Genomic DNA, 144,179 nt, shown 5'->3' on the forward strand with positions numbered 1-144,179 from the left:
AAAAATAATCTTTTAAACATCAACCTTTTAAAATTATACTATTGCTGTTTTTTTAAAGTAGTTCGAAGTAATTATAAGATAATTTATGTTCATAATATTTTTTTATTCATTATAATGAACATATCCTACAAATGTAATTGTTCGAACTTATGACATTTATAAAGAATAACACTTTCTTTAATCATTAAGGTCACTTGATGAGTTCAATTATACCACTGATATTAAGTTTTTTATTTTGTTATAAAATTGATATTGATTTGTTACCGTCTTAAACAATGGTGTTGTATGTTAAAATTAAGTGTAAATTATATATTTATTTTTTTATCATTTAATTATTTTTTAGTTCATGCTTGATGTTAAATTTTATTTATATTTTGGTATCTCACCGTTAAAAAAGTTTAAAGACAATATTAACATGATTTTTTTTTCACATAATTTTTTCTCTCTTACTAAATAATTTTATTCAGATCACTAAAATTAAATTAAAAAGATGGGGAAGTATATAATCCTTGTAAGCCATAGTAATGTTCTTATACCAAAAAGGATATTGCAAAGGAAAGAGTGGTACTATTGATGCAGAGAAAAAAAGAGCATCAAACCCGATAGTCATCCAAAGGTATATAAGAACTTATCAAGTGGTCTCAGGGATTATGATACTTTAATATTGTTCTTTTTACATTAAATATACGTCTGCATGATGTGTGCATCCTTGTCAACGGTTAAGAAAAATTAAGAAAGATTCTAGATATATATTATCTTATAATCATCTTTGACTATTTAAAAAAATATTAATCTTATAATCCATCCTCACGTCACAATAAATTTGTTACATAATTATTACTTCATTGCATCATAACAACTTAAAACGATTTAGAAAACATGTCGTTTGATACATGATAAGAACATACTGACCTTAAAAATCATGGATTTCTCTGCATATATGGCTTAGTTCAATGGTTAAGAATAAGACTCCAAATTTGAGTCTCGTGCTTTTTCCTCTTTCTAATCATCTTATTGATTTGATATATAATATGATGAGTTTAAGATGTCATATTGGGCTGACGAAACAATCATCAAATTTGAAAAAAAAATTATTAGAATTCAAATCATAATATGGTATACCAATAATAACAACATCCATAACAATTATAAAATATTTATACAAAATAATAGTTCGTGACAATTTGATATAAATAAAAAAGAAACCAAATATCAAGTGAGCTTACAGACCAAAATATAAATACAGGTTCTATGAATACACATGCTATCTAACGTAAATAGTATTGTACTTTGATGAGACGATGCTCAAAATACTACCACAATGATACTCCTTGAACAAATCTATTTTACTAACTTGCAAACGAAAACATTGTAACGTTGAGCTTTATAAAGTTCAGTTATACACTTCTACTCTAGTATACTTCACATAATTCATAAATGTGAGCATGCTAGGTAGTATAAGTAGGGAGGAATAATTCTAAGCATGCAATATCATAAAAAAACTATCATGCTAGTCATCATCAATTACTACAACAAAATAGGTTTGTAGTAGCGGTTTTAGCAAAAAAAGGTCGCTATTTTATACATATAGCGGCGTTTTAGACAAACGCCATAATATAAATGATATATAGCAACGTTTTTGGGAAAATGCCATTAAAAACACGTACTTTAGTGGTGTTTGTGAAACAAACGCTGCTATAGACTGATATACGGTAGCATTTTTGAGAAAACGCCGCTAAAACCATGTAATTTAGTGGCGTTTGATACACAAAAGCCGCTATAGACTTATATGTAATGGCATTTTTGAACAAACGTCTCTATATACATGTACTTTAGTGGCGTTTGTGTAGCAAACGCCATAAATTGTTCATTCTTGAATTCCAATTCAGACATTGACACCCAAATTAAATCCCTTTCTCGATTGCCTCCTTAAAATAGCCCTTTGTTTTTCTTCTTCGTCATACGTTCTTCTTTGTTATTTGGATCGCACTCTGTTCCCGCTTAGTGGACAAGATCTTCTCCCCTTTTAGCTCCCACACACCCTTGCCCTCTTTCACCGAAGAGGAAAGAAGAATCTTCCAAGATCTAAATTTCCATTAGATTCATTTTGTTGCTTGCTTTGTTGCAGCAAGATGATTAGTCCGGGAGTGCTGGAGAGAAGAGAAAGCAGGAAAAACCTCTCTTCTTCGGTCATCGAGCAGTCAGACGAATCTTCAGTAATGCAGGATGACCCCTTCAACGCTTCTTTCGCTATATAGCCCCTCCATTCTATCATTCGAAAATAAAAAGAAAGGGTTCTCTCTTCGACCTACCGTTTTTCTATCTACTCGTAGCCCTCCGTCACATCGTAATTTATCTTTTCTCGTTTTCAAGTCGGGTTGTATTGGATCTGGAATCAAATGGTAGCTTCAAAGGCATTGTTCATTATGTTCTTTTAGAATTTTCTGTAAGTTCCTTTTTCCCTACTATTATATAGATCTTATTAATTGATTATTGTTTTTTCTGCCAAACCTAGATGGCTAATTTCATTTTGATAGTTTCTGAGCTCATTTTTTTATAATTTTTAATAGTTTTTAGATTAGGGTTTGTATCTATATTTTCCCCTTGATTTTCGACTGAATTTGCGTGTAAGATTTTCATGAATTTTATTGTGTCATATCGATGGCTTTGAAGCGATATTGATTGTAGAAGCAGTTCTATAGAATTGCATTGGATTAAAGAATATTGGTTTTCTATTTTCCAGTATTGGATTCCATTGTTTGTAACCTCATTGGTTGGGAATTCTTTAGTAAATTTACTCATTCCAACCAGTGTTGAAAATTCTTAATAATGCACCGAAAGTGCATGGCAAAAATTGTTTAAAAAATAATGAAATTTGTCAAAAAAAGGGGGCACCAAATGAAGGCTAGTCAAAAGGGGTTATTTTTGTTGAAATTTTAGTAAGGGGAAATTACCAAATTTAGTCCCTATACTTTAGAATATTTATAAGATTAGTCCTTAAGCTTTAACTATAAATAGCTTAACCCATTTAGCTTCAAAATCATCCCAAATCATTCTAGCTTTCTCCCAATACTAGAGGATTTACAGAGTTTTCTTGAGAGTTATTTTCTCCTTTTTATCAAGAGATAATTATCATTGTTTTCTCCTTATTAGATCGAGAGAAGTTGTAATTCCTATTTTCTCATAGTGAAATTCTTCTACCATTGCCTGTGATTTTTACCCTATATTATTTAGGTGTTTTCCACTTAAAATTTATTTATTCTTTATATTCATTTTTATTTTCTCAAATTATTAGTTGCGATTTTACTCTATCCGATAGCCGTATTCCGCAATAATTGGTATCAGAGCCAGATTAGAGTGTGTAATATCTACTTATTGTCTTTGTGGTTGCCACAAAAAGGTGGATCCTCCAACATAAGAAAGTAAGAAGGTATTACCCATTTTTTGAAGGTTCTAGAGAACTATTCACAATAGTGAAATAGTGGGAGCTATCCGTATTAGAAGCTATGGCAATGAAATTTGACAACATGAGGAAAGACGGTTGTCTAACAGCTATCAGTGAAAGGCCAGTAGATTTCACAGATGACAACAAATGGATAACGATAGACAGGAATGTTATGGAAAACTTTCATCTAGCATTAGCAGATGAAGTATTGTCAAGCATTGAGGAGAAAAAGACAACTAAGGAGATATGAGATCATCTCACCAAATTGTACGAGGTCACATCGTTGCACAATAAAATTTTCCTTAAAAGGAAATTGTATACTTTTCGGATGCCAAAATCTACTTCAGTGACGGAGCACTTAAACATACTGAACACTTTATTTTCTCAGCTTACATCCTTAAGATGTACAATAGGAGAACAAGAACGTACTGAACTTCTACTTCAAAGTATACCAGATTCGTATGATCAACTCATCATCAACTTGACAAACAATAATGTCACCAGTCTAGTCTTTGATGACGTTGCAGTTGTTGTTCTACAAGAAGAAAATCGGTGTAAGAACAAGGAAGACAGACAAGTAAATCTGCAACAAGCAGAAGCGTTAACAACAATGAGAGGGAGATCAATAGAACGTGGCCAAAACAACAGTCACAAACATGGTATATCAAAGTTGAGAAGCAAAAATAATTTAAAGTGCTATAACTGTGGAAAGAAAAGTCACTCGAAAAAGGATTATTGGAGTCTAGGTAAAAACTATAATCCATAAGGAAGTACCGCAAACACTTCAGATGATAGAGATGCTCTATGCTGTGAAGATTCAACCACCATGGAAGATAAAAAATGATTTGCAGATATATGGCTCATTGATTCACATATCACATGACCTTAAGAAGAGAATGGTTATATCATTATGAACCTGTCTCAAGAGGATCTGTGTATAGTTATAATGATCATGCCTTAGAGATCGTTGACGTTAGAACCATCAAATTGAAGATGTATGATGGAACAATTAATGTTGTTCGAGATGTGTGGCACATGAAAGACCTGAAGAAAAATTTATTTTCTTACGGATTGTTGGATAATAATACAAGAAAGATTGAAAAATGAAAAGGAATCATGAAGGTGTTCCATGGAGCGCTTGTGGTGATGAAAGGTGAAAAAACAACAGCAAACTTGTACATGCTGAAGGGAGAGACTTTGCTAGAAGCAGAAGCTCTATTGCCTCATGTAGTTCAAATTCTGCAATGCTATGGCATCAGAAAATTGGAAACATGTCAGAACAAGGAATGAAAGTCCTTCTAGAGCAAAAGCTACTTCGAGGCTTAACAAAGGTATCACTTACTTTGTGTGAGCATTGTATAACAAGTAAGCAGTACCGGTTGAAATTCAACACGTCAAATTCTAGAGGAAAATTTGTTCTAGAGGAAAATTTGTTCTAGAATTGGTTTATTCTGACGTATGGCAAGCACCAGTTACATCCCTAGGCGGAGCAAAATACTTTGTCTCATTTATTGATAACTACTCCAGGAGATGTTGGGTGTACCCTATTAAGAAGAAGTCAAACGTGTTTTCAACTTTCAAAAACTTCAAAGCGCGTGTGGAATTTGATTCTAGAAATAAGATCAAGTGTTTCATAATAGATAATGGAGGAGAATACACAAGTGAAGAATTTGATGACTTTTGTAGGAAAGAAGGCATCAAAAGATAGTTCACAGTGGCGAACACTCCTAAACTAAATTGTTGAAAACATTTTGATGTTTCGATATAACAAATTAAGTGTTATTTGATTTTAAGATTTTATAATCATTTTTAAAGTATATTCGATTAAAATATTCGAATATCAAAATATTACTCCAAGTTTTTCAAATGTCAATTTCAATCCTTACTTATGTATAAAATTGTGTTTTAATCTTAAAATATTTTTGAAACAAATTTTACGAAGTATTTTGAGCCTTAATCGAGCCAAAAATAATTTTTAGATAGAAGAAATTTGAGAAAAACATATTACCCATAGGGTATTGATGCCCCTCATAGGGTACCGATACCCCTATGCAAGTTTTGGCTCCGAGAATAATAGAATGCCCCATGGGTATCGATACCCCCTTATGGGTACCGATACCCCTAGCCATTTAACGGTTGAAATATTTGAATTTTACACTGCTGGTACTAATACCCATTGAAGAGTTTCCGATACCCCACGCTCCCATCAGACTTTTTCAAGAGAGTTTTCACACTACAACGGCTCTAACATCACCCAAATGATTCACAACGGGTAGAATCAATCCAAGGTGTATTTAAACAAGTTCTGAAGACAATGATCAACAAGAATTCATTGAGAAACAAGAGAGAAAGCATTAAACATCAAGTTTGTGCATTTCAAGCCAATTTTCCTTCAATATTCATTTTGCTTTCAAGAACACATATTGTGCTCATTTGTAATCATCTTTAAGTGTTCTTTTCTTGTTCTATAATTGTGCAAACACATTGCCTTGTGAGGTTTTTCTGTTAGTTTGTAAAATTTGTATTGTTCTCTTTAGGAGAGAGTGTTCTCAAGAATTTGTGGTATAATTCTTGAGGGATTTGTAAGGTTACTCTTTGTCCTCAAAAAAAGATAAATTAGTGAATTTCTGGAAAATCCTTAGTGTGGATAGCTAAGGTAGTGGACGTAGACTTTGGCTGAAAAAGTCGAACCACTTTAAATTGATGTGCAATTATTTTCTATTTTCTGTAAAAGCTTCCAGAAAATTTTTTATTGCCATTTCACCCCCCTCTTGGCTATTTCGTCGATCGATTAACTCAACAATTGGTATCAGATCCTCACTCATTTGAAGGTTTAATCACCTCTTGAGTTAATCCAGGAAGAGTTATATCGATATTCAAGTCATCAATGACTTCCACTTCAAACTTCGACCTTGGTCTTGATTCAATGTCCTTCAACAAGCCTCCTTTCTTCAATAGAGCTAATTATGCTTATTGGAAGAATAGAATGAGGTATTTCATTCAAGCAAGTGATATGGGAGCATGGAATATCATAGAAGACAGATACTTCATTCCTTCCACTCATTCAAGATTGTGGAGTGAAGCAGATACAAGAATGTTCCAGCTTAACTCAAAGGCTATCCATATTATTTTTTGTGCTCTTGGACCAGATGAATACGGAAGAGTTTCATCTCGTACAACTGCCAAGGAGATATGAGATAAACTACAAGTCACTCATGAAGGCACAAACGAGGAAAAAAATCTAAAATTAGTCTTCTAACTCATAGCTATGAAAATTTCAGGATGAAACAGGATGAAGACATCAAAGCTATGATGAATAGATTTTCAACGATTGGCAATGGTCTTAAATCATATGGAGAGATCATTCCAAACGAGAAGCTTATGAGGAAGTTAGTCTACCCCCTTCTAAAATCTTGGCAATCAAAGAAGATAGTGATCATCGAGGCTAAAAACTTAAAATCCTTGACCCTCGATGAGCTTGTTGGTTCTCTCCTCATACATGAAATGATGTTTGAAGATGAGGTAGACCTCGAGAAAAGAGATAAGCCAAAGAAGGAGACGGAGAAGAAGAAAAATTCTAGAATTGCTCTTAAATCCATGAAAGATGAGAGTGATTCAGATGAAGATGACGATGACAAAGAAATGACATTATTTACCAAACAGTTCAGAAAATTGATGAAGCCCAACCGAGGAAGAAAATTCAAACGGAATGAAGGCTTCAAAAATGAATCAAATGAGAATATTATTTGCTATGAGTGTAAAAAATTGGGTCAAATCAAATACGATTGCCCACAACTGAAGAAGAAAGGTCAATCGAAGAAAAAGCAAAAGGCTCACGTGGCTACATGGAGCGATGATGAAGGTTCCAATGAAGAGGAACAAGAAGTAGCAAACTTGTGCTTGATGGCCATCAGGGAAAGCTCGCAGGTAACCTCTAGCTCATTTAATTTCGAAGATTATTCTTTTGATGAGCTATTAGAGGAATATACTGGGTTGGCTTCGGATTATGAGAGATTATTTTTGAAATATAAAAATGATATTTCAAAATTGAAAAACGAAAATAATCTCATATCCAAGACCAACAATGATCTTGAAAGTAAAATCATAGATTTGCAAATCCAACTAGATGAGTTTGAAAAGAAAATTTTTGATTTGCATAATTTACTTTCAAAGGTCAACGATGATAATAAAAAAGAAATTGATGATCTTAAAGATTCTTTTGATAAAGTTGGAACAAAACGTTTTGAAAATGGAGAAAGTTCAAAATCCAACATTGTTAAAAAAGTTTTAAAAACTACAATCATAGAGGTACCCAAAGAACCTTAAATTGAAAAATCGTTAGAAGTATATGGGTTCCTAAATAACTCATTACTACTAAAGATAAGGATATCCTACACAAGTGGATACCCAAGGGGACTAGAATTTTAGAAACTAATGAATATGGACTCAAAAGAAATTGGGTACCAAATATAAAAAATTAATCTATGCTTGTAGGGAAATGAGCATTGCTACAAGGCATGAGAAACAAGTTCAAACTCATGGTGCCTTGATAGTGGATGCTCAAGACACATGACCAGAGACAAGAGCTGGTTCATCGAGCTAAAAGACAAAAATGGATGAGAGGTGACTTTTGGTGATAATTCAAAAGGTCACATTGAAGGTATATGAACTATAGGTAATACCTCTTCCATACAAATTAAAGATGTTTTATATGTGAATGGGTTAAAGCATATTTTATTGAGTATTAGTCAATTTTGCAATAAAGGATACAATGTCTTATTTGAAACAAATGGTTGTAAAGTCATTGACATTGCATCTAATCAGATTATGCTTGTTGGTCATAGAATAGGAAACATTTACATGGTGCATTTAGATTCTATTAATATGACTAATTTATGCCTAGTTCTTAAGGATGAGCATGATAGTTGGTTATGGCATAAGAGACTAGGACAAACTAGCATGAGTGTTTTACAAAGACTAATTCAATGAGATTTAGTAAGAGGGTTACCAAAGCTAAAATTTGATAAAGATAAAATCTGTGATGCTTGTGCTAAAGGAAAACATCAAAGAGCTTCCTTTAAGTCCATTAATGATGTATCAACTAGTAGAGTATTACAATTGATTCATATAGATCTTTTTGGGCCAATTAGGGTTGTTAGCTTGTGTGGAAAACAATATTGCTTTGTATTGGTAGATGACTATTCTAGATATACTTGGGTTCTATTCTTAAGTACTAAAGATGAAGCATTAGAAAAATTCATCACGTTTTTAAAAGTAATCCAAAATAAAAAAGGTTACTCCATAACTAGTACTAGAAGTGATAATGGAACTGAATTTGAAAATTTTGGATTTACTGATTTTTGTAATTCAAATGGTATTAGCCATAATTTTTCAGCACCTAGAACCCCTCAACAAAATGGAATTGTTGAGAGGAAAAATCAAACTTTAGAAGAAATGGTTAGAACCATGCTTTGTGAAAACAATTTGCTAAAATATTTTTGGGCAGAAGCCACAAATACCGCTTGTTATGTTATAAACCGAGTAATAATTAGGCCAATTTTAAAGAAAATTTCATATGAACTTTTCAAAAATAAAAAGCCTAAAATTAGTTATTTTCATCCTTTTGGATGTAAATGTTTTGTTTTAAACAACGGTAAAGAAAATCTCGGCAAATTTGATGCTAAAAGTGATGAAGTAATTTTTCTGGGTTATTCCTTAAATTCTAAAGCTTATCGAGTATTTAATAAAATAAAGTTTGTGGTAGAAGACTCTATACATGTTATTTTCGATGATAAACCCCTTCCGAGGACAGATTCTTATGTGAATGATGATGTAGGAATTGTAAACACAAATGACGTTAGACATGACGTTGGAGAACCATCATCAAAGGAAGAAACGAAAGATGAGGAAACTCATGATGTTCTCGAGAATCAAACCATTGAAGAAAGGGAAGTCTCTTACCCAAGAGAATACAACTATGTCAAGGATGGTAAGATAATAGGTGATCCATCCAAAGGGGTAACAACTCGATCTTCTCTTAGAAATATATGTAATTATGTTGCATTTATTTCATGCATAGAGCCTAAGAATATCAAAGAAGCATTATATGATGAAAATTGGATTATGGCTATGCAAGAAGAGTTAAATCAATTCGAGAGAAGTAAAGTATGGACATTAGTTGAAAGGCATAGTAATAAATCTATTGTAGGTACTAGATGAATATTTAGGAATAGGCTTGATGAAAGTGGTAATATAGTGAGAAACAAGGCTATACTTGTTGCTCAAGGCTATACTCAAGAAGAGGGCATAGACTACGATGAAATATACGTTCCAGTAGCTAGAATGGAAGCAATTAGAATGTTATTAGCATTTTCATGTTTCAATGAATTTAAATTATATCAAATGGATGTTAAAAGTGCATTTTTAAATGGTTTTATAAAAGAAGAAGTGTATGTGGAACAACCTCCTGGTTTTGAAGATTCAAAATTTCCAGATCATGTTTTTAAATTGAAAAAAGTGTTTTATAGTTTAAAACAAGCTCCTAGAGTTTGGTATGAAAGATTTTCAATTTTTTTAATAGAAAAAGGTTTTTCAAAAGGGAAGGTTGACACTACATTGTTTTTAAAGCATAAAGGTAAAGATTTATTAGCCGTTCAAATTTATGTTGATGATATAATATTTGGTTCTTCTAATGATGTTCTTTGCCAAGAATTTTCTAAGCTAATGCAGAGTGAATTCGAGATGAGCATGATGGGGGAGCTTTCATTTTTCTTGGGACTCCAAATCAAGCAAACAAAAAGATGACATCTTCATCAATCAAGAAAAATATATCAAGGATATGCTCAAGAAATTTGGATTGGAAAATGGGAAACCTCATGTCACTCAAATGAGCTCATCAACAATGCTTGACAAAGATGAAGAAGATAAATGTGTGGATGTTAAATTATATAGGTCAATGATTGGCTCTTTTCTTTATCTAACCATAAGTAGACCGGACATTATGTTTATTGTTTGCTTATGTGCTAGATTTCAATCATGCCCTACGGAATCACATTTACTAGCTGTTAAGAGGATCTTTAGATACCTTAAGGACACTCCTAGTTTAGGACTTTGGTATCCTAGAGACTCTAGCTTTAGCTTGCATGCCTTCTCTGATGCGGATTATGGATGATGTAAAAGAGATAGGAAAATCACCTCCGGTACTTGTCAATTCCTAAGAAATATGTTGATTTCTTGGTTTTCAAAGAAACAAAATTGTGTTGCATTCTCTACCACTGAAGCAGAATACATTTCAGCCGGTAGCTGTTGTGCACAAGTTTTATGGATGAAACAACAACTTTTAGATTATGGAATTGAAGTAGGTACCATACCTATCAAGTTTGATAATACTAGTGCTATTTGTCTCACTAAAAATTTCATCCAACGCTCTAGAACTAAGCATATTGAAATTAGACATCATTTCATTAGAGATCATGTCGCTAAAGAATATGTAGTTCTAGAATTTGTTGATACTTTGCATCAATTAGCATATATTTTTACAAAACCTTTAGATAAAGAAAGATTTTGGACACTTAGGAGAAAATTAGGTTTAACTGACCTATCTTCCCTTAGTGTTTAAAATAATTTCAGTACTTTTTAGAAATGAAAAATGCTTATAAAAATAATATTTTTTGATTGCATTCTTTGCTAATAGTTAGGGGGTCATTAGTGAAAATTAATTATTTGTTCAAATAATATTTAAGGATAGATTTGATTGATTGAACATTGTTAATTTTCGATAAATGAGTTGTTAATATCACTAGAGCTAATTAATTTAGTATTTTGAGTGTTTAAATATAGTTTTCAACATACATTCATGCTACAATCATCAAACTAGTGCAAAAATCATCACATTCTCACAAAATCCAAAATTTCAAGGTAATATTTCAAAAATCTTTGTTTTATTGATTTTTGAACTTAGAATAGTTTTGATTAGTTCTAGGTTGAACTATATATCGGACATTGATTATATGATGTTTCTAAACTAGATTCTACAACCAATTTCATCAAAAACACAAGATTTGATTAAATGTTTTCAAAATTTCGAAATAAAAAATTGTTTTTAATTTAAAATTGTTGTTTTTGATTTAATTATGTTGTTTTGAAAACTACATTTTGATTTTCAAACATTGTTTTCAAATATTGTTTTCAAACATAGTTTTCAAAGTTTGCCCATTAGGATTATTTTAGAGAACCTTGAAATATTAAGGGCTCATTTGAGTTTTGGGATTGATTGTATACATATGTTTCAAATTGCAGGTATCTATCCTATTCAAATGTTGATTGTATGCAAAACCAAGTTAAAACTGATACAATAGGAATTCGATCCTATCTTCTAGGTCAATTCATTTATATTGACTCGGAGTACATATTTATCTTGTGTGGTATGGGGACTCAACATTTGGAGAATCAACAAGAGATTCGAGCTACTCGGCAAGCAATGAATAATCGATTCAATGCTGTGGATGATAGACTCGAGGCAGTTACACGAGATGTGGCTAATATATGGGCACATCTATCTCCTCCCGATCCTCCTACAGATGCTTGAACTTCTCTTGCTAGTTTTCTTAGGTTGAATCATAATGGATCCTAACATTATCTTTAAAACATTTTTGAATATTTGGATTTGTTTAAATTTGTGTTTTTGGATTTTAGATGTTTCAATTGTTTGTTTGGATGTTTATTTTGGTTTGAATGATATTTGAATGGTTACTAGTTATTTGAGCTTCATTTTAATTATTTTTTATATTTTTTATCATTTAGACACATATGACCAATTACTATTACACATTATCTATGAATATTGATTTATGGAACTAATGGCTAATCTTCTCTTGAATTTGATCTTAGCAGCTTACGCTATATCTAAATATCAATTGGCTAGTTTTTCAAAAAAAACCTTGTTTACAAACGTTTTAGAGTCTTTTTGATTTAACAAAAAGGGGGAGAAGTGTTAGAGTAAGGGGCACTTTTTCAAAAATGATTTTTCAAAGAAAATCTTAAAATTTCTAAAATGTTTTGTTATATCAAAAAGGGGGAGATTGTTGAAAACATTTTGATGTTTTGATATAACAAAATTAAGTGTTATTTGATTTTAAGATTTTATAATCATTTTTAAAGTATATTCGATTAAATTATTCGAATATCAAAATATTACTCCAAGTTTTTCAAATGTCAATTCCAATCCTTACTTAAGTGTAAATTTGTGTTTTAATATTAAAATAGTTTTGAAACAAATTTTACGAAGTATTTCGAACCTTAATCGAGCCAAAAATAATTTTTAGATAAAAGGAATTCGAGAAAAACAGATTGGCCAGAGGGTACCGATACCCCTCATAAGGTACCGGTACCCCTATGAAAATTTTGGCTCCGAGAATAACAGAATGCCCCATGAGTACCTATACCCCCTTATGGGTACGATACCCCTAGCCATTTAATGGTCGAAATATTTGAATTTTACACTGCAGGTACCGATACCCATTGAAGAGGTACCAATACCCCACGCTCCCAGCAGCCTTTTTCAAGAGAGTTTTCACACTACAACAGCTCTAAAATCATCCAAATGATTAACAACGACTAGAATCAATCCAAGGTGTATTTAAACAAGTTCTGAAGCCATTGATCAACAAGAATTCATTGATCAACAAGAGAGAAAAAGCATTAAACATCAAGTTTGTGCATTTCAAGCCAATTTTCCTTCAATATTCATTTTGCTTTCAAGAACACATATTGTGCTCATTTGTAATCATCTTTGAGTGTTCTTTTCTTGTTCTCGAATTGTGCAAACACATTGCCTTGTGAGGTTTTTCTGTAAGTTTGTAAAATTTGTATTGTTCTCTTTGGGAGAGAGTGTTCTTAATAATTTGGGGTATAAATTCTTGAGGTTCTTGAGGGATTTGTAAGGTTACTCTTTGTCCTCAAAAGAAAGAAAAATTAGTGAATTTGTGGAAAATCCTTACTGTGGATAGCTAAGGTAGTGGACGTAGACTTTGGTTGAGAAAGTCGAACCACTTTAAATTGTTGTGCAATTATTTTTTATTTTCTGCAAAAGCTTCCAGCAAAATTTTTATTGCCAATTCACCCCCTCTTGGCTATTTCGTCGATCGATTAACTCAACAATTGGTATCATATCCTTACTCATTTGAAGGTTTAATCACCTCATGGGTGGATCCGGGAAGAGTTATATCGATATTCAAGTCATCAATGACCTCCACTTCAAACTTCGACCTTGGTCTTGATTCAATGCCCTTCAACAAGCCTCCTTTCTTCAATAGAGCTAATTATGCTTATTGGAAGAATAGAATGAGGTATTTCATTCAAGCAAGTGGTATGGGAGCATGAAATATCATAGAAGACAGATACTTCATTCCTTTCACTCATTCAAGATTGTGGAGTGAAGCAGAGACAAGAATGTTCCAGCTCAACTCAAAGTCTATCCATATTATTTTTTGTGCTCTTGGACCAGATGAATACGAAAGAGTTTCATCTTGTACAACCACAAAGGAGATATGGGATAAACTACAAGTCACTCATGAAGGCACAAACTAGGAAAAGAATCTAAAATTAGTCTTCTAACTCATAGCTATAAAAATTTCAGGATGAAACAGAATGAAGACATCAAAGCTATGATGGATAGATTTTCAACGATTATCAATGGTCTCAAATCAAATGGAGAGATCATTCCAAACGAGAAGCTCATGAGGATGTGAGTATACTCCCTTCCAAAATCTTGGCAATCAAAGAAGACGGCGATCATCGAGGCTAAAAACTTAAAATCCTTGACCTTTGATGAGCTTATCGTTTCTCTCCTCACACATGAAATGATGTTTCAAGATGAGGTAGACCTCAAGAAAAGAGATGAGCCAAAGAAGGAGACGAAGAAGAAGAAAAATTCTGGAATTTCTCTCAAGTCCACGAAAGATGAGAGTGATTCGGATGAAGATGACGAGGAAATGACTTTATTTACCAAACGGTTCAGAAAATTGATGAAGCCCAACCGAGGAAGAAAATTCAAACGTAATGAAGGCTTCAAAAATGAATCAAAGGAGAAAGACCCTATTATTTGCTACGAGTGCAAAAAATTGTGTCATATCAAATACGATTGCCCACAATTGAAGAAGAAGGGTCAATCGAAGAAAAAACAAAAGGCTCATGTGGCTACATGGAGCGATGATGAAGGTTCCGATGAAGAGGAACAAGAAGTAACAAACTTGTGCTTGATGGCCATCAGGGAAAGTTCGCAGGTAACCTCTAGCTTATTTAATTTCAAAGATTATTCTTTTGATGAGCTATTAGAGAAATATACTGGGTTATCTTCGCATTATGAGAGATTATTTTTTAAATATAAAAATGATATTTCAAAATTGAAAAACGAAAATAATCTCATATCCAAGACCAACAATGATCTTGAAAGTAAAATCATAGATTTGCAAATCCAACTAGATGATTTTGAAAAGAAAAATTTTGATTTGCATGATTTACTTTCAAAGGTCAACGATGATCATCAAAAAGAAATTGATGATCTTAAAGCTTCTTTTGATAAAGTTGGAACAAAACATTTTGAAAATGGAGAAAGTTCAAAATCCAACTTTGTTAAAAACAGTTTTAAAAACTACAATCATAGAGGTACCCAAAGAACCTTAAATGGAAAAATCGTTAGAAGTATATGGATTTCTAAAGAACTCATTACTACTAAAGATAAGGATATCCTACACAAGTGGATACCCAAGGGGACTAGAATTTTAGAAACTAATGTATATTGAACCAAAATAAATTGGGTACCAAAAATAAAAAATTAATCTATGCTTGTAGGGAAATGAGCATTGCTACAAGGCACGAGAAACATGTTAAAACTCATGGGACCTTGATAGTGGATGCTCAAGACACATTACCGAATACAAGAGCTGGTTCATCGAGCTAAAAGAAGAAAATAGGGGAGAGGTGACTTTTGGAGATAATTCAAAAGGTCACATTGAAGGTATAGGAACTATAGGTAATACCTCTTCCATACAAATTAAATATGTTTTATATGTGAATGGGTTAAAGCATAATCTATTGAGTATTAGTTAATTTTGAGATAAAGGATACAATGTCTTATTTGAAACAAATGGTTATAAAGTCATTGACATTGCATCTAATCGTATTATGCTTGTTGGTCATAGAATAGGAAACATTTACATGGTGCATTTAGATTCTATTAATATGACTAATTTATGCCTAGTTCTTAAGGATAATCATGATAGTTGGTTATGGCATAGGAGACTAGGACAAACTAGCATGAGTGTTTTACAAAGACTAATTCAAGGAGATTTAGTAAGAGGGTTACCAAAGCTAAAATTTGATAAAGATAAATCTGTGATGCTTGTGCTAAAGGAAAACATCAAAGAGCTTCCTTTAAGTCCATTAATGATGTATCAACTAGTAGAGTATTACAATTGATTCATATATATCTTTTTGGGCCAATTAGGGCTGTTAGCTTGTGTGGAAAACAATATTGCTTTGTATTGGTAGATGACTATTCTAGATATACTTGGGTTCTATTCTTAAGTACTAAAGATGAAGCATTAGAAATATTCATCACGTTTTCAAAAGTAATCCAAAATGAAAAAGGTTACTCCATAACTAGTATTAGAAGTGATAATGGAACTGAATTTGAAAATCTTGGATTTACTGATTTTTGTAATTCAAATGGTATTAGCTATAATTTTTCAGCACCTAGATCCCCTCAACAAAATGGAATTGTTGAGAGAAAAAATCAAACTTTAGAAGAAATGGTTAGAACCATGCTTTGTGAAAATAATTTGCTAAAATATTTTTGGGCAGAAGCCACAAATACCGCTTGTTATGTTATAAACCGAGTAATAATTAGGCCAATTTTAAAGAAAATTTCATATGAACTTTTCAAAAATAAAAAGCCTAAAATTAGTTATTTTCATCCTTTTGGATGTAAATGTTTTGTTTTAAACAACGGTAAAGAAAATCTTGGCAAATTTGATGCTAAAAGTGATGAAGTAATTTTTCTGGGTTATTCCTTAAATTCTAAAGCTTGTCGAGTATTTAATAAAATAAAGTTTGTGGTAGAAGACTCTATACATGTTATTTTCGATGATAAACCCCTTCCGAGGACAGATTCTTATGTGAATGATGATGTAGGAATTGTAAACACAAATGACGTTAGACATGACGTTGGAGAACCATCATCAAAGGAAGAAACAAAAGATGAGGAAACTCATGATGTTCTCGAGAATCAAACCATTGAAGAAAGGGAAGTCTCTTACCCAAGAGAATACAACTATGTCAAGGATGGTAAGATAATAGGTGATCCATCCAAAGGGGTAACAACTCGATCTTCTCTTAGAAATATATGTAATTATGTTGCATTTATTTCATGCATAGAGCCTAAGAATATCAAATAAGCATTAGATGATGAAAATTAGATTATGGCTATGCAAGAAGAGTTAAATCAATTTGAGAGAAGTAAAGTATGGACATTAGTTGAAAGGCATAGTAATAAATCTATTGTAGGTACTAGATGAATATTTAGGAATAGGCTTGATGAAAGTGGTAAATAGTGAGAAACAAGGCTATACTTGTTGCTCAAGGCTATAATCAAGAAGAGGGCATAGACTACGATGAAACATACACTCCCATAGCTAGAATGGAAGCAATTAGAATGTTATTAGCATTTGCATGTTTTAATGAATTTAAATTATATCAAATGGATGTTAAAAGTGCATTTTTAAATGGTTTTATAAAAGAAGAAGTGTATGTGGAACAACCTCCTGGTTTTGAAGATTCAAAATTTCCAGATCATGTTTTTAAATTGAAAAAAGTGTTTTATAGTTTAAAACAAGCTTCTAGTGCTTGGTATGAAAGATTTTCAAATTTATTAATAGAAAAAGGTTTTTCAAAAGGGAAGGTTGACACTACATTGTTTTTAAAGAATAAATGTAAAGATTTATCAGTCGTTTAAATTTATGTTGATGATATAATATTTGGTTCTTCTAATGATGTTCTTTGCCAAGAATTTTCTAAGCTAATGCAGAGTGAATTCGAGATGAGCATGATCGGGGAGCTCTCATTTTTCTTGGGACTCCAAATCATGCAAACAAAAAGATAAAATCTTCATCAATCAAGAAAAATACGTCAAGGATATGCTCAAGAAATTTGGATTGGAAAATGGGAAACCTCATGTCACTCTAATGAGCTCATCAACAAAGCTTAACAAAGATGAAGGAGGTAAATGTGTGGATGTTAAATTATATAGGTCAATGATTGGCTCTTTGCTTTATCTAACCGCAAGTATACCAGACATTATGTTTATTGTTTGATTATGTGCTAGATTTCAATCATGCCCTAAGGAATCACATTTACTAGTTGTTAAGAGGATCTTTAGATACCTTAAGGACACTCCAGGTGTAGGACTTTGGTATCATAGAGACTCTATCCTTAGCTTGCATTCCTTTTCTAATGCGGATTATGGATGATGCAAAATAGATAGGAAAATCACCTCCGATACTTGTCAATTCCTAAGAAATATGCTTATTTCTTGGTTTTCAGAGAAACAAAATTGTGTTGCATTATCTACCACTGAAGCGGAATACATTTCAGCTGGTAGCTGTTGTGCACAAGTTTTATGAATGAAACAACAACTTTTAGATTATGGAATTGAAGTAGGTGCCATACCTATCAAGTTTTACAATACTAGTGCTATTTGTCTCACTAAAAATCCCATCCAACACTCTAGAACTAAGCATATTGAAATTAGACATCATTTCATTAGAGATCATGTCGCTAAAAAAGATGTAGTTCTAGAATTTGTTGATTCTTTACATCAATTAGCATATATTTTTACAAAACCTTTACATAAAGAAAGATTTTGGACACTTAGGAGAAAATTAGGTTTAACTGGCCTATCTTCTCTTAGTGTTTAAAATAATTTCAGCACTTTTTAGAAATGAAAAATGCTTGTAAAAATAATATTTTTTGATTGCATTCTTTGCTAATATTTCGGGGGTGTTTATGATCTTTCGTGAAAATTAATTATTTGTTCAAATATTATTTAAGGATATATGATTGATTGAACATTGTTAATTTTCGATATATGAGTTGCGAATATCACTAGAGCTAATTAATTTAGAATTTTGAGTGTTTAAATATAGTTTTCAACATACATTCATGCTATAATCATCAAACTAGTGCAAAAATCATCACATTCTCACAAAATCCAAATTTTCATGGTAAAATTTCAAAAATCCATGTTTTATTGATTTTTTTAACATAGACTAGTTTTGATTTGTTCTAGGTTAAACTATATATCGGGCATTGATTATATGATGTTTCTAAACTAGATTCTACAACCAATTTCATCAAAAACACAAGATTTGATTAAAATTTCAAAATTTTGAGAAAAAAATTGTTTTGATTTTAAAATTGTTGTTTTTTATTTGATTATGTTGTTTTGAAAACTACATTTTGATTTTCAAACATTGTTTTCAAATATTGTTTTCAAACATACTTTTCAAAGTTTGCCCATTAGGATTATTTTAGAGAACCTTGAAATATTGAGGACCCATTTGAGTTTTGGGATTGATTATATTGCATACATATGTTTCAAATTGCAGGAATCTATCCTATTCAAATGTTGTTTGTATGTAAAACCAAGCTAAAACTGATACAATAGGAATTCAATCCTATCTTCTAGGTCAATTCATTTATATTGACTCGGAGTACATATTTATCTTGTCTGCCATGGGGACTCAACATTTGGACAATAAACAAGAGATTCGAGCTACCCACGAAGCAATGAATAATCGATTCAATGCTGCGGATGATAGACTCGATGCGGTTACACGAGATGTGGCTAATATATGGGCACATCTATCTCCTCCCGATCCTCCTACGGATGCTTGAACTTCTCTTGCTAGTTTTCTTAGGTTGAATCATAATGGATCCTAACATTGTCTTTAAAACATTTTGAATATTTGGATTTGTTTGAATTTGTGTTTTTGGATTTTGGATGTTTCAATTGTTTGTTTGGATGTTTATTTTGGTTTGAATGATATTTGAATGGTTACTAGTTATTTGAGCTTCATTTTAATTATTTTTTTATTTTTTATCATTTAGACACATGTGACCAATTACCATTACACATTATCTATGAATATTGATTTATGGAACTAATGGCTAATCTTCTCTTGAATTTGATCTTACCAGCTTACGCTATATCTAAATATCAATTGGCTAGTTTTTTAAAAAAAAACCTTGTTTACAAACGTTTAGAGTCTTTTTGATTTAACAAAAAGGGGGAGAAGTGTTAGAGTAAGGGGCACTTTTTCAAAAATGATTTTTCAAAGAAAATCTTAAAATTACTAAAATGTTTTGTTATATCAAAAAGGGGGAGATTGTTGAAAACATTTTGATGTTTCGATATAAAAAATTAACTGTTATTTGATTTTAAGATTTTATAATCATTTTTAAAGTATATTCGAATATCAAAATATTACTCCAAGTTTTTCAAATGTCAATTTCAATCCATACTTAAGTGTAAAGTTGTGTTTTAATATTAAAATAGTTTTGAAACAAATTTTACGAAGTATTTCGAGCCTTAATCGAGCCAAAAATAATTTTTAGATAGAAGGAATTCGAGAAAACATATTGCCCAGAGGGTACCGATACCCCTATGCAAGTTTTGGCTCCGAGAATAACAGAATGCCCCATGGGTACCTATACCCCCTTATGGGTACGATACCCCTAGCCATTTAACGGTCAAAATATTTGAATTTTACATAGCAGGTACCGATACCCATTGAAGAGGTACTGATACCCCACGCTCCCAACAGCCTTTTTCAAGAGAGTTTTCACACTACAACTGCTCTAAAATCATCCAAATGATTCACAACGGCTAGAATCAATCCAAGGTGTATTTAAACAAGTTCTGAAGCCATTGATCAACAAGAATTCATTGATCAACAAAGAGAAAGCATTAAACATCAAGTTTGTGCATTTCAAGCCAATTTTCCTTCAATATTCATTTTACTTTCAAGAACACATATTGTGCTCATTTGTAATAATCTTTGAGTGTTATTTTCTTATTCTAGAATTGTGCAAACACATTGCCTTGTGAGGTTTTTCTGTAAGTTTGCAAAATTTGTATTGTTCTCTTTATGATAGAGTGTTCTCAAGATTTGGGGTATAATTCTTGAGGGATTTGTAAGGTTACTCTTTGTCATAATAAGAAAGACAAATTAGTGAATTTGTGGAAAATATTTAGTGTGGATAGCTAAGGTAGTGGACGTAGACTTTGGTTGAGAAAGTCGAACCACTCTAAACCGTTGTGCAATTATTTTCTACAAAAGCTTCCACCAAATTTTTATTGCCAATTCACCCCCTCTTGGCTATTTCATCGATCGATTAACTCAACAAAAATGGAGTGGCAGAGCGGATGATCAAAACCTTGTTAGAAAGAACAAGAGGAATGCTGAGGACTACATGCTTAGAAAAATCATTTTGGGCAGAAGCAGTCAATATTGTCTGTTATTTGGTGAATCGAGCTCCATCAACTGTAATAGAACTGAAGACACCAATGGAGATATGGACTAGTAAGCCATCTGATTATTCGAACCTCCATATATTTGAAGTATAGTGTACGTAATGTACAACTCCCAAGAAATTTCAAAGTTGGATCCAAAATCCAGGAAATGCAAATTCTTGGGGTATGCTGATAGTGTAAAGGGGTATCGCTTGTGGGATCCCACTGCCCGCAAAGTGATCATCAGTAGGGATGTTATCTTTGTAGAAGATAAACTACAAAGAAAAGAAGAAGATGGTAGCGCTAAAAAGTCAAAGACTACACAGATACATGTGGAAAAGGAAGTTGAACAAGGAAATTCTTCTGAAGTAGAACCAGCACATGATAAACAAGAACAAGAGAGTTCTGAAGCTCCAACAAGTCGTCAATCAGATCATGTGAGAAGACGTCCCAACTGGCACTTAGATTAGGTTATAGAAGGAAATATTACATGTTGCCTTTTAACATAGGACGGTGAACCATCAACATACCAGGAGGTAATAAACAGCTCAGATGCTTCACTATAGATGATGGCGGTGCAAGAAGAAATTGAACTCCTTCATAAAAATAATAAATGGGATCTTGTACCACTACCACAAGGAAGGAAGCCAATTGGTAACAAATGGGTCTTAAAAATCAAGCGAAATGGTAACGATCAAGTTGAGAAGTATCGTGCAAGACTGGTGGTCAAAGGATATGCTCAAAAAGAAGGTATTAATTTCAATGAAATCTTTTCTCCTGTGGTTCGACTAACAACAATTCAAGTAGTCTTGACAATGTGTGCTACATTGAACTTACATCTTGAGCAGCTATATGTTAAAACAACTTTTCTTCATATAAATCTTGAAGAAGAAATTTACATGCTCCAACCTGAAGGTTTTGAAGGGAAAAAAAAGAAAAACTTGGTTTGCAGGTTAAACAAATCTCTGTACAATCTAAAGTAGGCGTTGAGGTGTTGGTATAAGAGATTTGATTCATTCATTATGTGCCTTGGATACAACAGAATTAATGCATACCTTATGCTTATTTCAAGAGGTTTGGTGATAACGATTTTATTATATTGATGTTGTATGTGGATGACATGTTGGTTGCAGGACCCAACAAAGATCATATTGAAGAATTGAAGGCACAACTGGCTAGAGAATTTTAAATGAAGGACTTGGGATCAGCAAACAAAATTCTGGGGATGCAAATTCACCGAGACAGAAGTAATATGAAGATTTGGCTTTTACAAAAGAATTACTTGAAGAAGATCTTGTCACGATTCAACATGCAAGATTGTAAGTTAATTTCTACCCATCTTCCTATTAACTTCAAATTATCATCCAGTATGAGTCCTAGAAGTGAAAAAGAGATGATGAAGATGTCTTGAGTGACGTCTGCATCGACAGTGGGAAGTTTAATGTTCGCTATGATATGCACTAGACCAGACATTGCACAAACAGTGGGAGTGGTTAGTCGGTACATGGCAAATCCAAGCAAAGAGCATTGGAAAACAGTAAAGAGGGTTTTGAGATACATCAAAGGGACATCAAATGTTGTATTATGTTACGAAGGATCAAATTTACTTATCAATGGGTATGTTGATTCTGACTATGCAGGGGATTTGGATAAAAGCAAATCTACTACAGGATATGTGTTCAAAATTGTTGGTGGAGCTGTAAGCTGGGTTTCAAAATTGTAGTCAGTTGTGGCTACATCCACAACAGAGGAAGAATATGTAGCAGCTACACAAGCCAGTAAAGAAGCAATTTTTGAGACTCCTGAGAGGAATTAATTAGGAATAACCTCTACTACTAATACTGATGTTCAGACCGGTTTGGATAATCATGTGAAAGTGGTGGACAAGGCACATGAAGATTCAATCTTGGAAGAGGCTCGGATTATAGAGGTGTTTGTTTATATATTTGGTTTATATATGCTCTATGATCTCTTAAATTTAGATGTAAGATATTTGTCTTTATAAAGTTTAGAAGGTCTCGCATTATGGTAAACAGGCTAAACGGAAAAGGATTGCAAAGCTATCTGCTGGTACCTTACCCTTGGCGAATCAGCAAAAATCTCACTGGGATTTTGTGCTCGAGGAAATGGCATGGTTGGCAAATGATTTTTCTCAGGTATCATTTTATTAGATATAAATTAAATATTTGGAAGCCTTTTTATTATTAGATTTAGTCTGGTATTGCAGCTGTTTAAGAAGTTGAATAGAGAACATAATTGTCATAATTTGCAAACAAAATTACTTTTTTGTTCTTTATGTGCTTATAGGAGAGTCTTTGGAAGATGACTGCTGCCACTCAATTGTGTCGACGTTCTGCTTTTACCTCACAGTTGAAATTTGAAGAACAAAATCAGTTCTAGTTTTCAATGGTGGACAATCTTTCGAATCTCAAGTGCATGGTGGAGTCATCATTTTGTCATTTAATGGAAGCATATTAAGTGATTTTTTAGGTTCATACTTTTTTTTATTATAGTGAACATGTTGAATTACATTACATTTTACTTTAATGTATATAAATTTTGATTTTTATTATTATTTAGTATTTCTACTTAATTCGTGTCGAAATTAAATTTTAAGTTTATTGTTATTGGATAATTTTACAGCATATTAAATTTGCGTAATACATAGCAAAAAATTATATATGTTAAATCAATTATTATTTGTGGCTTTTGTAAAATAAACGCCATAGCGTTTTGGAAAAAAATGTCACTAAAACGTACACAGTTGCGGCTTTTGTAAAGAAAATCACTGCTATATAAATACTCAATAGCGAAACGTCGTCAGAAATGCATATATCATAACATATCGCGGCGTTTAAACAAACGTCGATAAAGACAAGGTAGTTAGCGGCGTTTTAGAAACAAACGCCACTATAAAACTTGACATTTAGCAGCGTTTTATGTTCACAAACGCCGCGAACTATGGCATCGTTAGTTTTAACGGAATTTATTGATGCACTTTTGCTAGAGCCAGGATGGTTTTTAGCCACGCTTAAAAACACCGCTAAAAACATGTTTTATTGTAGTAATCTATGATCTATATAATAGAATACTCAATTTCACCGAACCTCAGTTATCAATCAATTTACACAATAAATACAAATAAATAAACAACATTGACGCTCAGATAGCTAAGATAAAGAATTATGGTTTCACAAAGCATCAATAATAATTTTTGCCACACAAGTATTATGCGAGTGCCCAGTCTCACATAGCTATCATACATGAATTATAGAAGGAACTTAATCTTCCATGACATTAATATCAATTCTCACAATCAATTTACATGAAGGAATTTATCTGATTACGCATAGCATCATATTGAACTTGCATTAATAGCAGTACATAGGCCATAAGCCATAAAATAGTGATCATACGCCAGACACATCACATTTGCCACATAAAGCATCGTTTCTCAATCAACCAAACGAGGATAACTCCTCTCATATCACTTTGTGACACATTTTTTTCCTCATTAAATATTATGCAAGGGTATATTAGTCTTTTAATAACTTATTACATTTAAGAATTAGACATTTTCACTTTTCACACAATTCATTACTGGGTTTAGGATGTGGCTTACACATTATCAATTAATTTCTCACTTTCATTACAGGTGTGCTTAAGAACACTTCTGTAAATATAATCAGGGACATTTTGATAATTTAACATTATTGAGGGTATTTTAATCACATGAATACATTTAGGTTTCTCTTTAGGTCATATTCTTTATTACAAGGCATCTCTCAATCCCACAAATATTTTAGAAGTCAAATTTTAACTTTTAAAGCAATTTCACCCCTCAATCCCACAATACTTATACCAGACAGGGGTATCGATATTCAACCCTTGGGTATCGATACCAAAATGAGACACTAGAATCTTAATCTTGTTGACAATATCTATTCCTTAAAATTTCGTATATATACCTTAAGTATAGGTATCAGTACTCTCAACCTAATTTTCTTAGTTTTCTTCACATATTCATACAATATTGATTCTTGAAGAATAATATCAAAACTAAAATCTAGAAATGACCATTTTGAAGCTAAATAAATCACCCAAAAAATCTTTTGAACACCTTAAATGATGCACTACTCAATTTCAAAGGTTTATGGGGCAACAATGAACCATTTAAGATCAAAATTACACATGTTTAAAAACAAACACATCATATTGAATCAAAAGCATGCTTTAGTATCCAAACACTCAACATGCATATATAACAAGCAATACATCAAAATTATGAAGCTCAATAAGCATTTCAAAATTGGAAATGTACTATGTTAATGTCAAAATCTCGAAATGAATATCCCTCCTCATCTTCCACAAAGCTTATCTTTTCCCTTTGCACTAAGTGATTCTCCAACCTCTTGAACTAATCAACCAAGTATAAAATGGATTAACAACATGACCAAGAGCTTAAAAGGAGTATGAAAATGCATTTAAGATGCTAAAAAGAACTAAATAAATAAATTAAATTAACTTGAAATTTTTAAAAAATGATATTTTTTTAGCTAATTTGGATTTTGTCCATACCTAATTACATGTTCTTGCTACAAGTTTAATTTTTTTATTTCTTTTTTATATATATTATTTCATCATATGTAAATTTAAACCTCACGTAATCTTTTATAAATAAAAGGTAAAAAATTAAAAGTCGATCAAGCTTGTGGTGTGCTCATTACTATTTGCTGTAAAAAATTGGAAGAGAATTTGAGTTTTATTGTTATTCTCATATAATGTCAATTTCCCTAAAAATATGTTCAAGGAATAGTAGTAAACTCAGGCTGACAAGAGACGATCAATTACTTCTCCGATGAGAGTGTTCAAAAAATTTTATACTTTATAATTTTTTTTGAATTTTATAAATTTTTTAACATTTATAATTTCTTATTTTATAACTTTTAAATTTATAATCTCGCTTAAATTTTGATTTTTTAGTATTTTCAATTTTAATAATATTTTAAAATTTTAAAATTTTCTTTTTTTTTCCTTAAAAATTAAATAAGCTCTCAAACTTCTAACTAAAATCAATTGTGTCATTGAATTCAATCAAAAAATCAATTATACACTTGAGGTCTATTATAAAAATCAATTCAACCCCTTTGTCACATCATCTTTCTCAAGTAGGCTGTCATATTAGACAATTTACTACCACATCAACATTGTTGTAACACCCACAGACCAATGCGGGTGACTCGATCCGGTCTGAGGTGTCACATTAGGGCCATCGGAGCAACCCACAGTAAAAATCCAGTGAAAAATTAAAATTTCTGTTAAAAAGTGTAAAATCATAAATAATTTATAAATAAAATACATGTTTAGAAAACCATTCATATACTAAAAGCAGAATTAAAATCATGCAAGTTCATACTCATTATAAAAATCAAATGTGACATACATGCCCCCTAATTACACTTTGTACCGTACTCTTCAACCCAAGCCAATGGAACTCCCATTACAGAAATCGATAGTTGCACTAGATCAATTCTTTTAACCTGAATGGAGAGTAAAAGAGTGAGCTTTGGGAAGCTCGGTAATACATAACTACCAAGTGATGTTGAAGGACATGCATATAATAGACAAATATAAAAATTTTCCTTATTGATTCAGACGTCTACAAGTTTTCAGGATGAGCTGAGGTTCCACTGATATTTCTTCGAGTAAAAGACATGGAGATTTCAGTTCATAGGAAACATTCAAAGGACCAAGTTCAGGAGATCAGAATAGGATTTCTAGTGTGTTCCAACCAAAACCAGTGAAAAGGTACATATCTTTTTTAAAACAGTAACAATTTAAAACGTATTTTTAAAACCATAGTAAAACCCTCCAACCGAACACTTTATGCAGTTCCCCAGAACTACATCCATAAGGACTTACCCTAAGCACACAACAAATGAGGCACCCTAAGGGAATGCCTTGGGGCCTATGGGCCTACCCAAGGGTCTCCTTAGGTCCATAAGGATTTACTAGTTTGATCAGAGCTGAACCTCCATACTCTATAATCATACCCATACAGTATCCAATAGAAATTATATTTAATAGTAAACAGTAATATCAGGATCGTGATCTAGTAAAATCTTGTAAGTGTGAAAAATGAAATAAACCATATAACTACCCTCCACCCGTACATCATATGCAGTCCCATGATTTACCTAAAGGAGTGCCTTGGGGCCTTAAAGTCTACCCAAGGTCACCTTAGGTCCATAAGGAATTACCATCTTGATCAAAGTTCAACCTCCATACTCCAACCTACCTAGATAATGTTCCAATAAAACAGTTCAAGTAGTAACCAGTAAATCCCATGATCTATAAATCATGAATGATTATATGTTCCAGTGAAAACAAGAGATAAAAAACACATATAATGTAGATGTAGTTAATTAACAGTAAATCAAAACATCAGTAAATCTGTAATTTTGGAAAAATCATGTTTGAAAAAAGATAAAACATTTACATGTTACATAAGGAACACACTAAAGGATCCAATATTTCTTCATATGTATTTGGTATTTATCAAGTAGGGAACCATGAAACTTTTGTAAATTGATAAGATTTTAGAATCAATATCATATAGTATTCGGGTATTTTTTGGAGGAACTAAGTAGTCAGGAAGATACTCAGAATCTTTTGCATCAGAGTTACTTAATTAATATTTCAAGCATGTCAAGAGTGATTCTATTATTTCGGTAAACAGGGGTATTTTATATATTTTGATTCTTGGGGGATTCTCAGTAATTTAACTCAATAAGGGTAGAGCAATGATTCATGCTAATTAAGATTCATGTTGATTTATCAGGATATCGAGTCAACTCAAACTGAACAAATCCTAGCACTGTGATACCTGCCAGCCAGTCAAACTGATACACTTCAAGGATATTTGATCACGAGTAAATGTGTGTGTTGTGGCACGTAAATATGTGCAATTATACATAACCGATACAATTAATATAGTAGTAAGTGAGCTATCGTCTCCACAGGGATTGATGGGAATTTTTTATATTTGCAATAGCTAGAACTAGGTGTATCTAACTAGCCCTCTGATTCTTGTCTAAAAAACAAACAATAACAAAGTGTATGAACGGGTGGAAAAGTATTTTTGAGGAAAGAAAAATTGTAAAGTGCAGTGAAAAGATAAGTTTGGCCGAGGCAATAAAAATATGCAAAAGTAAACAAATAAAAGTTGTTAAGGTAATAAAAATGTCCGAGCGTTAAATATTCAGAAAAACCTCACACAATCTGACTTCTAATGGAGCACTTGGGTTAGAATTGCTATGATAACAAATTATTTTACGTTTATGATGATTCAAAATGCTATGCTTGTGTTGCCCGACAGGATTTACTAGAGTGGTTTAGGTCTTTTGCTACGGCAATACTACTCGGCGTAAACTACAACCCTTGGTTTGTCAAACTTTTTTTACGATAATACCCCTTAGTGTAAACTATAGTCTTTGGCCCATTTTACTCAAGTATTTACCCTTTTTAGTCGAATAAAATCCTCTCCTTATCTCTAAGGCAGATTAGAACCTCACTATCCTGGATTAGTTCCGTTATTCACGTAGATATACCCTAACTCTCTCGATATTAGGCATCCACTCCTAGAAAATTGAAAATCTATCAAAGGATCTTACAAAGACTAAGAATGGTTTATCGTGGCACCAGGCAATCTCTCGAAGGCTCTTACAGCATCAAGGCAAAATATTGAAACAATGAACAAAACAACACTTAGCATAAACAAAAACTGCACCATTAATTAACAATTGAACAAAGTATCATTCAAGTGTCATCCAACACAAAATAAAATAGTTTTAGTATGGAAAATACCATCCAAAAATCATTCTTTAAGTAAAACTCTTTAAACGATATAGAAATGAAAAATAAAAGAAGAAAACTCCCAAAATCAGAGCTCTGTTGTGACATTCTGACCACCAGCAAGCCTGCTTTGTCGACTAGCCTCTCTCGAGGCCTGGTCATCGCTACAAAGAAGTCCTACTATAAAAGGCACCAAGAACAGTCGAGTGGGGGACAGTGTGAAAGTGAGTGTTGCAGCCGCCTACTCGAAGCCTCGAGAATATTCTTCTCTCTTCTTCTCGATTCTCTTCTACCTCTCTTTTTGAATAGTTATAATGGGGTATTTATAGTGGGAATTTCTAGGTTTAGTTCCCTTGGAAATTCCTTAAAAACCCTTAATGTCATACACATTTTATGAATGATATATCGGTTGGTGGTGGTCCCAATTAACTTAATAAGGGTATGATTGCACGTGAGGTTGAAGCTATGAAATTTACATTATTAGTGTCGTTGAGTTGCGTCATACTTGTACGATATCTCTCACCTAGGCAAAAACATGTTCATCGTTGTCGTCTTCTTATGCTCCAATGGCCCTAGCAAATTGATTTGTCTCGGCAAATAAATTATTCCTTCTTTATTTCCTACATCAACACAACCAGCAAATAACCTTCCTCCTCACAAGCATCAGTTAAACAAAATAAAGTTTGTCTTGGCAAAACTTATCCACCACATGCAAAGATATTTTAAATGCAACTATATGAAACTAAAATACTATGACAAATGGCTTTTAGACAAACAATAACCTAAGTAAAAAGACACAGAACTCTATCTTTTATGGAGTTATCACACCCCCAAACTTAAGCTATTGCTTGTCCTCAAGCAATAGATAATAAGCGTAGAAAAATTAAGTGTCACGATAAAGGAAAAATTAGGACAATCATATGGTCTAAATTTTCAGCCCTCAGTAAAAAGTATGGCCTCAACATACAAGACTATATGACCAGTTAAGCACATTTCCCTAGATCAAGACTCTTTCTCAGTGTGTGTATGATTGATTGTGTCTATTCTGTGCCTTAACATATTTAGAAAACTCATATGTAAGTTCTTCTATTTTACCAAGACATCAAATTATTCATTAAGAACAATTTCACTCCTATTTAATCAACATGTAACTTCAAACTTTGTGTTGTTTTATTCATCAAATTTTTTTAGCATTGCTCAAGGGGAATCAGCTCATCACACGTACCATTCCACACTCAAGGTGAAAGGGAACTTACCTTCCACCCCCTAGCTAGTCAGGTAGAATCATCCCGTGACTGCTTTCATTCACTCATATGCTGAGGTAACCATTTATTTAAGGAGTTTTTCAGGTCTTGCCTTCGCATAGAAAAGTGTCCCTCTACAGTTATGCTGAAGTATTTATTTGCAATTCAACACAGTTCAAAATATTAAGAAGTTCAACTTAATATTTTCAATCATTTAATGCCACGATGCGTAAAAAGTTCTTTTCTAAAATTTTCTAAGCACCTTAAGTAGAGAAAACATACAATTGTGTTAAAAAGATCACAAAGTATCAAGTCCTAGGATCAGCTTTATCCTTCAACAGTCATAAAGAAAGTAATTTTTTTTACCCTAGACAATAAGAATTTGCTTTCATCATCGGGCATCCTCAACTTATTCCAACAACTATCCTAATATACTCGTACCATGACAAAAAAATTTCAACAAATCATTTTCAAATACAACTAACTAAGTGTGATACACTAAACCTCCCCCAAACTTGAGGGGTTCATTATCCTCAATGCATGAAATCTAATGCAAGGGAAATTATTCTAAAATGCTGATGTAAATGCAAGTGAAATTTGGTACCTCACTATGGTGGAGAGGTTCAATTAGATACGCGGGTGTTGCGTCATTTAAGAGGAGGGGGATAGTTGATCATACATCCTCTGATCGAATTGATGATAAAGATAGAATAGCAATATGGCCTGCTGAGTGCTTGAGGTGACATCAGGTCTGGGGAGGTCTCAGTAGGGACATCTAGGGGATGACTTTCTTCAGGGTTGATATCTGGTTTAATATTGAGATCATATGGCTGTTAAGGGGTTGGATCAGGGCTAGGATGCTCTAGAACTGGTTCAACAACATCAATGGTTGGTGTAAAATCTTCGGCTTCAAAACATTCAGGTGGGATTTCCTGAGTATGCTCAGAAGATAAAGAGGACGAGCTGATGTACTCATCATCTAGCTCTAGCCTTCTGCATGGGTTGAAGATACGTGTGTGGCAAGATGGGTGACATCAACGTTAATTGGGCTGAACGTCTGGTGTCGAGGTAAAAAATGTGTTCTCGCATATGGGTGCTAATTTTCGTAATAGTTTTTCAGGAAATGGCGGTAGGTTTTTAGGGGTAACTGGTAATAGTTCCTTGAAGAACACGTTCAGTTGTGAATCTCTGGCTTGACATAATTAAAGAAGGTCTGCATGTGACCCTCTAAATATTCTAAGTACTCCCGTGTCTCCCGAGTGTTGGTGACCACATCCGCCATTCGCATTGCGACCACCGATTTAGTACCTCATTCTAACCCTTTAGTCGGGGCATTATCATTAAAACTCGTCAACTCTAGTACTTTTTTTTGGCGATTCCCTCCTTTGATTTGATAAACTCCTCCAAAGGTTCCTCAGGGACCTTTTTCTTCCTGCATAAAGTTGTTGTTAAATTGGAAAAAACAAGTTACCTCTAGCCCGCTTTTCACATTCGTGGACATGCTCGAAGATAATCTCACCCATATTGATTGAGTGCCCATAGATAATGGAATATAGCAACATCAACCTCCGTAGCAACATTGTGGTGTTGTACGAGGTTAGTATAAGCTTGCCTTTTAAAAAGTGGTTTTATAATTTTGTGATTTGTTTAAGGGCTCGGTGTTCCACACTCTTTCGATTGGGGCATTCCTTCAAACTTCTCCCAACGAAAACATAAATTATCTAGCACACCATCGTATGTCTTAGAATCTGCCTCGGCAAGAAGTTTCTTAAGTGTGATAATGAAATAAACCATATAACTACCCTTCAGCCATTACCATATGCAACCCATGATTTACCCAAGGGAGTTCCTTGGGGCCTTAAAGCCTACCCAAGGTCACCTTAGGTCCGTAAGGAATTACCAGCTTGATCAAAGTTGAACCTCCATACTCCAGCCTACCTAGATAATATCCTAATAAAACAGTTCAAGTAGTAACCAGTAAATCCAATTATCCATAAATCATGAATGATTATATGCTCCAATGAAAACAAGAGATCAAAGAACACATATCATGTAGCCGTAGTTGATTAACAGTAAATCAAAACATCAGTAAATCCGTAATTTTACAAAATCATGTTTTAAAACAAATAAAACATTTATATGCCACATAAGTAACACACTAGAGGATCCAATATTTCTTCAGAGGTATTTGGTATTTATCAAGTAGGGAACCATTAAACTTTTGTAAATTGATAGGATTTCATAATCAATATCATATAGTATTCGGGTATTTTTCGGAGGTACTAAGTAGTTAGGAATGTACTCATAATCTTTTGCATCATAGTTACTTAAGATTTCAATCATGTCAAGAGTGATTCCATTATTCTTACAAATAGGGGTATTTCATACATTTTGATTCTTGGGAGATTCTCAGTAATTTAACTCAATAAAGGTAGTGCAACGATTCATGGTAATAAAGATCCATGTCGATTTATCTGGATATTGAGTCGACTCAAACTGAACAAATCCTAGCACTGTGATACCTGCCAACTAGTGAAATTGATGCACTTCAAGGATATTCTCACTTTAATACTAACATCACTAGTCGAACTGATCATCTTCTAAATAATTATTGAATAGATCTTAAGAAGACGAACAAATATTTTCTCCCCAATACTGATTGCACTAGTTGAATAAACCTTCTTTATAATCAACATCGACCATATATTCATATGATGAACAAATATTTCGGTGGTGTTAAATTTTTTCATGAATTGCAACAATATCCACTTATTTTAAATCGATAGAAAAACGGGTTGCTTCAACAGTCGAGGTTAATTCAATCATCTTAGATTTTAAGGTATTCTGGTTCCATTAGAGTTCAGGGTATTTTGGTCATTTAAATATTAGAGGTTATTTTAGTTATTTCGTAGCTCTGGACATTTCGATAATTTTGATCAATCTAAACATATATACCTTTTTCTGGTAATTTTGGTCAGATATATATGTTCAACGTTATTTTTCGCTTTTAGGGGTAATATTGGTCTTTTAGCAATACAAGGGCATTTTGCTCAAATTACAATTCAAGGGTATTCCAGTCATTTCCTTCCGTCCAATCTTTCCATTTAATTCAAATTTTCTAAATAATTCAATCATGAATACTACTTCCAATATTATATCTTTAGGTGCTTGTTGATAAATAAACAATTATAGGTCTTGTACCTTATCGAATGTTATGATCCAATTATCAGTGACTATACGAGTAGATCGGGAATTTAACAGATGAAACAATGATTTATCGAATTAAAATACGAATTCTTAAGGTACTTTCGCTCTCAGGTCAATCTAGCCATTTTACCTCATAAGGGTAATTTCATAATTTTATACTCAGATAATTTCAGTATTAAAACTTTTAGCGATGATAAATAAAATTTAAAAATTCTGAGGTTATTTGCTCTTCAGACTAATCATTGTACTTGAAATCATTTATTATTTGTCTTTCAATTCTTTTATGTAATTCAATCGAGCCTTAACCAATTTATCACTTAAACCGTATTCGGTTCGAGCCATCCATAACCAAGCATGCATAATAGACCAATCATATACATCCATACATTTATCCATTATCAACATGTTCAATAATACATGCAAAGAGGCATTAAAATATTACCTCAATTTTCATGCTCCATCGATTGAACATTTAAACTCCATTCGATCACTCTTGAACTTGAATTCAACATCTAATAATTTCTCGGATACATAGCAAACAAATTTACGTGAGAATCTGAACTTAATCGAAAAAGCAATTTGAATTCGAAGATAAAACAATGAAAAACAGCTTATCGAGTGCGAATTTGGCAAAACGAATTTTGAATTCAGACTCAGGACGTTAAACAACATAAAATATAACTTTTCAAAAATTTTGACTTTTCGATCAAAGTCAACGGGTTGACTCAGACTAGTTGACTCAAAAGAGTTTACTCAATTTGGGTTAACCAGACGGATCAAACAGACCCGGTTCAGAACGGTTTTGCCGATTCAGGCCGGTCAAGATCAACTGAACCGGTTCTAGAAGGTTTCCAGTGCAGGAGAAGAAGCCCACGCGCACGCGGAGGAGCGTGGCGGCGGCGACGGCGACGGGCTCATGGTGATTGGCCTATTCTTCCAGGAGCATCTACACATCATTAGCAACCAAAAATTTCACCACAAACAACCATCAACCATACCAAATAACCGGAAACAGAATCGATCTTACCCAAAGATGGTCTGTTGAGGAAACGGCGATGATGCGGTGACCCACAGGTTGAGTTTTGGGCGCACAGATGAGGGGAGTCCAGTGGTGCAGGCAGTGAGGTAAGAAGACAAGCGAAGCGGCCAGATTTCATGAAAAAAAGAGCTAGCAAGGATAGGGATTAGACGGAGCTTCAAGCGCCGATTCGCACCGATTGGTATTGATTCGCGGTACAACGGGGCTTGGGTCTTGGTCGCTAGTCGATGACGAGTCGAACAGGGTACTAGAGGGCCGAACTGTGGCCGAATGACGAGGATTATAAGGGCCGACGGGGTGGGTGATGGCTATGGTAAATAATTTAGGGATAATTGGGGTTTTGCTTGCTCAATGGGGGTTTATTTTTTCACTGACCAAAAAAATGGTAAAATTCAGGGTTAAGTCCCTAAACTTCCCACATGTTCAAAAACTAAGCTACAAACTTTTATAAAATTGTAATTTGGTCCTCAACTCTCTTTTAATTAAATTTTGGGGGTGTTACAACCGTAACAATCAACGTTAGTTAAACTAGCTTTTGTGATATAAAAGTTAAGTTAAAATTAAAATTACATTTTTATCCTCTTATTAATTTATATTGGTGTAAATAAATCACAATTTATTTTAGATTTATCATGAATTTACAAACTTATACATACATGCATAATAGTTTTTTATTGATTTTTTTTACATTGACGTAAATAAGTTATAATTTATTTCAAATTTATCACGAATTTTTAATGGTTAAGTTTGTATATAATTTTAATGAACTAACATTTATACATGCATCATAAATATTTTTTTGTCCATTTACTTGTACAACCTAGTTATTTACATGGGTGATTAAGGTATGATTTTTTGTCTATGGCTAGTTTGGGAATGCTTATGTCAATAAAAAAGTGATTTTTTTACCAATAAGCAATGCTAAACATCAAAAATTTGATTTAAAATTATGGTTAAAAAAGTGATTATCAACCTAACTTCAAAAGATTTAAAATTATTTAATTTCAATTGGTTTTTAAATGAATATATTCATGTATAATTATTTATTAATTATTTTTATTAATGCTCAAATTGATTGTTAGATATAAATTGATGGAACTTTAAAGTTTTTTTTTTTAAACTTTAAGTATATATATTTGTCAAAACAAATATATAAATTATTATTTCGTAATAATTTTAAGTCTGCGTGTTAAAAAATATTGATAACATATTTTTTCTCAATAAAATATTTCATATATGAAAATAGGGTAAAGTACACAAATGGTCCCCTGACTATATGTTACTATTTTATTAAGTCCTCTGACTATTAAAAGTTACAAAATGATCCCCCGATTATAGGGTGTTGCTTTGTTGAATCCATCAACTAGTAAAGTTATAAAATGGTCGTATCACTATTCATATGTTCCAAACTCGTAATTTTTTGTTAAAAATAATGACAAACTAAGATGGACATTAACCTGTTGACTGAGTTATGATAGTCGCTTGAGATTTTGGGATCAAATATGATCATATCACAGTTAATAGGTTAACGTCTAGCTCAGACTACTATAAATTTTTTTAACAGATTAGGATGAGTTAGTAATATATGAATAGTCAGGTGACCATTTTGTAACTTTTAATAGTCAAGGGACTCAACATAGCAATACACTATAGTCAATAAACTATTTCGTAACTTTTAATAGTCGGGGACTCAACAAAGCATCATCCTATAGTCATAGAACCATTTGTATACCCATAAATATATTATTAATGTGTTATCATAAAATATTTTTATAGTTTTATTACCGTTTAAGTTGATCTATTTCAAATATCATAGTATTAATAAGTGTATATAATCCAAATCTTATATTTTTAATTTACAACATAATGTCTAAAATAAACATTTTATATTTTTAAAATCACTTTTTAACAGTAATTCCAAACAATTAAATTTTAAAATACATTTTTCAAAAACACTTTTAAAAGTACTTTTTTTATAACACTTTTTAAATCAATTTTCAAAAGTAATATCAATTACTTACACCAATGTAAATAAGTTGTAACCCTTACTTACACCAGTGTAAATAAGTTGTAATTTAATTCAAATTTATTATGAAATTTTAATGTCTATGTTCATATATAATTTTAGTGGACTAACGTGTATACATGATAATAGTTATTTTTGCTAACTTATTTACACTTATTTACTTTGGTGTAAATAAGATGTAAATAATTTCAAATTTATTATGCATTTATAATGGCTATGCTTGTGTGTGTATACATTAAGTTCTGAGTCTGAATCAGAAAATAAAGAGCAAGACTCACAAACTTTATCAATCAAAACAGTGGATCTCGCATACGATACCACCACCTTCAAGATTATCAAGACTAGAAAGAAAAGTATATATATATATATATATATTAAAAGTGTATGAAAAAGCATTTAAGATTCCTTGTAACATCAAACAAGGAAAAATATTAAGCATGATGATGGATCAAAAATTTCAAGCAAAGCATTGTTGTTCCTGCTACACAAAAACAAGGAGGAATAGTAAGCCATGATGAATCAAAGGATTCAAGCAAAGCATTATTGTTCCTGCTATACAAACACAAGAAGAAATAGTAAGCCATAATGGATCAAATAGTTAAAGTTATTCCCATTACAATGCAAAAGAGCGAACATCCAACAAAATCTTTGTTCAGCTTTTTGTCATTTCATACTATTATCTTTTGAATTATTGTATAATTTTAGTCATTTTCATTAGTCGAAAAAAATGTAAAAAGAGACAGGAGCTCTCTATAAAAATGCTCCAATTTTATGTTGAAAGGCATGGCCTCATTTTACCATTTAAAGAATAAAATTCTTTTTGAATCAAAATTCTCTTATTCTAACAACATTTTATTTTTTTAAAATAAAAATAAATTTTATTAAATCAAAACCACTTAATTTTGGCCAGCCCATGTATAAAAAAGGGTTATCATTTGTAAAGAGAATTCATTTTTTATTACTAAATTTATTTTTATTAAATATCTTTCTATTGATACTTTAGCAAGAATCATCATATATCATCTGTTTTTAATTCAGGTTCAGGTTCTTCTGTTGAAGAAGTTTCATGTCAATATTCATGTTTTAGATATTGAATATGTTTTTTCATATGGTGTTGGTCATTCTTTAAATGTGAAAGTTCTTTTTTAATTTCTTTTATTTTCGTTTTTAATTCTAAATTTTAAATTTGTTTAGATTTTGTATTTTTATATCTATTAAAAATTAAATCTTGAAATTATACATTTGTGAAGGATTGAAAATAATTTTTTCTTTATCTTTTAAGGAGTATTTTAATAATAAATGTTTTCTTTTTAAGGTTTGGATCTTGAATTTTATCAATAACTTCTATTATAAATTCTTGATCTTTAGTTAACATATTTATTGCATATTCGTCTTCTTTAGAGGATTCTGATGTTGTATGTAATTCATCGATTTGTAAATCTTCTGATTATGTTAATGTATTTTGTTTAGAAGAAGTAGATTCTAATAGAACTTCATTAAATTTTTGTTCAATATCTTCATCTAGATTTAAGTTATTAATTTTTCTTTTGATTCTATAATATTTTGAAACATGTCATGTTTCTCCACATCTGTAGCATTTTATCATTTTATCGATTTTATTTTTTATATCTTTGTTTCTTATAATATTAGGAATATTTTTCTTTTTATTTTCCTTTGGTTTCGTAGGGCAACATGTTTTTGAAAATGAGTATTCATCCCTGATGTCAAATTGATGCCAGAATGATCCTAATTCTTTTTTACAAATATATCTTTCTCTTTTAAGTTGTTTTTGTAGTTTTATATCCTGGCATACTTTTAATCCTTCCTTTTGGGTGAAACTAATCAATTCACTGTATGTGAGTTTCTTGTATGGGACCCGTACAAAGGCTTGTTTTTATGGTTCCTAATAAGGGATCATTGAACATAATATGTCTTTGATTTCTTAATACTATTAAAATTGATGTATTTTTAATAGTTTTCACACTAAAAGGCTTGACACCTACTTGGACTAATCCAAAATGGATGTACTTATACTTTTAATCTCTGAGTTTATTAATGATTGTTTTATCTGAAAATTGAATAATTTGGTATTTTTTTAATAGAAAAACTTTTTTTTTTGTTTTTATAATGTAATTACAGAAAGTATTTAGACTCTTAAAAGTGTTTTTCTTATAAATTTGATTTATAGGGACAATAAGAATGTTCCTATTGTCGAATTTTTGAGGAATATTTTCATAATGTTCTTATTGTACATTAACAATTTGAGAGGTTTGATCAGATTCTTGGGATTGATTAGAAACAAAACTTGCAGAAGAATTGGTTCTCCTAAAAAATGGAAACATTATTTTATTTTCAAAAATATTTATGAGTTCTAGTTTAATTATTTTTGTTAAAATATTACTATAATTGTTGAGTTTTGATATAGTAGTCCAGTCAGTCATGGATTAGGCATGTCATGGATTTAATATCTCTGTAGGTAATTGTAGTAATTTTGTAATATTGATAGTAAATATCACCTAATTTAGATTATTTTATTTTATAATATCATGTATAAAATGAACATTTTATCTTCTTAAACATATTTTTTTTTTGACAACAATACTAAATACCAAAATTTTAAACTCAACTTTTCAAAATTACTTCTCAAAACACATGAATTTATATAGAGATAAACTTTATATTTAGAAATTATGTATGTAGTCACCCAATTATTACTTTCGTTCAATTTTGGTCATCCAACTATATAGCCTCCCATTAACAAATTAATGGTGACGCTAACGTGTCATCATTAGCTAATACTACATCATCATTAAAAAATAAAAACTAACACGTTAATAATTTTATTAATTTTTTAGTGATGGACATAAATCCACTTTCCATTGATATATAAGAGAGAGGGCTCTCCCTTGAATGAACTCTTAATGGTTAGGTTACTACCTGCCTCTATAGATGAGGTGTACTTCGTACCATCGAGAGGTCATATAAATCGAAACCCAGAATGATAAGAATGAAAGGATTGGTCTAGCCACAACTGCAATTACTGTCACTTCAAAATAGGCTTAGATTCTAAGGTGGTGTTTGTTTTTGTAGAGGTAAAAGGTCTGTAGTATGCGGACCACATCTGTAGGCATATGCAGTAGAAGAGGTGGACCAAAAGTCTGCATTATGCAAGAAGAAGACTGTTTGTTTTTTAACGTCTGCAGACTGCTAAAATAAACTGAAATATAAATAAACTGATTTTTTAAACTTAAAAGAGTTTTGCAATACTGAGATTTAAATAATTTTAGTTTTACAATACTGAAATTTAAATAATTAATACAACAACAATAATAATTTTTTTAGAAAAACAAACACCGCCTTATTAACTCTATTATAAGTCTCACATAATCACATGTATTATTAGTTTTAAAAGTTTTATAGAATAAAATTTATAAATGATCATTAAATTATATGATTTTTTAAATATGCAATTAGGTAATACTTTTAATTTTTTTAAATATATATTCATAATTTCTTTTTTATAATTATATGATATTTTTAGAATTTTTTTTAATTTATAAAATTATTTTATGATTATTTTTTATTTAATTGTGATTATATTTTAAAATTTTAAAAACATAATTTATAATTTTTTTATATTTTAAAATCTTAATTATCAAACAATGAAATCATTTTTTATTAAGCAATGTGGTTTAAATACTTACATTTTGTATAAAAAGTTTAAATATAATTTAAAAATAACAAATCAAAAAAATATTATATTTAAACTTAAATCAAAATAATTAAAATAAATATAAAATTTTAATAATATATAAAATAATTTATATGATATAAAATTAAATATCTATAATATAATATTAAAAATTAATATTTAATTTATTTAAAAAAATAATATAAAATTAATATCTATAATATAATATTAAAAAATTAATATTTAATTTATTTAAAAAATTAATATTAAAACTAAAATCAAATATAATATAAAATTAAATATAAAACCTCTTTGAAGAGGTTAGAAGACGTCTGTAGACATAAGGCTACGTCTGCGCCGCGCAGACCACACGCAGACGTTAGAAGAACTTCTATCTTCTAAAAAACAAACGGTCTGCGAAGCTCAATGTCTACACGTGGTCTGCGCGGCGCAGACATAAGAGCTTTGCAGACATTACACAATAAAAATAAACACCACCTAAGTGTGCAACTGAAAGCCTTTTTCAGGTCGTGCAATAGGAAGGTGTAAACGCCTCGAAAGCCTTTGGTACTTTGGCAGAATGAGCAACCCTTAAACCAAAAAAGAGGTTTGAAACCCTTCTCCTATTTATATTTATAGGTTCATTCTCTATTCGGTTTGCCTCAAACAAAATGAGAAAAAAAAGGTGAGGTCTAAGGTAATATTAGTAATGATTTTGACGAAAAAAATAGTTGGATTATTAAAATAGAATAAAATGATATTTAAGTGACTAAATACTACTTTACCTTTAAATTTATTCATGAACAAAACGAACATTCTAAGTTTTTTTTTTGTAAAGTACACAAATGATTCTTCGACTATAAGATATTATTTTTGTTGAGTCTCTTGACTGTTAAAGTTATAAAATAGTCACCAGACTATTCTACTATTTTCCAAACTCGTCATTTTTCGTTAAAAAATTAAATATCGTATGAGCTAAAAATTAACATGCTGACTGAGACATGATAGTTGTTTGAGATTATGATATCAAATTTTATCACATCTCAATTAGGTGGTTAATGTCCAACTCAGATTGTCATTAAATTTTTAACGAAAAAGGACGAATTTAAAATATAATTAATAGTCGAATGATTATTTTATAACTTTTAATAGTCGAAAATATCAAAAAAACAATTTACTATAATAAGAAAATCATTTTATAAATTTTAATAATCGAATACTCAACAAAACAATATGCTATATTTGGTACTTTAAGCTTTTTTTTTCTTGGTTACGAAGATATTCAGGTGAAAGGGCCAACTTACTGACTATCGAGGAAGTTAAAAAAAAAGAAAAAAGAAAAAGAACTGTGAAAGTGTAGGGTAGATTAGAAGCACCAGTGCATAAAATATACAAGAAGCGATTCCCTTTACCTTCTCATTTCTCTGTTTGAGATTTCAGATCATAGGGGAGGAAAAAAAGGGGAGAAAATGTCGAAGAAGGATCTGTTCAAAGAACATGTGGAAGAAGAAGAAGTGTGCAGAGCTGACTTCCCTCCTAACTTCGTGTTTGGGGTTGCCACTTCTTCATATCAGGTATGTTACATATGTACAAATCTAAAAAAAAAATGCTAGCCTTGCATTCAGTTTCAGAGTACGATCTGCCACTCAGATTTTCTCCGACTTCTAAATTTTCTTGTATCTTTTCTTATTTCCTTTCGAGATTTCATGATAGGTTTCTAATTTGCTTCAATTATTAAAGATATTTTTAAAAACAATTAAGGAAATTTGTGAATCCATTTAACTTTTACCGTTTTCTTTTATTCCGTTTTGTTAAGTTCATTCCGGTCTTTGGATGACCCAAGCTTTCCTCACTCGTTAATCTCAGGCTTCTGAAGAAACTTTGAAGGCGCCATTTATTTACTAGTTTCTTTGATCCATCTTCCTTTCTAATTGTTATTATTTTGTTTTTATGGTGGATTTGAAACCTTGTAAAAGTAAAATAAGAATATACTTCTATATGAACTTATGAAGTAGAGGTGTAACTTGTAAGTAGGTATCAGCTTTGTTTTTGTTTTTCCCAGAAAAAAACAAGATAGAAAAAGAGAACTTAAAGTTTAGATCAGAGAAATGGTAAAAAGAAGCTATTTTCTTTTTAACATCTTACTGAATCGCCGACGAGGGGTTGGCATAATTGCATGAACTTGCTCTCCTTGCTATAAAGGCCTATATTTGAGACTTACCGGTGGCCGCATATTGATATTAATCTCGAAAGCAGCCAATGAAGCTTTCTGCAGTGCTCATCTTGCATTGGCCTAGGGGTTGCCTATCTGCCCCTAGATACATTTTTACCAAAAAGAAACTCTTACTGGAGTTTTAGCAGCTGGCACCATATAAATAATTGAACCCTTTTAGATTTTGGAGTTTAGTTTTTGCATGTTTTCAGATTGAAGGAGCCTGCAATGAGGGTGGCAGGGGTCCTAGCATATGGGATTCTTTTTCACACACAGAAGGTATACCGCTTTTCTCTTTTAAAACAACTACGACTAATAGTATAGGAAAAATGAAAATGAAAAATTCTTGCTGTAACTATTTTGGTTGATATAGGAATTTTTTACTTGAACTTGATTGGGAAACTCTGTTTTCCTAGGAAAAATTATTGATGGAAGCAATGGTGATGTGGCAGTTGATCATTATCATCGATACAAGGTGGGTAATACCAGTATTTGCCATGTTTTGCTGTGTTTTTATTTGTTCGTTCTAAGAGTTGAAGTTTTGTAATTCTAAATTTGATTTTATTATTGAGGGAATTCATGAGATTTTGTGCCCTTTTTATATTTGGAAGTGGATCTTTAAGCAAAATTCTGTGTTGTTTATGAAAAAATTTCATGTGTTGAAGTTACAACTTATACTCAGATATTATCAGTTTGACAATTGTTTATGCATTTGAGTGACTCTAGAAGGGACCCGTGGTGGTAAAAATTCTCTTGAACTGTTATCATTTGAACAATTATCATTAATTTCTACATTACAATATAAAGTATATTTGTTCACATTGATCTTTCAGATGTCAGTTTTTTGATTTCTAATGTATACAGGAAGATGTTGACCTTATACACAAGTTCGGATTTGATGCTTATAGGTTCTCCATATCATGGTCTCGAATCTTTCCAGGTATGCTTTTTTCTACTATAATTATTCCTGTACATGGTTAATATTTGTGTTTTATTATAATATTAGATTCTTCGTAGAACAAAGCATTTTCCCATCAAGTCCTTTCTTCTACTTCATAAGTTTGCGCTAGTAAAATGAACTGTAGTTGACCATCCGTGCAGAATTCAGTCTTCCCCGTTGGCTTGTTCCAATAAGTTATCTTAAGTAAATTCTTGTTGAACTTTTGCTTGGGCTTTCCAGAATCAAGGATGGTGAGAGGAAGTTTTATGCATATATATACACCTTAATTTTGATTCTAGATATAGGCAAGACCCGATGGATATGTTATATTTTATTGTACTATGCTAGACTTTCTTTTTGTTTTACTAAGATCTCTGGGTGTGTAAGATTCAATCATCCCATATCATATCTGGACCAAATTTTAGTATTGATTCCTTAAATCAGTAGTATATATAACCTTGTCTATTAGCTGAACTTAAAAAGCATTGAAATATTCATTAATTCGTTTAATCTAGCCTTGACCACACCATAGAAACATTCTGGTAGTCATATTTCAATTTTAAGATTCTGTATATGTCGTGAAGAAGATTGCTCTCTTCAACAAAGTAATTCCAGCCACAGTTAAAACAAAAACAAAGTAGACAATGAGTGAGAGAGATAGAGACGTAGAGAGAGTGAGAGAGATAGAGACGTAGAGAGAGAAAAAGTGAAAGGAAAGTCTTCTTCCAAGGAAGTGTAGACGGCGTTCGTTGATAATCTAAAAAGGAGGGTGTCACGACAAGAGTTAAGGGAGATGTTTTCTTTCCAAGGTCCAGTAGAAATAGTATTCATTCCGAGAGAAACTAGAAATCCGAAATACAAATTCTCCATTTTCGCCTTTGTGCAGTTCAGTAATGAAGCAAGTATGAAAGGGGCAATTGTCAACTTAAATGGTTCTTTGATTGATGGAAGGAGAATTACAGTGGGAGCAACAAGATACAAGGAAGCTCGTCCAAAGCCAGTGGAAAAGATCAGTTCAGTGTTGATGATTTCAGAGCAGAATAAAGAAGAGACTTCAAGATCATCAGAGAAACATGCTACTAATAGGAGTTTAAGGGATGTTAGATCATATAAGGATGCTTTAATATCAAATAGATTGAAGAGCAATGTTTCCGATTGTAGGGAGATGTCAAATGGAGGTATTCAAAGGGGAAAAATAATGAAAAACATATGGGAAATGCATATTCCCTCTGAAAGTTTCAGTTGGGTTAAGAGGTCATTAACGGGGATCATAAAACATTCTTTCGAGTTAGAGTTTGTTCAAAAAGCTCTAGTTAATGAAGGTTATGATATCCAAATTGCCAGTTGGGGTTATGTTTGGAATTCATGTATAGTAACTTTTCAGTCGACAAAAATGATGTTGGAGGCTTGGTTGAAGAAGGATGAATTATTTTTCTGGTTTGATAAGCTAGCACCCCTGTTGAATGAAGAAGGTATTCCAATGGCTTATTGTATGATAGAGTTTTATGGGATTCCATTGTTATGCTGGCAGAACACATTTCTGGAACGGTTAGCAGGAAGATGGGGAACGATGGAAGATATCCATGAAGCAACAAAGAACAGGGAGGACCTCTCGACAGCGAAGGTTCTGATCAGGGTGGAGAGCCCTTATGATGTTCCAGAGGTGATCACGATTGGAGCTTATGGAAGGTTCTTCAAAGTAAGTATTAAGTTGGGATCGGCGCTTGAGAATTCCTCGTTGTTTTCTAGTAATTCGCCGGTGGGTAGTTTCGATGGTAGACAAATGGAAAGAAGATTTCTACAGAGGAAGATGACATGTGTTTGTCATAAAGTGCGGAAAGTTCTGAACATTCAGCAGAAAATAGCAGACAAAAAGTTGACAAGTGGTTTGACCAGAGTGCTTATACGGGTTTGGTTGGAGTTGGTAGGGAAAATCACTTTCCAATGCTGAACACATATGGGAAAGGCATTAATAGAGGGGTGTCAGAATTTCAAAACCTTGGGAGAAACAAAATGGGGGAGCATGCGGGGTTGGGGTGCAGAATTTCAAATTTTTCGGCTGATGGATCTCAAGCCCAATCTGAAGAAAATGGGCAGTCTAGTTCTAAATAGGTTTGGGAAAATGGATAATAAACAAATTATAATTGAGTCTGTCAACAAAGAGAAAATTGACAAAGGAGGAATCTCTAAAACCTGTTCGACTAATAACAGTGGAGATGTGAATCAAAAAGAAAATTTAATGTTGGTTGGGTCTAATGCAGAGTTTAAAGAATGGCTTTCTAGGGGAAGATCGGTTCACCGGTATAAATCTTCATCATCTATTAAGAGTAAACCAATGGAGAGAAGAAGAATTTGCAGTTTCAAAAGGGTGTATAAAAGGTCCAGGTAGAGAAGACACTGGTTCGGGAATGATCCTTTTGTTATTCCGGAAAAAGAGAGAGCTCTAGATAGGCACAAGGAGAAGAATTTGGACTTAAGTTCAGCTCATACTGTCAATGTAGATGCAGATTTTAATGTGGAAGGCTGTGTGGAATCTACTATGGAGAGACATGAAGCTGACAAAAATATGGATAATTTGTTTGAAGGGTGGCTTTTAGAAGGAGACAGTTATAACTTCAATTCCAAGACTACCAACAAAAGAGTTAAAAGATTATTGTTGAGGGATGCATTAGATCAAGTTAGCATTTCAACAGTTTCTTCTCCAGCTTTTTCGGTTTTTATGGAGGAAGCACTAGCTACTTGGGAAATTAGTAAGCTTTTAGGGGTTTTAAGGAAGGGAAGTCTACCTTTTTGGAAAAAATTATAAACTTGGAGAAAGTTTTAAGACAAGTATGAGATCTTGTTCTTTTGGGTTGTTAAGGTTGTTGATTATTTAATGATGAAAAATAAGTTAGCCATTATTACATGGAATGTTGGGGGTTTGGGAAGAAAGGAAAAACAGAGAGCTGTTTAGAATTTGGTCTTAAAGAATCGCCCTATAATTCTTCTGCTGTAAGAAACTAAATTGGAGAAGGTTCAGAGTTATTTCTTAAGGAGTGGTTTGAATACCCTCCAAGGGTTTCTCGAATCTCCAACAGTGGGTTCCTCTGGAGGTTTATTGAGCTGTTGCGATGAGAGTTCGTTTGAATTGGAAGATCATGTCATTAACAGAAGGTTTATTGCCATTTCGGGAAATTTCGATCAAACCAACTTAGGTGCAGTTTTATTAATGTTTACGGGCCTAATGTTGAGGAAGAAAAAGTCAGTTTTTTTGAAGAGCTAGCTGATTTCATTAATGGACAAAGTATTCCTCTTTGTGTGGAAGGAGATTTTAATGTCTATTTATCAGAAAAAGAGAAGATTGGGAGAGCTCAAAACAGAATTTCAATGGGGATTTTCAGTCATTTTGTTCAGCAGACAAGATTAATTGATTTACCTTTGAATGGGGGTAGGCTCACATGGTGCAACAATCAGGATATCCCCACTTTTGTTAGATTGGACATGTTCTTAGTGGATGTTCATTTCTTGGAAGCTTTTCCTGATATTGTTCAAACTTTGCTCCCTAGGTCTGTGTCAGATCATAACACTATCTTTCTTGAGAATGAAGGAGTAAGTTGGGGTAAAAAACCTTTCAAACTCTTTAATTATTTGATGGACGAAGATGGCTTTGAGGAACTTGTTAATTCTACTGCTCAAGACAGCAAGAGAAAAAAGAACAGAGTTGGTATACTGGCTATTCTGAAATCAACCAAACTGGCAATAAAAACATGGGCAGGGAAGAGAGACCAATTTCCAGCAAAGGAGATTGCTGAATTAGAAGGAAGAATCCACAAGGAAGAGGAAAATTTCCAGCAGTTGCAAGACTCAAGTGGAAGAGAACAAGGAGCATAATTGTCTTCTTTGAGAACAGAATTATGGAGGCTGTATAAAATGGAGGAACAAATTTGGTTTCAAAAATCGAGATCGAAATGGGTGGTTCAAGGGAATCGCAATACAAGATTCTTTCATACATGTGCTTCAGTTAGGAAGAAGAGGAATTGCATTAGTGCTTTGAATGTTAATGGTGAGATTTTTCAAGATCTGGCTATTATTAAAGCTAGTGTCAGGGACCATTTTTTCAATATTTATATAAGTCTACCTTGGAAGTTGAAGATATGAAGTTGATTTTTTCCAGAATTTCTAAGGAACAAAATCTTCTATTAGAAAAAGAATTTTCGAAGGAAGAAATTTGGGAGTATTAAATCGTGTGATAGCAACAAAGCTTCTGGGCCAGATGGTTTTAATATGGGTTTTTTAAAAGATTTTGGTCTATCCTCAAGGCAGATATTCTGAAATTTTTCCACAATTTTTATTTGGGAAAATATTGGGAACATGGGATAAATCACACTTTCATTACTTTAATCCCAAAGGTGTCCAACATTGGTGGTTTAGATGATTATCGACCTATTAGGCCTAGTAGGAGGGTTGTACAAGATTATTTCAAAGTGTCTTTCAGGGAGATTAAGAAATTATATTACTGATATAATCAGTCCTACACAGTTTGCCTTTATCCCAGGTCGTCAAATATTGGATTGTTCTCTTATAGCTAACGAGGAGTAGACTTTTGGAGGAAAAAAAGACTTAATGGATGTATATTTAAGGTGGATTTCAAGAAGGCCTATGATACAATGTACTGTCTATACTTTTTCTAGTTATGGAGAAATGGGCTTTGGTACCAAATGGAGTAATTGGATCAGACAGTGTGTTACAACAGCCTCAGTTTCTGTTTTGGTCAATGGAGTCCCTTATGAGGAATTTCCAATGGCAAAGGGTCTTCGTCAGGGTTGTTCTCTTTCTCCTTTGCTTTTCAATTTAGTTGGGGAACTTCTAAATCTACTGCTTTTAAAGGCAGTATCTGAAGGGCTTTTTTTGGTTTGCAAATTGGTAGAAATGAGACTGCTGTCGATTTTTCTCACTTGCGTTTGCGGATGACCTTATAATTTTCTATGGTGCTTCGAAGAAGCAAATTTTAAATGTCAAGAGGGTTCTTAGAGTTTTTGAAATTATGTCTGAACTTCAAGTGAATCTAAGGAAGAGCAGATGATTTGGTGTCAATTTGAGTCAAGAGGAGATTGAGGAGTGGGCAGGAACAATTGGTTGCGCTGCTGGGTTTTTTCCCTCTGATTACCTAGGGCTTCCTCTGGGTGCAAAAAGGAATTCTTCATCACTTTGGGATCCGATTGTTCATAACTTTTATAACAAACTTGCTGGTTGGAAAGCTACAACTCTTTCTTTGGCAGGGAGGTTAGTTTTGGTCAAGTCGGTTCTTTGCTCACTTCCAACCTATTATTTGTCTCTTTTTAAAATCCCCTCGGTTAATTCTAAACTTAATTCCATTATGTCGAAGTTCTTATGGGAGGTGGATTGGAGAAAAACAAGATTCATTGGGTTAAATGGTCTTCTGTGTGCAAGCCTAAGAATGAGGGAGGTTTGGGAGTGATAAATCTTATCTATATGAACAGAGCCCTTCTGGGGAAATGGTCTTGGAGGTTTACTAATGATAGGAATGTTGTTTGGAGGATGTTGATATGCTCTAAATACAATCTTGAATCCTCATTAATGTTTAATAGCAAGGTTCCAAATCATGCTTCTTGGATTTGAGTTCATTGGTCAAGAATCATTTTAAAGAAGATTCATTTGGCTCTAAGTTTCGTAGTATGTGCAGAATTCAAGTGGGTAATGGTGAGTTGACTAGGTTTTGGCAAGACAATTGGGCGATGAACTGTTCGCTCAAGGATTCTTTCCCTAGACTGTTTTCCATTTCTTCTAATAAGAGCAGCAAATTAGTTGAGTTTGGTGAGTTTAGTTCAATGGGATGGATTTGGAATCTTCAGATGAGAAGGAATTTGACAGATTGGGAGTATGAACAATGGGTAAATTTGATGCCAATTATTTCGAGTTTCTGCCTGTCTAAAGAGGCTTCTGATGGACTGAACTAGAAAGGAAATGGGGCTGGTGACTTTTCTGTTAGCTCATGTGTGAAGGTGTGCTCTTCGGGTTCCCAGGAAGCTCAGTTATGGAATAACATTTTGTGGGGTTATGGGTATTGAAGATGTTTCTTGCCCTCTCTGTAAATCGGTGGATGAATCCTCTTCTCATTTATTCTTCTCTTGTTTTATTGTGTGGTCAATTTGGAACAAATTCATGCAGTTTTGGAGTCTAAGTTCGGCTATTCATGTCAATGCGCAAAGCTTTCTCCAAGCGTGGGAAGATTTAAATTCTAAATCTGTTATTTGGAAGTTTATTCCTGGTGCTATTATTTGGACTATTTGGAAAGTCAGAAATGCCATTGTTTTTAAAGGGAAGGAGTTAGACAAGATTTACTTATTTTTCTTAGCAAGATTTAGGCTTGCTTCCTGGTTCTTAGCTAAGTATAAAGATTCTTTTATCTCTAAGGATTTCCTTATTTGTAACCCTTCCATTGGGGATTCTTGTATCCCCATAACAATTCTATTATTACTTCGATCCCTTGGTCACCTCCTCCTAAGGGTTTTGTCAAATTGAATGTGGATGTAGCTACCAGTGGGGATTTGAAGAGAAGTTGAATTGCTGGTATTCTTAGAGATGATGCTGGTCTGTTTCTAGGTTCTTTCAAGGAGGCTTCAGGTCCGGGTCCACTTACTATGATGGAGCTAAGGGCTATTCAGAAGGCATTATCTTTTTTTGATTCGCTGAAAGGAAGTATTAAGGGTCGGTTGATTATTGAAACTGATTGTAAAATGGTAGTAGATTGGGTCAAGAATGGTGTTATTTCTTCTGAGATGTATGTCTTAATTGTCAGGGATATAGCTGAAAGGCTGAGAGAATTTGAGGGTGTAATTAGATGGGTTGCTAGAACAACCAATATGGAGGCAGATGCGCTAGCTAAGGCTGGTATTGGCTAATTACATTGTGGTTTTTAGGGGTATTTTATGTTGGGTATTCGGGTTCTTTGTAAGGGTTTTTATGTTGTTTTAAATCTTATGTATCTATTCCTATTAATGAAGTATAAGACACTCTTTTCCTCCTTCCTATGATTAAGGAAATCTTTTGAGTTCCATTAATCATGAAGGGTTCAATTCTTGTCAAAAGAAAATTTAAGATTCTGTAGGGACTAGGAGGTTTGATGGGCAGAATTTTGTAACGATCATTTAAGAGAGGTTTTTTTCAGTTGGTTTTTCTAGTTTTTATTATGATGAATATTTTTTGATAAATGTAGGAGGCCTCATTAAAAACCTCCCTCATAGTAGTCCCTTTCCCGAAGGAAAGGATGAATTCTTTGATTTTCAACCAAATTTTATCTTTGTTGTCATGGTGCTTACTTCATGATATTATGACAAATGGGAAAATCAGGGTTTCCATGGCGAATGATCTGATATCTGAATTATTATAGAAAGGAAAGACAGAGTTTGGTTCTCAGTAAAAGAAGTCGGCTACTAGTGGTCTCAAGCTTTAAGTATGTGTATAAAATTCAATGGGAAAGTATGACATAAATGTTTGTTTAGTAAACTAATTGTTGACACAATCATTTCTTTGATGCACAAAACCAAGTAATTAATAGTTTTCTAGTGAGTGGATATTAAACTAGTGCTGTCACGTGACTATGAAATGTGTAACTGGATATAGAGAGGAAATACTTTAGTTGTCTGTCTCTTTCTTTTATGCCTTTTTTTAAGTTTACTTTCTTATCAGACATGTATCTTCCTCTGTGTCTATTAATTATTCATGTCTTCGGTCATAATGTTAGCATATCAAGCGCCAATAATTTGTCTATGAAGGAAACTTTCAACATTCTTTATACCCTTTAATTAGTAAGGGTATGATCTCAGTTATGAGAATGATGAATGTGTGCGCAATGAATGCAGTACTGAATGATGATTTCCATACCTTCAAAATAAATAATTAAATAGCCGGGGCTCTTTATATTCCTAAGAATAGTTCAAGTTCACTAATATGTAGCTTTATCCGTTTCTAATTCTTTCTCATATGTAGCTTGACCATTTTCTTCATTTTAACTTTTTCCCAAACTCGTCCCCAATTTCTGTTCTTTAATGAATAAGTAGGCATTTTCAAAAATAAAAATAATGAATAAGTAGGCGCAACATCATAATATTCCTTCTTTTATTGATATAATTTTGAATGATCTAGGGAGCTTATTTTGATCCCCACTTAAGATCAAATCATGTCCCCAGTGCTACTTGTACTTGAAGCGTCAATGCCTCTTTATACTTTTAGCTTGTGGAATAAGTGTACCTTGCATTTGGTAACAAATGAAGTTGTACTGTTTTATGTTGTTCTTGTAGATGGACTGGGAACCGAAGTAAACAAAGAAGGAATTGCCTTCTACAACAATCTCATTAATGCTCTTATTGAAAAGGGTATGCAACCCTTTGTACTTAATCCCTCGTAGCTGTGATTGTAACAAATGTTAATTAAAGATCACGTTTTTGCAGGCATTCAGCCTTTTGTAACTTTGTACCATTGGGATCTCCCTTTGCATCTCCAGGAATCAATTGGAGGGTGGTTAGATAAGCAAATTGTGTAAGTATTATGCCGTTAATGAATTATTTGATAGTATGTTGGAACTAGGGGTGTAATCGAGCCAGGACTAGCTCAAATAGTGAAATGCTCAAACTCGACTCCAACTCGCAACATGAAACTCTTCTTGAGCTCAGTAAGGGTCTGGTTGTCACCACACACCTTTTCTGGAAAAGGTTTCCAAAATTTTCCCGTGCTTATTTGAAGAAGATGAACTTGGTCAAAGTAACATTTTCCAAGTCAGTAGTAAGAAATACTTAACTTTAACGTAAAGTGGAAGACATTTTACAGACCCTTTTTCTCAAACTTTTGACTGATGACTCGCATTCAACACCTCTAAGGAATACTGTTGCCTAACCTTTTTCTCTCCACTATTGACTTTGCTGCCTTAATCTTTCTTGTTTCCATGTTATCTTCTTTCATTGTTCCATTCTTTTAACCAGATCCCTACTTCAACCAAATCTGAGAAATGCCCAGAAATTTAACAGATCTTTGTGATAGCCAAATCAATCGCAAATCTGAATTAGCTTTGTTTCATCCTGGACAAAAAATGTATGATTTTCCATCTTGTCTTCCAAGGTCCTATATCCGTTTGATCTGATATGGGAGTAGAGAAGCAATCTAACGGTTTCTTCCTTGAACATTAGGATCAAGGAAGAAATCTAACTTTTACAGTTGGGGTTTAGTACAAACTTTTTCTATCCTCGTTGAATTGATCCTTCGTTTACTAATGTAAATTTCCCAGAAAATTTTCCAGAAAATATTTTAGACAGGATCATCCAAAAAACAAAAAATATCAAATTTTCTAGAAAACAAGTCTATTTTCCTGAACTTATTTTCAACAAAACAAATGGACTCAGAGTTTCATTTTTATAGTTTCAGCTCGACTCAAAAAAAAAAAAAAAACCATTCAATTTTTCTCAACTAGACTCTTATACCTGGTCGAAATGAGTTCAATTTTCGCTCTTGATATCAAACTTGATTATTTATGTTCAAGCTTGAATTTGAGATTTTTATTAGCGATTAAAATTAATAAAACATTATATTAAGAACAAAAATTGTATTAGGCTTACAAAGCACTCAAGTGGGGCATTAAGATGCTTGAACATGGCTCTCAAGCTCGGATCAAGAATGACTGCCAAATTGAAGTTTTTCCCGAGCTTCTATGCACCCCTAGTTGGAACTTGTGTATTACATTACATTATATGTTCCTTGTGCATGCTTGTTTATTTGCGGCTATATGGTGGTACCAATAAAAATTGACATGCACAAGGAACATAGCAAGTGGAATAAAAGGAAGAAACTCATATTCTAATGGCACCTTTTTGTGACAAATGCTAATATAACACAAGTCTAATAATTTTCATTTCTTATGTGCATGAGGAATGAGAATATCGTGAGACATCGTATCAATTAGAATCCGTTTCATATCATTTTCTGGGAAGATTCCTTGTAAATTTCTTTTGATATTGCAAAATCGAGTCTATTTTTTCCTTCAGATTAGATAACGTTATGTTTACAATGACTAAAACAATATGCTGCTTTGTTTGCCCTTAATAATCTGTGGAAATTGTCTAGATGTCAAAAAATCAATAAAAAACTCGAGATGAGAGAGAGGGAGAGAGAAGTTGTGAGAGAAAGGGCGAAAAGTAATTTTTTTTCCGAGGAGATTTGGAAGGTGTTTGTGGATAATCTTAGTCGGAGAGTGTCAAGACGTGCATTAAGGGAAATGTTTTTAGTTCATGGTCCAGTTCAGAGAGTCTATATCCCTAAGGAAACTAGAAACCCAAAATACAGATTTTCCACTTTTGCTTTTGTGCAGTTTGGGAATGAGGATGGTTTGAGAAGGGCTGTAGAAAATCTAAATGGAGCGATCATAGATGGGAGAAGGATCACGGTTGGAGTCGCAAGATACAATGAATCCCGAGCATGGGTAGAGCATAATAATAAAGATTTAAAGAAGGATGCTTGTCCGATCACTGTTGATATTTCGAATCCAAAAGGGCCAGATGATGTTCTTAGAAGTTTGAGGGATGACATATCGTACAAAGATGCATTGATGTCGAACAGGAGATCGAGGAGTGTTCTGGAGGTCAAAGATTTGGTCGTCGATGCTGAAAACAGAGAAAAAGTCAGGAAAAACATCATGCAGATGCACATTTCATCTGAGAGCTCGAGCTGGGTTAAAAGATCATTGACGGGGATTATCAAGAATTTATTTGAGTTAGAGTTAGTTCATAATGCTTTAGTTAATGAAGGCTATGACGTCCATATTGTTAGATGGGGGTATGTCTGGAACTCTTGTGTAATAATCTTTAAATCAGTTGAAGAAATGTTAGATGCTTGGATGAAGAAGAAAGAAGATCTTCAATTTTGGTTTGATCGTTTAGAGCCATTACTGAACGAAGATGGTGTTCCTTTGGCTTTTTGTTTGGTGGAGTTTTTTGGGTTACCTCTTTTATGCTGGAATGAATCTTTCCTTGAAAGGTTAGCAGGGAGATGGGGAAGGGTTATAGATATTCTTGATGACACTAAACACAGGGAAGATCTTACAAAGGCAAGAATGCTAATTAGGGTGGCTAGTCCTTTTGATGTTCCAGATCAGATTACTATTGGATCATATGAAAGATCTTTTAAAGTAACAATGAAGATTGGATCGGCGAATGATGAGTCTATTTTCTTTTCCACAAATCCTCCGGTGGTCAGTTCCGATGAGGGACAGTTGGGAGCGTTCATGACTGAGAACGAAGGAGATAGGATATGGTCAGAAAATGAGGAAGGTTCTGCTAGATCAGAAGAAGAAAACTGTCAGAGAGTGGACAGTTGGATGGAACAGGGCGCAGCTATCAGGCTTGATGGAGTTGGTGGAGATAATCGGTTTCCAAGAATTTCAAAAAATAGATCAGACATTAATGGAAAGTCAGTTGTGCAGTATGGAGGGAGCGTCAAAGTGGGTGAGTTTGCAGGTTTGGGATTGAGAGATTCAAAAATGACGGCTGCTGGGTCTGAAGCCCATTCAGAAGAAGATGAGTTTGCTGGGCCTAACGTAATGAGGATTATTCCTGCTGGGCCAAAAATTAAAATTGATAAATTTGGGAAAATGGTTCAAGATAAGGATTTGGCTAAGTCAAGTTGATTCAGCAGAGAAGATGTTGGGAGGGGTCAGATTCAGAGATAATTGAGCAGGATGGTTTTCGAGCCAAGGATTCTGAGTTAAGGGTGATAGAGCCTGCCATTGATAATTCAGGAAGCAAAGTTAAGGGTAGACTGTGTTATAAGTCTGACAGTTCGTTAAGCACCAAAAGTGTTCCGTTAGAGAAAAGGAAAAGCAGAAGTTACAAAAGGGTTTACAAAAGGGTTTACAAAAGGTGTAGGGGCAGAAAATACTGGATGGGAAGTATCTTGAATTTTAAGCTTAAGAAAGATAGTGCCTTAATCGTTAGGGACTGGAGAAATATGAATTCCAGAGGAAATCAACTGGATAGCTTGTTAGTGGATGCAGAGTTTCAGGGTTGTGAGGATGTGAATGATGGATCGAATTCGGGGGATATGAGTGTGGAAAGGGTGGTTGAAGGATTGCAGTTAATGGGTGATAATCACAGCTTTGAATCGGGTTTTTTTTTCAGAAGAGCTAGAAGACATTTGTTAAGGGAAGCTTTAGAAAGAGTGAGCATTTCAACAGCTTCCTCTTCAGGTTTTTCAGATTTATTGGATGAAGATTTAGTTACTTGGGAGATAAGTAAGCTGTTGGGTATTTCCTTTAAACAAGGACAACAAGCCTTTTTGGATAAGATTATTAGTCTGGAAAAAGGCTTGAGGATGGACAAGCAGGGGGATTTTGCGGGGGACTAGTTGGTTGATTCCTTTATGATGATGTTAAAGATATCTATAATAACATGGAATGTTAGAGGATTGGGTAGATTAGAGAAAAAAAGGGCTGTTCAGAGGCTAGTTTCCAAATATTGTCCTCAATTTCTTTGGTTGCAGGAAACGAAATTGGAGAAAATTCAAAGGTCTTTTTTGAGGAGTGGGTTAAATAATTTGAAAGGGGTTATTGAGTCACCATCGGTTGGTTCGTCAGGGGGTTTGCTGATGTTCTGGGATGATAACGTATTTGAGATGCAAAATCAGTGTACATCTAGAAGATTTATTGCTATATCGGGGAGATTTCGGGCAAATAATATCAGTTGCAGATTCATTAATGTGTATGGTCCTTCGATTGAGGAGGAAAAAGAGAGTTTTTTTTGAAGAATTAAGCACGTTTGTTGGAGGACATTCTGAGCCTATTTGTGTTGGAGGGGACCTTAATGTGTATCTACAGGAAGATGAGAAGATTGGTAGAGGCCAAAACAGGAATTCTTTAGATATTTTCAGTCGTTTTCTTCTTACTACAGGTCTAATCGATTTGCCATTGAGTGGAGGTAGGTTTACTTGGTGTAATAACCAAGATTCACCGACCTATGTAAGGCTGGATAGATTTTTGGTTGATAGCCAATTCTTGGCAACTTTTCCAGATTTAACACAGTCTTTGCTGCCAAGATCATTGGCAGATCATAATGCAGTAATTATTGAGAATGGAGGTGTTAATTGGGGGAAAAAGCCGTTTAAACTGTTTAACTATATGATGGATGAAGCAGGATTTTAGGATGTGATCAGTTCTTCAATTCAAGAAAGCAAAGAGATACAGATGAATGCTGGAATTTTCAAAATTCTGAAAAAAACCAAAACTGCTATTAAAAATTGGGCAGGGAAGAGAGGAAAGTTTCCTGGAGCTTTAATTTCAGAAATAGAATTGAAGATTCAAAATTAGAAGTGGAGGTTCAACAGCAGCAAGATGGTACTTATGATGAGAAAGCTGCTGAGTTAAAGGAGTTAAGGTCAGAATTATGGAAGTTGCATAAGATAGAGGAGCAGATTTGGTTCCAGAATTCTAGATCCAAATGGGTAGAAGATGGGGATAGAAATACCAGATTCTTCCATACATGTGCTTCAGTTAGGAGGAAAAGAAATGCGTTGAATGCTCTTATTTGCAAGGGTAATGTTATTCAAGACCCAAAGGATATAAAAGCCACTGTCAAAGATCACTTCTTTAAGGCTTTTAATGACAAATCGACCTTAGAAGTGAAAGAAATCGAGTTGAATTTTTCCAGTATTTCGATTCAGCAGAGTTTAATTTTGGAGAAAGAATTTACTGAAGAGGAAATATGGGAGACCTTAAAGTCTTGCAATAGCAACAAAGCCCCGGGGCCGGATGGTTTTAATTTGGGTTTTTTCAAGAGATATTGGCATGTACTTAAAGGAGAAATTATGAAGTTCTTCTTCAACTTCTATTCGGGGAAAGATTGGGATCATGGCATCAACCATATCTTTATTACTCTTATTCCTAAGGTCTTTAACAGTGGTGACCTTGATGATTATAGGCCTATTAGCTTAGTTGTTGGATTATATAAGATCCTATCTAAGTGCCTATCGAGGAGGTTGAGGAGCTGTATTTCAGACTTAATTAGTCCTACTCAATTTGCCTTCACCCAAGGGAGACAAATATTGAACTGTTCTTTAATTGCGAATGAAGGGGTGGATTATTGGAGGAAAAATGGTCTTAAAGGTTGTGTTCTCAAGGTAGATTTCAAGAAAGCATATGATTCGGTGGAGTGGGACATTTTGTTTCTAGTAATGGAGAAAATGGGATTTGGTTCCAGGTGGAGAGGTTGGATCAGAAAGTGTGTAACCACAGCTTCAGTTTCTGTTTTAGTGAATGGAGTTCCTACTGAGGAATTTGCAATGGCTAAAGGTCTTAGACAGGGGTGCTCTCTATCACCTCTGTTGTTTAATTTTATTGGAGAACTTCTCAATCTGCTAATTGTGAAGGCTGTGGAACAGGGTCTGTTTTCTGGACTGGTTTTAGGAAGGGATGCTGATGCTTTCAAACTATCTCATCTACAGTTCGCGGATGATCTCATTATGTTTTGTGGTGCATCCAAGACGCAGATTTTAAATGTGAAGAGGGTGCTTAGAGTGTTTCAAGTGATTTCTGGTTTACAACTCAACTTGAAGAAAAGTAAACTGTTTGGTGTGAATATGAATAAGGAAGAAGTTCAGCAGTGGGCTAATTCTATCGGATGTTCTGTGGGTAGTTTTCCCTCTGAATATTTAGGACTGCCTTTGGGCGTTACTAGGAACTCTACAGCACTTTGGAATCCGGCGGTGAATAATTTTATGAATAAATTAGAGGGGTGAAAGGCTGCTTCCCTGTCATTAGCAGGAAGGTTGGTTTTAATAAAGTCGGTTCTATGTTCGCTCCCGATGTATTATTTATCTTTATTTAAGATACTAGCTACGGTTCTTAAATCTATCAACTCCATTATGGCGAATTTCTTATGAGGCGGGGGAGTAGGTAAAAATAAGATACATTGGGTTAACTGGCCGAATGTGTGCAAGTCAAAATTCGAGGGGGGTTTAGGTGTTAGAAACCTTGGTTTCATGAATAGAGCTCTTCTAGCAAAATGGTATTGGAGGTATGCTAATGAAAGGGGGTCTGTTTGGAGGGAATTCATTTGTTCTAAATACAAAATGGATCCATCTTGGTTAATGTTTGACAACAAAGTCCCACAAAGAGTATCTTGGATTTGGAGATCGGTGGTTTTGAATCACTTTAAAGAAGACAGTATTGGCTCTAAGTTTAGAAGTTTGTATTCTTTCCGAGTTGGGGATGGCAGATTAATTAGGTTCTGGCAAGATAATTGGGCGTTGGACTTTCCTCTTCTAATTATTTTCCCTCGATTGTTCTCCATTTCCACAAACAGAATGGGTAAACTGGTTGAATTTGGGAATTACAGCTCATATGGTTGGAGTTGGGATGTGCAGTTTAGAAGAAATTTAAACGACTGGGAAGTAGAAGAGTGGGTTAACTTGATGAATGCTATCTCCTCTGTTTCTCTATCTACGGAGTTATGTGATGGGGTGATTTGGAAAGGTATTGGAGATGGGGTATATGCTGTTAAATCTGGCACTAAGATTTGTTCAACCATTATTTCGGATTCGGAAGAGGTATATTTCTGGAAGAAGATTATTTGGAGGGGCCAGATTCCACCTAAAGTGGAGTCCTTTATGTGGCAGGTGGTGTTAGGGAAGCTGGCTGTTAGGTCAGAACTTGTTAAAAGGGGAATACAAGGAATTGTAGACATTAGGTGCCCTCTTTGTAAGAGAGAGGTGGAGTCTCTATCGCACTTGTTTTTCACGTGTTCGGTGGTGTGGATGATTTGGAACAAATTTCTGAATTTCTGGAAGATTAAGTCTGTTTTGCATGTTAATGCGAAAAAATTCCTACTTGCTTGGGCTGAGTTGAAGTCTTCCTCTACAATTTGGTCTTTTATTCTTGGGGCAGTTATTTGGACTACTTGGAAAGTTAGGAATCTCATTGTGTTTGAAGGGGGAAAGCTGGATTTGGCTGAATATTTTTTCTAGCAAGGTTTAGACTAGCTTCTTGGTTCCTTGCTAAGTACAAAGAGGTGTCCATTCCTAAGGATTCTCTTATTTCAGACCCTTCATTAGGGGATTTGTGCTCTCTTTATCCTAATCGGCTTGTATCTATATTTCCTTGGTCTCCTCCTCCTCAAGGTTTTGTAAAGTTAAATGTTGATGCGGCTACTACAAGAGATTGGAAGAAGAGTGGGATAGGAGGTGTTCTAAAGGACTCCTCGGGTTTGACTTTAAGTTCTTTCAAGGAATCTGCTGGTCCAGGACCTCCAACTTTTATGGAATTAAAAGCTATTCAAAAGGGTCTAATGTTCTATGCGAATTTACGAGACAGGAAGGGTCGTCTGATTATTGAAAGCGACAGCAAAGTTGCGGTAGACTGGATTAAGAAAGAGGATCTAGTTCCTGATGTTTATGCGTTTTTGATCAAAGATATTGTTCATAGGCTTAATGTTTTAGAAGGTGTTGTAAGATGGGTTAATAGGTCAGCCAATCAAGAGTCTGATGCCTTAGCTAAAGAAGGAATTGGCTGATTCTATTCTAGTCTTATATTTCGGGTGTTTTATGGTTGTTTCAAGTTTATTTGGTTGGTGGGGTGTATGATGGTTGTATCTTATGTAATTTTATGGTTCAATAAAATCCTAAGGCGCTCGTTTCCTCCTTCCACTGATTAAGGAGTTCATATAAACTCCATTAATCAAGAAGGGGGTTTTTAACGAGGCCTGAAATTTTTATCAAAAAAATCTGTGGAAATTGCTTTCTGCCATGAGTTAACATTTTCCACTGTGCAGTAGCAACCTTTTCCTTCACTACTAAAAAAACAAATCAAATTGGATTTTTCTCTAATATTTGTCTTAAGTTGTTAATCCACCTGAGAGACAATAAACACGTTACTAGCTTACCGCTAATGGCAAGGTAATCCTGTTGTAAGTTTCTATGCTAATCAAATTCTTTACATATATGATATGATTGTTAGGATTTTACCCTTCTTTGCCTGTGTAGTGCAGGTTACCATCGACTGACTGCTATTAAAATTTAGATCACCCTCTTTGGTCCTGCTTTTGGAGCTGTAAATAATAGCTTGCACTGGGACAAGTTTCCTGTATTGCACATTTCAATTGTAGAATATATTATTAAACCTTCATGTCAATCCTAGCTTCTATCCTCAAGACTCTCAATTCTATTATGTCTAATTTCTTATGGGGAGGGGGCAATGGTATTAAGAAGATACACTGGGTTAAATGGGATGATGTCTGCAAATCAAAGACTGAGGGAGGCTTGGGAGTTCGGAATCTGATTTTTATGAACAGAGCATTGCTAGGGAAATGGTCTTGGAGGTTTGCAAATGAGAGAAATTATGTTTGGAGAAATTTTATTTGTAGCAAATACAATATTGACTCTTCTAGACTGTTGTTTGACAGCAAGATTCCTTCTCAATCCTCCTGGTTGTGGAGATCAGTGGTTAATAACCATTTCAAACAAGACTCATTTGGTTGTAAGTTTCGTAGTTTGTTCAAGTTTTATGTCGGAAATGGTAAGCATGTTCGATTTTGGCAAGATAGTTGGGCTGCTGATTTTCCACTTCAGATTCTATTTTCTAGACTGTTTTCACTGTCAACTAATAAATTCGGTAAACTTTGTGAGTTCGGGGAATTTATTTCTTCGGGTTGGATTTGGGATGTTAAAGTTCGAAGAAATTTAAACGATTGGGAGCTTGAACAATGGTGCAATTTGGTGAGCATCATTTCTTCTTTCTCTATATCTATGATTCTAGCGATGGATTGATCTGGAAAGGCAGTGGGGATGGGGTTTATACAGTCGGTTCTTGTATTAAGAGTTGTGCTTCAATTTCAGAAGAGACTCATTTCTGGAACAAGATTGTTTGGAGAGGATTGGTTCCCCCTAGAGTTGAAACATTAGTTTGGCAAATTGTGCTTCAAAAAATTGCAGTTAAATCCGAATTGGTTAAAAGAGGAGTTCAAGGTATTGAGGATGGCTTATGTCCTCTTTGTAAAATGGTTGAAGAATCTTCTTCGCATCTGTTCTTCTCCTGTTCGGTTGCGTGGTCTTTGTGGAATAAATTTCTAAATTTCTGGAGATTTAGTTCTGTGTTTTCTGCAGAAGCAAAAAATTTTCTTCTTGCTTGGGATGAATTGAAATCTAATTCGGTAATTGGACTTTCATTCCAGGGGCTGTTATTTGGACAATCTGGAAATTCAGGAATTACATAGTTTTTGAAGGGGGGAAGCTCGATCAGACTGAATTATTCTTCTTAACAAGAGTTAGGCTGGCCTCTTGGTATTTAGCAAAGAATAAGGATGTTTCTATTCCTAAGGACTCCTTAATCTCTGATCCTTCTATAGGGGATTCTTACTCGTCCTACAATTTCTTGAAGTCTTCCATAACCCCTTGGTTACCTCCCCCTACGGGTTTCATCAAGTTGAATGTGGATGCAGCATTAGTTGTGATTGGGAAAAATCAGGTCTGGGTGGTCTTATGAGGGATCATTCTGGTGCAATCCTTGGTTCTTTTCAGGAACCGGATGGTTCTGGACCTCCAACATTGAAGGAACTTAAAGCTATCCAAAGGGGTATCTCTTTCTTTACCTCTGTCCTAGGGAGAGTTCAAGATAGGTTGATCATAGAGAGTGATAGCAGAGTTGCAGTAGACTGGATCAATAAGGTTGTCCCATGTCCAGCTGTTTATGGTTTCATTGTTAGAGATATTGTTGAGTGTCTTAAAACCGTCGGGGGGGTTGTTAGATGGATTGCAAGGACAGCTAATGTGGATGCCGATGCTCTAGCAAAGGCTGGTATAGGTTGATTATTATGTTGTTCACTTCTATAGTTCGGTTTTAAGGCTCAAGAATTGTTGTAAGGGTATTTCTTGGATTTTTCTTTCCAAGGTTGTAATTCTTATTTTCTTCAATGAAATTATAAGGCACTCTTTTCCTCCTTCCCATGATTAAGGAGCTTCTTTACAAGCTTCATTAATCAAGAAGGAGGTTTTTAAAGAGACCTTCAAATCTTATCAAAAAAAAATATATATAGATTTTATTTTTTACATATCATAGCATAGCATGGATAAAGCTGCATCTTTTCAGGGTAAGAGCACAGTAATTACAAATTATCTGTTAGATCAGGGAAAATTTCATGCTAAATTATTTCATTTGAGTGTCGCTATAAGATTTATGAACCTAATAACATGTATACTAACTTCGATATGGCCTCTGCTTGGCCATTTCCAGAAATTACTTTGCCACCTATGCAGATACTTGCTTTGCACACTTCGGTGACAGAGTAAAGAATTGGATCACTATAAATGAACCCCTCCAAACTGCAGTGAATGGGTATGATGCTGGGATTTTTGCTCCTGGAAGATGTGAAAGTTCTTCAGAAGAACCATATTTGGCTGCACATCATCAGATCTTGGCCCATGCAACAGCTGTTTCAATATACAGAAGCAAGTACAAGGTACTGTAAAATGAACAGATCTAGAGAAAGATCTAGGGATCAGTATACATCCATCATCAAAACTAGAAATCATCGGGCATGTATTATGTTATATCTTGAAATTCTCTTTCTGCACATAAACTACCAAAATCAGAGGTGCTTGAACTTTAAAGGAACTCTCCAGACTTTTTAACAACTGTTGTACTTCCTGATTTCCTTTATTGGTTCTCATTTGTTGGAAAAACTAACCTCTTGCCATCAAAAGAGAAAAGGCTGCCTCGGGATGTAATTGAGCAAGCTCTTTGAGTTACTGATGTTTGACCTTTTCATTTCCTGTTAATTTCCAAAATATTAAATGTTCAAATGTCATTCTTAGTTTATGGACTTATTTTATTTTTACTGATATAGCTCTTGAAGGCATATAAAATTTTGAATGTGGTTGCATCATTAAGCAATTGAAGTAAAGAGTCCATTACTGATTATTATTTTTAGTCAAATACAACCTGTTGTCATTTGTAAATAACATAGCTTCAAACTCTCAACTATAATTTTTCACTACCTCAACCAAAGTTAACGTTGTAAATTTTAAATCTGTTTCTTGATAAAATCCATCTTTTTAATTACATCCGCCTCATTTGGTTATCTTGTCCATTCTCTAAACTGAAGGCAAACATTTATATCGAAAACATACTACAAATTACTTTTCCATACCAATAATTGCATATCTGTTAATGTTTCTTATTATCATGATATGATTGACATTCATAGTTTTTTGTGTGGGGGAAAAACTATTATATGTATATTGACAAGAATAACATTCTTTCTGCCACTGCTGTTACTTGTTCTAGGATAAGCAAGGGGGACAAATTGGGTTGGTGTTGGATTGTGAATGGGCAGAGGCTAATTCTGATAAAATTGAAGATAAATCTGCCGCTGCAAGGCGCCTTGATTTTCAACTTGGATGGTATTTCTGCTTATGTTTAATGTTTTTCACTCCAGATAACAGGTTAAATCATATTGATCACGTATATAAAAAGTAGATTTTTTTTGGTGATATTATTTCTACATTCATGGATCAATTAATGAGTTAAATTTGCTATCAATCTCTTAAGAGTCCTAACAGGACTCAATGAACTCAGTTTAGTAGAGTTCAATTCATAATCATACTCCTTGCTCAAGTCAAACTCATTCATGATGCAGGCTTTTAATTATTTCATATCGTTTTAGTTTTATTTTATTGTTAATAGACATAGATGGATGGTTAGGATTATAGGATATCTTTAGGATTATAGACTAACTTTAGTGTTTAAATTTTTAGGGCTAGGATTAATACTTTTTTGTAACCCTAGTGTAAATAAGTTATAAATATTTCAGTCAGAACGACATTATTATTATTTTCTTACAAGTAAGAGAGAGAAACTAGAGGTTTTTATAACAAGATGTTTCAAGAGTTCCAACTTCTACCTTACTCGATTTTTATCCTTTTTCTTCCTAAACCACATCGATTTTGGCATCAAAGTTTAATTCGTTCCTAGGGTTTACATTTCAATTTGCTTTTAAGCCATGATTGGACATTGTAGAGGTCGAAGAAAAGGAAATTAAGGTCAATAGTCCTCCAATTTCAAACTCCCTCAAGTATCTTATTAGCAGCATATCCTCAAACCGGAATATTCAATTCCTAGTGGCCAATAGTCTTTGGCTGCTTTGCCTTTTCCATGAATTCAGTCCTACATGAGAAAAGTTTGATCCTAAAGCCATAAAGTGCATCTTTGGTGGCTATTTCCCTAGTAAAAAAGGTACAAATGGGTCAAATCACTAATAACTAAAAATGTTTGTTTTTTTAGATGTCTATTCCCTTCAAGATCAAGCATTTTATTCAAGGGAAGATATAGGGGGAGAGAAGCAACCTTTAGATAACGTACAATGCAAAAGACAACTTGCATATGAAGCTTACAAGGATCATGCATGAATTGACTTACCAAGTCGACTGCATAAGTTATGTCCTTTCTAGTGCAAGAGATAAATTAGTCTTCGAACCAACCTCTGATATATGTCTATCCATTGACTTCACAACGGTACTTGAAATTGCATTCAAGGTGATTCTATCGGTTTGAAACCCAAAGTATCATTTTTTTTCAAGAGGTACAAAGTATATTTCTTTTGAGAAATGGAGATTCTTTTCTTGGATTTGGGAAACTTCAATTCCTAAGAAATATTACAGTTTTGTTAGATTCTTAATTTCAAATTCTTGAGTCAAGCTTTTTTAGCTGAGCCATCTTTTCTTTTCATCTTTCGTTATCATTATCTTATCAACATATTTAATAAAAAGAGTAATCTTATCCTTATGAGGTTATAAAGCGAGTATGATCAACATTGCTTTGTGAAATCTTAAAACTATGCTTTGAAAGACTTTCAATTTGTACAAGGCCTTCAATCTACACACTTTTCCTTGTGCTTTCATGTTATCAAATTCTAGAGGACTCCATATACACCTCTTCAAATCTCCATGTAGAAATTAATTTTTCACATTAAATTGCTACAAGTCTCAATAAAGGTTGAGTGGTTGACTTCTTTTTTTGCTTCTTCATGTAACAAGATTACCTTAAACAAAGGTGTAATAGCCACTAGTAGATCTTCTTTCAGTTAACTTCCTAACCTAGCTTGCATCAATATACTTATATCTCATGATTTTCATTCCTTTTAAAGAGTAAACTATGACCTGATGTCATCTTTAGGTATCTTAGGACTTATTTTACATCCTCTAGATGTTATTCTCGTTGTCATTCATATGTTGGTTAACAATACTTATTGAGAATGAAATGCCTGGTCTTGTATGTGAAAGATAGATCAACTTGTTTACTAGCCTTTGGTATTGCTTTTTATCAACTGACACTTCATTCCTTAACTTTAAATTGGGATCCATCGGTGTTTCTATTGGTTTACACCCAAGCATTACCGATCTCGGTTAACAAGTCCAAAATGTACTTTTTTTTAAAGATTATAATCCCTGCCTTAGATCAAGCAACCTCCATCCCTAGAAAGTATTTGAGATCACCAAGGTCTGTAATTTCAATGTCAGCGGTAAGTAGCCTTTTTAGTTTGATGATATCTTCTGTGTCACCTCCTGTTATAATGATATCATTAATATAGACAATAATGATATCATTAAGAAGGTCATGTTGTTCGAGAATGATCATCAATAAAAGTAGTAAACCACTTAGATCCCAAATGTCACTTGTATGGGAGCAAAAGGGTGAGAAGGTTTATATGGAGATGGTGAATAAGTGGTTTAGTATGCTTGACAAGTTGACAAATATCATAGAAGAACTTAGATTTTAATTGATAAATAAATGTGATAGTAACTTTGCAAGATAATGAAAGTTTGGATGACCTAATCGTAAATACCATAACATAATCTCAAAAAAAAGAATCAGAAACGGACTTAAAACAACTTGATCGAACTTGTCCCTTAGGAGGTAGATGCCTTTCAAGGATGTAGAGTCCACCATATAGCCTAGAATCTTAATTTTAAAAAATGCGCCTAAAGCGCAGAGCGCATGTGGGCGCATAAAAAAACGCCTCCAATTGCAGAGGCGAAGCGAGCAACTAAAAGGCCACTTAAGTGCATGATTTTGTGGCTTTTTGAAGAGACGCAAGGCGCACCACTTCTGACGCCTGAGATAAATGCCTTAATTGTTTTTTGTTTAGTGGTGTGAACATGTTGTTCCACCTGACAACCATCTATGTTGGGGCAAAGGTAGGTGCAGTGTCTTCCACCAGTCCATGACCTTTTCCACTTGTCCAGTTGTGCAGAAGTATTCTATACTGCTTAAAATGCTAAGTTTTATACCTGCATCAATTTTATACCTACAGGCTCCTACTTGCACAGGAAGCATATGGGTAAGTATCAATCATTAGTTAGAGGAAACTTGACTTACATAATCTGATATTTAGTTGTTTATGCAATTAAGAGTTTCTAGTTTACTGAAAAACCAATCTTTTTCATTGACTGATGATGTAGAAAAAATATGGTAAGCCGAAACTCTTTGCATATTTTGATTGTGTTAGATCTTCTATATTTGGCCCTTTTGTGATACTAATATGTGGTGATGGCAAAATTTTTAAAAGTATAATCAGAAATAGGTCTTGACTCTTGAGTGGACAAGTAATGGTGAAGGAATAGAATGTGGGGAGGAGATTAAGTGCTTTAAGAGTGACAAAGTAAATAATGGGCATGGATATATGCTTTTTAGCATAAAGTATGCCTTGCCTACAAAAGGCACGTGCCTTTGCCTTGCGTCTAGGCTCCAGGGACCTTTTGTGTCTTGTTGCGCCTTGCACCTTTTAAAACTAAGCCTAAAATTGCCAATCACCTTCCCGATGAAACATATTTGGCAAACTTAGTTGTGCACTATAAATCAATATAGAGTTTACTGACAGAAAGCAAACTGCAAGGAAGTTTGGGGGCATAAAACACAACATTCAACTAAATATTGGGATTAGTTGTAACTGAAACACTCCCTTCAATGGCTGATAATGAGCCATCTGCAGTTTTGACATGAGATTTAGGAATCAACTTCTGGAAGTTTTGCAATAAAGAGATGTCCCCTGTCATATGCTCAGAAACCCCGAGTCCACAATCCACTATGTACAGTCAATTTGATTAGTCAAATTAGCATCATGTGTTATAAACATAATATTGGATACATTTACTGTTGTCATTTGGCCAGACCATTTGTGTTGAAGCTGGCAACAGCGTTTGGAGTTGCCAGATTAGCCTGAGTTTCCTTTTGTTGTAGAAGTTTTTGTGATTTCCAGTTGGATAGTTTTTTATGTAACTTCCAACATTGTTCCTTAATGTGACCAACCCTCTTGTAGTATTCACACCAAGGCTTCCCTTTTCTCTGTTTGTTGCCTGAGTTTGAGGAATTAGTGTACAAAGCCGATCAATCAGAAACTACTAGTTCGGATATCATCGGCCTTCTATTTTATTCTCTGTGAATCTCAGAAAATACTTCTCAAATAGAAGATAAGGGTTTTCTCCTTATAATCCTTCCTCAGGCCTCTTTCAATTCTTTGTTTAGACCAAATAGGAATTAGAAAATTCTTGAGTGGTGAGCTTTTTATGAAGGATTGCATCATTAGTACACTACCAATAATTAGTATCACATAAATCAAGTTGCTGCCAATACCTTGACATCGTATTGAAGTATTGTGTCACGTTCATATTGTTTTATTGAAGAACATTGATCTTGCTCTTAATTCCAAAGAGCTCTGCAACATTGCCTGAACTGGAATATGTTTCTTGGACAACATTTCACACTTCATAGGCTGTCGTATAAAGGAGAAAATTCTCTCCTATTCAGAGACTATAGAGTTGATGAGCCAAGACAAGACATGATTAGGTTGTTTTCCATCAGTCATGTTCGATATTTTGGGTCTCTGGTTGCTGGGATTCATTGTTGCCGAGAATACTCATCCTTTCCTCTGCCTCTGATGTAAAGTTTCTCAGATTTGGACAATGAAAGATAATTGTGGCCATTAAGTTTGTGGCAGGTAATTGACGTGGGTGAGTTGTTGGCTAGGATAGTTTGGAAGGAGTTTTGATCAGATCCCGAACTGATTTCAAAGGTTGCAGAAGTCTGCATTTTCTAGGGAATTTCTGGGATTGAAAAAACCAAAGCGACTTATACCATGAATAAAATAGAGATTTCGATGAAGAGAAAATAAGAAGCTTTCTTCTATTTTAACTTAAAATTATTCGTTTACAACATAAAACTTTATAAAGACTTTAACTAAGACTACTCTAGATGTTATCTTTATCTCCACTTAGGATGAGATTTATCTATACTGAGGATAAGATTTAGAATAATACTGAACTACTAAGAGATAAATACAAAATCAATTTTAATTTTGAACTGATAAGCTACATGTCTACAATCTACACTCACAAATGTAATTGGAAAATGTTCCCTTTCTTGTATGTGAGAAGCATTATATACAAAAATTTATGATGTTTTGTGGCAAGAATCTCGTGGGTGAGATAGGTGATATTCAGTGGCAAATCCAGAAAAATTTTATAGGTTGGGCCAACATAAACATAATAAATTTTTTATCTAAAATTATTCATATATATATTTAATTTAAAAATATAATAACAATTATATAAATATATATTTGGATTAAATGTAGAAAAATATATTAATTGGACCAATTTAATTTTCTTAACATAATTCATACATATTTTTTATTTAGGTTCTAACTATTTGGTCACCCACCTATTACTTAATTTATGTTTTGGTCACTCAACTATTATTTTTTCAAAATCATACATAACATTGCGTTTTGTTCTGTTTTTATCACATACCGTTATAAATTAAGAATGATGTTAATATGACATTTTTTTAATTATTTTTTAATCCTGACGTGGCATTATCTTATGATGACACATCAACATCTTCGCTAATTTTTCTAAAGATGAGTGATCAAAACAAAACCAAAATGTATCATTAAGTGTGATTTAAAATAAATAATAGTTGAGTGACCAAAACAGAAATTAAATAATAAATGGGTGACTAAATAAGTAATTTATCCTTTTTTGGGCATTGGTTGTCGTGGCTTAAGTAAGCCTAGGCCTAGATACACCCCCTGGTGATATTGATGTCCATGTCCAACGGTAAGGTCACCAAAAAATTTTAAAATGCAGGCACTGTTAAAAGAAGAGTTATTTGTCGTTATATAAAAGTTATTGAACATTTTATGTACATCATTCCCAAGTTAAAAAATACATCCTAATTGCATTACATGTCGCTCTCTCTTTCATTCTAAGAACCTTTTTCACCTAATTTCATTACTGTTGCCACAGGTACTTGTGCCCATTATATTATGGAGACTATCCAGCAGTTATGCTTGAAAAATTAGGAGATAAACTTCCCAAGTTTTCACAGGAAGAAAAAGTATTGCTCTTGAACTCATTGGACTTTCTTGGTCTTAATCATTATACATCAAGGTTTATTTGTCATGCAACAAGTTGTTCTGAAGAAAGTTATTTTTATAAAGCACAAGAGATGGAGAGAATTGGTAATAATTTCTGTGTTTATGTGTGTATATTTTTCTATCTGTGATTTGTAGACTAATGTCCTTAGTAATTATCAGTTGAATGGGAAGGGGGTGAGAAGATTGGCGAAAAGGTGCGCATTCTTTTGTCTCTTTGTTGCGCATTTATACAATAACACATTTCTTTCTTTGGGCTTATTTCCATTTGCTAAAAGTATTAAAGCATTGCAGGCAGCATCGGAATGGCTTTACATTGTCCCTTGGGGCCTCCGTAAGATGCTCAACTACATAGCACGAACATACAATAATCCCCCAATATATATATCACCGAGAATGGTATGCAGTTTGACTTTAAGAATTACAATTATAATCGACTTATTGTTTCAGGTTTTGCTTTTGCATCTATTTTTCATATATGCAGCTGTTGCATGGTTTATACATTTTCATTTTAGCAACTTAGAGATATTCCTTATGAGCCGTCTGGCACCTCATAAATGAGGTATATTTCTGGTTCAGTAAGTTGACAGGATACTGTAGAACCTTCTGCATTCGGCATACAATTGTAGAATCAACTGCTATCCCGTTTACTGCTCTTTCACTAAACATTTTTTTCTGTCAAATCTTCGGTAGGGATGGATGAGGAAGACAACAACAGTTTGCCACTCAATGAGATCCTTGATGACAAATTAAGAGTCCGCTACTTTAAGGGATACCTTGCCGCAATTTCTCGGGCAATCAAGTTAGTTGGTCCACTTTTAATCACCATTTTACATGCATGCTTTACAAATTAAATCAACTACAACCCTAGAAGTCCCCAAGGGGGTATTCCGGTGATTGGAACTTATAGATTTTATCTTGAAAATCTGAAGCTCAAGTGAGATTGGGGCATGAGATGGTGGAGGAGCTCAAGTGCTAATGGGTCTTCTTTTGTACCAATAAAGAAAACCTACCACCCGTATTTTTTTTAAAGATTTAAAGGGTAATGCAGAGAAGAATGGACAACCACCAAAATTACAAATTCACATAGAGTTAAAATAGTTGATATCTATAGAAGACAACATCACTGGGATTGAGTCCACATATTTGGATATTTCTTATAACTAAAGACAGATAAAATTTGCTAATTGAGCATACTCTTTAGAGGTTTATTTGAACGTGGTCGGTGCAACTAAATCTTCAAACATTTTATTATTGTATTTATACATATACAGATGATGGTATTTTCAAAGTTCAATAGTTGCGTGGGGTGTCTAATATGAATATTACTCGAGGTTTATGGTTAATGGAAGAAATTGATAAGTTCATTACATTTGACATTTACATTTATGTGTACAGAGATGGAGTAGATGTGAGGGGATACTTTGCATGGTCCTTATTAGACAATTTTGAGTGGGCTCAAGGATATACCAAGCGCTTTGGTTTGGTTTATGTAGATTACAAGAACAACCTCACTCGGCATCCCAAATCTTCAGCCTATTGGTTTTCACGGTTCCTGAAAAGTGGGGAAAAGAAAAATGCCAAGCAAGACTAAATTGTCTGATTCTGAAAATACCATCCATACTGTTTAATGGACCAAGAAGAATAATAAAGTTTGCTCAAGTGGTTGGTCAGAGTCCAAAGAACTGAATTAAGACCGTCTCTGATGCTCTTCTGGTTTCTTTAAACCTAAGATAATATTAACTGTCTGGTATGCTTTCTTTACTGCGGTTTTGTTTGATATGCCATATTATCATGTAGTACTTTTATTTGGAACCCCTTTGATGTGAAATAAGCTGGTGTGGTATTAGTGTTGTATCCAAAAATATTTTTTTACAGTGGACACACATATATGAATAACACAATTTATTGAAAATAGATGGAAGATCAGATTTTAGAGTGGACACAATTAGTAAAATGGATAACTAAAAGAGGGAAATTCATATTTCAGGATGAACTATTGTCGATCCTGAACTAAACGTGCATATGCCATTATGTGGCATTTGAAGACGTTTGTGTTGCTATTATTTTTCAATTATGAAAATTTACCAACTATATAAAGAATACTGATACGAAGGGCAGAAGTGAGAAGGAAAATGCATATTAATTTCACTCACTCTGACTGGGCCATATGACTAATGTTTGACTCAAAACTCAGATTTTTGTATATTTGTGAATATTGCTAATAAATAGGGGTGAGCAAATTCTAGCATAAACGTATTTCATTAAATCGATCTACACTTAATTTTTTTTAGTGGTTAAAAGAAGTGTTTAGTTGTATCTGTAAAATTTGTATGCATTGTTAATAGTTAAGAAAAATTCACTCAAACAGTTAATCTCGGAAGAGTTATCTATAAGTTCGGTTATTATTTTGAAAATTTTGTATTGGTTAATTGAATCAATTCGCTCAACAATTGCATTTATATTGTCCATGGTATATTTTTATACTCATAAGGAGTAAATAATAACACTGGAAAAGTTAGACATTTAAATTGATAAAAAAAATTAGGCACCTAAATGGTAAAAGAGATATAGTTTAGACACTTATTTTTATATTAAGCTAAAGGAATGTTGGTCTTCCTAAAGGTTTTGAGTTTGAGCAATTGTGTTTGCAGAGAGTGTATAGAGTATTGACAATTGATTTAAAAATTTATGAATATGTATTATATCTTGTAATTATCCTATACTATTAGAAAAAATCCATTGAAAAAATATTTTGAACTCTAAACAAAAGGCCCGTCAAAAGCTCTTATATTTTTAATTGTGCAAAATTCCTAATAAACATTTCTCCAAGTGAGTGGCAGATCCTAGAAATGGTACAATGAACCTGATTAGATTCGATCTAATATGATTGGATTTTTTTATTTTAAAATTTGAATTCGGATTGAATTGGATTTTTTATATAATTTTTTTGGGTTCGGGTTAGAATTTAGTTTAGTATATAAAACCTCAGATCCGACCTGAATATATTAATTATTAGTGTAACTTATTTATAAAAATGTTATCCTATATAAATAAATGTTTAGGGTTTATTTCTTTTCATTTCCTCGCTCCTCTTCTTCCTCTTCTCGTTTTCTTCTTTTCCTTTTTATTTTTCTTTTAATTTCTTCTCTCAAATGCTTCAATTCTAGGTAATTTCAATTTTAGTTTTTGTTCATTCTGTTTCATCTCTCAGATGGCCATGGTCATATTATCTTTTTTTTTTTTTTAATTTTTTACTTATATTTTCTAGATATTTTGATCTACATATTTTTCGAATATACATATTTATATTTGCGAAAAAAACTATTTTTTGTTCTTGCTTTACCATTTTATTTAGTTTGATGTTCTTTAATTTCATTTAGTTTTATATTTAGCATGATTTTCTTTAATTTTGTTGTAAAAATCTGATTCTTTTTTTCATATGTAATAATTTATTTTTTTAGGGATTTAAATTTTGTAATTGTTGTAAAAAATTATGCATTTTTAGGCTAAACTGAAACAATGTTGGAGACGATTGTTAGAGTTCTTTGGGGACTTCGTTACTTTTTTTTTCAATTTTTTCTTTCTTTTATCGTCAATATATTTCCAACTTGGGTCGGGTTTATATTGAGTTTTTTTGGTCATTCTGGTGCTCACTTTTATTCCATTCATTTTAGAGCTCAATGATATCCAATCATTCCTGAGTTTGGTGATATTCTTGGTCATTTTCATTCCAGGGGTATTTTGATCATTTTACAGATCTGGTGTATTTCAATCATTTCCTTCCATATGATCTTATTATTTAATTCAAACGTATCATCTTTTCCAGACCTTTTGAACAATTCTGACAAAAGAGCACCCTCGATAATTTATTCTGAACTCGGAGATTTTCAGGTCAATTGTCTTCTCAGAAGTTACCAATAGGTTATCAGGAATTTTCTGTACAAAGACAGGATCTTAACAATTAAATCTGTAATTTATCGAGTTAAGTACAAATCCTTAAAGTACTTTCTCATTTAGGGTCAGCTCGGATTATTTTTACCTCCAAGGGCATTTTCGTAATTTCTTAACCAGATAACTTCAGTATTAACTCTTAACGAAAATAATTATAATTTAGAGATCCTATGGTTAATTGCTTTCCCGAACATTCTCTGATCTTGAAATGATTCCCTTAACAAACTTCTAGCATCTTGCATAAACCCTCATGGTGTTAAAAATCAGTTATCCCAATCTTCTTAGCAAAACTAGCATTTCTTATGCACATCTGTAATTTTACCAGATCAATATGTCTTTTCAGAGTTATTAACCAACTTCCAAGGATAATTCTTGTCATCTTACAACATAAGGGTATTTTCGTAATTTTATCCTACCAGAGTATTCTCATAATTTCCCATCCAAGTACCTTTGATGAAATAAATTATATGTTAGAGATCCAAGTTGATTCCTTTATCACTAATCACAGAACTTGTAATTTTAATTCTAACAATCCCTCAATTTCTTATAAAAGTCATCTGAACCATAATCAGTTACCGAATTTTTATCGTATTCGGATCGAGCGTAGAAATTAATTAACTACACATATGAGACCAATATTATCTTATTCATGCATTTACAAATATCAACATATTCCAATAAGCATAAAGAGGTAGTAAAATATTACATCGATTTTCGTGCCATACTGATCGACCAAATAAATTTCATTCGAATGCCCTTGATCTTTAATTCAACTTCCAATAATTCCTCAAATACATAAAAATAAAAAAAATTCATCAAAAACGTGGTTTAATTCTGAAAAACAGATTGAATCAGATGATAAATCAGTGAAAAACAGCTTATCGGGTTCGAATTTGGCGAAACGGACCCAAATACAGACTCAATACATCAAAAAACATCACAATAAGTATATTTGGAAAAAGTCAATGGCCGTTCAATGGCCGGTCAACGGGTCGGATCGGTCAGTCTGGTCGGACCGGTCAAATCGAATTTCTTTCTTTTTTTTCTGTTGCCAGACGAATACCACTCTTAAGGGGTGCGAGTGAGGCGCGTGAACAATGATACGATGTCCAAAAATTTATCGAAAAATTTTTAAAAAATATTTTATGGCATTTTGAGACACATACCAAGCTCGGTTCATAATTTTGAATGGTGGAGAACTCGATTCCAAAACATCGAAAACTTTGATTTCCTCACCCCTGCACGCGTCGACGACAACGGAGACATGGAGGACACATGTGGGCTCAGAACGATACAAGGAACTCGATGGTGTGGGAGGTGTCGAAAACGGGTGGTCGGATCGACGTGAATTGACGGAAAACCAACGGAAATTGAGTTAAAACTGATATTACTTCCAACTGATATTAACGAAAAACGACGTCGATTCATAACGAAACGTTTAAGGGGTTTTGTCCATCGGTCGACAACGAACACGATAGTGGTTTCGGTTCGTCAAATGGTGGCCAGATGGTGAGTATATCGGAGCTTAAAGGAGAGTCAAAGGGGAAAGAAAACTGGAAAAATCCTCTAGAAACTAACGGGGGAGAGAATTTATAATTCTCTCAAAAAGAAAAATGGCTAAATTATGAGTTTAGCCACTAAATTTTCTGCACTATATAAAATAGTATTCTAATTTTGCGATTTTACAATTTAATCCCCAATTTCTTCCAAAATACCAATTAAATTCACCACTCTATAATTTCAAAAATTTAGCTCCTAAATTGGGGTGTTACAATTCTCCCCTCCTTAAAAGAATTTCTTCTTCGAAATTCATTCATGTCACAAAGTTGCAGAAATAAAACTTCCATAAGTTCTTTCATATATTTCAGTAGCCTTTACAGGAGTACCGATACTCTATTAATCCTTAACCAGTTAAGTATACATCTTCATCAGAACTCTCTCTCATTCCAATAAAAGAATCAGAACAAATTTATCCTTGTGGAATCAATTCAACCTTTGTTACGAGAATATTCATAGAGTGGTAACGTATCCAAATTTTCATTTCCGGAGCCAGGTCTTAATTTCTCAAATGAGTAACTCTCACATGGCTCGTGAGGTACTTTACAGAATTCAGATAGACGTTACTGGTATTCCTTTATATAATGGTAGAGCCTTAGCGGATAAAAACTTAGGTTTGCTCGTTACAGATAGGGACTCAACCTTGGAGTTCCGACTCAGAGGAGTACGATTGTAGTCTAGGGGCATATACTGATCAGACATCTTTTGAAAATCGACCGGTCGGTCTATCATGAAAATTTTGACTCAAACCAAGGCTCTGATACCACTAAATGTAATCCCTCAGACCAATGCAAGTAACCCGATCCGATCTAGACTGACACATTAGGGCCACCGGAGTGACCCACTGTAAAAATAGCGGAAAATTTAAAACTTTTATTAAAACATGTAACTTATAAAATGATTTATCAGTATGCAGAAATAAAACAGATTTTCAGACTCAGATATAAAACAAAATACAATTACATGCCCCCTAATCACATGTACCATACTCTGATAACAACGCCGAAAAAACTCCCTTACTGAAGTCGATACCTTCGGAAAGCTCAGTAATACAGAACTACCAGATGATGTTGAAGAACATGCAGATACATATAAACATATATTTCCTTGTCGGTTCAGAAATCTACAAATTTTTATGTTGAGCGGAAATCCTACTGATATTTCAGGTAGTAACAGACAGTGAGCTTTCAGTTCAAAGAAATAATTCGGATGACTGAGTTCAGGAGATCAGAATAGGTTATCTAGTGTGTTCCCGCAAAACCAGTAAAAATACATATCTTTTTAAATCATATTTTTAAAATTAAAAAAACCATAGTAATTCCCCAACCGAACACGTCCAAAATGTATAGGTTCCCCATAACCATACAACCCCGTCACGTCCAGTAAGACCTTGAGCACAAAGCTGAGGAACCTGCAAGTATTCTTCCTCCAACAATACCTCCATGTAAAACATGTTCCGTTTGTAAACGCATATATCAAAAATCAAAACATAATTCAGGTCAGATATCATAACATAATCCATGTCAAGTATAAAAACAGAATCTAGGTCAAGTATCAAATCAGAATCCAGGTTAGGTATCATAACATAATTCAAATCAGAAATCAGATAAAATATTCATGTGATTAGGGAACACACTAGAGTTTACATATATTATTCAGAGGTATAATCTTATCGGGCAGAGAAACATAGATCTTTAATATACCGATAGAATGTCAGAATTTAGAATCACTATTGGAAGAATTCAATAACTAACGGAATCATCAGTTATTCAGAATGAGACTTGAGCTGATAAGGAAGAAATGAAAGTTCAAGACATTTACAGTCTGTGTTGATCTATCGGATTATCGAAATAACTCAAGGTGAACAACTCCCAGAACTAATGCATGTTGACCGGTCCATTCGTTGTCCTTCCAGATATTTACTCTTTAATACCAACAATTTTTATCCATATATCATCTTTGGAATCATCGCTGAATAGATCTTAAGGAAAATAACAGATATTCCAATGCTCTTTATTTCATTTTCACGCTTCTACGATATCATGAAATGCTGACGTGCTTGATTTGTAGTTCATGACCCATAAGAACATTACATCATGTATGTTCATTAACGTTTCCAGACTCATCCAAATCACTTATTTAATCCTCAGTCATTGAGGTTACTTATTGCATTTAACAGTCAAATCTATCATGTTTACTTTAGAGTTTTTCAGGGTAATTCAGACATTTTTTGAATTTCGGATACATATTGTACTTTCGTTCAGTTCAATTTGGTCTTCGTGGTTAACTTATCTAACAAATATGCACTTCTTAGTACTGAATGTGATCTAGAGTTGAGCTGAGTTGAATACTTCCAGAATTGTCATCGATCCAAACTTGAGGAGACAAACAAGGATTCGAGTAATATCTATGCTATTCAGGTACTGACATAGCATTAGCGTTTGTCAACTCAGTTAAGTTGAGTTCCATAACTTTTAAGGGTAGTTCAACACCCATGTTTATTTGGATTCCTTAATTAATCCAAAATATTTACTTAGTCTAGGCCGTAAGGGTATTTTTGTCATTTTGGTGCTCAGCTTTATTCCATTCATTTTAGAGCTCAAGGATATCCTATCATTCCTAGGTTTGGTGATATTCTTGGTCATTTTCATTCCAGGGGTATTTTGATGATTTTACAAATCTGGTGTATTTCAATCCTTTCCTTCCATATGATCTTATTATTTAATTCAAACGTATAATCTTTTCCAGACCTTTCGAACAATTCTAACAAAAGAGCACCCTCGATAATTTATTCTGAACTCAGAGATTTTCAGGTAAATTGTCTTCTAAGAAGTTGCCAACAGGTTATCAGGAATTTTCTGTACAAAGACAGGATCTTAACAATTAAATCCGTAATTTATCGAGTTAAGTATGAATCCTCAAAGTACTTTCTCATTCAGGGTCGACTCGGACTATTTTTACCTCTCAAGAGTATTTTTGTAATTTCTTAACTAGATAACTTCGTATTAACTCTTAACGAAAATAATTGTAATTTAGAGATCCTATGGTTAATTACTTTCCCGAACATTCTCTGATCTTTAAATGATTCCCTTAACAGACTTCTAGCATCTTGCATAAACCCTCATGGTGTTAAAAACCAGTTATCCAAATCGTCTTAGCAAAACTAGCATTTCTTATGCACATTTGTAATTTTACCGGATCAATATGTCTTTTCAGAGTTATTAATCAACTTCCAAGGATAATTCTTGTCATCTTACAACATAAGGGTATTTTCATAATTTTACGCTACCAGAGTATTCTCATAATTTCCCATCCAAGTACCTTTGATGAAATAAATTATATGTTACAGATCCATGTTATTCCTTTATCACTAAACACACATAACTTGTAATTTTAATTCTAACAATCCCTCAATTTCTTATAAAAGTAATATGAACCATAATCAGTTACCAATTTTTTATCGTATTCAGATCGAGTGTAAAAATTAATTAACTACAAATATGAGACCAATATTATCTTATTAATGCATTTACCAATATCAACATATTCCAATAAGCATAAAAAGGTAGTAAAGTATTACCTCGATTTCTGTATCATACCGATCGACCAAATAAACTCCATTCGAATGCCCTCGATCTTTAATTCAACTTCCAATAATTCCTCAATTACATAACAATAAAAATTTAATAAAAAACGAGGCTTAATTCTGAAAAACGTCAAAATAGGTATACTCGAAAAAAGTCAACGACCGTTCAATGGTATTCTAACTTTGCGATTTTACAATTTAATCCCTAATTTCTTCCAAAATACCAACTAAATTCACCACTCTATAATTTCTAAAATTTAGCCCCTAAATTGGGGTGTTACAGAGACAACTTTTATGAAGAAACATGGGCTTCAATTGGATAAAGACGCATGGAGGAAGTGTGCTTGCAATAATATTGCTGCAAATATGTGGGCTTTTGTGACTCACGCAGAGATATTTGAGAATGCAACTAAGCAACTTGTGATGTAGCTGGAACAGTTTAAGGAATATTGTAATCATGTGAAACAAAAACATCTTCTCCAACCAATTTATCATGATACTCAGGTAAGCTTTCTTCCTGAACAACCAAGTCATCAACTGGTTTTTGCTGATCAACAAGTTCTTGCTGAACCGTATGGTCAAGAAAATCCTACTGAACCACCTGCCCAGAATTAGAACTCAAACTAGGTTCTTGTAAAACACGTGGAAACACAGTGTCAGTCGAATTAGAACTCAAACCAGGTTCTTGTAAGACTGGTCAGGCAAGCTAATATTATAAAATGAAAAGACATTCTCATGAAAGATCACATCCCTGGAAACAACCAACTTTTGAGTCTGTTAAACAAAAACCTTGTATCCCTCAATACCAGGAGGATACCCCATGAAAATGGCTGGTAAAGAACGAGCAGAGAACTTATCCCGTTTTGACTTTAAAGTGGAGACAAAATAAAGGCAGCCAAACGTCTTCAAGCTTCCATTGTCAGGGCACTATCCAAATAGAAGCTCATAAGGAGACTTGCCTTGCAAACGAGGTGAAGGAAGCTTGTTTATCAAGTACGTGGCAGTGAAAATACAATCACCCCAGAATCTAATAGGCACTCTTGATTGATATTACAAGGCTCGAGCAACTAACAATAAATGTTGGTGCTTCCTCTCAACCACAAAATTTTGTTATTGTGTCTCAATGCATAGAATCTGATGCATAATTCCCATCTTGGCAAATAAATTAGTAAATTTAGTTCAGGGGCATTACCAGACCTAAAACACTTAATGATAAAGCCAAACTGTTTCTTAACCATGTTGATAAACGCTGGTATAATGGTTCCAACATTTGATTTGTGTTGAAGCAGGTATATCCAAGTAGATATCGAAAAATCATCAATCGAAGTCAAAAAGGAAGTTTGTTGGAATATGTAGCATGTTCATAGGGCCCCCATATATCACAATGAACAAAATTGAAAACCTGCTTTGTTTGAGAATTAGAGACAGGAAAAGGTAGACGCTGTTGTTTAGCCAAAGGACAAACATCACACAGATACTTTTCATTAATATTTTTCAATGATAATACATCTTTAAGAAGATGAAGAATCTTAAAACTGGGATGGCCTAGCTTATTGTGCCAAGATACACTACTAGATATGCTATTACAAGAAACACTAGCAACCAATGGAGCCATGCGCAGTAGGTATAGCACTTGATGTAATTCACCCTTCCCAATCACTTGATGTAAGTCCTGAATCAAGTAGTTTGTTTTGCAAAACAATACACTAAGGTCAAAATCACTTGTCAACGCACTCACTGACAAAAGACTGAATCGAAACTCCGGAACAAACAAAACATTACGCAAAACAAGGCTGGATGAAAGCCGTATCGTGCTAGCAAAAGCAACAAGTATGACCTATTTATCTGATGACATCACAAAACCTCCTGAGATGGGAGTTAAAGATTCAAACAAAGACTTTGAATAACAAACATGTTTAGAAGTCCCAAAATCCAATAATGAGAATTTTAAAAAGACAAATTATTGACATAATGCAAAAGCTCACCCTGCATAGTCGTATTTATCGAGGATGAGGGAGCAGCGTGCAATTAAGAAGTAAGCATGTCATTTATTTTTTGACATTGTTAAGGAGTCAATGTATCATTAATGAAGAAGAGTTTTGCTGAGATAGATCATCTGTGGCTAGAAAGAAGCTGGTGTGAGCCAAAGAAGTCGTTTTTGTAATACCCCAAATTATTGTCTAGTGACTAAAAGATAAGTTCTGAAAGTTTGGTGGCTAAAATGTAAACTTTGAAAAGTTTAGGGAGCAAAAATTGTAATTTTGAAAAGTTATATATTTATTTAGCCCATAAATGAACAAATTGGTCTAAAACAAAGATTTTCGTGGGAATTAGATTTTTGGTACAATATGTTAAAAGCTATAAACGAAAAAGTTCGGTATTAGAATCGGATAATCGGATCGAACCAGAATTTCATGAAAATTTGAAGAATGTTACAAATGGTTGGAAATAGAATTTCCATATTTTAGATCAGAGAAATTTGGCTAAGAACATTATAGTTTTTCATATTGACTAAATAGTGGAATTTTAGTGACTAAAATAAAAATTTTGAAAATTACATGGCCAAAGTAGAAGGTCAAAGTCAAATTGGTTCATCTTTGACTAAGAAATATTTTAATGGAAGATATTGTAATGGAAAGTGGTAAATATAAAGTTTCATTAATGGTATTTTGGTGATTTTTCATTAATTGAATTTTAAATTAAATTTAATTGGTTTAAATTCTATGTGTATCATGAAAATTGCTAGAAAAATCAAGAATTCTTCTTCTACATCAGCTTGCTGCCGTGAACCCCTCCAAGGTGAGAAAAAATTTCTTTTCCATTTTGAGCTATTTTAGAAGGATTTTGAACTAAGTTGTGAAATAGGAAAATGTCCTACATTCAATTCTCTATCTTTTGGTATAAGAAATTCTTTCTAAACATGTTTGGATGTTGAAATTTGATGACTAGGGTTTATGGATTTTATGAATTTAATGAAAGATTTGTATGTTAGTGGTGTTGGATATTAATTCTAAAGCTGTGTAATGACCAAAATGATATGTAGGTGTTTATTTATCACTTGGCCATGGATAAGGTTTTAAGAGATGATTGGATTTGGATTAAATTTGATGTTGTAATTATTAGAATAGCATCAACTTGTTGTAAGGATGTTGAATTCATGCTTGAAATTGAACAAAAAGCCCCCCTAAAGTGACATGGGGTATTTGGCCATTGGGAAAATATTAAGGGAAAAATGTTGAAAATTTTCCTATGGTTTAGAAATTATATTAGAATTATTCTATGTAAATTGAAGATTGATTTGGATCAATTTGGAACCTTAAAAGTGAAAAAGGACTAGTTTACAAGTTTTAAGGATTGTGGGACATTATTGTATAAATGTGAGATTTGGAGTATTCAATGATAATATTTAGCATTAAGATGTTGGAAAATTAAGTTGCAAAGTTGGTTGGAACCAAATTGAAAGTTTGGTAAAATTTAGGGGTGGGATTTGAAAAGTCCAAGAAATATATTGATTTCAAGTTTTTTAAATGTGAAAGAACCATTTGGGTAAAATAATACATTGCTTGAAATTTTTATTTATGTCCTGAATTTTGAGTTTAAATGTTGAGTTGAGATAGAATTTCAAGTTTATCAAGTTGGGTAGTTGAAATTGAAAAGTTTCAGAAAGTTAAGGATAAAATTACAAGTTTTTAAATGTTCAAGTGTTGATTTCAATATTTTATTAAGGTGCTTATAATTTTATGTGATTAATGTGACATGACCATAATACTGAAAGGCTATTATGAATTTAATGGGAAGTTAAGATGAATTCTAGAAAGAATTCATAATTAGTGGTTTTATTGTGCAATTAGCAAAAGTTGAAGGGTTGATAATGAAATATATATTTTTTGAATTTAAGGAAATATTTTGATAAGTTTGAAATTTTGATGGGAGTACGATTTAGTTTTATATCGATTTAAGTATCGATTTTATTTCTATCGAATTTTATATTTACGCTTAGATTATGTTAGTTTAATACTAACATATACCTTGAAAATTTTATGTTATTATATGACATCGTCAGACCTCAATAAACCTAGTGATCCAAGAAACTATAAAAAGATGGAAAAAGTTCAAAAATTGAGAAGATTATCGAGGAGGAGATTCAACAGGAAGACAAAGGTGTGTGCATTTAATTTGTGTTTGTATTATCGTACAAACATTGGCTTGCGATGAGCCAGTGACGGAGTTACTATGTTATGAAGTGACTCCTAATGTTATGTGAATTGTGATTCTAGCCTAAAGGTTCATTTATTAAGGTTACAGAATTATGAAATTAAGCTAAGGATGCTAATTAAGGAAAGTTGTCTAGAAATTTGGATCCGAACAGTGAATTTAGAAATTCACCATAAATTATACATAATTGATTAAAGGATGATCTCTACACCATTAGATTCTTATGTCAGTCTAGCTTCGTTTAAAATAGACGGTGACTGATTTCGAGGTGTACACAAAAATATATGAATTTATAATCATGAATAGGTTAGAAAACATGACAGCAGATTCTGCTTAAAACAGCTTATGTCAGTCAACTTTGAAAATTCAATATTAATTGTACAAGTTGAATTAAAAGAGTTGCCTTATATGGTTAGATTTGTATTCAAGTCTTGTTTTCAGTGGTACAAATGAAATAATTTTTCAGTATATATATCAATAAAAAATAATATTAGTTTGAAGGTAGTACAAACTGCAAGAATATGAAACTTTGATAAATTGTGTATTGAAAGCAGTGGAAGACAAAGGATTTAAATATAAAGTTAGTTAGGCTTATATTTTGATTTTTTTTAAAAAATAATAACAATTTTCAAAGTGAGTATATTTTATTTATTTGATTATTATAACCAGGGATGACTTGCAATAAGTCAACCTTATTTTATTTTCCAGTATGATTTATAAATTTTCAGTATGGAATATTTCTATAATATTTTTCAACAAGTCTTATGAATGATTTTGGGTATGAACTGCCCAAGTATGATATTTATGATGATGAATTCTAAATGTTTACAGTTATAAGATGATTTTCAATTATCAGATATTTACAGATATTAGATGATGACATTTATCAGATATTTATAGATATCAGATGTTTTACAGTTATCATACACAGATTAATAAATGGTTCTATGATGATACATATAAGCCCATTGTATATTGCATTGAGAGTCATAGGTATATTTAGCATGCCATTTAGTGAGTACTTTTTAGTTATCAATTATCAGTTCAACTTTGGTACATTCGTGTACCAATGTTCAGCACCATTGGTGCTCAGGTTATGATTGCACTAAAGTGCATCATATCACAATTTCGGTTATGATTTGGCACCATGTTGTGTCTAGTGCGCACGTTAAACTCACGAACCTTATATTCTCTTACTTATACATTGAGCTTTACATATAAATATGAAAGTTATGTCATAATATAAAAATTGAATATGAAAGTTATGAATGACGTCCAATTATAAGAAATCATGATATTGTAATTTTATCTGATATTATTCATCAGAATCTTTATGAGTTTATAAATTAAAATGACAAGAATATGAATTGTTTACGACAGTTATTATTGATTTACATGATGTTTTATGAAATCATGTGAGGATGATTTTCAGGTTTCAAGGGAAAATTAGCTTGAACAACTCGGTTTGAAAGCTTTAGTAATTTCATTAAAATTTCAATTTCATGTTATAATACTTTATGAAATTTATATTTTATATCATTTTAGTAAGGTTATTGCCTCTCTAAGTTTTACTTAGGGAGTGATGATTTCATGCGTAGGTTCGAATAAAGTAGATGATGTGAAGTGAAAAGTTTGCCAGCATCTTACGGAAATCAAACCTACCGACAATATCTGTAAGATATCCTAACTTTGATTTATTAGTAGCATGTATATACGTTAGGTTGCTTTATCAAATTTATTTTCAAAAGGGTCCGTAATAGTAATTTAGGATTATTAATTTTGGTTAATTTTAGGTACAGTCGTAAATATAAATGAATATTACGAACAATTTTTAAATGGATTTAAAATTTAGCAATATTAGGCAGTTGTATATAAATAAGAAACCGCATGGAACTGCCTAATTGCTGCATAAGATTGATCTGTTTTGGAATGATAAATTATTATTTTACGAAAATGCATGCTAAATGAAGCATATATAAAATTTATAAGGGAATGTTTTAAAATAAAACTAAATTTTTAGCATTTACTTTCAGTAAACGTTCCTAAAGTTGATGTGACATCTTTAGCTCATATTTTGAGTCGTATACTGGTTATGGGTGTTATATTCATTGATATCAGAGAAACATATTTAGTCGTTTCCTAGCCTAAATCGAGCCTATGTTATGTTAGAAATATGTACATGCCATTAGGATATCAAAATTGTTGATCTGGTATGGTTTTATTATTCTATTGAGGATGCAACTCCTTACTAATGTGATATGGAAATGCATGTGTTAGTTGTCGAAAGTTAAGAACTAGAGTAAGAACGAAGATAATACTATAAATAAAATTGAGACTAAAACCTATCCAAATGGATCCGGGAGGACTTTAATATCTCACCTTATAAGGGTTGGAGCTATAAGGGATTTTTCTCCATTCTGTGAAAGAAATGTCCCATAGTTTAATAAGGAAACAAAATTAGAGGAATCTATCAAAATGTTTAAAAGGATTATAAGAGAAGTTGAGATTGAGGAGGATCTAGAAAGTATTGAACTTATCGATGATCCTGGAATTCCTATAGGTAAGTAGATTGTATGCTAAAAGTTTAAAGAAAGCTAAGTTCTTAGTGAATCATATGATAATTATGTTATTGTTTGAAAAGATTTAAAATGAGTTCAAATAAGAATAGTTGTTTATTTGAAGAACTTGAAGAGTTTCAAGATTTATAGTAACTGGAGTAAGATTATAGAAATGAGAAAGTATATGAAGAATGACTTCAAGTAATAGAGTAGTAATTTAATGTTGGGAATAGAATTCTTGAACAAGTTGTGTTAGTAAAAGAATACCTTAAACATGCATTTTCTTAGAATTTATTTATTATAGCAACAAAACTTCTGGGTCTTAACGTCAGAGTAAAGCGGATAAGTAGAAATTTCCAGATGTATTCTCAGATGAATTACCCGGATTACCTCTTGATCGAGAGGTAGAGTTTAAGATTGATTTTTTTTCAAGGAAGAACACTTATTTCGATAGCTCCTTACCGAATATCTCTAACGGAATTCAGAGATCTTAAGGCTCAGTTGCAGGAGTTACTAGATAAAAGTTTTATCAGAATACGTATAACTCCGTATGGTACATTGTTACTATTAATTAAAAAGAAAGATCATTAGATGCGGCTATGTATAGATTACCGTCAGCTGATTATAAGGATGGTGAAGAATAAGTGTATTATCTTCCAAAGACTGGTGACCTATTAGATTAGCTGAAGGGCAGTTTCATATTTTCAAAGATTTATCTTCGATCAGAGTACCACTAGTTAAGGAATAAAGAAGAAGATATACCGAAGATGATTTTCAGGACCTGATACAGTCACTATAAGTTAGTAGTCATGGCATTTGGATTGACTAATGCTCTAGCAGTATTTATGGATTTGATAAATCATGTGTTTCAATTGTAGTTGGATCAGTTCGTAGTCGTATTCATCGATGATATTTTGGTATATTCTAAGACTCAAGAAGAATATGATGCACATCTTCGCACTGTACTTCAGGTGCTGCAAGATGAGAAGTTATATGCTAAGTTGTCAAAATGCGAATTATGGCTGCTAGAGATCGCTTTTCTGGGCCACTTGATTTTAGCAAAAGGAATCAGAGTAGATCCCAAGAAATTATAAGCTATAGTGGAGTGGAAAACTCCGAAGAATGTTTATGAAATTTAAAGCTTCTTAGGATTAGCAGGTTATTATCGGAGATTAATGAAGAATTTCTCGATGATTACTTCTTCACTTACCAAACTACTTAGGAAAGATGTACCACTTGTCTGGACTGAAAAATGACAAGAAAGCTTTGATACTCTTAAAAAGATTCTGATAGAGGCACCGATATTAGTGCAGCCAGAGTCTGACAAAGATTATATAATCTATAATAATGAATCCCATAATGGTTTTGGATGTATTTTAATGCAAGAAGGTAAAGTGGTATCTTATGCTTCAAGGCATCTAAAGACACATGATTTAGATCTAGCAGTTATGGTGTCCGCCTAGAAGATTTGGCGTCATTATCTATATGGTGAGTGATGTTACATTTATACATATCATAAGAGTTTGAAATATTTTCTCACTCAAAAGGAATTAAATTTAAGGAAAAGGAGATGGATTGAGCCTCTAAAATACTATGATGTGATTATTGACTACAATCCGGAGGAATCTAAAGTAGTAGTTGATGCACTTAGCTGAAAAACATTCTCTGTCCTGAGCACTTTAAATGTTTAGTTTTCAATGAAAAATTATAGTATACTTGTTACAGAGTTGATGTTGAGATCAATATTGTCAAATTTGATTGAATGTCAAGGAGATGATAAAGTATTTCTCAAAGTTTTACTTAGAAAAAGGTTATGAGACTCGAGTATAAAAGGAAGTTATGTCCAAGATTTATTAGTTGTATAAGACTATAAAGAAAGTTGGTCTGATAATTTACCAAGTAACATTACTTCTAGAGAGGGATAAAATTTATAATGTGTTCCATGCACCAATGCTTCAAAAATATAGATTAGATAATTTACATGTGATTGCACAGAGGAAATCAAAATTCAGTCTGATTTGTTATATGAAAAGAAACCAATAAAAGTTTTACATATGGAATCAAAGAACTAAGAAATGAGATGACTCCGTCAGTAAAAGTTCTTTAGTAGAATCATAAAGTTAAGGAAGCGACTTGGGAACGAGAAGAAGATATGAAGGAAGAGTTTCCTCATCTGTTTATTTCAGGTATGTAGATACGTATGGAAAATTCGAGGACGAATTTTCTTTAAGGTGGAAGGAATTGTAATACCCCAATTTTTTGTCTAGCGACTAAAAGGTAATTTTTGAAAATTTGGTAGCTAAAGTGTAAACTTTGAAAAGTTTAGGGATAAAAAATGTAATTTTGAAAAGTTATATGTTTTATTTAGCCCATAAATGAACAACTTGGTCTAAAACAAGAATTTTTGTGGGAATCATATTTTCGATACACGATTTGAGTTAAAAGCTATAATGCGAAAATGTTCGGTATTGAAATCAGATAATCAGATCGAACCAGAATTTCATGAAAATTTGAAGGATGTTAGAAAATGGATGGAAATAGTATTTTCATAGTTTAGATCAGAGATATTTGGCTCAGAATAGTGTAATTTTTCAGATTTGATCGAACAATGGAATTTTAGTGACTAAAATGAAATTTTTGAAAATTACATGGTCAAAGTAGAAGATCAAAGTAAAATTGGTTCATATTTGACTAAGGAATATTTTAATGGAATATTTTGTAATGGAAATTGGTAAATATCAAGTTTTATTAATCATATTTTGGGGATTTTTCATTAATTGAATTTTAAATTCAATTTAATTGCAATATGTATCATGAAAATTGCTAGAAAAATCAAGAATTCTTCTTCTTCATCAGCTTGCTGCCGTGAGCCCCTCCAAGGTGAAAAATTTTATTTTCCATTTTTGAGCTATTTTAGAAGGATTTTGGACTAAGTTGTGAAATAGGAAAATGTTCTACATTCAATTCTCTATCTTTTGGTATAAGAAATTCTTCCTAAACATGCTTGGATGTTGAGATTTGATGACTACAGTTTATGAAGGGTTTATGGACTTTATGGATTTAATGAAATATTTTATGTTAGTGGTGTTAGAGATTAATTCTAAAGCTTGTGTAATGACCAAAATGATGTGTAGGTACTTATTTATCACTTGGCCATGGCTAAGGTTTTAAGAGATGATTGGAATTGGATTAAATTTGATGTTGCGATGATTAGAATAACATGATCTTTTTGTAAGGAGGTTGAATTCATGGTTGAAATTGAACAAAGAGTCCCCATAAAGTGACATGGGGTATTTGTCCATAGAGAAAATATTAAGGGAAAAATGTTGAAAAAATTCCTATGGTTTAGAAATGGTATTAGAAGTATTCTATGTGAATTGGAGATTGATTTGGATCAATTTGGAACCTTAAAAGTGAAAAAGGGCTAGTTTACAAGTTTTAAGGATTGTGGGACATTATTGTATAAATGTGAGATTTGGAGTATTCAATTATAATATTTAGTATTAAGATGCTGGAAAATTAAGTTGCAAATTTGGTTTGAACCAAATTTCAAGTTTGGTAAAATTTAAGGGTAGAATTCAAAAAGTCCAAGAAATATAGGGACTTGATTTCAAGTTTTTAAATGTGAAAGTACCATTTGGGTAAAATAATACATTTCTGGAAATTTTATTTATTTTCTGATTTTTGTGTTTAAATGTTGAGTTGGGATCAAATTTCAAGTTTATCAGTTTGGGTGGTTGAAATTGAAAAGTTTCATAAAGTAAAGGATGAAATTACAAGTTTTTAAATGTTCAAGTGTTGATTTGAATATTTTATTAAGGTGCTGGAAATTTTATGTGATTAATGTGACATGACCATAATAGTGAAAGGCTATTATGAATTTAATGGGAAGTTAAGATGAATTCTAGAAAGAATTCATAATTAGTGGTTTGATTGTGCAATTAGCAAAAGTTGAAGGGTTGATAATGAAATATATATTTTTGAAATTTAAGGAATTTTTTATAAGTTTGAAATTTTTGTGGGAGTATGATTTAGTTTTATATCAATTTAAGTATAGATTTTATTTATATCGAATTTTATATTTACGGTTAGATTTTGTTAGTTTAATACTAACATATACCTTGAACATTTTATGTTATTATATGACATCATCAAACCTCAATAAATCTAGTGATCCAAGTAACTCAAAAAAGAAGGAAAAAGTGCATAAATTGAGAATATTATCGAGGAGGAGATTCAACATGAAGGCAAAGGTGAGTGCATTTAATTCGTGTTTGTGTTATCGTACAAACATTGGCTTGCGATAAGCCAGTGATGGAGTTACTACAGTAAGAATTTACTCCTAATTTTATGTTAATTGTGATTCTAGCCTAAAGGTTCATTTATTAAGCTTAAAGAATTATGAAATTAAGCTAAGGATACTAATTAAGGAAAATTGTCTAGATATTTGGATCCGAACAATGAGTATAGAAATTCACCATAAATTATACATAATAGGTTAGAGGATGATCTCTACACCGTTCGATTCTTATGTTAGTCTAGATTCGTTTAAAATAGACGGTGACTATTTGGAGGTGTACACAAAAAGATATGAATTTATAATCGTGAATAGGTCAGAAAACATGGCAGCAAATTTTGCTCATCAAAATAGCTTTTGTCAGTCAACTTTTAAAATTAGCTATTAATCTTACAAGTTGAACTAGAAGAGTTGCCTTATATGGTTTGATTCATATTCGAGTCTAGTTTTCATTGGTGCATATGAATTAATTTTTTAGTAAATATATCAATAAAAATAATATTTGTTTGAAGGTGATACAAACCTCCAGAATATGGAATTTTGATAAATTGTGTATTGAAAGTAGTGGAAGGAAAATAATTTAAATATAAAGCTTAATTATGCTTATATTTTGATTTTTTAAATAATAAAGTGTTAAAGTGTGTGCACTTTATTTATTTGATTATTATAGCCGACGAAAACTTGCGATAAGTCAACCTCATTTTATTTTCCAGTATGATTTATAAATTTTTAGTATGGAGTGTTTTATAATATTTTTCAACATGTTTTATGAATGATTTTTGGTATGAACTGCCCAATTATGATATTTATGATGATGAATTCTAATGTTTACAATTATCAGATGATTTTCAGTTATCAGATATTTACAGATATAAGATAATTATAGTTATCAGATATTTATAGATATCAAATTTTTTACAATTATTAGACACGTATTAATAAATGATTCTATGATGATACATATAAGCCCATTGTATGTTGCATTGAGAGTCATAGGTACATTTGGCATTCCATTTAGTGAGTACTTTTTAGTTATTAATTTAGCTTTGGTACATTTGTGTACCAATGTTCAGCACCGTTGGTGCTCAGGTTATGATTGCATTAAAGTGCATCATATCACAATTTCAGTTATGATTTGGCACCGTGTTGTGCCTAGTGCGCACCTTAAACTCATGTACCTTATATTCTCTTACTTATACATTGGGCTATACATATAAATATGAAAGTTATGACAAAATATGAAAATTGAATATGAAAGTTATGAATGGCGTATAGTTAAAAGAAATCATGATATTGTGATTTTATATGATATTATTCATAAGAATCTTTATGGTTTTATAAATTAAAATGACAGGAATATGAATTATTTACGACATTTATTATTGATTTACATGATTTTTTTATTAAATCACGTGAGGATGATTTTCAGGTTTCAAGGGAAAATCAACATGAACAACTCGGTTCAAAAGCTTTAGTAATTTCATTAAAATTTTAGTTTACTGTTATAATACTTTATGAAATTTATATTTTATATCATTTTAGTTATGTTACTGCCTCACTAAGCTTTACTTAGCGCGTGATGATTTTCATGCGTAGGACTGAATAAAGTAGAGGATGTGAAGTGAGGAATTTGTCAGCATGTAACATCCCAAATATCGGGCTGGTAACAAAGTGTAAGATTTTAAGACTTGGTGATTAAATTGTGATAAATTAAAAAGTTCAGGGACTTAATAAAAAATTTCTTTGTGTAGGATTTATTAGCAAAGATTGAAAGATAGAAGGGTATAATGGTTTTTACTCAAGGAATTGAATTAAAAATGCATTCTTGGGTATTATATATCCAAGTGGAGAAGAAGAAAAGATATCAAGAATTTTCTTCATATTTTTCTTCCTCTCTACCGTGAGTCTCTGATAAGGTAAGAAATCTTTCAGTCAACTATTTCTTGTAATTTTGATTTGGTTTTGATTCTTGGGGGTATTAGGGATGCTTGAGAAAACTTAAAGAGAAGTAAAAACTAAAAGTTGAATAAGTTATGGGTGATTAAGAAAAAGGGATTTTTGAGTAGATTGATGACTTATGATGAATAAATGGATTTTAAAGATAAATTTGACTTGTCATCAGTTGGAATAAGAAGTTTAAGATTGTTTAGAAAACATTTTGATATTTTGATAAAACAAAAGTGTTAATGAATTTTGAAGATAGAATTTTAATATTTTATATTCGATTAAAAATTATATATTCGATTCAATTATTCGAATATAAAAAATATTACTCAAAGTTTTCAAAGATCAATTTTTACTCCTTACTAAAATAAAAATTGTGGTTTATACTTAAAATATTTTTGGAACAATTTTTACAAAGTATTTCGAACCAAAATTTGAGTCAAAATTAAGTTTTAAATAGGGAGGTACCGATACCTTCTTAAGAGGTACCGATACCCCTCAAACATCGAATGCAAAAAGGGTACAGATACCCCATAGGATACCGATACCCCTATGCAAAGAGGTATCGATACCTATCCAAAGGTGCCGATACCCTATACAAAGAGGTACCGATACCTATCCAAAGGTGCTGATACCCCTTATGTTTATTTTGACTCTAAGAAAAGCAGAAATGCAAAATGAGTACCAATACCCTGACAAGTATTGATCCTATTTACATAGGTGTATCGATTCCCCCTTGAGAGATGTCGATACCCGTAGTTTGCAATGGTCAAAATATTTGAATTTTATGCAGGTTGTATCAGTACCCCCTATGAAGGTGTACCGATACCCATACGCTCCCAACAATTTTTTCAAGTGGATTTTCACACTACAACGGTTCTATCATCACCAATTTGATTCCCAATAGCTAGAACTCATCCAAGGTGTATTTAAACAAGTTCTTGAAGCCATTGATGATTAAGAAAAGCTAGAGAAACAAAAGAGAAAGCCTTAAACATCAAGTTTGAGCAATTCAAGCCACAATCCTTTCAATATTCACTTTGCTTTCAAGAACACACTTTGTGCTCAATTGTATTCATATTTGAGTGTTCTTTCTTTGTTCTAGAATTGTGCAAACATTCTACCTTGTGAGGTTTTTCTATAAGTTTGCAAAATTTGTAAGTTTCTCTTTGAGAAAGAGTGTTCTCAAGAATTTGGGGTATAATTCTTGAGGGAGTTGTAAGGTTACTCTTTGTCCTCAAAAGAAAGACAAATTAGTGAATTTGTGGAAAATCCTTAGTGTTGATAGCTAAGGTGGTGGACGTAGACTTTGGTTGAGAAAGTCGAACCACTCTGAATCGCTGTGCAAATATTTTCAATTTTCTGTCAAACTTCCACCGAAATTTTAATTACCAATTCACCCCCTCTTGGCCGATTCATCCGATTAATTAACTCAATAATTGGTATCTGAGCTACACTAATTTGAAGGTTTTACCACTTCTTAAGTAGATTTGGGAAGAGTTTAATCGATATTCAAGTCATCAATGACCTCTACATCAAACTTCAACTTCGCTCTTGATTCTCAGCCAATCAACAAGCCTCCATTCTTCAATGACACTAACTACACTTATTGGAAGAATAAAAGGAAGTTCTTCATTCAAGCTGCTAAAATGGGAGCTTGGAAAATCATGATGAACGAATACTCTGAACCATCCACAAATCCAAATATGTGGAGTGAAGAAGAGACGAGATTATTCCAGCTCAACTCAAAAGTTATCCATATTCTTTTCTGTGCACTTGGATTAGATGAATACGGGAGAGTATCATCTTGTACAACCACCAAGGAGATATGGGACAAACTACAAATTACACTTGAAGGAACTAACGAGGTAAAAGAATCCAAAATTAGTCTTCTTACTCATAGCTATGAAAATTTCAGGATGAAACCAGATGAAGACATCAAAGTTATGACGGATAGATTCTCGGTGATTGTCAATGGCCTCAAAGCATTTGGGGAAATAATCCCCAACGAGAAACTTATGAGGAAGATAATATATTCTCTTCCAAAAGCTTAGCAATCGAAGAAGACTGCGATTATCGAAGCTAAAGACCTAAAGTCTTTAACTCTCGATAAGCTTATTGGTTCCCTTCTCACTCATGAAATGATGATTCAAGATAAGGTAGACCTCAAGAAGAAGGACGATACAAAGAAAGAGACTGAGAAAAAGAAGAATGTTGGTGTTGCCTCAAATCCAAAAAAGATGAGAGTGATTCTGATGATGATGACGACGATGAAGAAATGACATTATTTTCCAAACGGTTTAGAAAATTAATGAAGCCCAACAGAGGAAGAAAATTTAAACGAAATGGAGGCTTCAAACATGAACCAAAGGATAAGGACCCTATCATTTTCTATAAATGCAAAAAGCCTGGGCATGTCAAATACAATTGCCCACAGTTGAAAAAGATGATTCATTCAAAGAAGAAACAAAAAGCGCAGGTGGCCACTTTGAGCAATGATGAATAATCCAATGAATAGGAACAAGAAGTAGTAAACATGTGCTTGATGGCCACTGAGAAGAATCTCAGGTAACCTCTAACTCATTTGATTTAGAAGATTATTCCTTTGATAAGTTATTAGAGAAATATAATGGGTTGACTTCGGATTATGAGAAATTGTTTTCAAAATACACGAAAGATATTTCAAAATTGAAAACCGAAAAAGATCTCATGTCCAAGACCAACATTGATCTTGAAAGTAAGATTAAAAATTTGCAAATAAAATTAGATGAGTTTGAAAAGAAAAATACTGATTTGCATAATTTATTTTCAAGAGTAAATGATGATCATCAAAACCAAATTGATGATCTTAAAACTTCTTTCAATAAAGTTGGAACAAAACGTTTTGAAAAATGAGAAAGTTCAAAATCCAACTATATTAGAAAGAATTTTAAATCTTATAATCATAGAGGTCCCCAAAGAACCTCAAATGGTAAAATCGTTAGAAGTATTTAGGTTCCTAAAGAACTCAATACTACTAAAGATAAAGATATCCTAAATAAATGGATACTCAATGGGACTAGGCTTTTAGGGACTAATGAATATGGACCAAAAGAATTTGGGTACCAAAAATAAAAAATTAATCTATGTTTGTAGGAAAAGGAGCATTGCTACAAGGCACGAAGTACAAGTTCAAACTCATGGTTCCTTGATAGTGGATGCTCAAGACACATGACCGGTGACAAGAGCCGATTTATAGAGCTTAACATTAAAAATGGAGGAGTAGTAACCTTTGGTGACAACTCAAAAGGTTACATTGAAGGTTTAGGTACTATAGGTAATACCTCTTCCATACAAATAGAAAAAATATTATATGTTAATGGGTTGAAGCATAATCTATTAAGTATAAGTCAATTATGTGATAAAGGATACAATGTCTTGTTTGAAACAAATGGCTGTAAAATTATTGACATTGCATCTAATAAGATTATGCCCATTGGTCATAGAATAGGAAACATATACATGATGCATTTAGATTCAATAAATATGACTAATTTATGCCTAGTTCCAAGGATGAAAATGATAGTTGGTTATGGCATAGGAGACTAGGACACAATAGCATGAGTGTTTTACAAAGACTAATTCAAGGCGATTTAGTAAGAGGGTTGCTAAAGTTAAATTTTGATAAAGATAAAATCTGTGATGCATGCTCAAAAGGAAACCAAAAGAAAGTTTCCTTGAAATCCATTAATGATGTATCCACTAGTAGAGTATTACAATTGATCCATATAGATCTTTTTGGGCCAATTAGAACTACTATCTTGGGTGGAAAACAATATGCCTTTGTATTGGTAGATGACTATTCTAGATATACTTGGGTTCTATTTTTAAGTACTAAAGATGAAGCATTAGAAAATTTTATCACGTTTTCAAAAATAATCCAAAATAAAAAAGGTTACTCTATTTCAAGTGTTAGGAGTGATCATGGTACTGAATTTGAAAATTTTTGATTTACTGATTTTTGTAATTCAAATGGGATTAGCCATAATTTTCAGCACCTAGATCCCCTAAAAATGGATTTGTTGAGAAGAAAAATCAAACTTTAGAATAAATGGCTAGAACCATGCTTTGTAAAAATAATTTGCTAAAATCTTTTTGGGCGGAAGCCATAAATACCGCTTGTTATGTAATTAACCGAGTAATGAATAGACCTATTTTAAAGAAAACTCCATATGAAATTTTCAAAAATAAAAAGCCTAACATTAGCTATTTTCATCCTTTTGGATGTAAATGTTTTGTTTTAAACAACGATAAAGACAATCATGGCAAATTTGATGCTAAAAGTGATGAAGGAATTTTTTTGGGTTGTTCCTTAAATTCTAAAGCTTATCGAGTATTTAATAAAAGAAATTTAGTAGTAGAAGAGTCTATCTATGTTGTTTTCAATGATAATCCCCTTCCGAGGAAGGATTCTTGTGTTGATGATGACGTAGGTATTATAAATGCATATGACGTTGGACATGACGTTGAAGAACCATCATCAAAGGAAGAAGTGAAGGATGAGGAAACTCAATATGCCTTCAAGAATCTAACAATTGAAGAAAGGGAAGTCTCATACCCAAGAGAGTACAACTATGTCAAGGATGGTTAGATTTTAGGTGATCCATCCAAAGGGGTAACTACTCGATCTTCTTTTTGGGACATTTGTAATTATGTTGCATTTATCTCATGCATAGAGCCTAAAAATGTTAAAGAAGCATTAACCGATGAAAATTGGATTATGGCTATGCAAGAAGAGTTAAATCAATTCGAGAGAAGTAAAGTATGGACATTTGTTGAAAGGACTAGTGATAAATCTACTATAGGTACTAAATGGGTGTTTAGGATCAAACTAGATGAGAGTGGTAATATAGTGAGAAACAAGGCTAGACTTTTTGCTCAAGGGTATACTCAAGAAGAAGGAATTGATTATGATGAAACATATGCTCCCGTAGCTAGGATGGAAGCAATTAGAATGTTATTAACATTTGCATGTTTCAATGAATTTAAATTATATCAAATGGATGTTAAAAGTGTATTTTAAATGGTTTTATAAAAGAATAAGTGTATGTGGAACAACCTCCTGGATTTGAAGATTAAAAATTTCCAAATCATGTTTTTAAATTGGCAAAAACACTATATGATTTAAAAAAAACTCCTGGAGCCTGGTATGAAAGATTGTCAATTTTTTTAATTGAAAAAGGTTTTTCAAAAGGAAAGGTTGACACTACATTGTTTATAAAAAGAAAAGGTAAAGATTTATTGGTAGTTCAAATTTATGTTGATGATATAATATTTGGTTCTACTAATGATGTTCTTTTCCAAGAATTTTCTAAGCTAATGCAAATTGAATTTGAGATGAGCATGATGAGGGAGCTTTCATTTTCTTGGGGCTCCAAATTAAGAAAAGGAAAGATGACATCTTCATCAATCAAGCAAAGTAGATCAGACATTATGTTTATTGTTTGCTTATGTGCTAGATTTCAATCATGCCCTAAGGAATCACATCTAAAAGCCATTAAGAGAATCTTTAGATACCTTAAGGACACTCCTTGTATAGGACTTTGGTATCCTAGAGACTCTTGCTTTAGCTTGCATGCCTTCTTTGATGCGGATTATGGAGGATGCAAAATAGATAGGAAAAACACCTTCGGTACTTGTCAATTCCTAGGAAATATGCTGATATCTTGGTTTTCAAACAAACAAAACAGTGTTGCATTATCTACCACTGAAGCATAATACATTTCAGTATGTAGTTGTTGCACAGAAGTTTCATGGATGAAACAACAACTTTTATGTTGGGATCGTCGGTGCACCCCACGGCATAGCGGAAACAAAACTCAACGGTCTCACCAGCGATCCAAGTACGTAAAATCGAAATCGAGAGAAAGTGATGCGAATACTTACAGCGGGTTCCTTGAAAAACAACAAGAATAACAGTGAATACTGGTGGTGTAGATCGGTTTGAATCATAAGCCTCTACGAAATCACGTCTCGACCTCTACTCAATTCACCCAATTGAGAGCAATATTTGTTTTCCCCAAAACTGTTTTGAGAGAAAAACAGCTGAAGGTTTATGTATGTGTGCTAAAAATGACTGTTAGACCTAACACACCCTTTTATATCCATTACCCTAACATCTTAGGGTTTTCAAAGTTATTTCAAATTAACAATAAAGTATTATTTAATTAATTCAATTAAATATATATTAAAGACTTATAATCTGAATTATAATCTTTAATTTTTATTTAAAAACCCATTTAATTATTCTGAATTATATATACCAATTGAAAGAGTTGTAATCTAAATTACATTCTTTTAATGCTTACTTACTATATTCTGGATAATTAAAATCATATGTATATCAAATATACATATCATAACTCTAGATATATTTTAGTAACATACAACAAATCGTACATTTTTGCTCATTTCAATCCTAGGGTGTGACCCTGTAGGTTATTGTAACGTTAGTAGTAATTATTAGAACAATTATAATATTACATACAATGAGTGACATCTAGCAATATATCATTGTCACCTAAGTTACAAGAAATTATGATTCGACATATCATCTTCGTGATTAACTCTTTTATGTATTGCATCCTTTTGTCCTTTATATCTAGAATAGGCACAAGTCTTAGAATAGTCACACTAGTATATCCCATCTATTGTTTCTTGTTATCTAGAGTATACTATAATTAATGAATATGATATCACATATCAACTTATTCGAGCATGGCCATGCATTTCTAGTCTCACTCAATTAAGTGGTCTGTGTTATATTTCCTATTATGTAGGGAGGATAAATCCTATCTTAACCATAGACACCCCACTACATATATCGAAATATATTCAATAACAGTCTTTATAGTGCAACCTGTTACGGAGCATGTTTAACTGTATCAAAACATACAACAATATATGTTGGGATGACATTGATCTCAAGTCTGAGGATCATACATATAGTCATCACCATGAGCAATGTTATGACTGTTACATAATAATCCAAGACATATGCTCATGATGGGTCAATCCAATACATTGTTCTCTAACAATATAATAATGTATCAATTTTGACATCTCTATGTCAATGACAACTCCTTGTCATCAATCAATACCATGTTAGTCTTAAGCATATTATTATTGTCCATGCCCATAATAATACTTGACTATGGATCTTTTAATAATGTTATTATATGGACTTTATTATCTTTCAGATTATGTTAAACACATGCACATAACTAAAAATAATAGTGATAATGCCTTTATTTAATAAAATCGGTAAATAAATATATTATTACAATCATCATATGATTGGTCTTTGGGCATACTCTAATAATCTCCCACTAGCACTAAGACCAATCACTCACATATCTCATACCGAGTGACTCAATGTGACGATCATGCCTCTTCTGTGTAAGAGGCATCGTCAAGGGATCATCAATGTTTTCATCCGTGTGTACTCTGCATATTTCCACATCTCCTTGATCTATGATCTCTCGAATGACATGAAAGCGCCTAAGAATATGTTTGGATCGTTGATGAGATCTGGGTTCCTTTGCTTGTGCAATGACTCCATTATTGTCACAACGGATTTCTACAGCATCTGATATGCTGGGAACAACCCCTAAATCCAATATAAACTTTCTGATCCAAACAACCTCTTTTGCTGCTTCACTGGCTACAATGTATTCAGCCTCTGTTGTGATCATGAGTCATCCTTGTCAGTTTGGAAGCTGGCATCAATATAACCTTTTATACTAAGCTCTTCCTCCTCTCCATAGACAAGAAATTTATCCTTAGTTCTTTTTAAGTACATAAGGATATTTTTAACTGCAACCCAATGATTTTCACCAGAGTTCGCTTGATACCAACTCGTCATGCTTAAAGCATACGATACATCTGGTCAAGTACATATCATGGCATACATGATAGAACCAATAACCAAAGCATATGAATCTTATTATTCCGTTCTCTTTCTTGTCAAGTTTAAGGACACAATTCCTTCGAAAGAGAAATGCCATGTCTAATAGGCAAAAATCCTTTCTTGGATTCTTCCATACTAAACCTTTTAAGCACTTTGTCTATATATGTACTTTGACTCAAACCTAGAAGTCATCTTGATCTATCTCTATAGATCTTAACTCCTAAGATATATGTTGCCTCACCGAAATCTTTCATAGAAAATAACTACCTAACCAAGTCTTAACAGACTGTAAAGTAGGTATATCATTTCCTATGATGTGTATGTTGTCTACATACAAGATTAGGAAAGAAACAATGCTGCCACTAGCCTTCTTATAAACACAAGGCTCATCTTCATTTCTGATAAAACCAAACTCTTTGATTGCATCATTGAAATGAATATTCCAGCATCAAGAAGCTTGCTTTAGTCCATAAATGGACCTTTGTAGCTTATAAACCTTTTCAGCATTTCTTGGAATGAAAAAACCTTCTCGTTGTGTCATATACACATCCTCTTCAAGTTTTCCATTAAGAAAAGCAGTTTTGACGTCCATTTGCCTGATTTTATAATCATGGAATACAACTATTGCGAGCAAGATATGGATGGACTTAAACATAGCTACAGGGGAGAATGTTTCGTCATAGTATACACCATGAACTTGTCGAAAACCTTTAGCGACTAATCGCCCCTTGTATGTTTGTACATTACCATCCATGTCAGTTTTCTTCTTGAAAACCCATTTACACCCTATAGGTTTGACCCCTTCAGGTGGTTCAACCAAACTCCATACTTGGTTTACTGACATGGAATCTATCTTAGATCTCATGGCTTCAAGGCATTTCTCAGAGTCTGGGCTAGACATTGCCTCTTGATAAGTCTTGGGATTATCTTGATCCATAAGAAGAACATCTTCATGTGTCGTAACGAGAAATCCAAATCTCTCAGGCGCACAGTGTTCTCTTGTGGATCTATGCAGTGGTTGTGTTTCTAAATCTGTTGAATTCTCCTCAACAACTTGTGAAACATGCTCAACTTCAGGTTCATTTATTTGTTGTTCTTGAACTTCTCCAAGTTCAATATTTCTGCCCTTCCATTTCTTTGAGAGAAGTTCTATTTCGAGAAAAACTCCTGGTTCAAGTAACAAACACTTTGTTCTCGTTAGGGTTGAAGAAATAATATCCCTTAGTTTCTTTAGGATATCCAACAAATATACACTTATGAGATTTAGGTTCGATCTTTGTAGACATTTGATGTTTTACATAATCTTCACAACCCTAAATCTTCATAAAAGACATACTGGGACATTTCTCAGTCCATATCTCGTATGGTGTCTTTTGAACCGATTTAGATGGAACACGATTTAGTGTGAAAGTGGTTGTTTCAAGTGCATATCCCCAAAAAGAAGTCAGAAGATCATTATGACTCATCATCGATCGAACCATGTCTAACAGTGTTCGATTCCTTCTTTCAGAAACTCCATTCCACTGTGGTGTACCAGGTGGTGTAAGCTGTGAGACAATCCCACATTCTTTTAGGAGTTCATCAAACTCTATGCTTAAGTATTCTCCACCTCGATCTGATCGAAGTACCTAAATACTCTTACCTAGTTGATTTTGTACTTCATTTTTAAATTCCTTAAACTTTTCAATGGATTCATATTTATGGCGCATAAGATAAATATACTGATACCGGCTAAAGTCATCGGTGAAAGCAATGAAGTAAAGGAATCCACCTCTGACTTGTGTATTCATTGGTCCACATACATCACTATGTATTAACCCCAATAAATCACTTGCTCACTCACATTTACTATTAAAAGGAGCTTTAATCATTTTTCCCAACAAGCAAGATTCGCATACATCATATTGTTCGAAAACAAATGAATCTAAGAATCCATCTTTATGGAGTTTTGATATGCGCTTCTCACTTATATGGCCTAAACGAAAAAGCCAAAGATAAGTTTGATTCGAGTCATTTGTTTTTGATCTCTTAGTATTTATGTTATAAATGGTGTTTTCTTGATCCAAAATATAGAGACCATTAACCAATTATGTCGAACCATAAAACACACTATCGAGATAAAAAGAACAACAATTATTCTTAATAATAATCTTAAAACCAATCTTTTCCAAACAAGAAATAGAAATAATGTTCTTAGTCAAACTATGCATATAATAACAATCCTTAAATTTAAATAAAGTCCACTAGGCAAAGATAGAACATATGTCCCTATAGCTAATGCAACAACTCTTGCTCCATTTCCCACTCGTAGGTCCACGTCTCCTTTAGCCAGATTCCTTCTCTTTTACAGTCCCTGTACATAAGTACAAATATGAGAACCACAACCGGTATCTGATACCCAAGAAGTAGATGTTGACAAATTAACATCAATAACATAAATACTTGAAACAAATGTTCCGTTTGCTTTTGCCTTCTTTACCTCTTCAAGGTAAACAGGGAAGTTTCTCTTCTAGTGTCCGGTCTTATCACAATGGAAACATTTTCCTTCCTTGCTAACTCCCCCTTTGGGTTTCAATGCATTTTTCCCTTTTGGTTTGGTCTTACCATTGCCCTTAGACTTTGCCACTACCTTTTTCTTTCCCTTTCCTTTGTCCTTATGGACCATCAGAATGGGCTTAGGTCCAACCTTTTTCATGTTACTTTCAGCAGTTCATAACATGCCAAGTAACCATGAAAAAGTCTTGTTAATTTCATTCATGTTGAAATTAAGGACAAATTGGCTAAAGCTATCTCGCAACGATTACAGGATAACATCGTAGCCAATTCATCTTTGAGAGGAAATCCCAGCTTCCAATGTTTGGATGTAGCCCATCATCTTGATGACATGAGCTCCTACAAGAGTTCCCTATGCCATTTTTCATTGAAATAGAGCTTTATAGGTCTCATATCTCTCTTGACGTGCTTGCCCTTCATATATTTCTTTGAGATTTTGAATCATCTCATATGCAACCATGTCCTCATGTTGCTTCTGAAGCTCAGGAGTCATGGTGGCAAGCATTAGACATCCAACATCTAACATATCATCCATATGTTTCTTGAATTTGTATTTGTTAGCTCTTGAAGCATTAGCCGTCGGTTCATCAGGAACAGTTTCCTGAAAGACATATTCCTTCCTTTCGTGTTTGAGAACAATTCTCAAATTACGAAACAAGTCAAGGAAGTTTATGCCATTAAGTTTATCCTTCTCAAGGAGTGATCGCAGTGATAAAGTGTTGTTTGCCATTAAATCTACAACGATGGAAATATTAAAGTAAGTAAATTTACCGAATTAAAATTTATAAATATGACTTTATTTACAAATTACTCCCACTATTTTATTCAAAATTAAAAACCCTCTCTGTTTTAATTTCAGAAAAATTCAACGAAAATTTTTCTAGTGGGTGAGGATCCATAATACATCAATTTCCTAAATCAACTTTGGCTTTTCTTTTAGAATAGTGATTATTTAGGTAAGTAACACTTTACTAGTTACATCTCATGTTACTCCTCACTTTGGTGAACAACTTTTGTTCAAGACATCTCATGACTTATCCAAATATTTAATCTCTAGGTTTCTAATCCTATTAGAATAACCTAGCTAAGTTATTACCAATATTTCAACTGGTGAATATCACTTGCTTATTCTTCACATTTAACCAAGATAGATTTATGTGTCAATGTTTTGGCAAAGCCCACACAATATCAATCGAAGCCTTAACAAGGGTAAATATTGGATGGTTAAGTTAACTTAGATTATAAAGAGGGATTTGCGTAATTATCTCATCATTGTTCGTTTTAAGATTAGGCCTTATTGATCTCATCAATATTCATTCTTATTTTATCATTTGATGCATTGCATACATAACAAATATAAAATAAATAAGATGCAATGGTTATAGCCCAAAATAATGAATAAAGTGGCCCATCCCAAGCTAATGGGAGAACCAAGCACCCTAAAGCCTAAGACTACTCTCTAGGTATCTTATCTCCATTCTTCTACTCCTTGTGAATCTTCATAGGTTTACAATTTTAAAAGAAACTCGTTTTACATGTGAGGGAGTAAGATAAGAAGAGAAATACAACAAAGATATAGAAAGGCACGGCTCGCAGACTGTATTTCAAATTAAACATTATAAAGTGAACAAGGGCTATAACCATACATGTCAAACACCGTGCAAAACAAACATATCATATATATATGTATACACGTTCTTACACCTTTGTTAACTTTTTAATATGGGCCTTCAATTTATACTACTGATGAGGGGTTAAGGGCGGAGCCCCTAGCGGTAGGATTTTTTGAAAAATAGTACTTACGTTTCTATAGAAAACCTCGTGATTTGATAACATTTATCAACAAAATCATGCTTTTGGGATTTTCAATCCTGAAGGTTTTCTGCATCGGATCAACCTTATTCCACTACCAAACACGATATGCTATCGCACTACCACGGATCATAATATGAGTGATTGACATATGGATTTCGTAAAATCCTTGCAGCAACAAATAGATTCGAAAACATATTAACAAATTAACATATTAATCTTTGTGGTTATCGATTCAAACAAAGAGATCATCATATTTACCAAAATCGATAAACAAGAACATGAATCTCATATATATCGTATCATCCAAGAATTTAACCTGAATTTGGATAGTACAAATGGCTCTGATACCACTGTTGGGACCGTCGGTGCACCAACGACACAGTGGAAATAAAACTCGATGGTCTCACCAGCGATCCATGTATGTAAAACCGAAATTGGGAGGAAGGGATGCAAATACTTACAACGGGTTCCTTGAAAAACAACAAGAACATCAGTGAATATTGGTGGTGTAGATCGGTTCTAATCGTAAGCCTCCAAGAAATCACGTCTCGGCCTCTACTCAGTTCACCCGATTGAGAGCAATATTTGATTTTCCCGAAACTATTTTGAGAGAAAACGGCTGAAGATTTATGTGTGTGTTAAAAACGGCTGCTAGACCTAACACACCCTTTTATATCCATTACCCTAACATCTTAGGTTTTTCAAAGTTATTTCGAATTAACAGTAAAGTATTATTTAATTAATTCAATTAAATATACATTAAAGACTTATAATCTGAATTATAATCTTTAATGTTTATTTAAAAACTTATTTAATTATTCTGAATTATATATACCAATTAAAAGAGTTGTAATCTAAATTACATTCTTTTAATGCTTACTTACTATATTCAGGATAATTAAAATCATATGTATATCAAATATACATATCATAACTCTAGATATATTTTAGTAACATACAACAAATTGTACATTTTTGCTCATTTCAATCCTAGGGTGTGATCTTGTAGGTTCTTGTAACGTTAGTAGCAATTATTAGAACAATTCTAATATTACATACAATGAGTGACATCTAGCAATATATCATTGTCACCTAAGTTATAAGAAATTATGATTCGACATATCATCTTCGTGATTAACTCTTTTATTTATTACATCATTTTGTCCTTTATATCTAGAATAGGCACAAGTCTTAGAATATGCACAAGTCTTAGAATAGTCACACTTGTATAGCTCATCTATTGTTTCTTGATATCTAGGTAGACTATAATTAATGAATATGATATCACATATAAACTTATTGGAGCATGGCCATGCATTTCCAGTCTCACTCAATCAAGTGGTCTGTGATATATTTCCTATAATGTAGGAAGGAAAATTCTATATTAACCATATACACCCCACTACATATATCGAAATATATTCAATAACAGTGTTTATAGTGCAACCAGTTACGGAGCATGTTTAACTGTATCAAAACATACAACAATATATGTTGGGATGACATTGATCTCAAGTATGAGGATCATACATATAGTCATAACCATGAGCAATGTTATGACCGTTACATAATAATCCAGGATATATGCTCATGATAGGTCAATCCAATACATTGTTCTCTAACAATATAATCATGTATCAATTCTGACATCAATACCATGTTTGTCTTAAGCATATTATTATTGTTCATGCCCATAATAATACTTGACTATGGATCTTTTAATAATTTTGTTATATTGACTTTATTATCTTTCAGTTTATGTTAAACACATATACATAACTGAAAATAATAGTGGCAATGCCTTTATTCAATAAAATCGGTAAATAAATATATTATTACAATCATCATATGATCGGTCTTTGGGCATACTCTAACATTTTAGACTATGTAATTGAAGTTGGTACTATACATATCAAGTGTGACAATACTAGTGTTATTTCTCTCACTAAAAATCTCATCCAACACTCTAGGACTAAACACATTGAAATTAGACATCATTTCATTAGAGATCTTATCACTAAAGGAGATGTAGTTCTAGAATTTATAGATACTTTGCATCAATTAGCATATATTTTTACAAAAGCTTTAGACAAAGAAAGATTTTGGACACTTAGGAGAGAATTAGGTTTAACTGACCTACCTTGACTTAGTGTTTAAAATAATTTTAGCACTTTTAGTTAGAAAAGGAAAAATGCTTATAAAAATAAAATTTTTGAATGCCTTCTATGCTAATAGTTAGGGCGAGTTTATGATCTTTAATGAAAATTAATAATATGTTCAAATAAAATTTAAGGGTAGATTTGATTGATTGAACATATTTAATTTTCGAAAATGAGTTTCCAATACCACTAGATCTGATTAATTTGCATGCTAAGTGTTTAAATACAGATTTTTGACATTTTTGTGCACTAGCTATCGATACCTGTCACTTAGGTACCGATACCCCCTTGCTGGGTATGATACTAATTCAATAGGTATCGATACCCTCTTTGAATGTGTATCGATACCCCTCAATGGGTACCGATACCCTTGTCGAGTTTAGGCTTTAAAATCCCTAAAATTAACATTTTTGCCCAAACATGTTTCTCTCAACACTCACATTGTTTACCCCCCTCTCAATGCCTATCTCAAAATTGCTTCATTACCAATGTTCAAGTCAAAATTCAACTATTTTAACATATAATCCTGCTAGCATCATCAAATTAGTGCAAACAACAACAAATCTCACTCAATCTTCAAATTTCAAGGTAATATTTTCTAGAATGCTATTTTATTGATTTCTAAGCATATAACTAGTTTTAGTTAGTTCTAGTTCAAAATAGACATCGGACATTTGATAGATTATAATTTAGAACTAGAATATACAACTAATTGCATCAAAAACACAAGATTTTTCAATTTTTTTAATTTTTAAATAAAAAAATTTAAATTGTTGTTTTTGATTCATATAACTTCGTAAAAAAGACTATATTTTAGGTATTTTTACTTAAGTTATTGATTGTCTAAAATCCATTGACATAGCCTTTTAGCTACATATAGTGCCATTTAGGGCATATTTTCATGTGGTGGATAACTTTTGCCAATGCAAAGTTTATTTGATTAAATTGATGATGCTGATGAGAAAGGTTGTTTGTTGATTGTGATAATGCAGGAAATGTCTGAGGAAAATTTATTTGCTGAAACAAATTAATTTGATAGGGCCAATGGAACACAGAAGGCAAAGACAGTGAGGAACATATTTTCCTTGTCGAAGCAAGGAAAATATTGCAAGTCTGACACGAATATGACGAAGTGCTGACGTCACCGGCCAGCTGCCTGATTAACCTCACGTGCAAGAAAGCCCCCAATATTCTGACACAGCCAGCCGCCTTTCCATTTATAGCTTGGAAAAAGAAAAAACGAAAATTTAAGGAGCATTTAATGATGTGAAACCCTAGAAATTCCTATTATAAATACCCAGTCACAGCTGCCAAAAAGAGGAGGATAGGGGAGAATCATACAGAGAAAATTCCCCGGGTTTGGAAAAAGGCGGTTGCGACGTGTTTTTTCCATCGCCCCTACTCGTCCATCCTTGGTGCCCTCCATAGCCAGGCTTCGCCGGGGCAGCGGCCAACCCTCGGGAGAGGCTGGTGCGCTGGAGCAGTCATGGTGGTGTCTGATGTCACGACAGAGCTCTGTTCTGGGAGTTTTTCTTCCTCTTGTTCTTCATGTTTTATTTTTATAAAGGCCTTGTACTTAATGAATATTTTTGGGATGATGTTAACCACACCCTAAACTGTTTTATTTGGTGTTGGGAATGCTTGGATGATATTTTTTTACTGTTAATGAATGATTAAGTATGATTTTGTTATGTGTTGTTTTGTTCACTGTGTTGACCTTTTGCCTTGACACTGTAAGAGCTTTAGATTGCCTAGTGCCTAGGCGAAATATTTCTATACCTTGTAAGAGCTTTCGAGAGATTGTCGTTTGTCTAGATATTGATTCTTAGATTCGAGAGAATTAAGATAGATCTACATGAACAATGGAATGGATCCGGGATTGTGATGTTCTAACTTGTCTACCTTAGAGATAAGGAGAGGGTTTCAATCGACTAAAAGGGATAAACACTCGAGTAGGATAGACAATGACTATAGTTCAAACTGAGGGGTATTGCCACAACAATAGTCTAACAAATCAAGGGTTGTAGCTCACGCCGAGTATTATTGCTATAGAAACTGTCTAAGAATACTCAGTAATCATGTCTGACAGCCTAAGCATAGAATACCAAATCATTCTTAGAATGAAATAACTTCTCACAATAGCAAAACCAACCTAAGTGCCCCGTTAGAAGTCTGATTGTGTGAGGTTTCCATTTTATTTAAAGAGTTTCGATAACTTTAGCCTTGATAACTTTTATTTGTTTACCTTTGCATATTTTTCTTGCCTTGGCCATACTTTTTTGATCTGTTCATACCATTTTTCATTGCTTATTTCCCTTGTTTATATCATACTTAGGATTAGTTAGTGACACCTATTCCTAGCTATAGCAATCTTTTAAAATCCCTTCAATCCCTGTGGAGACGATACTCACTCACTACTATATTACTTGCATCGATTGTGTACACTTGCACAGATTTGCTTGCCTTAGCATATACATTTACAAGCGGTCAAGTTTTTGGTGTCGTTGTCGGGGATTGGCAATTAGTGTTTTTAAAAGTTTTGTTATAGCATTATCTTGTTTCTTTATTATTGTATTTTTTCTTTTATTTTTATGGATTTATTCGCTATTTTTGTTTACCCTTTTCAGGTGTTGTCTGGTTGCATAACTTGTAGAAGTCTCAAGGAACCATTATCTCATTTTGAACTTGAGATCGAAAAAAAATTCTATCAAAGAATATTTGTTCAATGAGCTCAAAAAGCTATATACGAAGTTCAAAATGAAGTGGAGGAACCTGAATAATTAAAGGTCACGACAAATAAAAATGTAAAAATTATTGCAAGACCATGAACTATTAAAGATTACTTAGCTCCCATCTTGGATGACCTAAAGCCTACTATTGTAGCTCCCAGGATTCAGGCAGACTACTTTGAGCTTAAACCGGTCATGTTTGACATGTTGAACTTGATTGGACAGTTTGGTGGTACTCTTCATGAGGATGCAAGGCAATATGTTCGAGCATTTTTGGAGGTCTGTGACTCCTTTCGACAGCAAGGTGCGCATGAAGATGTAATAAAATTGAAGTTATTTCCATATTATTTGAAAAAACACGCCAAAGTATTGCTTAATGGACGACCTTCCGGCTCGATAAGGTCTTGGCTAGACTTGTGCAAAAATTTCTGTTATGGCATAATCCACCCAAGATGAACATTCATCTTAGGAATGCCATAGCATCTTTTTTCCAAGGCGATGAAGAGTCTATGTTCAAGTGTTAGGACCGATACAAAAGTTTGCTTCACAAGTGCACCAATCATGGATTCCAAGACTGGACTCAAATTGTAATGTTCTACAATGGAGTCAATGCACCCACTCGCATGATGTTGGATGCCTCGACGAATAGTACTCTGCTTGACAAAACACCCAAGGAAGCCTTTGATATCCTTGATAGGATAGCCAATAACGATTATCAATTCTCTTCTACAAGACTTGGAACTGGAAGAAATTTGGCTGGGGCATTTGAACTTCACGCCAAGGATTCAATGTCTGCCCAACTTTCTTCCATGACAAATATGTTGAAAAATTTGCAGTGTTCCAGCGAGGTGAAAGAAGTCAAGGTAACCAGCTCAGCATGCAATTTTTTCCACGACAACCATCATGAAAGTGAATGCCCAAAAAATCAGGAGTCCATCAATTTCGTGGGCAGTTTTAATAGAAGCAACAACAACCCTACTCTAATACATTCAGTCCTGGATGGAGACAACATCCAAATTTTTCGTGGGGTAATAAAGGGACCAACAACAACCATACGTGCAACCTTAACATGCCACAACAAAGTATTTTTGAACCTACAAATTTTCAACATCAACAGATGCCCTGGAAAAATATTAACAAGGGTTCATTATCTTTCTCAAATTCTAATTCCCTCGAAGCTTCACTGCAGGATTTTATGGCATCGATAAAAGATTTCACGACTTCAACTAAGGCCTTGCTGCACGAACACTCTTCAATAATTAAAAGACAAGGCATATTGTTGCAAAGTCAGACAACTTTATTACGAAGTCATAGCTTATCTTTTAGAGCATTGGAGAACCAAGTGAGCCAAATTGCCACTGTGTTACATGGTCGCCTACAAGGAAGCCTCCCTAGTGATATTGATGTCACTAAGCCTCATGAAAATGAGCAATGCAGTGTTCTTATAATGAGGAGTGATCCCCAACTCAATCAAGAAGACACGTTTGGGGCAAGAATCAAGAAAATTTTTGCCGCGGCACTGTACCAAAAGAATCTGAAGGTCAACCTAAACTTGTTGTACAAGAAGAATTTCCTATAGAGAAGGAAAAGGACGAGGGTTTAACAAGTCATTCTACTGATGGTGGAAAATATATTGCCACAACAAAAGATTCACCCCCATCTACAACAGATGAAGTCAACCCCCCTCCACCCTTCCCTCAACGATTAAAGAAGCACAATGAAGAGATCCTATTCCACTACGATTCAGCTTCATGCGGAGAGCACTATAAAGGAGAGAGGACTACTGCAAAGGTCCTATAATTCAGATGTTGAAGACATGAAATGCCAAGGTAAAATATTTTGAAGGTGGAACTGTTATATGTGTGAGGCATTTTGGTCTATACCGGTGCTCCAATCGAACACGACAAAACTGCCATATCAGTTTAGGATGTTTAGAGTTTGCATCCCTTCAACCCTCTTTAATTTTTTATCATGGAAAAATTATTATTTTTGTGTGTGTTTGTTTTTCTTTATTTTATTTCTTTACTTTTAATATTAGTTTTTTATAAGAACAGGCTTCCAAGCATGTGGACAAGAGTAAATCCCCTTTGGATACTGCACCCACTTAGAAAAAAATACTCAATTAGTGTTGGAACAAATGATGACATTACTGATGATGTCCATATATCTGCACAAATGCCATGGCGAATTGTAACACCACTGATCAAGCATCGCCTGAAGAGGACAACAAATCACGTTTGAAATTTTCCACCTAAGGAATCTGCGCAAAATAATCCCACCACCATGAAAGTAGATGTTAGTCAAGGTAACTTGCATTACATTTCATCTTTAGTTTAGTCTTCATGCATTGAGGATAATGCATCTCTCAAGTTTGGTGGAGGTGTTGTACTCCATATTTAGTTTTTTTTTTCATTTTTGATAATAATTGGTTGAAATATTTGTTGTCATAGCATGAGTTTCATTAGTATAGTTGTTGGAAAAAGTTGATGACGCCCAATGATGAAAGCAAATTTTATAGCATAGGCCAGAATTATTTTACACGACTGTTGAAGGCTAGAAATGACCTTAGGACTTGATTCTTTGTGACTCTTTGAACACGATTGTATGTTTTCTCTACTTAAGGTGCTTAGAAATTTTTTAGGAAATAACTTTTTGTACGTCGTGGCATTAAATGTTTGAAAGGCTAAATTGAACTCCTAAATGTTTTGAATTGTGTTGAATTACAAATAAATGTCTCGACAGAACTGTAGAGGGACACTCCTCTATGAAATGGCATGACCTAGAAAAATCCCTTAAATAAATGGTTTCCTCGGCATATGAGTGAATAAAAGCAGTCACGGGATGACTCTACCTGACTAGCTCGGGGGTGGAAGGTATGCTCCCTTTCACTTAGAGTGTGGGATGGTAGGTGTGATGGGCTGACTCCCCTCGAAGCAGTGTTAAAAAAACTCTAATTGACTAGCTCGGGGGTGGAAGGTATGCTCCCTTTCACTTAGAGTGTGGGATGGTAGTGTGATGAGATGACTCCCCTTAAACTATGCTTAAAAAAAGAGTTGAAGTTACATGTTGAAAAAATATGAGTGAAACTATGCTTGATAAATAATTTGATGCTTTGACAAAAAGAAGTGCTTACTTATGAGTTTGCTAACTACATTAAATCATAGACTGCTATACAATCACGCACACACACTGACAAAGAATCTTGACCTAGGAAAGGTTCTTTACTTCTCGTACAGTCTACCATGTTGAAGCTAAACTTTTTGCTAAGGGCTGAAATTTTAAACCACATGATTGTCCCAATTTTTTGCTTTGCCATGGAAACTTATTTCTCAACTGCTTATTATCCATTGCTTGAGGATAAACAATAACTTAAGTTTGGGGGTGTGATAACTCCGTAAAAAGGCTATATTTTAGGTATTTTACTTAAGTTATTGATTGTCTAAAAGCCATTTACATAGCATTTTAGCTACATATAGTTGCATTTAGGACATATTTTCATGTGGTGGATAAGTTTTGCCAAGGCAAAGTTTATTTGATTAAACTGATGCTACTGATTAGAATGGTTGTTTGTTGATTGTGATAATTCAGGAAATGTCTGAGGAAAAATTTATTTGCCGAAACAAATTAATTTGATTGGGCCAATGGAACACAGAAGACGAAGACAGTGAGGAACAGATTTTCCTTGCCGAGGCAAGGAAAATATTGCCTAGGAATTCCCATTATAAATACCCAGTCACAGCCGCCAAAAAGAGGAGGATAGGGAAGAATCATACAGAGAACATTCCCCAGGTTTGGAAAAAGGCGGTCGCAGCGTCCTTTTTCCACCGCCCCCACTCGTCCGTCCTTGGTGCCCACCATAGCCAGGCTTTGCCGGGGCGGTGGCCAGACCCTCAAAAGAGGATGGTGCGCTGGAGCAGTCATGGTGGTGGTCTGATGTCACGACAGAGCTCTGTTCTGGGAGTTTTTCTTTATCTTGTTCTTCATGTTTTATTTTTCTAAGGGCTTGTACTTAATGAATATTTTTGGGATGATGTTAACCACACCATAAACTTTTTTATTTGGTGTTGGGAATGCTTGGATGATATTTTATTTTACCATTAATAAATGATTAAGTATGTTTTTGTTAAGTGTTGTTTTGATCACTGTGTTAACCTTTTCCTTGATACTTTAAGAGCTTCGAGAGATTACCTGGTGCCTAGGCGAAATATTTCTAGACCTTGTAAGAGCTTTCGAGAGATTATCGTTTGTCTAGATATGGATTCTTAGATTCGAGAGAATTAAGATAGATCTACGTGAACAATGGAATAGATTCGGGAAGGTGATGTTCTAACTTTTCTACCTTAGAGATAAGGAGAGGGTTTCAATTGACTAAAAGGGATAAACACTTGAGTAGGATAGACAACGACTATAGTTCAAGCTGAGGGGTATTTTCACAACAACAGTCTAACAAACCAAGGGTTGTAGCTCACGCCGAGTAGTATTGCCATAGCAACCATCTAAGAATACTCAGTAATCCTGTCGGACAGCCTAAGCATAGCATACCAATTTATTCTTAGCATGAAATAACTTCTCGCCATAGCAAAACCAACCTAAGTGCCCGTTAGAAGTCTGATTGTGTGAGGTTTCCATTTTATTTAAAGAGTTTTGATAACTTTAGCCTTTACACTCGGCCATACTTTTTCGATATGTACATACCATTTGCCATTGTTTATTTCCCTTGTTTATATCATACTTAGGATTAGTTAATGACACCTATTCCTAGCTGTAGCAATCTTTTAAAATCCCTCCAATCCCTGTGGAGATGATACTCACTCACTACTATATTACTTGCATCAATTGTGTACACTTGCACAAATTTCCTTGCCTTAGTATATACACTTACAAGCGATCAATTTAATTTGTTGTTTTTAATGAAAACTATATATATAATGATTTTTTAAACTTAGTTTTTCAAATAGTTTTCAAAATTGTCCATTAGGTTAGTTTTTAGAGAACCTTGAATATTGAGGACTCATATTGAGTTTTGGGATTGATTGTTGCACACATATGTTTTTAAATTATAGGTATCCTTATTCCTATTTCGATTTTGTAAACCATGTCTCACTCTAAACGCCCTAGGACATCTTCTCGTCGATCAAACCGACCTCCAAACTCACATCCAAACCCACTTCCAAATCCACCTCCTATTTCACCACAAAACCCTAATGAACCCGAGATGACAATTCTAAACTCGTGTTTTAATGAACTAAACCGTAGAGGTCTCTACACTAGGTTTGTTAACCATTTCGAGTCGTATAATATTCGGAAGGTATCCTTTCTCTCCAAGCTATGATAGACATGAAATTTAAATATCTCCCTACCCTCTAATCGTGGAAATTTGATAAACTCTTTCAGCTTGAACCAGTTGTTTACCACCTACTTGTTCGTACTTTTTACTCAAATGCAGTTTGTGTCCAAAATGAGTCTCGAACAAAAATCGAGAGTATTCGATCTTATCTTCTAGGCCAATACATTAATATTGACTCTGACTACATTGCTAATGCATTTGGATTAGATAATAAAGGGTTAGATAACGAGCGAGCTATAGTGTCTACTCCTTATAAAGCCAAGACGAGTGTGAGTGTTTTAGATCATCATGAACGATTTCTCTATCTTATCATCTCTTGGTAGTTTAGACCATCTGGAGGAAAATACTCCACTCTTAGAGTTTTAGACTTATGGTGGATACATTGTATCCAGCATAATAAGAAAATAAACCTTCCTCAGATTATCTTTGCGGAGCTTGTTGAAACCGTAAACATTGTCCCTTCTAAATGTGTAGAAACTTTAGTTTACGAATGTCTGCTTAGCAATATGTTTAAGAAAGCCAAGCTTAAAGTAGAGCTTGATGTAGCCATCCCTCTTACCACCCAAATCAACCTCACTTCTTTGCATAAATCGGGATGGAGTGGAGACAAGGATCAATGAGTTAGTTCAACTTAGAAAACTCTGGGTGCTAGGTATTCACGAGCTGCTCCGACTCCTGCTGCTGATCCAGAGCTTGACGATATTTTATGGGATTTCAACGATCCCATCAATCAGGCAGAGGATGAGCCAGCTCAGCAAGAGAGTCAGATGCTTCTATATTTTTGATCGTTCATGGAGATATTTGACATGAGGCTTGTATCCCTTGAGTCCCAGCTCACTGCACAAAATCTAGAGCAACAACGGGCAACTCAAGCTCACTTCGATGAACTCAAAACTAGGGTCGATGCGATTACACAATATATGGATAATATATGGGCACATCTATCTCCTCTCGATCCTCCTACAGATGATTGAACTTCTCTTGCTAGTTTTCTTAGGTTGAACCATATTGGAACCTAACATTGTCTTAAAACATTTTGAATATTTAATTTGGATTGTTTGTTTTGGATGTTTGATTGTGGTTTATTTAAATTACTATGAATTCTTATTAGTTATTTGAACTTAAATTAATTTTTTTGTTACTATATGCATCATATACATCTTAGATAAATTATGACCAATTCCCAATTTGCATATGGTTTATGAATATTGATTTAATGGACTAATGGCTAATATTTCTCTTGAATTTGATCTTATCAGCTATATAAATATATACATCAACTGGAAAACTTGTTTTTACAATTTATAGTCTTTTTGATTTAACAAAAAGGGGGAGAAATGTTATAATAAGGGGGAGTAATTTTCAAAGTAATTTTTCAAAAGACAAAAATCTTAAAATTTCTAAAATATTTTGTTATATCAAAAAGGGGGAGATTGTTCAAAAGACATTTTGATATTTTGATATAACAAAAGTGTTAATTAATTTTAAAGATTAAAAAATTTAAGATTTTATATTCGATTCAAAATTATATATTATTCAATTATTTGAATATCAAAAATATTACTCAAAGTTTTCAAAGATCAATTTTTGCTTATTACTTAATGAAAAATTAGGGTTTATACTTAAAATATTTTTGGAACAATTTTTATAAAGTATTTCGATCCAAAATCTAGCTAAAAATAAGTTTTAAATAGGGAGGTACATATACCTTCTTAAGAGGTGCCGATACCCCTCAAACATCGAATGCAAAAAGGGTACGTATATCCCATTGGGTACCGATACCCCTATGCAAAGTGGTACTGATACCTATCCAAAGGTGTCGATACCCCTTGTGTTGATTTTGACTCCGAGAAAAACAGAGTGCAAAATGGGTACCGATACCTTGACAAGTATCAATACCTACTTACATAGGTATATTGATACCCCCTTGAGAGGTACCGATACCCCCAGTTTGCAATGGTCGAAATATTTGAATTTTATGCATGTTATATCAATACCCCTATAAAGGGGTATCGATACCCATACGCTCCCAACAGCTTTTTCAAGTGGATTTTCACACTAAACGGCTCTATCATCACCAATTTGATTCCCAACGACTAGAACTCATCCAAGGTATATTTAAACAAGTTATTAAATTCATTGATGATTATGAAAAGTTAGAGAAAAAAAAGAGAAAGCCTTAAACATCAAGTTTGAGCAATTCAAGCAAAAATCCTTTCAATATTCACTTTTCTTTCAAGAACACACTTTGTGCTCAATTGTATTCATCTTTGAGTGTTCTTTCTTTGTTCTAGATTGTGCAAACATTCTACCTTGTGAGGTTTTTCTATAAGTTTGCAAAATTTGTAAGTTTCTCTTTGAGAAAGAGTGTTCTCAAGAATTTGGGGTATAATTCTTGAGGGAGTTGTAAGGTTACTCTTTGTCCTCAAAAGAAAGACAAATTAGTGAATTTGTGGAAAATCCGTAGTGTTGATAGCTAAGGTGGTGGACGTAGACTTTGGTTGATAAAGTCGAACTACTCTAAATCGATGTGCAAATATTTTCAATTTTCTTCAAAGCTTCCACCAAATTTTAATTGTCAATTCAACCCCTCTTGGCCGATTCATCGATCGATTAACTCAACAAGATGTTAGAATGAGTTAAAAACATGTTTAATAATTGGTATGATTTTTGGTTTCAAGTGATTATGTGGGATTTTGGATGTTTAAGTGTGCTAAAGTGATTTAAGTTAGTTTTAATAAGTGTATTGGAGTTTAAAGTCTTGAAAAGAGTTTAAAGTGAGGGTTTTATCTGAGTTTTGGTAAATTTTTGAAATGAAATAGGTAATTTTTGGGTGAGGGTATTGGTACTAGATGAACAGTACCGATACTTCAAAGAAAAAATGGATGAAATCTGGGTTTGGGTATCGATACTGGAAGAAGATTATCGATACCATAAGGTAAAAGTTGATGAATCCTAAAATGAGTATCGATATTGAAGGAGTAACATCGATACCAAGGGTATCGATACTAATTGACAAGTATCGGTACCATTTTTAGAGATGAAATTGCAGAATATAGAATGGGTATCAATACTGAAGTATAATATCGATACCATAGTAAGAAAGTATCGTTATTGGATCTAGGGTACCAATACTACTCAAAATGAAATTAAGAATTTAGTGTTTCTTTTAGCTTAAGTTATTGAGATTGATTATAGTGATACGAATTCTGATATTCATATATATATATATATATCATATATTTGTGTAGATATCGAACGAAGACAAGTTCTGGACGAATCAACGATATAAGATTGGTCAAGAAAGAGATAAGAGTTTTGTTGACTAAGTGAGGCTAAGGTGAGAACATATTATTATAATATATGATTATATGGAAAGAAGACTTGTGATGAGCCTATTTCCAATGTTTTGATTTCACGAGTTCATGAATACAATGTTAGGACCGTAGGCGCACCCCACGGCACAGCGGAATTAAAACTCGACGGTCTCACCAGCGATCCAAGTACGTAAAACTGAAATCGGGAGGAAGAGATTAGAATAATTACAGTAGGTTCCTTGAAAAATAGCAAGAACGGAAGTGAATACTGGTGGTGTAGATCGGTTCGAATCGTAAGCCTCCATGAAATCACGTCTCGACCTCTACACAGTTCACCCGATTGAGAGCAATATTTGTTTTCCCCAAAATTATTTTGAGAGAAAAACGGCTGAAGGTTTATGTGTGTGTGTTAAAAACAACTACTAAACCTAACACACCCTTTTATATCTATTACCCTAACATCTTAGGGTTTTCAAAGTTATTTCAAATTAACAATAAAATATTATTTAATTAATTCAATTAAATATACATTAAAGACTTATAATCTGAATTATAATCTTTAATGTTTATTTAAAAACTTATTTAATTATTCTAAATTATATATACCAATTAAAAGAGATGTAATTAAAATCATATGTATATCAAATATACATATCATAACTCTAGATATATTTTAGTAACATACAACAAATTGTACATTTTTTGCTCATTTCAATCCTAGGGTGTGACCCTGTAGGTTATTGTAAAGTTAGTAGTAATTATTAGAACAATTCTATTATTACATACAATGAGTGACATCTAGCAATATATCATTGTCACCTAAGTTACAAGAAATTATGATTCGACATATCATCTTCGTGATTAACTCTTTTATGTATTACATCCTTTTGTCCTTTATATCTAGAATAGGCACAAGTCTTAGAATAGTCACACTTGTATAGCCCATCTATTATTTCTTGATATCTAGAGTAGACTATAATTAATGAATATGATATCACATATCAACTTATTCGAGCATGGCCATGAATTTCTAGTCTCACTAAATCAAGTGGCCTGTGATATATTTTCTATTATGTAGGAAGGACAAATCCTATCTTAACCATTTACACCCCACTACATATATCGAAATATATTCAATAACAGTCTTTATAGTGCAACCAGTTATGGAGCATGTTTAACTGTATCAAAACATACAACAATATATGTTAGGATGACATTGATCTCAAGTCTTAGGATCATACATATAGTCATCACCATGAGCAATGTTATGACCGTTACATAATAATCCAAGACATATGCTCATGATGGGTCAATCCAATACATTATTCTCTAACAATATAATCATGTATCAATTCTGACATCTCTATGTCAATGACAACTCCTTGCCATAAATCAATACCATGTTAGTCTTAAGCAAATTATTATTGTCCATGCCCATAATAATACTTGACTATGGATCTTTTAATAATGTTATTATATGGACTTTATTATCTTTCAGTTTATGTTAAACACAAACACATAACTGAAAATAATAGTGGCAATGCCTTTATTCAATAAATTAGGTAAATAAATATATTATTACAATCATCATATGATTGGTGTTTGGGCATACTCTAACATACAAGTATATTGTTTACATGGTTCTTATGTGTACATGAATAAAAGTATATGTCTATGTGTTACATGCACTGTTCTACATGATCTATGTGTTACATTTCAATCTATGAGTTACATAATCTATGTGATTATATGTCTATGTGATATAAGCTATGTGAAATGGTATAAATGATAAAGCTCAAAAGTATATGATATGAGAGCTAAAGGTATAATTGGTATGCCAAGAGTCGAGGGTTCTACGTGGTCCTTCGGGATAATCTACGTGGTCCTTCGAGACATTTCTACGCGGTCCTTTAGGACATATCTATGTGGTCCTTCTGGACATTTCTACGTGGCACTTCGATGTATATTCTACGCAGCACTTCGGTGTAATTTATACAAGCTGTGTTGAAAGCGTTAGTGCACAACCTCAATGCACTCACATACCTTAAGTTCTCAATGATGTACCAAGGGCAATTAAATGAAATGATATATATATGAATAGTGCATGATATATATATATATATATATATATATGCATGTATGCTTTTGTTCTATGATATGTTTTATGGTTTCTTTATTTTATGATTTTTTGAAATGCTCACAATATGGTTAAGTGTTTTAATGTTTTATTATGCACATTATATGCCTCACTAAGTCCACGACTGAGCGTGTGAGTGTTTCACACATAGGTTCAAAGAAGCAAGAATATTAAAGCTAAGACAAACTGGACCGCATATCATTACCGAAGATCATATCAGAAAAGATTTAACAATATGTATTTTTGTTGTTTTGAATTTGTTGCATGTAATTAAATGTTGAATCTTATATGCTCTGATCATTTTTGTAAACATCCTTTATTATATTTATGTAAATTATTGAGTCTTTTATTTTCAAATGGAGTTTGAATTTCTTTATTTACTTTTGATTAAGGGTTCCACCACTTATGTATAAATAAAAGTTTAAATTTTTAACGATCTTTTAAAAGTAAAGGATTTTAAAAGTCATTATGACACCTTGGATTCGTATCTGGGTTGGATACGGGTTGGGGGTGTTACATATAATGGTATCAAAGCTATGGTTTTGCCGATTCTAGGCTTAAACTAAAGTTAATTGTGTTTTAAAAAGTATACATGCCAACAAAAAGGTGAAAATTTATGATATGATAATAATGAGTATGTTGTTTTGCTAATAGAGTTATGTGATTATATATTATTAGATGTCTGATCATGAGGACTCCCAAAGTGAAGCGAGAGATGAAGGTCACGAAGGTAGTAAAAATTCACCTGCCCTGGCCAGGCAAGGTAAAGAACATGCACCTCAAGGAGTGCCTGTACAAGATCAGGGAGCGTTTTCAGGAAATTGGATGCTATTCTGACGTGTTTTCAACTGCCTTTTCCCTCAACTCCTAAAATTAATGTAGCAAAAGAATTGAAAGGATTAGGAGCTCCTGAATTCAAGGGTGAAGCTGATGAAGGTTCTCTTGCCACGGACCTTTGGTTAAATGATGTTAAGATTATGTTGGAGGGTCTCCACTGTTCTGAAGTGGAGAAGTTATATGGAGTGGTCTCATTGCTACGAGGTCAAGATCGGGTATGGTGGGCAACTATCACCATGAGAATGTCAAGTGACCAAGTGACATGGTATTTGTTCCTAGAAGAATTCAAGAACAAGTTTATGGGGGATCATTTTATTAAGTAAATGAAGCAATAATTTATGAGCCTGAAGCAAGGAAATCACACCGTGTATGAATACGAGTGTGAGTTCAAAAAGTTGAGTAGATTTTCTACTGAGTTGATTCCGACTGAAAAATATGCATGCGATTGGTTTGTTATGGGCTTACGTCCCAGATTGAAAGAATTATTGATAGTTTTAAATTTGTCTTCATTCCAAGAAGTGGTCAACCGTGCTAAGGCTCTAGAGAGAGCTAAATGAGAGGTTTGGAGAATAAAAAGCTCAGATAACTAAAAGAGTTGGTGCTTCATCAAGCTTAACACCATCAAAGAGATACAGAGATTCTGGTTTTCGATTTCAGACTAGATATGTGTCAGCTACCTCCTCTTCCAGAGGATCAAATCCATTGAGAGCAAGACACACTCAATCAGTAGGGTCTGGAGTTAGAAGGTCAAATTAAGGTCAATCAAGGTAGTGTCAACATTGTGGAAAGAATCATGCTGGAATATGTAGAGTGGTCACTGGAACCTTCTTTAGATGTGGGGACACCAGACATTTTATCGAGATTGTCCAATGATGATCAGAAAGACTATACAATCTGAGCGATCTGCTTCGATATCTCATAAAGGAAGAGGAAGAGGTAGAGGAAGGAATAGTCTTCGTTCACTCAACCAGAGATGCGTTCTACTACTCAGGTTTACAAGATTAAGACAAATGGAGATCGTGATGATCCAGAGATCATTGCAGGTACTTTTCAATTATTTGATAAATTTATTTTCTTATTGATTGATCCGGGATCAACTTATTTATACATTAGTAGAAATTTGGTGAAATAATTGAAAATTCAATTAGAAGCAATAAGTAGCGATGTGATAGTGACTAACCCATTAGGGCATAGTGCTCGAGTAAATCAAGTGTGTCGAGGGTTTCCCATAAGGATTCAGGGAATTGAATTATCTGCTAATCTGATGGAATTACCTTTTGAAAAATTTGAAGTAATTCTGAGAATGGATTGGTCGTATCATTATCATGCAAATGTCGATTGTAGATTGAAGAGAGTAACTTTGATAAGTCCCGATGGATTAGAAGTGGTTGTCATCAGTGAAAGATTTAATATGTTGGCTAATGTTATATCAATAATGTCGACAAAGAAGTTATTGTTACAAAGATGTCAAGCTTTCATTGTTAATTTTATTGGTACTTGATTCAAAGAGAAATTATTAGAGGATATCCTGACGATTAGAGAATTTCCAGACATTTTCTAGTTGAATTTTCGAGATTACCTCCTGATAGAGAAGTTTAAGTTCAAATTGAGGTAATGCCTGAAACAAAACCGATTGCAATGGCTCATTACCGAATGGCTCCAAAAGAATTGAGTGAATTAAAGAGTCAGTTGCAAGAGTTGTTGGGTAAGGGATTTATCAGACCTAGTGTGTCATCTTGGGGAGCTCCAGTGTTGTTTGTAAAGAAGAATGATGGCTCAATGCACCTCTTTATTGATTATCGACAACTTAACAAGGTGGCAATAAAGAACAAGTATCCTCTCCCTAGAATGAAGTGCATGATGTACATCTTAGAGTAGTTCTTCAAACTCTAACAAGATAAGAAGCTTTATGCCAAATTGTCTAGGTGTGAGTTCTGGTTAACTAAGGTGGTATTCCTTGGGCATGTGGTATCTATAGATGGAATTTGGGTAGATCCTCAGAAGATAAGAGCCATATTATACTGGGAAATTCTAAGGAATGTGTTAGAAGTTTAGAGTTTCCTAGGTCTTACAGTTATTATTAAAGGTTCGTTAAGAACTTTTCGATCATATCTTTACCTTTGACCAAGTTGCTGAGGAAAATGAATCTTTTACTTGGACCCCTGAATGTCAAGAGAGTTTTGAAACTTGAAAAGAATTTTGACAGAAGCACCCATATTGGTCCAACTCGAATCTCGAAAGGATTATGTGGTTTACAGTGACACATCTCATAATGGTTTGAGATGTGTTTTGATGAAAGAATATAACGTAGTGACATATGCATCGAGGCAATTGAAATCGCACGAGAAGAACTACCTGTCGCATGATTTAGAGTTGGTTATAGTAGTGTTCGCTCTGAAGATATGACGTCACTACTTATATGGAGAACGTTGTTACCTCTATACATATCACAAGAGTTTAAAGTATATGATGACTCAGAAAGAGCTTAATTTAAGACATGTAGTCATTGATTTTCATCCTGGGAAAGCAAATGTGATAGCTGATGCTCTGAGTCAAAAGACGTTCTCAGCCTTAAGAGCTTTAGATGTGCGGTTATCATTAAATAGATATGGTGAATTATGAACAAAATTAAAGCTTAAGCCAACGTTGATGGATCGAATCAAAGACTTACAAAGTAAAGATGATAAGTGTTTGAAACGGAAATAAGAATTTTAAGGTTAAATTCGATGGAAATTTGTATTATTGTTAAAGCTGGTTATTCCAGATGACGAGGAGTTAAAGAATGATTTGTTGATAGAATCTCAATATTGTCCGTTGACTATGCACCCAGGTGAAAACAAGATGTATATGGATCTTAGGTTGGTGGTCAGGAATGAAAATAAAGATCACGGAATTTGTATCCAAATGTTTAACGTGTCAGCAAGTCAAAGCTGAGCATCAAGTTCCTTCAGGATTATTGCAACCAATCTCCATTCCTCAGTGGAAATGGGAGAATATGACGATGGATTTTGTAATGAGGTTACCCTTGACTTCGAATAAAAGAGATTTAATATGGGTGATAGTTGACCAATTGACTAAGTTAGCACATTTCATTCCAGTCCAAGTTGATTTTTCTATGTACAAATATGCTGAGCCGATATCAAAGAAATTGTTTGATTGCATGGTGTGCCTGTTTCGATAGTTTATGACCGAGATCCATTATTTACATCGAGATTTTGGAAGACTTTGCATGAGCCTTAAGAACTCGATTGGATTTTAGTACAACTTTTTACCCTCAGACATATAGACAGTCTGAGTAGACTATCCAAATCCTAGAAGACAAGCTAAGAATATGTGTTATCGAGTTCAAGGGATCTTGGGAGAAGTATTTACCACTTGCAGAATTTGCTTACAATAATAAATATCATTCGAGCATTAAGATGAATCCCTATGAGGCTTTATACGGGAGGAAGTGTCGTACACCATTGAATTGGTACGAGCTTAAGGATCAAGAAGTTTTTGGTCCTGAATTGATCAAGGAGGTAGAGGAGAAAGTTCAAGTGATTCATCATAATCTCAAAGTAAAAGCTGATAGACAGAAGTCTTATGTCGATCTAAAGAGAAAAGAGATTGAGTTCGAAGTTGGAGATAAAGTATTTTTGGAAGTATCTCTTTGGAAGAAAGTGCTATATTTTGGACGGAAAGGAAAACTTAACCCTAGATTTATTGCGTCATATGAGATTGCTAAAAGAGTGAGACCAGTGGCATATCAGTTAGTTTTACCATCGGAAATGGAGAAGATTCATAATTTTTTCCATGTTTCCATGCTTCAAAGATATCGATCTGATCCTTCTCATATCGTTGCACCGAAAGAGATAGAAGTTTAACCTGATTTGAACTATGAGGAAGAATCAATACAGATTTTGACATATGAAGTTAAATAGCTCAGGAATAAGACAATTCCATTGGTTTAAGTTTTGTGGATGAATCATAAAGTAGAGGAAGCAACATGGGAACGTGAAGATGATATGCGTAGACAATTTCCCCATCTCTTTGTAATGTGAAAATTCGAGGATGAATTTTCTTAAGGGGTTAGATTTGTAACATCCCAAATATCGGGCTAATGACCAAAGTGTGAGATTTTAAGACTTGATGATTAAATTGTAATAAATTAAAAAGTGTATGGACTTAATTAGAAATTTCTTTATGTAGGATTGATCAGAAAAGATTGAAAGATTGAAAGGTATAATGATCTTTAGTTAAGGAATTGAATTGAATTAAAAATTCATTCTTGGGTATTATATATCCACTTGGAGTAGAAGAAAATATATCCATAATTTTCTTCATCTTTCTTCCTCCTCTCTACCGTGAGTCTCTAAGCTAAGGTAAGAAATCTTTTAGTGAACTATTTGTTGTAATTTTGATTTGGTTTTGATTCTTGGGGTATTAGGGAAGCTTGAGAAAGCTTAAAAAGAAGTAGAAACTAAAAGTTAGATAAGTTATGGGTGATTAAGAAAAAAGGGTTTTTGAGTGGATTGATGAGTTATGATAAATAAATAGATTTTGAAGATAAATTTGATTTGTCATCAGTTGAAATAAGAAATTAAAGATGTTAGAATGGATTAAAAATCATGTTGAATAATTGGTATGATTTTTGGTTTCAAGTGATTATGTGGGATTTTGGATGTTTAAGTGTGCTAAAGTGATATAAGTTAGTTTTAATAAGTGTATTGGAGTTTAAAGTCCTGAAAGGAGTTAAAAGTGAGGGTTTTAGCTGAGTTTAGGTAATTTTTCAAAATGAAATAGGTAATTTCTGGGCGAGGGTATCGGTATTGGATGAAAAGTATCAATACTTCAAAGCAAAAATGGATGAAATATGGGTTTGGGTATCGATACTGGAAGAACAATATCAATATCATAAGGTAAAAGTTGATCAATCCTTAAATAAGTATCGATATCGAAGGAGTAACATCGATACCAAGGGTATCAATACCAATGGAAAAGTATCAGTGCCATTTTTAGAGATGAAATTCCAAAATGTAGAATGGGTATCGATACTGAAGTATAGTATTGATACCATAGTAAGGAAGTATCGGTACTGGATCTAGGGTACCAATACTATTCAAAATGAAATTGGGAATTTAGTGTTTCTTTTAGCTTAAGTTATTGATGATTGATTATAGTGATATGAATTCTGATATTTATATATATCGTATATTTGTGTAGATATAGAACGAAGAAAAGTTCTGGACAAATCAATGATATAAGATTGACCAAGAAAGAGATAAGAGTTTTGTTGACTAAGTGAGGCTAAAGTGAGTTCATATTATTATAATATATGATTATATGGAAAAAAGACTTGCGATGAGTCCATTTCCAATGTTTTGATTTCACGAATTCATGAATACAAGTATATTGTTGATATGGTTCCTATGTGTACATGAATACTAGCATATGTCTATGTGTTACATGAACTGTTCTTACTGATCTATGTGTTACATTTCATCCTATGTGTTACATGATGTGAGAGCTAAAGGTATACTTGGCATGCCAAGAGTCGAGGTTCTACGCGGTCCTTCGAGACAATCTACGTGGTCCTTCGGGATATTTCTACGTGTCATACCCTAATTTAGGGGTTAAATTATAAGTTTTCGAAACTTATAGTCAATTTTAGAATGTTTAGGAAATTTAGGGACCCAGTCCTAAATTTATCCATTTTTGTTATATGTTGAAAAATAAAACCCCTCCCCCGAGTAATCTGGTTTTCTCCAAAAGCTTACCCCAATTTCCTTCATCGTTAAACCCCCTTTATCACCTCGATTCTCCACTATCCGACCACCGTTCGTCGCTCTGACACCACCAATAGACTCACCATCGAACAGTGAACAAAAGTGGACCGCTATCCCGTCGTTAATCGGCACAGTTCGCCGTAAAACTCAGCCAAAAGCTTTATTAATTTTTACTCGACCGCTGTTATTTTTTGTCGATTCCAGTCAATCCGGCCACCCGATCATTACACCACCTGCACCATCAGATTCACCGTCACCATGCGTTCAAAACGAGACCGAAATCATCGAGCCGTTATTGATTCATCATCGTCACTCGCTGACCACCGTTGGAGAAGTTCGTAAGTTATAAATTTGGTAATCTGTTATGTTTCGTTGAAAAGTAACACTTGCACGAGACCCACGGGGTGTCAATCTACAAATATGGAAAATTTCATGCCGAACAGACGACCAGAGCTGCCGCACGGGCCACCCCTTGCGCGTGGACATCGTCTGCCAGCTAGGAAATGAGTTGGACCAGTTCGAACCGAGCCTATCAAGCCATCTGACCGAGCTGATCGATCCATCTGTACGAGCCAACCGAGCTGACCTAGTAGACTAATGTGGACCATTGACCGACCGTTGACTATTTTTGGTTACACCTATTCTGATGTTTTTTTATGACCTGAGTCCTTTTTTGAGTCAGTTTCGCCAAATTCTAACCCAGTAAGCTATTTTTCACTAATTAACCACCCGATTTTATCTGTTTTTCGCAATTAAGCTCTTTTTCTAATGAAATTTCTATTGTTATGTATCTGAGGAATTATTGGATGTTGAATTCAAGTTGAGGGTGATGGAATGGAGTTTAAATGGTCGATCAATATGGCATAAAAATCGAGGTAATACTCTACTACTTTTTGTATACTTTTCGAAACTCATGGATAGATGGTAATTGCTTGATTGGAATAATTGGTACGTTGGAGTAGTTAACTATCTTTGGACTCAAAGGAAATTAGATTAAGGACGGAACAATAGATAAGACTCTTACGACTCGAAAAAGAAATTGGTATACTGATCGTAAACAAATCTCTGTTCAATGAATAAATCAATGAATTAATCAGTCTCAGAACACGTAATTTCTGATTAATCTAGTTAAGTATTAAATGTAGGAAATATTTGGATATGAAGTTACTAAAAATAACACCATGGATAAATTATGAAAATGCCCTTGTACTGAAAAAATGACCAAGACTTCCCCTAGTGGTGAAATTCACCTTCAGTGAGCAAATAAGCAAAATACTCTGAATTTTAATGGAACTTGAATACTTTTAAGACAAATTTACTCAAAGTAATAACATTGATGAAATTGAATAAAATTATGATAATACCATTAAAGAGTAAAATGAAATATGGATGACTATGATAATAAAGATGACATGAGAAATCATACCTTGATTCATTGGAACCCCAGAATCATTGTATTAAATTCTGGATTTATATTGGAATTATAGAATTACCCCTAAAGTAAGAAATGAACAAAAGGCCCCTAAAGTGTAAAATGACCTAAAGTAACTCTAAACTCTAGAATAATTAATACTCACAGCTATGAAATGAACTTAGTAACCTCAAGAATTGAGGATTAATTAAATGATTAGATAAGTCTGGAAACTCTGATGAACTTATATGATGTACCATTCCTATGTGTTATGAATCATAAATGAAGTAAGTCGACATTTACTGATACCGTTGAAACGTAGAAATGAAATAAAGACCTATGGAAGATATGTTCATCTTTTTAAGATAAATTCAGCAATGATTCTGAAGATGATCTATGGACAAGAATTGTTGGTATTAAAGAGTGAATACCCTAGGAGGGCAATGAATTGAAAGTCGACAGGCATTAGTTCTGGAGTTGTTCATCTCGAGTTGTTCGATAATCCGATTGATTGATATGGATGGTAAATGCTCTGAATCTTCGTTTCTCCCTTATCATTTCAAATCATTATGAATTCTCTAAGAACCTATTACCTAAAATGCCCCTGATTTTCTGAATAATAGAATCACTTCGGTCATATCTGAAAACATAAGTAACTCAAATGCAAAGGACTCTGAATACCCTTATGATTTCTTAGATGATTTCATCAGCTAATAAACTCATCCGATAGTATTCTAACTTCCGGTATTCTATCGGTATATTAAGATCTATATTTCTCTACCCGATAAGATTATCCAATAACTCCGAACCATATCTGGAACCTTTAGTGTGTTCCATGATCACATAAATGTTTTCTCTGATTTTTGTTTTGATCTCTGCTCTAATTTCTTATATCTGTTTACTAGATGAAAATGTTTTATTTGGAAAATGGTGCAGAGTAAGAGCTTCCAAACCTTTTGTTTGACTGAGCCTTCTTCGCCTCTATATCTTCTAGGTCAACTTTTTCCATAGCTTTAACCTTGTTTACCGCTTCTTGGAAAGCAATAAAATGATGAGAAACCATAATTCTCTTATACTGAGTATCCAATCCATAAACAAATCTATCAATTCTAGATTTCTCAGTCGAAATAAACTCTGAAGCAAATCGACTCAGCTTGTGAAACTCGCATTCATACTCATAAAATGTTCTGCCAAATTGCTTTAAGTTTAGGAACTGTTGCATCATCTCATTAACAAACACGTCCCCAATATACTTTTCCTTGAATCCCCTCAGAAAGAATTCCCATGTGACTTGTTCAGTGGAAACTCATGTGACGACTGTATTCCACCACACACTGGCTTGCTCCATCAGAAGAGACACAACCCCTTCCAATTTTCCTTGATCATCACAAGGAATCCTATTAAGCATATTCTTGACATCATTCAACCAGAAGTCAGCAGCCATTGGATTAGCATCCGAATCACCTCGAAATTCAAGTGCTCTCATCTTCTTTAGTTCTTTCGGAACTGACACTGGGGTTCAACGGATAATAATGTTGTCTAGGGCTTGTAAGAACAATCCCTGATACTGAACAGACATATCCTGTTGATTCATATTAGATGGCTCTACATTCGGCTGAGCATTGGGTGGATTCTGATTCACCTCATTACTCCCACTCTGTACAAGAGTAACATGCTCACCTTCCCTACTCGATTCTTGATGATCTGACATCTGAACACAGTCAAAATCATCGTACTTCAGTAAAGAATAACTTTACTCCTAATAAGCATCATCACAGTATATATATAACTATCAGTAACTTTTGACATCCTAGTGGCATGTATACACCTTTTCAACTTAAAACAAACTCGATTTAGTCCTAGAATCGGCTAAACCTGTAGCTCTGATGCCAATAAATGTAACACCCATAACCCGTATAATTATACCTATACAGATTATAGATGTCACCCGAATTTCTAAAACCATTTCCAATTCAAAATTTATTTAAAAATTTATTATCATAAAATGGTAAATGATATTATAAAATATCATATCATATGAATTATATTTCATTATAACGAATTTAAAGAAAAATAATTTTTTATGAATAGTGAACAGTGAACAATATCATGAATAGTATACCGATGCATTGCTACAGTAACGTGAATAGTGCATCGATGCACTGCTACAATAATTTCAGCAAAATATGTAAAACTCATAAAATTTCAATTTTGTTTCCAAATTTGTTCAACAAAGAAAATAAAACATTAATAATTACATGTCACTAATCAAGTCATCATAACATCTTATGATGTCTTTTTGATATTGAAATATACTCCTTGATGTCGCTTTAAACTCTTTATTCCACTACTGGCTTTTTACCTACGCGTGAAAATCATCACACGCTAAGTATATACTTAGTGAGGCAATTAAAACAATAAACAGTGCAATACAATTCATGCATGAACTTCAATGTCAAAATCAAAATGCCTTAAAATCATGTTACCAACATATTTTTACCATGATCAAAATAATATAATTGAATATAAAATTTTCTTACCAATATACTTGCCATTTATTCCATAAGCTCGTAAGCTTATTTGCATACTTACCATTTATTAACCAATAAACCATAAACCATAGACAATAGCCCAATATAACACCCTGAGGACCCTGAGTATTCGAGTAAAATACATGCATTGTAGTGTTAAACCTGCACTAAGCTTACGCCATAGTGTTAATCCGAATAATACAAATAAGGTCGTGCCCACCGCCTACACTAAGCTTACGCTATAGTGCTAATCTGGACATAAACCTGCACTTAATGTCCTTACACACTATAGTGCTAATATAAACTGTAACTGCTATACTCTATGGCATGCCAACTATACTCTGTCCCTCAATGACTTACTTGGGCATACAGTCTATTTTATTTGATCCATCCATGGCAAAGTATATTATCAATATTTAACATTTGGCAATTCATACCTAAAAACATTCATTGTAAAATATCGCATTTCCCAAAATCAATATATTATAATTTCATACTGTGACATATCAATGTCATGTCAATTTATAAAAATATGACATAATATTATGCTGATATAAACAATGTCGACTTATCACAAGTCTTCCTGATGATGTATAAAACATCCATGTATAATGTCATACATGTATTGCACTCACCTTGACACTTTATAAATTCAAAATATATGTGCCTCACTATTGTCCACAATAAACCCTTTTCTATTTGACTTGCTTCGATCACAATAATCACAATCTGTATAAATCACAAATTCATAACAATACATATGTTAGTGTTGTACAAACATAACCATATCCCATCACAACTCCATAATATACTTGAAACTCATTATCCACCCAATATTTAAATACTTATTAATTCTTTTTAATATTTTCACCAACTTTTCCAACTTATATAAAATGGTCCTTCACCATTTTATCAGTTAGATTCTTAATACCAAAAATTCCTATATAGTACATCAATTATGTAACACTTACACAACAACCCATCAATTTCCAAAGTTTCGAATTGATCCCCAACTTTTAAAAAAATTTACAAAATGGTCCTCGATTTTTTTAAGACTTGTAGAATACTTCCTTTATCATTTCCAACCCATATATAATTTTTCCATAATTTTCTTACTCAAACTATCCATGGCCGAAATTTAAAGACCAAGTTCTAGAAAGATTAAACATGTTCCAATCATCATACATACTTGATTATGAATCAACCTCACAAACATCAAGATCCATCATCAATTTCATGATCCCTTTTATGAACAAAAACTATAGAATTTGGGATCTTTGCACACCAATAAGATTATCATGCAATATTAGTACCAAATGATAGTGTTTTTCTCATATAACATTTTCTATTAAAATCATCCTCAAAATCCTAAAGAAATTGCTTGAAAATTGAGTTAAAACTTTCTCTCACCTTTGGAGAAAACCCATGCACCTTGGATGAAGAAGATGAGCCATTTGGATGAAATGTTGGGTGAATTTCATCTTTGCTTACATTATATTCCACTTAAATGAATAAAATATTCATTTAATTAGGATAATACCAAAACACCCTTAATGAATCTTCTTATTCACCATAAAACCATGAAAACTCATCCTTATCATCTTTCAAAGTCAAAGATGGCTTATTTTGACTTTTATTTACGAAAATTCCCATGAATTTTCAAAACATATGTTTTAGTCACTAAATTCCACTGTTTCAGTTAAATCTGAAAAATTGCACAATTCCAAACAAAATTTCTCTGATCTAAAATATTAAAATAATATTTCCCACCATTTTATAACATCCTCAAAATTTTTGTAAAATTCCAATTCGATCTGAATTACCTATTTCTTATCGAACTTTAACCCTTTCTCATTTTTCTTTTCTAAAATTCCAAATCCAAAAATATGATTTCCATAAAACCCCACTCTCAAGAGTAAACTGTCTATTTATGGAATAAAATTATTTTTAGGAACTTTATCACATAATTCCCTAAATTTTTCCATGTTTATACTTTGACCATCAAACTTTCAAAAGTTATATTTTGGTTACTAATCATAATTTGGGGTATTACACTCAGCATATGTTTAAGTGTTTTAATGTTTTATTATGAACTTTATATTCCTCACTAAGTCCAAGACTTAGCGTGTGAGTGTTTCACACGTAGGTTCAAATAAGCAAGAAAATTAAAGTTAGGACAAGCTGGACCGCATATCATTACCGTAGATCAGATCAGAAAAGATTTAACAGTATGTATTTTTTGTTGTATTGAATTGGTTGACATGTAATTAAATGTTGAATCTTATACGCTTTGATCATTTTTGTAAACATCCTTTATTATATTTATGTAAATGATTGAGTCTTTATTTTCAAATGGACTTTGAATTTATTCATTTACTTTAGATTAAGGGTCCCATCATTTATGTACAAATAAAAGTTTAAATTTTCAATGATCTTTTAAAAATAAACGATTTTAAAAGTCAATGTGACACCTCGGATTCGTATCCGAGTCTGATACGGGTTGGGAGTGTTACACAACATCTTATGGAAATCATACCTATCTACATTATCAGTAAGATATCCTAACTTTGATTTATTACTGGCATGTACATTATATCCATTAGGTTGTTTTATCATATTTATTTTCAAAAGGGTTTGTAATAGTAATTTAGGACTGTTAATTTTGGTTAATTTTAGTTATAGTCATAAATATAAATGAATATTACGAATGATTTTTAAATGGTTTTAAAATTAAGCAATATTAGGCAGTTATATATAAATAAGAAACTACATAGAACTGCCTAATTACTGCATAAGATTGGCCTGTTTTGGAATGAAATTATTATTTTATGAAAATGCATGCTAAATGAAGCAGATATAAAATTGATGAATGAATGTTTTAAAATAAAACTAAATTTTCACCATTACTTTCAGTGAATTTTCCTAAATGAATGTTTTAACACTCGAAGAACTGGAAGGCCAATTCTTGAAAGCATAACCAGGAGGATAATTGTGCAAGTTATAACACTTATCCCTAGTATGACCAAGGAGACTGCAGTAAGTACACTGTGGATGATTCTTACGAGGCCCATGATTTGTCTTAATAGTAAAGGTAGCTTCAGCTACAGGATTATCAATCTTGATTACTCATTGATTTCCCTCCTTAATGATCAAGGATAAAACTTTGGAAATGGACGGAAAAGGATCCAACAGAAGAATTTATCCTCTAACGTGATCAAAAGACTCGTTTAAACTCATCAAGAATTAAAGAACTTGTTCTTGTTCCTGCTCGTCAATTATCCTTTTAACCTTTTCATAGGTGCAAGATAAACATGTATAGACATTTTTGATTGAAGAAAGTTCATCCCAGATTATCTTCAGTTGAGTGTAACACGTATGATAACTCCGTAAAAAGACTCAATTTCTAGTCTGTTCACTTAAGTTATTGCTCATCTAAACATAGTATGCACTGCATTTTTATTTGCATTTAGTTGCATATAGGTTATATTAGCCTGTGGTGGATAAGTTTTGCTTAGGCAAGATTTATTTGGCTTAATTGATGCTGCTGAGGAGAAAGGGTTGTTTGAGTTGTGTTTGTGCAAGAATTCTACAGAGGAAGAATATTTCAGTCGTGACAATGAAAAGTTCCAAAGCTTAACGGAACATAAGAGAACGTGAAGAGCAGATTTATCTCGCTGAAGTAAGATTTATCTGAAGAAGTCTGAAGCAGGTGTAGTGAAACCGCCTATGTCACATACCAGCTGGATGACCTACTTCATGTGCAAGCAAGCCTTGATTGTTCTGACAGCCACTAGCCACATTTCCTTTTTAAGCTTGGGAAATTAATAACGACTAATTAAGGAAACTCTAAAAGCATGCAAAGTCGTAGGAGATTTTTCCTTATAAATATTCAGTCGTAATCACAAAAAGAAATGAGGCAAGGAAGAAGTAGAGAGAAGAGCTTTACCTAAGGAGTGAACAAGCAACTGCAGTGCTTTCCCACTATCAACCCACTAATCTTCCTTGTTGTACTCCATAGCCAGACGATAGAAGAGCGGTGATCAGGCCTCGAGAGAGGGTGATCACCAAGGCAGGCGTGGTGCTGATCAAGATTGTCACGACAGAGCTCCCAGTTTGGGAGTCGTTCTTCCTTTGTTCTTAATTCTTATTTTATTTGGGTTTGTATTAAATGGTTAAATCTTGGAAGATATTTGATAACACCATGAATGCTTTACTTGGTGTTAAACTTTGTTTTGCCTAAACAATATTTTTATGTTTATTAATGATAAATTATGTTTGCTTATGACTGTTTTGCTCATAGTTTAAATATTTTGCCTTAACACTGTAAGAGCATCGAGAGATCGCATGGGGTTTCGGTAAAACATGTCTTGGTATTGTGAGAGCATCGAGAGATAGCCTTTTGTCTAGATAGTGATTCTTAGATTCGAGAGAATTAAGATAGATCAACATGAACAAAGGAATGAATCCAGGATGGTGAAGTTCTAACTTGTCTACCTTAGAGATAAGGAGTGAGTTTCAAGTGACTAAAAGGGATAATTGCTAGAGTAGATTAAGACAATGTCTATAGTTAACGCCGAGAGGTATTACCATAGTAATCATCCAAGAATACCTAGTAATCCTGTCGGGAAGCTTAGTGAGACATAATAATTCATTCACAACTTATAATAATTGTTTTCAAGACAGTAGTTTAACATCATGCTCTGTGACACGTCTGAATATGAGAGGTTGTTTGCATTATATTTAAACCAATAATTGTTTTGTTTTGTTTTATTTGTTTGCATATTTGCTTTGTCTCGACTACATTATTCTGAAATCATTGAATCATTCTTCTTAGTTTATTCGTATTAGTTCTTAGTTTGAATACTTAGTAGGATTTAGTTTGTGACATTAGTTCTAGTTGTGGTGAAAATATATTTCTAATCCAATCCATGTGGAGACGATACTCACTCACTACTATATTACTTGGATCGATTGTGTATACTTGCACAGATTTGCTTGCCTTAGTATATACATTTACAAGCGATCAAGTTTTTGGCACCGTTGTCGGGATTGGCAACTGACGAAATTTTTTTGCCATAACAACTTCTTTTTGTCACTTTATATTTATTTATTCTAACGTAGTTTTTATTTTCTTTTATAGGTTTTTATTATTGCATGACATTGAGATCTGCTGGTAAACCTTTGGAACCATTCGACCTCGAAGTTAAGCAATCGGTAAGACAAAGGTTGCGTGCCCAAAGAACCAGAGAACATTTGAATCAAATGCAAAACGACGTGGGAGATCTAGGAGACCCAGATGTAGCGATTAATCTCCAAGTTGCAAGACCAAGAGCGATACGAGATCATTTGAACCCAATTCTCGATGACCTCAATCCTGGCATAATGGCACCTGAGATACAAGACACTACTTTCGAACTTAAACCAGTGATGTTTAATATGTTGAACTCTATCGGCCAATTTAGAGGTACACCCAATGAAGATGCTAGATAACATGTACGTGCTTTCCTTGAAGTATGCGATTCATTTCGACAACAAGGAGTACATGAAGATGTGCTCAAACTGAAGCTTTTTCCTTACTCCTTACGTGATAGAGCAAGGGCTTGACTTAGCGGAGTTCCTTCCAGATCAATGGAGTCATGGGTATATTTATGCAAGAGTTTCCTACTCCGATATAATCTGCCCAATATGAATACACAGCTTCAGAACAACATCGCGATTTTTCACCAAGGAGATGATGAATCAATGTATGAATGTTGGGATAGGTATAAAAGTTTACTTCGCAAATGTGTTAACCATGGATTCCTCGATTGGACACAAGTGGTGATGTTTTACAATGGAGTCAACGCACCAACTCGAATGATGCTAGATGCCTCAGCGAATGGCACCTTACTAGACAAATCACCGAGGAATCTTTTGACATTCTCGACAGAATAATAAATAATGACTATCAATTTCCAAGTGCAAGATTGGGAACTGGCAAAAAAACCCTGGATCATATGAATTAGAGAGTAAAGATTCAGTAGCAGCTCAACTTTCTACCATAACCAACATGTTGAAACATTTGTAGCATCCTAATGAGGTAAGAGAAGCCAAAGAAACCAATAATGTGTGCCTATTCTGTCATGGCAACCATCATGAGAGCGAATATCCTGAAAACCATGAGTCAACCAATTTTGTGGGCAACTACAATCGGAACAAAAATAATCCCTATTCGAACACGTACAATCCTGGTTGGAGACAGTACCCAAAATTTCTAATGGAATAATCAAGAAAGCAACAATCAAGCCGCAAATTGCAGGCCACAACAAAATAATTTCGACCATCAACATTTTCAAAATTAACATCATCAGTAGCCTTGGCAGAACAATAAAGGTATAGCTTCTTCCTCTAACACTCATTCCAATACTAACTCCTTGGAATCATCCTTGTAGAAATTCATGGCCTTGACAAAAGATTTCATGGCTTCTACAAAGACCTTGATGCACGAACATTCTGCAACAATTAAAAATCAAGGAAATTTGTTACAAAGCCAAGCAACACTGTTACAAAGCCATAGTTCATCTCTCATAGCGTTGGAGGATCAAGTGGGACAAATTGCCACGGCATTACATTCTTGTCCACACGGAAATCACCCTAGTGATCCTGAAGTCACCAAGCATCATGGGAATGAGCAATGCAGTGTACTAATGCTAAGGAGTGGAAAACAAGTCGACCAAGATGACAAGTTTGGGGGAGATCACCTGAACAAGTCTTACCAAGGCATAACACAACCTGATCAATCTGATAACAAGAAGTGAAGACTTGGAAAAGCATCAACCAGATAACAAGAAATTCATGGTCACGACCAGCGATTCTTCAGCACCATCAGCAATAGATGTGAGACCTCCACCATCATTCCCTCAACAGTTAAAGAAGTATGATGATGACTTCCAGTTCAAGAAATTCGTTGGTGTTCTAGATCAGTTGTGTATCAATGTGCCCCTACTTGAAGCCATTGAGCAAATGCCTTTATATGCCAAGTTTCTAAAAGAAATTGTTACAAAAAAATTGAAGGTAGAACGTGTCGCCACGGCAGCAGAAATCTGCTCAGCAGTGAGCAACCTCCCACCAAAGCAAAAAGACCATGGCAGCTTTGTGATACCATGTTACATCGGTAATGACTTCATAGGATGAGCTCTTATTAATTTGGGATCAAGTGTAAACTTGATACCAAAGTCCATATTCATGAAACTAGACGGATATCAAGCCCATCCCACATCAGTCATCCTACAGTTGGCTAATCGGTCTTATGTATGACCCGAGGGCAGAATAGAAGACATTGTAGTAAAGGTGGATAAATTTGTATTTTCAGTTGATTTTCTCATCCTGGATTACGAAGCTGATGAAAACGCACCAATCATTTTGGGACGCCCATTCTTAGCCACCGGTTGAATTTTAATATATTGTGAAAAGGGAGAATTCACCATGAGAGTTGGAGAGCAAAGAGTCACGATCAATGTATTCAACTTTATGAAATATGCAGACGATACAAAGGAATGCCAATGCATTAAAAAGAATGAAGAAAACGTAATCCTTGGATGAGGTAAATCCCTAAGGTTTGATGAATACAGTACTTTGTACCATGAACCTACAACCGAGATGTATGAAGTAAAAAACTTTGGCTGAGATGAATTATTTTCAGAAGACGAATCTGATAATCATGGCCCCAACCATAGAAAACTGAGCAATGAACACCCTGAAAGTGATACCAAGGTAAGATGCGATGGAAAGACAAAGGACCAATTGAGATTTCTTAATAGGTCAGGTATGAAATTTGAACCTTTAGATTATGATGAAGTTAAGTCTCAAGAGTCATCTTCACAACATGCACCGAAATTGGAACTTAAAACTTTTCCATCATATTTGAAATATGCTTATCTAGGAGTTGATGAAACCCTACCAATGATTATTTCAGCCAACCTAACCTCCGAACAGGAGAATAGTTTGTTGAATATTTTGTCCCAACAAAGAAAATCTATAGGTTGGACGATGGCATATTTGAAGGAAATCAGTCCGACTATATGCATGCCAAAATCAATCTCGATGATAGTCACAACACCTCGGTAGAACGCAAAAGATGGCTCAACCCGATCATGAAGAAGGTAGTCATGAAGGAAATAATAAAATGGTTGGATGCAGGAGTAATTTATCCTATATCCGATACTTCATGGGTTAGCCCAGTATAATGTGTAAAAAGAAAGTTGGTGTGAGCGTGGTCAAAAGCGAGCATGATGAGTTACTCACCACGAGAACACTCACGGGCTGGCGCATATATATGGACTACAGGAAGCTCAACAAAGCCACAAAGATTGATCATTTTCCCCTTCCTTTTATCAATCAAATATTGGATAGATTAGCGGAAATATTACTTCCCCGATGGATACTCGGATATAACCAAATTGCCATAGTACCCGAGGACCAAGAAAAGACAACTTTCACATGCCCGTATAGTACCTATGAATTTCGACGAATGCCGTTTGGACTGTGTAATACTCCAGCTACATTCCAAAGATGCATGATGGAAATCTTTTCAGATATGGTGGAACAATGCATGGAAATATTTATGGACGACTTCTCCGTTTCAGGTGATGACTTTAACCGAGGTCTTAGCAATTTACCCAATGTGTTAAAACGATGTGAAGAAGCCAACCTAGTACTGTATTGGGAAAAATGCCATTTTATGGTAACTGAAGGAATAGTGTTGGGTCACAAAATTTCATGCCATGGCATCGAAGTCGACAAAGCCAAGGTGGATGTAATTGTAAATCTGTCCCCACCTACTAATGTGCGAGTGTATGCAGTTTCCTTGGACATGCAGGATTCTACAAGTGGTTCATAAAAGACTTTTCTAAAATCTCTAAACCCTTATGTCTTTTGCTTCAACAAAATCATCCATTTGAATTTACTAATGATTGTTTGAATGCCTTCACAGATTTGAAGAAAAAGCTTTCGGCAGTACCAATTGTTATCTCACCAGACTGGAACAAACCATTTGAGCTCATGTGCGACGCTAGTGACTATGCAGTCGGATCAGTGCTAGGGGAACAAAAAAGTAAAATTTTTCATGTTATCTATTATACAAGCCGAACTCTTAATGATGCACAAGTGAACTATACCACCACTGAAAAAGAACTCTTAGCAGTAGTATTTAAATTCGATAAGTTTAGGCCATATCTAATAGGCACTAAGGTAATTGTGCACACAGATCACTCAGCCATTAAATATCTGATTAAAAAAAAGATGGAAAGGCTAGACTAATTTGGTGGATATTATTACTGCAAAAAATTGATTTAGAGATAAATGATAGAAAAGGTATAGAAAATCAAGTGGCAGACCGTTTTTCTAGGCTAGATAACAAACCTGATTGTCCTGACATTATAGAAATTAAAGAGGATTTTCCTGATGAGAAAATATTATTTGTCAAGGTTACACCGTGGTATGCTGACATAGTTAATTTTCTTGTTAGTGGTATTGTTCCTCTTAATTTATCTAGCCAGGGCAAAAGGAAATTTTGACATGATGTGCGACATTACTTCTAGGACGAACCATTTCTATTCAAGCAATGCAGAGACCAAATAATCCGAAGATGCATTCCAGAAGAAGAACAGCAAGATATCCTACTCCAATACCACTCGTCACCATATGGAGGGCATTTTGGTGGAATGAGAACATCAGTAAAAGTTCTTCAGTCCGGATTTTATTGGACAACCATGTTCAGAGACGCGCATGAATTCTACAAGTCATGTGATAGATGCCAACGAATAGGAAACATCTCGAAACGGCATGAGATGCCATGCAAAACATTTAGGAAATCAAACTTTTTGATGTATGGGGAATAGATTTCATGGGACCTTTTCCAACATCATTTGAAGATATATACATTCTCTTGGCAGTGGATTACGTATCAAAATGGGTTGAAGCCATTGCAACACCTAAAAACGATTCCAAGACGGTGTTCAAGTTTATGTACAAAAATATATTCACCCGCTTTGGAACACCACGAGCTATCATTAGCGATGAAGGCACATATTTTGACAATAAATTGATTGCCAAGGCACTAGAAAGATATGGAGTACAACATAGAATCGCTATGGCGTATCAGCCTCAGACGAATGGACAAGTCAAAGTGTCTAATCGAGAAATCAAGCAGATCCTTGAGAAAGTGGTCAACCCAAGTCGAAAAGATTGGTCACCGAAGCTAGATGAAGCACTATGGGCTTATCGCACAACATTCAAGACACCGCTGAGAATGTCCCCATTCAAGCTAGTCAACATGAAGGAATGTCATTTACCGATTGAACTTGAACATAAAGCTTATTGGGCCATCAAAAAGATAAACATGATGCTCAGCTTGATGGAGAAAGAAGACTTTTGGAGCTGAACGAGATAGATGAATTTAGAGCACACGCATACAAGAATGCCCACCTTTACAAGGAGAGAACAAAATGATGGCATGACAGAAAAATATTGTCGAGGTAATTTTATTCTGGACAACAAGTACTGCTCTATAATTCACGCCTTAAGTTATTCCCAGGAAAGCTAAAATCGAGATGGTCAGGACCATTCATTGTTCACCAAGTCTATAACAATGGAGCAATTAAAATCCAGAACTAAAACGATGGTTCTATCTTTAAGGTGAACAGACAGAGACTCAAGGAGTACAAAGGAGCCCCAGTCATGCGTGACAAACCGGCATTATTGGTACATGATTCCCAAGAGTTTGCTTTACTTAATTGAGCAAATATTTGTTGCCTAGGCAACAAAAATCTAAAATCTGTACATAAATAAGTTAAGTTATTTTCTGCTTTAATCCATTTTATTTTATTATTTTCTTCTTTCATATTGTAGGCAAGCAAGGAACACGTTGCATCATGTGGAGTTGAAGCATGCATGAAGGAAAAAGGACAAACTAGGGCAAAAGGTTTTGGTGGCAGAGTAAAGGGGGAAAGAAATCTTTTCTCCTCCTTTATATCAAATCATATATTTCTCATTTAATGAGAAATCTTTTCCCCGCCATGTAAAGACTAAAATACACCGAAACCACCCATCACTTTCCAAGAAAAACAACCCACTCACCTCTTCTTCATCGTGTTTCCCTTTTTCTCCATAAACCAAAATTTGTTTTCTTCAATCTCTAAAAAATACCTCCTCGTCGCCACCACTAAATTCAGCCAAGAAAAATGGTGAGATCAAGATCGACCCCAGACCCCAGCCCCCAAACAGAGTTTCAAACATTTCCAAATATCCAAAGCAGAAGCACACTTCAAAACCATTCAGCAACACCAAGTATATTTAGAAGATGGATTCGTTTTTTCAGCCGAGGACGAGGAGCCTTTTGGACCCGATGTGATGGATGTCATAAAGAAGCATACCTGGGAGAAGTTTGCTCGAAATCCTAATGCCGCAGCACCAGCAATGGTATGGGAGTTCTATACCCATATCGAGGACCCCTCCAACCACACAATATATGTTCGAGGAAAACTCATTCGCTTCTCCCCCTCTGCATTCAACAAATACTTTAAGTTGGGGAAAGTGGATGACCAATACAAGAGATTTGTGGCCGAAGCAGATCAAGAAATGTACAGCGGATTTCTACATGATTTATGCTTTGGCTGGGCCAAGTTCGAAGGGAATGCCCCCACAAGAAAACGAGCAGAACGTCAAGCCCTAAAATCGCACGTCAAGCTGATGCCAACGTCCCACAACACCACTGTCCTTATCAAGCGACTGATACTCTTGTACTCGATCATATATGGTAGGAAGATCGACGTGGGCGAAATCATCTTTGAGTTGATCCATGAGTGTGCCAAACGGAACCGACGTAACCTACTGTATAATCGCGCTGTGTAGGAAGAAAAAGGTTCTTGAGGAACCATTCGAAGATTTCATCAAACCCAAGGAGGGTATTACAAAGAAGAAGGTCCCTGAGTTGATGAGTTTCAATAATGACGACCAGCAGGAGGTCTGGAGGGCGCAAAATCGGTTGCCACGGATAGAATGGTTGTTGTGGTCACACACACGCAAGATGCGTGAAAAGATCGGACGCTGGAGGACCACATGAAAATTTACTTCGATTATGCCAAGGCAAGGGACATGCAACTCAACGCCTTCATCAAGGAGTTGCTACCGACCACAATGATCAGACTGCCAACCTTTCCCAGTGTTATCCTCAACTACAATGTAGGCGGCAGAACATTCCATGCCTCGACATCTTATGTCCCTCCAGATGTTCCACCAGAGGTGTCTACCGATGTGCCACCACTGGCAACCCATGTCACCTGTACCAGAAGAAGGCCAAGGCGATACAGAAGAGTTCCTCAGTCCTCATCCGTCTCGACCACCGAACTAGCGATGATACTCCACCCCACTTCTTCACTGATGAAAATTTCATGCCAGTATTGAAGCAGCCCGAGTATGATCCTATTACGTCCCAGTTCAATTAGCACCACCAGTCCCAACAGAAATTCCTAGTCTACCACCCGTCCCAGCACAACAGACTCCTACGACCGAGCAGTCCACTCCAGCACGTGCCTCGTCTAGAAAGAAGCGCTACAAGAGAACATAAGGATGTACTTCAGCCATCTCCCCCCCAGTAGTAGTAAACTGGATCCGAGAGTCCCTCTTCTCCCAAATAACGTCACACGAGGGCGTCCAGTCAAGCCACCCACCAAAGTGAGTTTATTCTTCTTAGTTATCGTTTTCTTTTTACTTTTTTCGCAACTGCATATAAAATCATATAATGTAGTTTTCATGCATTGAGGACAATGCATCCCTCAAGTTTGAGGGAGGTGTTGTACCATTCTGTCATACTTTGTTAAATAGCAATTGATGTTTATTGGTTGAAAATTTTGGTGTCATGACATAAGCATGTTAAGATTATTGTTAGGAATGAATAAGGGATGCCCAATGATGAAAGCATAATTTATTGCCTAGGCCAGAAATTATTGTTAGGACTGTCTAAAGAAGAAAACAACCCTAGCCATGATTCTTTGAAATTTATAAACAAGATTGTAGGTTCTCTTTGCTCGAGGTAATCTATAAAATTTTTAGGAAAGAACTTTCTAATTTCCAAGACTTCAAAAAATATTCTAAGGGTAAAGTAAAAACTCTCTAGTGTTTAAAAACTTGAAAAACTTGAAAAACACAAAGGGACACTCCTCTATGCAAAGGCATGAACAAGAAAAACTCCAAAAGAAATTAAGAGTAGCCAAGGCATATGAGTGAATGAAAGTAGTCACAAGATGACTCTGCCTGACTAGCTTGGGGATGGAAGGTATGCTCCCTTTCACCTAGAGTAGGAACGGTAGGTGTGATGAGCTGACTCCCCTATAAAAAAATATGTGAATAAAGAGAATAAAAGTTGATAATAACTAGGAGTAAACTAAGCCTGATGAATAGTTTGTTACCTTGACAACCTAGAAGTGCTTACTTTAAGTTTTTTAATTACCTCTATGCATAGACTGGTTACAATCACGCACACACCATAGCAAAGGATACTGACTAGGAAGGGACTTGACTGATATGACTGTCGAACATGTTGAGACTAAATATTTTTGCTGAGGGTTGAAATCTCAAACCTGATGATGTTCTTGATACTATTTTGCCATGACAATTTTGATTTCTTCTAGCTATTATCCATTGGTTGAGGACAATAAATAGCTTAAGTTTGGGGGTGTGATAACTTCGTAAAAAGACTCAATTTCTAGTCTTTTCACTTAAGTTATTGCTCATCTAAACAAAGTATGCAATGTATTTTTAGTTGCATTTAGTTGTATATAGGTTATTAGCCCATGG

At 33.7% G+C, this 144,179-nt stretch overlaps 1 protein-coding gene across 1 annotated transcript; it reads left to right on the forward strand.

The window, feature by feature from the left end:
- The first annotated feature begins 41,437 nt into the window (after positions 1-41,437).
- On the forward strand, positions 41,438-71,541 carry LOC120116807 (beta-glucosidase 42-like). Its single transcript, XM_039137226.1, is given in 14 exon segments — positions 41,438-41,649; positions 42,500-42,566; positions 42,704-42,762; positions 43,152-43,227; positions 51,528-51,602; positions 51,678-51,765; positions 62,486-62,711; positions 63,539-63,654; positions 69,556-69,770; positions 69,846-69,880; positions 69,978-70,061; positions 70,064-70,082; positions 70,377-70,485; positions 71,082-71,541. Coding segments are annotated over 14 exon segments (1,470 nt in total). The 5' UTR covers positions 41,438-41,544; the 3' UTR covers positions 71,278-71,541.
- The last annotated feature ends 72,638 nt before the right edge of the window (positions 71,542-144,179 follow it).

The sequence above is a fragment of the Hibiscus syriacus genome, unplaced genomic scaffold, assembly GCF_006381635.1.
Source record: "Hibiscus syriacus cultivar Baekdansim isolate YM2019G1 unplaced genomic scaffold, ASM638163v2 tig00110303_pilon, whole genome shotgun sequence".
NCBI lineage: Eukaryota > Viridiplantae > Streptophyta > Magnoliopsida > Malvales > Malvaceae > Hibiscus > Hibiscus syriacus.